The sequence below is a fragment of the Anopheles stephensi genome, chromosome X (genome assembly GCF_013141755.1).
Source record: "Anopheles stephensi strain Indian chromosome X, UCI_ANSTEP_V1.0, whole genome shotgun sequence".
NCBI classification, from domain to species: domain Eukaryota; kingdom Metazoa; phylum Arthropoda; class Insecta; order Diptera; family Culicidae; genus Anopheles; species Anopheles stephensi.
This window is the reverse complement of record NC_050201.1, coordinates 18,439,297-18,581,431: the sequence shown is the minus strand read 5'-3', so window position 1 is coordinate 18,581,431 and position 142,135 is coordinate 18,439,297. Positions and strand designations below refer to the sequence as shown.

General features: G+C 41.0%; 5 protein-coding genes and 2 long non-coding RNA genes across 19 annotated transcripts; 3 read left to right on the top strand and 4 right to left on the bottom strand.

Annotated features, from left to right (window-relative positions):
* The first annotated feature begins 3,757 nt into the window (after positions 1 to 3,757).
* On the top strand, positions 3,758 to 7,079 carry LOC118513145. The gene is made up of 3 exons (XR_004906420.1): positions 3,758 to 4,435; positions 4,496 to 4,836; positions 4,898 to 7,079. It is a non-coding gene; the product is annotated as an uncharacterized LOC118513145 (long non-coding RNA).
* Positions 7,080 to 20,106: 13,027 nt separating this feature from the next.
* On the bottom strand, positions 20,107 to 21,344 carry LOC118512670 (tigger transposable element-derived protein 1-like). The gene has a single exon (XM_036057428.1). It carries the CDS (start codon positions 21,326 to 21,328, stop codon positions 20,132 to 20,134), a length of 1,197 nt encoding a protein of 398 aa, XP_035913321.1. The 5' UTR covers positions 21,329 to 21,344; the 3' UTR covers positions 20,107 to 20,131.
* A 3,171-nt stretch (positions 21,345 to 24,515) lies between these two features.
* Positions 24,516 to 25,706, top strand: LOC118504301. The gene is made up of 2 exons (XM_036038643.1): positions 24,516 to 24,687; positions 25,036 to 25,706. Exons 1-2 carry the CDS (start codon positions 24,516 to 24,518, stop codon positions 25,704 to 25,706), a joined length of 843 nt encoding a protein of 280 aa, XP_035894536.1.
* Positions 25,707 to 45,415: 19,709 nt separating this feature from the next.
* Positions 45,416 to 46,642, bottom strand: LOC118513130. Of its 2 annotated transcripts, XR_004906417.1 has the most exons (4): positions 46,323 to 46,642; positions 46,141 to 46,188; positions 45,738 to 46,077; positions 45,416 to 45,676 (listed from the first exon to the last, which is right to left on the bottom strand). It is a non-coding gene; the product is annotated as an uncharacterized LOC118513130 (long non-coding RNA). The 2 variants fall into 2 exon arrangements; XR_004906416.1 differs by having other exon boundaries at positions 46,141 to 46,640.
* Positions 46,643 to 51,320: 4,678 nt separating this feature from the next.
* LOC118512559 (tyramine beta-hydroxylase) lies at positions 51,321 to 95,160 on the top strand. Its single transcript, XM_036057152.1, has 4 exons — positions 51,321 to 51,590; positions 81,182 to 82,440; positions 93,923 to 94,110; positions 94,187 to 95,160. Exons 1-4 carry the CDS (start codon positions 51,518 to 51,520, stop codon positions 94,512 to 94,514), a joined length of 1,848 nt encoding a protein of 615 aa, XP_035913045.1. The 5' UTR covers positions 51,321 to 51,517; the 3' UTR covers positions 94,515 to 95,160.
* LOC118512938 lies at positions 71,390 to 110,580 on the bottom strand. 12 transcript variants are annotated; one of them, XM_036058124.1, is made up of 5 exons: positions 90,844 to 91,647; positions 90,260 to 90,534; positions 90,015 to 90,183; positions 89,596 to 89,633; positions 71,390 to 72,189 (listed from the first exon to the last, which is right to left on the bottom strand). In XM_036058124.1, exons 3-5 carry the CDS (start codon positions 90,162 to 90,164, stop codon positions 72,012 to 72,014), a joined length of 366 nt encoding a protein of 121 aa, XP_035914017.1. In that variant the 5' UTR covers positions 90,165 to 90,183; positions 90,260 to 90,534; positions 90,844 to 91,647; the 3' UTR covers positions 71,390 to 72,011. The 12 variants fall into 12 exon arrangements, 1 of the variants encoding a protein (XP_035914017.1); XR_004906375.1 differs by lacking the exon at positions 71,390 to 72,189 and adding an exon at positions 86,100 to 86,213 and having other exon boundaries at positions 90,844 to 91,643; XR_004906379.1 differs by lacking the exons at positions 71,390 to 72,189; positions 89,596 to 89,633 and adding exons at positions 89,766 to 89,781; positions 89,864 to 89,911 and having other exon boundaries at positions 90,844 to 91,646.
* An 18,381-nt stretch (positions 110,581 to 128,961) lies between these two features.
* Positions 128,962 to 131,832, bottom strand: LOC118504240. Its single transcript, XM_036038503.1, has 2 exons — positions 131,675 to 131,832; positions 128,962 to 130,167 (listed from the first exon to the last, which is right to left on the bottom strand). Exons 1-2 carry the CDS (start codon positions 131,830 to 131,832, stop codon positions 128,970 to 128,972), a joined length of 1,356 nt encoding a protein of 451 aa, XP_035894396.1. The 3' UTR covers positions 128,962 to 128,969.
* Between the last annotated feature and the right edge of the window lie 10,303 nt (positions 131,833 to 142,135).

Sequence of the window (142,135 nt, the reverse complement as noted above, 5' to 3'; positions counted from 1 at the left end):
CTTCTTTGTCCTTGCCATCCGGTTGTTTGGTGGTATAATTTACGGGTAGAATTTTGGAGGCGACGGAGGTTTCCTCTTGTTTTTTTTTTACTTTTGCTTACTGTGTTTCTTTTTCATTTCGCAGCGGCTGCTTACTCAAATTTGGTAAATTTGTTTGGGTTTATAAACTCACACCTTCAAATGATTTTAAGTCTATGCCGTTTTATTGCTCATGCATATGCTTTCTATTCACTTGGTTCAAAATCAAAATCAAAAGCAAAGCAAAATCAAAAGCAAGCATCAAAATTTCAATTCCTTTATTGTGCGGTAGTGTGAGGTTTTCTTACCAACGCAATATGTACCAGTATCTATACCACACTCATATCGTACATCGTCAGGATAATAGTGTGCGCGGAGTCAGTCAATACCTCTAATTTCTTAGGAAATGTTTTTGCCAGTATGAAATCGAAACTAAGCGTTGCAAGTCACAACCGTGAGCAGTACAAGAAAGATCCTCGGGTGAACCAGTTATCTCCTTGAGTTTACCAGTGTCGTGCTATCCTGAAGCTACAAGTGCAATTAGTAAGCAACAATTATTTGATAACGTTAATAAATTAGAGGTGTGAAAAGCGCAAGGAAGATTTTTTTTGATTGTTCCTGATTTTTTAACGATCCAGCTAACACCTTCATTTTACTGCTGACGTGCTGGTCTTCGCTTGAAAACAACTGCTTTCTGAATCTGTTAGTGCCAGTGATAATTCTTGGATAACCATTGGAAGTCAATTTCGTAAATAGCACAAGAAAGTTCTTTTGGCGAACTCGCAATTCAACTGCACTGTTTACATACTGTCCAACACTTGAAAGCGTCCATTATCTGAGGTTAGTTAAAACCCGGATTCACTTGCACACGCCTGTTTTAAGGAAAAGGTATGTAAAAAATTATTGATGGTGTATAAGCCTTCGAAAACTAGAAATAAATTGTAACGATATGCTTTTCAGTTTGACGCAATGGCACAAACTTCCAGTGATATTTGGCAGCATTTCACGAAATGCGAAAGTGGTGCAAAATGCCGCTATTGCAACGTAGTAGTGGCGTACAGCAAAGGTTCAACATCAAACTTAAAACGACATCTTAATCGTAAGCATCCCACCGTCCCGCTACAAAGGAATAACCCGCCATCGACAACAGATTCGGAAATAGACTCTCCTATGGAAGGTACCTCAGCTCAAAGTAATGCAACCAACACAATCGCCAATTATTTCGCACCCAGTAAGCCCATGAGCTCTGAATCAAAGAAAAAAATTGATACTCTTTTACTTCTAATGATTTGTAAAGACTATCAACCTTTTTCACTAGTTGAAAATGAATATTTTGTACATTTTGTGAAAGCCTTAAACCCACGATATGAACTTCCAACACGAAAAAGCATTTCAAACGGAGCCTTACCGGCGCTTTATAACGAGACTGTGGAGGTCGTGAAGACTCAATTACTATCAGCTTCAAATATTGCATTGACAGCAGATTGTTGGTCAAGCATTAACAATGTGAATTTTTGTGCAATGACAGCTCATTTTTTGGACAGTAAATTTGAACTTTGTTCTTATTTATTGGAATGTTCGGAATTTTCTATAAGCCATACGGGAAGTAATATAGCTGACTGGATAACGAATGTAACTGACACCTTTAAAATTACCAACAAACTATTCGCTGTGGTGACGGATAATGCCACCAATATGAAGTCAGCTGCAGCAATCTTAAACCTGCCACATCTTCCGTGTGGCGCACACATTTTGAACTTGGTTGTTCAACAAGCCCTGCGAAAGATAAAATCTACAACAGAAAATGTAAAAAGCATCGTAATGCATTTCAAGAAAAGTGCAAAAGCTGCCCAAAAGTTGTCTGAAATGCAAACCAAGTTAAATCACCCACAATTAAAAATAAAACAGGATTGTCCTACCCGTTGGAATTCCACGTATGAAATGCTAGATCGCTTCAAACAGAACAGAATTCCGTTAGCATCTTGTATTGCTACATTGAAAATTGCATCCAAGCTAGAGGAAGAAGATTGGGTTATTATAGAACAGGCTACTAACATTCTGAAGTTGTTCAATAGTGTTACATTAGAAATTATGGCAGAAAAATCTGTAACAATATCAACTATGGGGTTTTTATCTAGGTCATTATTGCAAAAACTGATCCATAAAAAAAGAAAGAGAAATATTACATCCGAAGGTGATAGAATTAGTTGAAGAGCTTTTAGTTGGCCTTCAAAATAGGTTCGAAAAAACAAATAACCTTGAACTAGTTTCATATGCGATTTTGCTAGACCCCAGGTTTAAAAAGGATGGTTTTTTAGGATGCGACGCGCAGTACCAGGATGTGTACGACAAAATTATTGAAAAGATGATTCCATTCCAAAGTGAAATTGAAACAGAGATATCAGATGACAAAAGTAACGATAACGATAGTGATGATGATATTTGGCAACCCCTTAAAAAAGTTCACCGTACACAGAATGCATCTAGCTCAAGAATTCTTTCGGCTCTTGAGCTGGATCGTTACATTTCGGAACAAAATCTGCATGTGAAAAGTGATCCATTTATTTGGTGGAAGGAAATAGAAGCCGTGTACCCGACACTTTCAATGTTTGCAAAACAATATTTGAGTATTCCTGCATCCTCTGTTCCATGTGGACGTATATTTTCTAAAGCAGGAAATATATTAACAGAGAAAAGAAATAGGTTGACGTCAAAAAATTAAAAGAAATAATTTTCATTAAACATAATTATAATAAACTACACATATAGATTAGTGAAAGTGAAGATAGATTAGTAATTAGCTGATAAGAACGAATACATCATAATGCACATTTATCTATAATCGCTAAGGATGTAAATACTTCGTAATGGTTAAGCTAATAAAATGTTAGTTTCGCTGAATAACAGCGACAAAAGAAAAAATAGCTGACCTATAATTTATTTTTTATACAAAGAAAGAAATGAACTTAGAAACTTAGGATAATAATTTGAAGATTCGAAAAAAAAAGTTTTATGAAATATTCATAGTTTAATAATGCACTAATTCAAAGAGGCCTCGATTTAGTTTCCAAATCCTTTTTTAATTTTAACTGCTAAATCATAATTATTAACTTTTACTATGGTACAATATTATTTTTATTTATTTATTTATCTATTTATTAATTATCACGGCTAGGAGCCGTATTGTCAGCACCGCATGTGCTGACGAAATACAAATGTCAAAAACAAAAAATTCACAAAGAGATTACCAAGGCATTTCCTCCCCGGTATTGTGTTGATGGTAGTGTGATGTGTAAACGGATCATCCTTCCGTGTATCGGATCCGGGGAGTGAAACAAAACTAAACAAAAAAAACAGCGTTTTGGACAGCACAAACATTTGCCTCTGTATAGTGTTTCTCAAACTGCCCAGCAGTGATAGCCCAAGCTCGACCAAGCCAGCACCGAAATCAAAAGCTATCGGCGAGTTCCCGTCCGTAACAGCAGGGTCTCTGCTAAATGGTACAATATTATGAAACATTTTTTTCCCAACAAAGTCAACGGCGTTCATTATCAAAATAATTTACCCATAGAAATATTTCAGATCGTCGATCCGGTTATCGACGAGACGCGTAATGTGAAACCCGGAAAAACGGTTCATACGGTTTTCTACGATTCCGGCCGTTCCGACGGTTCCGGACGGTTCCGACGGTTCCGACGGTTCCGACGGTTCCGACGGTTCCGACGGTTCCGACGGTTCCGACGGTTCCGACGGTTCCGGACGGTTCCGATGGTTCCGGACGGTTCCGGACGGTTCCGGACGGTTCCAGGTGGAACTAACGATTCCTTTTCTTCGGAATCGGAACTGGAATGACACCGGTCGGAACCGGATCGGAATCGTGGGTCCGTTCCAGGGAACCCATCACTAGTCTCGTCGTGTTTTCGGGAGTTCCTCTATTCTTGTATTTGCTCTTTTCTCTCTTGATTTTGCTTTGCTTCTCTATATGTCCGTAGACTCTTCGCGTTGTGTGGTGGTATGTTTGAGTGTAACAACGGTACCTTTCGCTGCATCGTTGAAGGGGGCGGGAGTCGAGTGTATTGTATTGTGTATCAGCTGTGATCTGTGCGTGTGAAAACTTTTTCGTTGTGCTGAAACGGATGAATGAGAGTAAGATTAGAAACAGAATGCCGTGTTCATGTATACCACAGCCTGAAGACTGAACCACCAGACTTGCTCAGAGCAGGAATGAAGTACACGTAATATAAATTGGAGCGTGGTACGCTTGCGCGTAGGAGATCATGGTGTGGTTAAGAAGAAAAAAAGAAGCAGTGCTATAGTTGTACTAGACGCTGGAATGGCTTGTATTGGTTGAACTTTTCTTATTTTTCAGATTCAAAAATCTGTTTGCTCTACGAAGTCGATGAGTGCATCTAATCAGGTAAATATAATTATATGCTTTTATCCCAGATATCTGGCTTATAGTTTTTTTGCCTTTTAGTTCTGTAGCGCCATGGTGAACGTTTGGAGGTGTTGGCACGGAAGACGGAGCGGGAAAAGGTTCACGACAACTATGCGGTGAGGAGGATATCAACGGATTGTGCATTTACAGTTAGCGGGTGAGCCCACGCTGTACCTCGTAGGAGAACCTGGCCATGGGTATCGGAGAATGCATACCGTATGCCGGAGACGTGCTTGGCCTTGAACACTGACTCTGCTCGATCACGGATTCCAAATTGGTCATTACGTTACCGGCGGCTTGCCAGCAATCAGCATTGGGTGTTCTTTTTCCGTTCAGTTCTTCCTTCCGTCTTTCTGTGTATAAAGTGCCTTCCATTAACAGTAAGTTTTATCAATCATCATTCTACACAAATTTGTTTAAGATCAATTTTGCATCTTTTAGTCTCCCGACAACAAGTTGGAGTTGGTTCTAGCACGGATTATGATGGTGTTGTTGCTGAAGAGGAATGTTGTGTTGCCTGGTTGCACTGGACAGGATGGTTCACACAGTGTAGTCGATCTCCTGTTGGTGTCGATTGTTCCCTTCGAGCCGGAGGCCCATCCCGGCCGCTCAGAGCGATATTGTTAGATGCTAGAAATACAAGATGCTAGAAATATAAAATGGTTACTTAACATGTTAATACAGAAGAGGTGATTATATAGGTTATAGAATTACGGCTTTTACTTACCAATAAAAACATGAACGAGCGAAATGCATCACGTACATATTGCGCAGCTGAAACAGGCTAAGAAATGCTCCAGTGTCGTCCCCATTTTTGTCCGGAACATGGTCGTCGTGAAGATTAATGTAGTAACGGTTTTTGAAGGCATATCCTGAGCCGATCCCTATGACGATCGAAAGATCTGCATCCTTTTGTATTGACGAAATCATTGCCTGCTCAAATTGCTCAAAACAAATCGCACGACTTGAAACCTAGTAAAATTTTCCGCAACATTTATTGGCGGAGAAGAGATTTGGATCAACAATCACACAGTGAATAGAACGAAGTCGTCAACCTCTCCCTCTCTTCTAATCAAATCACGCATGAACTCTTACCCCTTCTCCATGCGCAGCCAGATCAAAAATCAGCGATCAACGATACAGGGCCGGGCCTATTCACTTTGCGATGTGAACGGCATATTTTGTACGAAGTGTTTCAATTGGTTATATACATTTTTTCGACAGAACCTACAGCCTTGACAATAAAATCATATCGAAAACCATGTGGAAGAAATTGAAAAACTAAAAACACTTCGGGATTGAATTTAAATATTCGAACGAATTGAAAAAAACAATAATGACGGTATAATATATACCGTTCGTATCGTAAAGTAACGAGACAAACCCTGTACGAGTGCACACATGCCCATACACATATTCACCCAAACAAGGTGAATCTATAGGCGTAAGCGAGATGGGTTTAATAATAAAAGGAGAGCAAAATGTAAACATTAAGGTCATCATGAACCAAACTTGAGTGTGTGACAAATCATCCATGAGTGCGAACGGAAGAGGTGTATAAATTGAAAGAGAGGGGGATATTTATCCTCGAAAATTTCCCCTTGGGTACCCGTAGAAAAGTAGTCAGCCTTAAGTACGGGGAGGCGGTCTGGATGGGATTTGAACCCCGGCCCTGCCATGTGAAGACCGGCGCCGCTGTCGCCTCGGCCACCGGACCGCCCCGTTTATCACACATTATGTTTATCACACATTATTTCTCATTATTTTACAGGCATGTAAAGGTTCCTGAGTACAGCAAATCCCCGTAGTACGCTAATGTTTGGGACCGAACTCTCGCACGTATCTCGTATTTTCGCGTACATCGAATTTCCTTTGACATTTTGTTCATACAAGTTATTGCGGAACGCAGAGTTAGCATGTGCACCGAAGACAGCGCGTGCACCGTCCATTAACTCCACCAGCACGTGGCTTGCAGTATCAGCAGAATCGCCTACCGTGAGAACGCGTAACGCACAATCAGCAATATCGGCGTAACGCACGATCGGCAATATCGGCGTAACAGGAAGCGGCCAGCTACCGTGAGAAGGCGCAACGCACCATCAGCAATATCGGCGTTCCCGGCAACCGGCCAGCAGCAACGCGTCACCTGGATTCATCAGTTCTAGTTTGGCAGCACTTGGGAACAGTTCGGTTCGGTTCGGTTCGGTTCGTTATCGGTTAAAGTAGTTAGTAATAAAGAACCAATCTTTTTTAAAAAGACCCAACAAGTGTTAGACTTGTAACTGGCGCCCGAATAGGGACCTTCGCAGTAAACGTATAAGTTCACGGTAGTGAAAAAGCCAGCTTCAGCTGTCCCTCAAGCGGAATTTATCGCCCGGTCCAGAGCACCATCGCCGTATAACCAGCGACTTTTGACAATAGAGCGCGAAGAGCTGCACTGCAACGAAGGTTTCCAGCATCCTCGTTTCCCGCATACTACGAGGATACAAGCTCAACAGCGATGCGAAAGCATTTCCTCATCGTGAGATTAACTTGGTAAATATAACTAACATACTAACTTGATCCGAAAATCAAACATCCGAAAAAGTGTTTACCAGTGCGCTAGATTAGATACTCACCCCAACAAAAAAATAACAAACTAACAAGTTCAATCGAAAAAAAACTGGCTAATCCAGAAAAACACAACCCCCTCATAAATCTCATTGAACTGTTTAGAAAAACAAGATCGAAATGAATAGCGATCACGGAGAAAGCTCCAATGCAAGTGGACTAGCATCAGAAGCTGTCCCGAGCGGAATGAATTACGTATTGAATCAAAACCTATCTTTTCACGATAGAGGCAAGATCCCAAGAATAGTGTCGAAGAAATTTTAGAATTGCTCAATCGAGAATCTTGTGAATATTACTTGATAGTGAAAACGATTATAAGAAAGATTAAAGGTGAAGCTAATGACATTTTAGTCACCAATAATACGCCGACAAATTGGTTAGCTATTAAAGAAGTGCTTTGTCTTTATTATTCAGATAAAAGAGATATAATGACATTAGATCATCAGTTGAAGTCCACCACACGAATGCGTGCTGAAAGTATTGTTAGTTATTACAGTAGAATTACATAGTTGATCACTCTAATAAGCTCAGCCATCGTGATGGACGAAACGTGGAAAGGCCACGAACACATGATTATTAAGCTATACAACAAGATAGCTTTAGACACATTCGTCAGAGGCCTAGGTGACCCGCTGTCAATGTTCTGTAAGAATTACAAGCCAGAAAGTTTAGAAAAGCTTACCATTATTGCATTGAGTTTCAAAATGTGAATGCAAGAAATGCACCATATAGAGGACGATCATTCGATCCTGTACTCACACCACGTTGTAACATACCACAACGACCGCCTAAACCAATGCATTTAAATTTTCCGCCAAGACAAAATCCTGTAGAAACTACACCTCAATCCTATCAAAAGACTGCGACACAAAATGTTTTTGTACCAAATCGGACATTCGTGCCGAAACAGAGAATCGAACCAATGGAAGTTGATCGTTCCATTAGGTCTAAACAAATTGATTATGGTAACAGACCAAAATTTGCAAGACCAACCTCATCGTCGATGCAACGGAACATTCCATTCCCGAAAAGAATGGCACACACTTTACAAGATAATTTTGAACTGCATGGAAATGGTGAAGAAGAAACAGAAGAAACCAATTGTGAAGAAGCGGACTATGAAACAAAAGCTGCTTATTTTTTAGAGGAAACAACGGAGTGGAAAAACAAATGGAAAGATTGTTTGAAATTTTGTGTTTAAAAGTTTCTCCACTTCCTTATATAACTGTACCAACTTCAAAAGGCGATATAAAACTTCTTGCTGATTGTGGTGCAAATATCAACTTAATATCTAATGAATGGGCAAATAAGTCCGGAAGAACTATTAACAATATTATGCCACAAACTGTGCATGGCATCGCAGGAAAGGGCAATATATCGAAAGTGACCCAATTAGATATTTTCAAACCAATATTGAAAGAAAATTTTGAATTCCTTGTTTTTGATTTCCACCCATTCTTCGATGGGATAATTGGAACTGAAATAATATTTCACGAAAATGTTAAACTGGTCTCTTGCAAACCAACTCTTCACGTTTTTGGTGAAGAAAGAAATTTGACAATACCACTTGAATTCTATCGGCCCAAAGCTGCAGTACGCAAAGTGAATAATTTAACATTTCAAACTACTGTCCGAACATCGCATTTGGACAGTCATGAAAAAGAAACACTGTTTAATATCTTAAACCCTTTTCAACAAATTTTTCACGATCCCGATAGAAAACTTACCTGTACGATGAAAGTAGAATGGAACATTCGTACAACCGACGATGTACCCATTTATCAAAAATCTTACCCATATCCTATTTCATACAAAGATGAGGTAAAGAAACAAATACAAAAGCTATTGAACGATGGAATAATTCAACCATCTAGATCCCCATGGAATTCTCCCGTGTGGATCGTACCGAAAAAAAAATGGACGTATCAAAAGAGAAAAAACATCGTTTAGTAATTGACTACCGTAAGTTAAATATAAAAACCATGTCGAATGAATATCCTATGCCTGAGATTTCAAATATACTTGATCAGTTAGGAGGTAATGAATATTTTACAACCCTTGACCTAGCTTCAGGGTTTCATCAGATTAAAATGCACCCAAAGGACATTGAGAAAACTGCATTTTCCGCAAATTTCGGGGAAATATGAGTTCGTTCAAATGCCCTTCGGACTCAAAAATGGTCCTGCAATTTTTCAGAGAGCTATTAATGACGTACTTCTTGAACACATAGGGAAAAGATGCTATTTTTATGTTGACGATGTAGTTATATTTGGAAAAAATCTTAAAGAACATAATGAAAATCTTAAGATAGTAAAAGCAGAAGAAGAAGAGAACAATACTCTAGAAAAAGCAAACCTTAAAGTTCAATCAGACAAATTGGAATTTATACATAAATCAATTGAATTTTTAGGATACGTAATCACAAACGAAGGTATAAAACCCAACCAGAAAAAAAAACGATGTGATTGAAAAATGGCCAGAACCTAAAGACGTAAAGGAACTACGAAGCTTCCTCGGATTATTAGGTTACTACCGAAGATTTGTAAAAGACTTTGCAAAGATCGCAAAACCTTTAACAAATATCTTCAGGGGGGAGGGAGACTCCAAAAAGAACAGACCGATTCAGTTTAATCACGAGCAAAGAAAAACATTGGAAAAAATGAAGACAGTAATAACTTCAAGCGATATACTAATATATCCTGATTTCAAAAAAGATTTTATTATAACGACAGATGCTTCTAATTTCGCCATCGGAGCAGTTCTTAGTCAAGGAGATGTAGGCAAAGACAGACCAATTCATTTCGCATTTCGAAAACGCTAAATAGAACTGAAGAGAATTTTTCAGCTACAGAAAAAGAAATGTTAGCCATATTTTGGGCACTAAAGGTCTTCAGGAATTATATTTACGGTCAGAAGTTTATTATCTTAACAGACCACCAACCATTGACATTCTCGTTATCAGACAAAAATGTCAACGCGAAATTGAAACGCTGTAAGTCATATCTAGAAGAGCATGACTACGAAATCAGATACAAACCTGGCAAGGCAAACGTAGTTGAAGACGCACTAAGCCGAATACAGATACACACCTTAACACCTACACAACACTCCGCTGACAATGATGATGCAAATTACATCATATCAACAGAAGCACCCCTAAATGCTTTCAAACTACAAATCATCTTGGAAAAAACAAACACTAACCCCGAGACGACAGTAATTAAACCTTTTCCAAACTTCACACGAATCGTCATAAAAAGAACTCGTTTAGACAAACAAATACTAACATCTCTCATGAAAGAATTCTTTGAACCAAGCAAAATAATTGGACTCTTTACATCCGAAGAAATCATGGGACAACTACAAGAAGTATACCGAGAATACTTCAGCCAATCTAAACTTTTACGCATTAGATTCACGCAAACTTTACTAAACGACATAACGGACGAAAATGAACAAGAACGGATAGTACAACAAACACACGATAGAGCTCATCGTGGAATAGACGAGAATAAAAAACAAATTTTAAGAAAATATTACTTTCCCCACTTGACACAAATCATACGAAAATACATATCGCCCTGCGACACGTGTAACACGACGAAATATGACCGACAACCTTTGAAAATACAACTTCAAGATTCCCCTATCCCAAACTTCCCGTTTGAGATCCTACACATAGACATTTATCAAATAGAGGGTCAATTATTCGTTTCGAGTATTGATAAATTTTCTAAATACGCTCGTATGATCCTGTTGAGTAATAAAAATGTAACGTTGAAATACGCCTTAAGGTTGGAGGAACGTGTAGACGGTGAATAATAAAAATCGCCTTGTGTTGTCAGAAGAGCATAGACATCCAACCGGATCGGACGTGTGTTTATTCTTGTACCCCAAAGCGAAACTTCTTGGTTATTTCCTGAAATAACAACAGATCCCCGTAAAATTAAAACATACCATCCATTTACGTAACGCTTTTCATAATACAATAACTTCAAATATAATTCCATACTCTGTAGTTATGGACAACGACAAAGCGTTCCTATCAGCCGAGATTAAAGGTATGATGTTGGATTTAAACATAAAAATCATTACAGCACCCAGTAGCCACTCAGAAACAAATGGTCAAATAGAAAGATTACATTCGACTATAACTGAGCTGCAGAATGTAATCCAAAGAATCCAAAAGAAATTGGCACCAGACCTTAGCTGCAGAACAATTATATGTATCGCAGTAGAAAAATATAACAAAACTATCCACTCTTCAATCGGTAAAACACCAAAAGAAATATTATTCGGAATCACCAATAACTGTACAACCCCTGAAGAATTAGACGAAATTAGAACCAAGAGATACGATGAAGTAATCGTCAAACTACAGGAAGTACAATTGAAAGCATTAGAAAAGCACAACAAAACTAGAAAAGAACCGCCAAAATAAGAGACTGGACAAAATGTGTATGTAAAAGACAAAGTCAGAAGAGCAAAACATAACGACAAATTTAAGAAACATATTGTACAAAGGAATAAGCACACTACGTTCAAAAACGAATTAAATAATAAAATCCACAAATCCAATGTAAAGAATGTGACATTGAGGAAATCAACCAACCAGTAGGAGTTCAAGGAGAACACAGAATAACCACATGACTATTGATCTTTTTACAGCATCCCATACCTATTGACCGGGCGGACTCGTGGCCGAGGCGACAACGGCGCCGGTCTTTATACGGCAGGACCGGGGTTCAAATCCCATCCAGACCGTCTCCCCGTACGCAGGGCTGACTACTTTGCTACGGGTAAAATCAAGTCACAGAAAGCCAGAAATGGCAGGCCGAGACCTTTCGAGGTTGTAGTGCCACCGAAGAAGAATACCTATTGACCATGGCTACACTAGAAGTGCTTGATCTTACAAATAAACCAGTTGCTATAACAAACACTGGAGAAGTAAGACTACAGGAAACAGGAAAATTAGACATGCCATTAACGTGACGAGAATAGAAAAATCCTTGGAAAATATAGAAACCGAAATCAGACAATCAGGAACAATACCCGATATACTATCACAAAAGTTACAGGAAATAAAGAATAATGTAAATCAGATCAAACCCAAGGTTTGATCCAAAGGTTTTTCGTTCCAAAACATGGGATTCATTAGGAAAAGCATGGAAATGGATCGCCGGATCCCCAGACGCAGATGATTTGAACGCTATAACCAATTCACTAGATCAATTAGTCGACAATAGTAATACACAAATAATGATTAACTCACTTATCCGAGAGAGATTGCGAAACATTTCAAAGAATGATAAGGAGACTACAATGTTAAAACAACTATACGTGTTAGATATGATCAAGAATGTAATAGATCAGATTGAAATGGCAATTATTTTATCTAAGATAAATATTGTAAACAAAAATCTACTAACGCCTAACGAAATCGACCTAATATACCGAAATCTTCACGACCAGAACATCAGAACCGACATGATAGAAGAAATACTACAATTCATAACAACGCGCATAGCAGTGAAAGATGACATCATACTGTACATCATAGAAGTCCCGAACCTCAGCGCAATTTCGTATGCATACTTAAGAGTTGAGCCAGTAGTTAAGAAAAGTCAAAAAGTAAAACTATCGTCAAACCGTTTCTTGCGATATGAAGAAAATCTATTGAAGCAAACAGGAACGTGCTGTCAATACGGCGTCAAGCCGTCCAACTAGAAATATAAATAAATAAAACAAACAGGAACGTGCCTAAAAATAAGCAACATGACGTTATGCAAGACAGACGAAGTCGAAGATGTCTCTACGCACAAATGTGATGCCAATATGATACTAGGACACCCAAGTGAATGTGCTTTCGAAACAGCCATAGATCGAAGCACAATATTAGAGATTAGTCCAACCATAGTCCTTATTAACGATGCGAACGATACCCTGTACTCGACCTGCGATTAGACAGAAAGACCTCTCAAAGGAGCGTACTTAATACATTATAGGAACTGTTCTATACGCTTTACAAACTACAGTTTCTCCAATAGTGAAATCGCTAAAGTCGAACACCCCGTGTACACAATAGCAACAGACCTTGGAGTGAAAAGAATCAACGAAAATTCAAATGAGATACTGGAAGGAACATGCTTTCGAAAATTAGAACACATCTTTACGCATCAGGCTTCGTGGCCAGCTTGGACTTTGTTAATCTCAATAATAGGTATCACAGCATTAATGTTGCTAAGAAAAAAAATCAAAAGCAAACACCATACGAATATCCACAGCGACAGTAGAAAATCATAAACAAGATTCGATATTTTACTCCACCAACTTTGGCCAACTCACATCAACAACGTTAACCAGGAGGTTCAACGCTCTGAAAGGGGAGCAGTTATCGCGGAACGCAGAGTTAGCATGTGCACCGAAGACAGCGCGTGCACCGTCCATTGACTCCACCAGCACGTAGCTTGCAGTATCAGCAGAATTGCCTACCGTGAGAACGCGTAACGCACAATCAGCAATATCGGCGTAACGCACGATCGGCAATATCGGCGTAACAGGAAGTGGCCAGCTACCGTGAGAAGGCGCAACGCACCATCAGCAATATCGGCGTTCCCGGCAACCGGCCAGCAGCAACGCGTCACCTGGATTCATCAGTTCTAGTTTGGCAGCACTTGGGAACAGTTCGGTTCGGTTCGGTTCGTTATCGGTTAAAGTAGTTAGTAATAAAGAACCAATCTATTTTAAAAAGACCCAACAAGTGTTAGACTTGTTACTTACATCAAATTAAGGAGTTGAAAAATAATTATAAATAAAGAATTAAAATTTAAACCTCCTTAAAAATTTGTTTTAATATAATTCTTCAGTTTACTTAAGAATAATTCTTCAGTTTACTTAAGAATTATATTAAAACTTATCTAAAATGAGTAAACTAATAACTCTAAACAAATGTAGTTCATAATTTTATTTCAAGTATGTTCAATGAGCCATAAGCTACATTTTTTTGGACAAAATTATCCATCGATAGTTGTTTTGTAACGGTTTTTTTCTCGTTAAATATATATTTGTAAACCTCCAATTCCTTCCTAACTCGGTTGCTTACGTTCTTGAATCTCTCTTCATCCTCATCCATTGCTTCAAATTTCGATAAAGCCTTCTCGATGTTGTCAAAAGCAATCTCCATTCTTTTTGTAGTGAATATTTTATGGCTGGAAGCTTGATTTTCATCATCTAACTCCTCGTTGTATTCGTCTAACACTTTTAGAGTATGCATTTGGATTAGCTCATTGTTCGTCAAAGGTTCGTTTTCTATAGAAATCAACGCATTATTACTGTGACAGTCATCCTGGAAGGACGTGTTTACGTGTGCTCTAGTTTGTGACCTGCTACCGTGGGATTTTCGCCTCCATATAGCTGTGCTGCTTCCCTGTGTTTCCGTGCAGTGTGCAGTTCAGTGTTTACCTATGATACCCGGAATTCTTCCCCGTGCGTATTTACCCGGGGATTTTACCGGTGGTTTTTCCGTGTGTTGCTGTATCCGTTTGTGCTACATTCTGTAACTTCTGTGCAGTGGTGCTCGTTTTAAGAGATTAAGAGTGAGACGAGACACCATTAATTTCACAACTTTAGTGCAGTGGCTTAGTAAAAAGACATTCGAATAAGTGAGGAAAAAGACTCTTAGTGATCAGTGTGTGTGGTGACGTAGAGATAATTTTTTGTGCAGTGTTTATTATAATTTTTGTGACTGTCTGGACATTTTAAATCCTTTTTACTGGGCCCGGCATCATAATGCCAGGCCCACTTTTCCCCGAGAGGGATTTTCCCCCTCCCGGTGGGCCCTCTCGAAATGAGAGCTCCTTGCCTTATTCATGGACAGTAAAGACGAACACGGTGACATGAAATTTTTAGTTTTGCAAACGACCGATGGATCCCCTCTCCCTAAAAACCCTTTTGTTATTGGCAAATCCCTTTCCTCCCTTGCTGGTCAACTTTCCAAGCCCGGAAAACCGATCGACAGCGGTAAAAAACTCCTCATTAAAACCCGTAGCTCAAAACAATTTCAAACTCTCCAATCCCTTACTAAACTTATCGACGGAACCCCTGTGACAGTGACTCCCCATACCAACCTTAATAGTGTCCAATGCGTGATCTATTCCCCCGATTTAAAAGACCTCAACGATGATGAAATTTTAAATTAACTCAAGGACCAGAAAGTGATTTTTGTACGTAGATTCACGCGAAAGGTGAACGGAGACATCGTGAACACCAACATTTTCCTGCTTCGCATAAACACCACCTCGATACCATCTACCATCCGCCTCGGTGCCCTGCAAGTCTCTACCCGACCTTGCTACCCGAAACCCATGATGTGCTACAACTGCGCTCATTACGGACACACCAAGATGAGCTGGAAGGTAGCTCAAGCCTGCGCCAACTGCGGTACGCCTGCCCACGGAGATTGCCCCGTCGACCCCGTGTGCATCAACTGCAAAGGACCACATAACGCCTTCTCCCGTTCCTGTCCCCGCTACCTACAAGAAGAAGCTATCATCAAGTATAAGGTAGACAATAACTGTTCGTTTGGCGAAGCCCGTAAATTTGTTAGTTTGCCCGTAGCTCCTTCCCTTGTCCAACAAAGACTAACCTACGCACAACAGACAATCACGGACGAAAAAGACGCTATTATTGCCAATCTCGAAGCCAAAAACAAAGAACAAGACGAATTTATCAAAACACTGCACGCATCTATTGAAGAACTAAGAAAACAAATACGCGACCAGTCTAAAATGATGAAATCCTTCACAAAACACATGAACAAAACAAACAAACAACAACAAGACGAAAGTTCACTAGAATCAGAAACCGACACTACTCTAACTGACACAGATGACACTGCCTCTACCACCTCATTCATCTCTCGCAAGCGAGCCCGCGGGAATAAGGGCTCTCCCTCCTCGGAAGAGGAAACCCTAACCACCCTCACCACCATCCCCAACCTTCCCTCTCCCACTATCCCTAACTCCTCCACCATCCCTTCTCCTTCCTCCGTTTCCATCCGTAGCAAGAAAAAGAAAAAACCTAGCTAGGTAACTCTTTTTCTCCTTGATCGCTTCTAAACCCCATCACAGATCTGAATCGCCTGCCCATCCTATTACCGGTGATCCCCAAAACCCATCGAATACCTCTAACCAACAATCTCTTTTTGCATTATCCGGGAATATTAGAAGCATAAAAAATAACCTAGATGAATTAAAACTCCTCATTACCAAACATAATCCCAGCATCATCACCCTACAAGAAACACAAGCTATACCCTCTCTTTCTTCCACTCCTTTCAACAAATATAACTGGTTTTTAAATATTAACCCTACTCATCCACACCAAAATGTGTGTTTGGGTGTGCTTAAACACATTCCGACTAAAACAATTAAACTAACCACCTCAATCCCATCAGTAGCCGTACAAATTACATCTCCACTTAAAGCAACCGTCCTCTGCATGTACCTATCTCCCTCCCTCAGGTTGTCTCCTATACAAAATGACGTTCCTACCCTTCTCTCACAGCTCTCCTTTCCATTGATCCTCTTCGGAGATCTTAATGCCCAACACAGCACCTGGGGTTGTCCCCTTACCAACTCCCGTGGTAACCTCCTAGACAGCATATTTCCTTCTGTCGATTTAGAAATCCTCTACAATCAAACCCCAACCCGCGTTTCTCCCTCCGACGGGAAAAGCTCCATCTTAGATTACTGTGCGGTGTCATCTTCCATGGCACCTCAATTTCACATAGCTGTTGACACAGACACACACAACAGTGACCATTTCCCACTCTTAATCCATAGCTCCTTTCGTTCTCAGCCATCCCTCATACGCTCCCGTTGGAAGTATGAGGAGGCTGACTGGGAAAGGTATCAAACAGAAATTCGATTCAATCTTCCACTTGACGAAAACCCCTCAATTTCCCGCTTCGTTGAAACCATTAAAATAGTAGCTTCCCTTAGTATCCCTCGTACAAAAGGCAATACTTCCTCCCGAAGAAATGTCCCCTGGTGGAATGAGACAGTCGCGCGGGCTATCAAAGCCCGTCGCACTGCTCTACGCCGATTCCGCCGCGCAAGCCATATTCCCGATAATTTTTTCACACCTATATTTGCCGAACGGTATCGGGAAGCCAATCGCCTTGCCAAAGAAGCAATCCGGACAGCGAAAGAGAGTAGTTGGAATCAGTTCGTAGCTGATGTCAACCCTCTCTTGACCTGTAAGGAACTTTGGCGGCGGATGAGTGTGCTCTCGGGCCGCAACCAACGCTCTTTTGCTCCCATTATCCTTAATCTACCAACCGATCCCTCTATCACCATCCCTCCCGCGAGGGAACCTGAGCATTTGCAAAACACTTTGCAAATGTTTCAGCTACAGACAACTTTTCTCCACAATTCCGTCGTCACAAACAAACTGCAGAACAGATCCCACTTCCCCAAGTAGATGCCACTAACCATAGATACAATAGACTTTTCTCAATAACTGAACTAAACTGGTCCCTCAGAAAATGTCAGGGCAAATCTTCCGGCACTGACAATGTAGGTTATCCTTTGCTGAAAAACCTGCCCCCGTATGCGAAACTAATACTTCTTAACATTTACAATAGCATCTGGTCCACCGGGAATATCCCGGCGGACTGGAAAGGCAGTTTAACAGTTCCGATTCCTAAACCCAAAAAACCCATTAATGAAATAGATAGTTACCGTCCAATCTCGCTCCTTAACTGTATTGCTGAGGTGTTGGAAAGGATGGTAAACCGTAGACTAACACAGGAACTACAAGACCGAAATCTCCTTAGCAATAACCAGCATGCGTTCCAGCCGGGTAGAGGTACGGAAACGTACTTTGCCAAGCTGGACGATCTGTTAGATAAAGCCACCAGTAGAGACCACCACATAGACCCAGCAATCATATACCTATCCAAAGCCTTTGACCGAACCTGGCGTCATACCATCCTTACACAACTGTCTCGTTGGGGCTTTGGTGGACTTTTAACCAAGTTCATTGCAAGCTTCCTTACGGACAGGACATTTAGAGTACAAATAGGAACCGAACTATCCAACCCCTACACACAAGAAAATGGTGTTCTGCAAGGGGCCATTCTCTCTCCAACACTTTTCCTCATCAGTATGGAATCCCTTTTTAGTTTTATTCCCACAGAAATCCAAGCATTCCTCTATGCAGACGATATTATCCTGGCCTCTTCATCTCATACTGCTTGCGAATCTCGTAAACTCCTGCAAACAGGGGTTGACAAGGTTCGACAGTGGTCGAGATGGACGGGCTACGAAATATCACACACAAAGTCCAAAATCCTCCATATCTGCAAACACTGCTCTTCCAGTCAACGACGACCAATAACCTTTAATAGGACACCAATATCCAACACAAAGATAGCCGACATGCTCGGCGTAACCTTCGGCAGTAGGCTTTCTTTTCTTCCACATTCCAACAGGGTTAAGAAGGAAGCTAACAACCGACTGAACTTGTTCCGGATGCTTGGAACCGGCAAAGCTCGCGCCTCCCGCTCAACCCTGAACCGCATCATCAACGCCTGGCTCCTATCCAAACTACTCTACGGCATCGAGATTGTTTCCCGCGAGCGAACAACCTTCGAAAAGAGAGTAGCACCCGTCTACCATACAGCCATCCGCTACGCTACTGGTGCTTTTGTCACCAGTCCGATTGTTTCCCTCCTCTGCGAAAGCGGGTTTCTTCCATTTCAGCACATCATCACCAACAGACTCGTGGCAGCTGCAGCTCGGATCCTTGAGAAAGGAATCGACGCAACTGCCCTCATTACCAGAGCTAACTCCGACCTGCAACAACTCACCAACCACCAGCTTCCTCAGATCATCCAATCCAGCCGCCAGGAAACACGTCCCTGGTACCATAGCACTCCTGCCATAGACTGGGAACTGAAACAAACTCTCCGGGGAACCGGAAAAAGCAGCCACATCGCCAATACCACCTTTACGCACCTGATCCGGACCAAATACCAACACCATCACCACATCTACACAGACGGCTCCGTTAATCGGGATTCTGCCGGCTGTGGGACCCATTCCAGCCTCGAAAATTGCGCCATCAAGCTCCCTAACCACACCTCTATCTTTTCAGCCGAAGCAACAGCTATCCGTCTTGCCGCCGATGAAGGACTTCGGACCGACATTCCGAACGTCATCTTCACTGACAGCGCTAGTGTCCTGGCAGCCCTTCAACACGGTTCCTCAAAAGACCCACTCATTCAGCTCCTAGATGACATCCTTCCATCTCCTGAAATAGTCCTCTGTTGGATTCCGGGTCATTCCGGAATCGACGGAAACGAGAAAGCCGACCGTCTTGCCAACGAAGGTCGGCTCCATCCGGCCGAACCGCACAGCTCTCTTTCTCGCCGTGACGCCATCCGCTTCACTAACGCAATAGTCGCTCAACACTGGAACACCACCTAGCACAACCTAGACCTCACCACAAAACTCCGCTCCATCAAGCACAACACCGCACCCTGGGACGATCCCGATTCCAGCCACATCCAACGAGTCCTTTCCCGGCTTCGCATTGGCCACACTCGCCTGACCCACTTCTACCTTCTCGACAGATCCAGTCCTCCACTTTGCAGCTTCTGTTGCGTCGACATTACCGTCCGCCACATCCTTACCGATTGCCATGGATACACTACACACCGAACCACCTGCCAACTAGATACCGACCTAGCCATCATACTGTCTCCCGACAAGCAACAGCAGAACCGCCTCATCCGATTTTTACACATCAGCAACCTGTACCGAGAACTATAAATTTATAGCACAATATTTTCCATATTACATAAAGAATAATAGTTAAGCAATAGTTAAGCCATAGTTTTTACCACACATATGTAACAATAGACAGGAAAGAGGCGAATGATGTCTCAAAGACCCAAAGCCTCTATAAATAAACGAAAAAAATATATAGAAATCAACTTCCTTATCTCTTCAGCATCTACTTCTATCGGTAAAAAACCTGCTGCAGAAATGTATTCTTCTATCAAATATTCCATTTGATTACTAGCGTCATCTGGTTCTTCATCATTCGTAAAATATACCGGGCATACTTTTTTCCAACACGCATTAATAGTGCCTGATTTAACCATACTGCTGCTATATTATGTATGGCAGAAAGAATGTCATAATTTTTCCAGATATCGTTGATGCTGCATGTGGGATTTTGATCAATCGTTTTAACAATATGTGTGAATGTTCGGCGGAGATAGTAGGATTTTAATGCAGCAATTACACCTTGGTCCATCGGTTGTAATAATGAGGTAGTTCTTGGAGGCAGGAAAATTACATGGATATTAGGGTTCACTTCGTAAAGTTCTATGGGATGGCCCGGAGCATTGTCTAGCAATAAAAGTACCCTAAATGGAATAGCTTTTTCGCTGCAATACTTTTTTACCTCTGGCACAAAATTTTGATGGAACCATTCGTTAAAAATCGAGCGAGTTACCCATGCTTTCTTGTTGAATTTCCATATCACTGGTAAGGATTGAATATCGAAGTGCTTAAATGCTCTTGGTTTTTGTGAATGATACACTGCTAATAGTTTTAATTTTAGATCTCCTGTTATGTTACTTCCTACCATGATTGTAATTCTTTCTTTATGTGATTTTAATCCAGGAATCCGATTCATATCATTGAAGACGTAACTTTTTGTTGGCATCTTTTTCCAGAATATGGCTGTTTCATCTACGTTAATAATTTGTTCTGGAAGAAATCCTTTTTCTGCTATAATATTTTCGAGCACGGAAGGAAAGTTTTCTGATGCTACTTCATCTGCACTACCAGCTTCTCCATGAATTTTAATATTTTTCAAGTTTGCACGCTTCTTAAACCGATCGAACCATCCTGAACTGGCTTTGAACGTACTTTCTGTACCATCGAGATTCTCAGTAGCGCTTTGAAGGTCTTGGAGCAAAGATTTCGCTTTGGTCTTTATAATTTGCAGGCTAAGAGGAATCCGCTTGTTGATCATGTCTTCGATCCATATGAGTAACAAACTCACCATTTTCTCAATCAGCTTATCTCGTACTCGCGTTCCCATTGCAGCTCCTTTCCCAGAATTAAGAAGAGTATCCTTTTGTTTCACGATAGACAGCACTTTTGATTGTGGTCTTTTTATATCGCGGGCTATTGCTGCTACAGTTTTTTCACTTTCGAACTGTTTGATTATCCCAACTGACATCTGTTATACAAAAAAGCTAAAATTTCAAAAAAAAATGGCCCGATCCTCGCCATAACTGCTCGCTTCATGCGCGAATGCTCGTTACGCTCTTAGAGCAGCTCAGCACCGTTCCAGTTTGCCGTTGGAACGAGCAGCACAGCACACACCCGTTCGCTCTCGCGTGCAGTGGCGCTCAAACATTTTCTCGCTTTCCGCAATGTGCCGTGCACTGCTCGAACCATGATCCTCCGCTTGAGAGCCCCTGAGTGCGAGAGAGCGAACACACGTGTGCAGGGGCGCTCGAACTGTTCCTCGCGCGCCGTTTTGGTACTGGCATGCAGCGCACATTTTAAAACCGTGTGGACACCCCTGCAAATTTCTGCTTCTCTCTTTCTTTATTCGCTCTGCCCTGAGCACGCTGAGCGACAGTCGTGTACTGAATGTGATGGAGGGAGGACGTCGCACGCGCACGGATAAGCCGAAGCGCATGACCCGGTGTTTCAATGCAGATGGTGTTAGGATTAATCGTGTATTTGCGTGTAGGTGAGCTGCGGTAACCTGGAGTTTCTTCACTTTGTGACGATCGATTCGTGTTTGCCGCTTCCCGTAACATGTTTTCTGCGAGAGATGAGGTATAGTTCAGCATCTCATGTACGACGAAGAGCACCATTTCTCAACTCACCGTCTTGTTTTTCCCCCTAAAGGAACACTGGCGAACACGAGGAGTGCAACGGAAAAGTGAGATACATGAACGGGTTTGTTAAATAAATAAAAATTCATCGGCGTAATATCACAATCTAATCCGAGTGTTACTGTTTGTTTTGTTTTCATTTGCGCTGCCATGGTGCCTCTGGCCTATGACAGCTTGGATCCGAAGAAAAATGGATGAAAAAACTGCATGAAGCCACGCGTTCGAACTGTTATAATTACCTAAATCTGCTGCTCTCTAAGGCAAGATTAAGGTTAGAGATTTAGGGAAAAGAACTTGAAAAACGCTATAAGCCTGCTATAAAATGTCAGTTCGGTCGCTGATCTAATACGTCTTTTGCAGTAGATAAGCAGTGTAATAGTTCCTCATACTCTTAACCGGGCCTTAAGCAGCTTTCGTATATCGAGCTGTTAAAGAAAGTTGTTATGTGCTATTTATTTTCATGCAAGGCATCTCTTTCGGGGTTTTAATCTGCTGATCATCTTCCGAATTAGAATTCTCGGATATATCGATTGGAATTTCGATTATCTTGCAGTCGTCTTCGTTCTCAAATATTTCACGCATTATTTAAGCACGCTTTATGAAAAAAAAACCCCGATTTTTACACACTTTCAACACATCTTTCCCAAAAATTTTTTTTTCTAATGACGCTTAATGGCCGACAGCAATTTCCTATTGACATAATCCTGTAAACAAACAACTTGAAGGACCATCTTTCACTCTTAAATGGGCAAAGAGTTCCATGAAGTACCGTATGCTTCTTAACAAGCCGCTTAGTGAAGACTATTCGTCGTTTGGCAATAAGCCTCATAGTTCCATCGAGTTCCAAGTGAAGGTAGAAAAGCTTTATAGTTCCATCAAGTTCCACGGTCTTTTTAACTTGCCTCAAAGTTCGGCGGTGGTACGTTTTTTCTTTAAGCAGCCCCCAAGCAGCACGATAGTTCGTTTTCATTATTTTTGGCTATTTGGGTACGTTGACCGTGAACTTTACGCCATGCATAACCAAAACGCCACAAATTGCTTAAACGACTTCTTTTCTCAATTTGTGGTGCTTGGGACGTAGGGGTGATGTACAGATAGGTGACCACACCTTCGAAGTCGTCCAAAACTTCACTTATCTAGGGTAGAAAGTCAGCACCTGCCTGGCTGCTGGCTGCCAACCAGTCATACTACAGCCTGAGGAAACTTCTCCACTCTAAATATCTGTCGCGACGGACGAAGCTGGGACTGTACAGAACATTTACTGTCCCAGTACTCACATACGCCTCTGAGACATGGACTCTGTCCAAAACTGACGAAGCCCTCTTAGCCGCTTTCGAGAGGAAGATGCTCAAAAGGATTTTTGCCCCGTATGTGTGGAAGGACAATGGAGGAGCCGCTACAATGACGAGCTCTACGAGCTGTACGATGATCTCACTATCGTGCAGCGCATTAGACTCGCCAGGCTCCACGAGTCGCCACGTCATGAGAATGACACCGGACGACCCAGCCCGTAAAGTCCTTCTAGGCCGTCCACACGGACAGATGAGGCGTGGTAGGCCCAAATTGAGATGGAGTGATGGCGTTGATAGTTCTGTTGTCAGTGTTTGTAGCAATACCGCACTGATACGGGTATGGTCCGACGCCTTTTGAAGGATAAAATAGGATCTCCATAACCTACTCCGACTCAATACGTGAACGGCGTACAGAACGGCAACATATTTCTCCAATAATCCGAGCTTGGGTACACGAGGAAACCCAACCCCTTGGAAGGATGGGTCATATGGCTAAATTGAGCGGGGGAGGGGGGATGGCCAGCGTCTGTTCTGCATGGAAAAAAGACTTACAATTGCGGGCTCGGAACCTGGAATTGCAGATCCCTTACATCTGACAGAAGCACCCGAATCCTGTAAGATGAGATCCAGACCGCGGCTTCGAGATAGTAGCTTCATTGGCAACTGCACAGTCTACCAAATTGGTGGAGAAACGCATGAGCTTGGTACCGCATTCATGGTGCTAGGTGCTATGCAACAGCGAGTGATTGGATGGTGGCCAGTCAACGAACGAATGTTTAGTATTCGTGGCAGGTTCTTCAACCTGAGCATCATAAATGTGCACAGTCCGCTCCTTAAGAGCACCGATAACGAGAAGGAGCTCTTCTTTGCGCAGCTGGAGAGGGAGTATGACCGTTGCCTACAACACGACGTCAAAATTGTCATCGGGGACTTTAATGCTAAGGTCCGACGGGAGGAGGCATTCAAACCGACGATAGGAAGCTTCAGCGCCCACCAGCTGACAAACGACAATGGCCTCTGACTTATCAATTTTGCCTCCTCCAAGCACATGAGCATTCGCAGCACCTTTTTCCAGAACACACCTCGGTTCAGCTATACCTGGAGATCACCAATACAAATCTATTCCCAAATCGACTACGTTCTAATGGACGGAAGTCACTTCTCGGATATTATCGACGTTAAAACATACAGAGGCGCAATCGTCGACTCGGGCCATTTCCAGGTAATGGTAAAGCTGCGCCAGAAACTCTCCGTGGTCAACAACCAACGGAGCAAGCCTACCCCAAGGCTCAATCTGGATCGGCTGAAACGTGCTGATGTGGCGGAGGGGTATGCGGCAGCGCTCGGAGAAGCGCTTACGGACGACAACACCGCAATGCTCCTCGGAGACCACTGGCGTAAGGTGGAACGAGCCATCAGCACCGCAGACGTAATGAAAATTGGCCACTTACCACGCAGACAACGGAAGGAATGGTTCGACGAAGAATGCACTCGTGCATAATCCGAGAAGAATGCAGCACGCGCCCTCATGCTACAGCATGAAACCCGTCAGAACGTGGAAAACTAAAAACGACCGAGGAGACAGCAGACCCTGCTCTTCCAGGAAAAGAAGCGCCGCTTCGAAGAACCAGATGAACAGCTGCTGGAGCAACTCTCTCAGTATGGGAACATCCGCTCGTTTTACAGGAGATTGAAAGAGGCACGGAGTGGATTTGCTCCTAAAACCGCGATGTGCCGGGACGCAGACGGAAATCTCCTGACAGACGAGCGAAAGGTGATCGAACGGTGGAAGTGCTACTTCGAAGTGTACCTGAAGGGAGCAGAGACAGGAGAGGTTGGTACAAGTAGCAGAACAAGCCAACAGCAGCAACAACACAGCAACAACATCAGTGACAGCAATAGTGCAGGAGACGAAGTGCCTCCGCCATCTCTGGATGAGATTGCCAACGCCATCGAGCAGGTTAAAAGCAACAAGGTTGCTGTTAGTGATGGGCTGGCGGCCGAGCTCTTCAAGATGGGGCCCGAGAGGCTTACCGTCGAAATGCACCAGCTGATCACGAGAATCTGGGAACAGGAAGAATTACCGGAACAGTGGAAGCTGGGCGTCATTCACCCAATCTACAAAAAGGGCGACAAATTGGAATGCTCGAGCTATCGTGCTATTTCAGTCCTCAATACCGCCTATAAGATCCTGTCCCAGATCTTGTTCTGCAGACTTGCCCCCTTTGCTATGGATTTCGTCGGAAGCTACAAAGCTGGGTTTGTTGGCGGTAAATCCACCACCGACCAAATCTTTACTCTTCGGCGGATCCTCCAGAAGTGCCGAGAGCGCCAGATCCCTACGCACCACCTCTTCATCGACTTCAAAGCGGCCTACGATACCATAGATAGGAATGAGCTATGGAACATCATGTAGCGGCACCACTTTCCTGGAAAGTTGATCAGGCTGTTTAGGGTCACCATGAAAGGGGTGCAGTGCAGAGTGAGAGTATCGAACATGTTGTCGGAGTCGTTCGAAACTCACAGGGGTGTGAGGCAAGCGGACGGACTCTCCTGTCTACTGTTCAATATAGCCGTGGAGGGTATCATACAAGGCGCGGGACTGGACAACGACATCCGTGGTACGAGTCTCTAACGGTCTCTTCGATTTCTTGGCTTCGCGGACGACATAGATATCTTTGGCAAGATGACAGTGAAGGTGTGTGAGGCGTACACCACACTAAAACGTGAAGCAGAAAGAATTGGACTGATGATCAATGCGACGAAGACGAAATACCTGCTTGCCAGAGGCTTTGATCGTGATATAGTCGGAGTGGAAAGCAGCGTGTTAGTCCACGGCGACAACCTCGAGGTGGTAGAGAAGTTTTGCTATCTTGGGACTGTCGTTACTTCGGATAACGATGTCAGCAGCGAAATCCGGAGACGCATTGTGCTGGGGAATCGTGCCTACTACGGCCTTCACCGTCTGCTGAAATCCAGAAGACTTCGAAACCGCATGAAATGTGACATCTATCACACACTGATTCTCCCGGTGGTCCCATATGGTCACGAGTCTTGGACCATCCGAGCGGAGAATGCAAACGCTCTGGGCGTGTTCGAGCGACGCATCCTCCGGGCCATCTTTGGCGGTGTGTTCGAGCATGGAGTGTGGGGGAGAAGTATGAACCACGAGCTTGCTGAGCTATACGGCGAACCGGACATCCTGACGGTGGCGAAGACCGGCGGAAACGATGGATGGAGCATGTTATGAGGATGACGGACTCATGCCCCGCCAAGAAGGTATTCGTCAGCGACCCTCAGTTCGGCACGAGGCGTTGGGGAGCACATCGAGTTCGTTGGCTGGATCAGGTGAAGCGAGACCTGTCGGAGATCGGGGGCCTACACGGATGGGAAGCTGCAGCCAGGGATCGAGTTAATGATGGGAAAAGTACCGAAAAATAAGTAACGGACTGGTACCTGTTTTGCAAGAAAAATTACCCGTAACGAAATACTGGTTACTTTGGACCTATATGTTGAATAAGATGACAAGCATTTCAGCAGGATATTTTGTGCAATTTTAAAAGGTGAATGCGAAAAATCCGCAAGGTTTTTACGCTCGGGAACGAAAACCAATTCATTATTTGTACTTTTTGATTTTTTCATTTGGTCAAAAAATACCATTTAACTTTATTATTACCATGGATTGAATATGGCAAAAGATGAATAAGTAAAATGGGAAGGGAAATTAGTGTCCTTAGCTGGGAGCTTATGAGGGTACGGTGGGGCGCGCAGAAAAGTTTGACACTTTATTTATTTATTTATTAAATATGACGGTCCGATGCCGTATTGTCACCACCGCATTTGGTGACTGTGAATCATAAATTCACGCAAAAAACAACTAAAGAAAATTAACAAGGCAATTCCTCCTAGTTATTTGCCATATCTCGGGCATGCTCGGTTGAGACGGAAGATGGATGGTTGTTCTCCATTTCTATTGCGTGGGTGTGTGTGTGTATGATGTATTTTTTTATTCCTATCCTATTGCTGGGGCTATGGCTTCGATGGGGGTTGGTTTATTCCGGTTGTTTATTGTAGAGTTGTGGTGTTGGTCTGGACTGAAACAAACAAGCACAGTTATTTGGACAGTACAAACATGATTTTTTCTGTATTCTATGCTCTCCAAGTAGCCCAGCAATGACATAGCCCGTGATCGTCCAAGTCAACATCGAATCCAAAAACGACCGATGTCGGCTGTTTAGTTGGGCTTCAAAAAAGGTGTATATGCTTGTGAAGAATAAAACCGATTTAAAAAACCTGTTTTTCTATTCAAACGTTGCTCAAAGCATCAACGTTAGGGAAAAAAATCTTTTTGTTCAAGGTCACGTCTATCTTGTAGTGCGTGTACACTTTCACCAACACAAGACTTTCGCGATTTTGCTTCGAGGGCCCTATCTTATAGTACTCCCATCGAATAAGAACAACACCTATATTAAAGTATGTTTTTTATCTACATTAGAAATCACACCAGATTTCCAAATGGACGAATGTATTCACAATTTCACTTTTTGTTAAAACAAAAGAGAATCGGATACACTTACGATATTGCTATCGTGTGTCGGTTCGTGTTTCAACGTTGCTGGTAGCCCACGCGTATAGTTGTGTGTGGGGAATCCTCAAATCCTTCTTCTACTTCTTCTTCCTTGGCACTACAACCTCAAGAGGTCTCGGCCTGCTATTTCTGGCTTTCTGTGACTTGATTTTACCCGTAGTAAAGTAGTCAGCGCTACGCACTGGGTGGCGTTCTGGATGGGATTTGAACCCCGGCCCTGCCGTGTGAAGACCGGCGCCAAATCCTCAGTAACGAAATCGACGATGCTTGCGGATGCCCTGGAAACCGTGTATCACTTTGGCAGGATAACTTTAGTTTAAGTTTATTCCTCCTAAATTTTTCCACTTAAGACAGAACAGATACACTTTATACCACTCAACATGTCTGCCTCAATTACGTGGGCGCAGAATAAACAAAAAAATTCTCTCCCATGATGATCTATTACCTTTGAGTTCTAAAAAGAGACTGTCTTGCTTTTCCATAGGTGGTGCCAGGGGATTAGGTTCGCCTGGGCGAAAATTTTAAGATCAAACATCCGACTACTGCTGTTGCTCGGTTGATGCGTGTAACATAACTATATACCTTCAAGCAATACGACCAGGCCGTTCCTCATGAATTAAAAACAAAACTATATACCTTTAAGGATTGTGCAGCTAGTGGATGGATCATTTCGGTATTTTTCTATCAACGCCGATTTGAAAAAATGTTTCTGAATTTTCCATAGCGTGTTATCGATTGATTACTTCAGGGAGGAAAGGTGGTCCCTGTAGCTTTTAGATTTATTACAAAGGGACTCTCTTCCCAACTTCTTGAGTGCTTGAGTTGGTATTATGTGACATAAATTAATATGTACCTAAAACTCCAGAACTTGCTTTAAAACTTATTCATAAATTACTTCTTCTTCCTCTTTGGCATAACAATCTTGAAAGGTCTTGGCCTCCCATTCCTGGCTTTCTGTGACTTTATTTTATGAGCAGCAAAGTAGTCAGCCCTGCGTACGGAGAGGCGATCTGGATGGGAGTTGAACACCGGTTCTGCCATGTGTAAATCGGCGCAGTTATCGCCTCGGTCACCGGTCCACCCTGTAAATATAACAACAACATGCATAAACAACACTGCAGTCTGAAGGTTTTTTTATTATTTATAAACCTGTGTTCTAGTACCTTCAATTTTCGATCGTTTGTCCATGTCCAACAACTATTCCAGTCATATGGTTAGACCAATTGTCATAGACAAAAAAAAACCCATGGCTTTATCTGTAGAAATTTTATTTTCAATGCTATAAAATGCAAGTTTTTGTGCTTATGATATGCAGGTATTTTTATTGTATGTTGAGCCCTCTTATGGTTTTAATCTCGATGGTGAGGAGTGGGTCAAAAATCCCTATTTTATAAAATTAAGGCGGTGTGAAGTATCGATTCTACAATCTTCATTTTTAAGCGTTGCTATATACATATTCTACACTTAACCCACAACATTATCGTTACAATAGCTTTAGGATGGATTTACTGCTTTTGTGAGTTGTTCTGGCTACACTAGTCCTTTTTTATTTTAAACTTTACATTATGACACATTACATTACAGTATAACACTACATTGAAAAATATTTTATGACTATAAGGGTACTGTGATTTATTGCTATAAGATTCTTATTCTTCTTTCTTGGCCTAACGACCACTTACATCATGCCTGCCATGTATGGTTTACTAGACTTAATATTACCGCATAGTTGGATAGTCAGTCCTCACTATGGGGAAAGATCCAGATTGGATTTGAACCCTGGTACTGCCGTGAGAAGACCGGCTCCGTTCTCGTATGTACCACCGGGCTGCCCTCGACATACGATTACATGGTAAACAAATCAGATAAATGAAATAATAAAATTTAATATTAATGAAACCGTATAAAAAAATCATTTTAATTGGTAAATATGTATGCAAATGTTGTTTACAGTGCAGATCAAATATCCAAATATTTTTTTATTGTTTAAAAAATGTTGTTTTTTATTCAACAGGAACACTCTGGTAGTTCTGAAAAATGACCGTTAAACAATCTCCAATAGCCGGTTTTTTGCCCATGCATGATTAAATACATGTATACGTAACGTCGTAACTACAAAGACAGTCATAAGGAACGAAAGTAGATTTTTGAAGGCTTCCTTAACAAAATAAACAAGCGAAGACCCAAAGGTGTTTATTTCTCCCTATTCTGCTTTTGTTCTTGATGTAGGTTGGCCATAGCTAAGTTCGCTGTGTCTGTTAAAGTAGGATTTAGAATACGTATTTGAAAAAAAAAACAACACAAACAGAAATAGTGGCTTCAACTTGCACGCGAACCTCCTGAGTATGCCTATCGATATTAAATTAAACGGCAGTGTAGGGCAATGACAAAGCCTCGTTGGAAAAGTGGCTTCTCTCTACAAAAACTGAGTGATGGTAATGTGATGACCCTCGGATTTTTAAGCTCCTACTTTCAAGCGTATCCATCAAAGTGCACATTAGGTACGGATAGTCTTATATACGTATGTATTTCCAAACAGTAACGAAAAATCAGACTTCACTCATACTACAAACTTATCGTTGCTATGGCTTTAAGATAAATTTACTACTTTTGTGAGTTGCTCTGGCAACAGTTGATAACTTTTTATTAATTAATACTTAATATTTATAATATATATATAATATATATATATATATATATATATATATATATATATATATATATATATATATATATATATATATATATATATATATATATATATATATATATATATATATATATATATTAAATATACATGTATAATATATAATATATATAAATATTTTTCTAGAAAAACGCGGAATTTTCACAAAGCTTATTGCATTAAAAGCATTTTATTTTACCAACATAGATTATTACATTAATAAATCAAATAATTAGCAATACGGCCAGGCCGTTCTTTATGAATAAAAAAATTAATAATTGAATAATGAAGTCATGTTTTAGTGCGGCTGAATAACATAAGACATATTTTTAAGAATTTTTGTAATAACTTGAAATAACTCAATGGCTCTTGCACCATATAACATTTTCATGAAATGGCATGTAAAAAACAAAATATAAAAATAAAAAAATCTATGCTTCAATTAAACAAACATCCGTTTTGTCCACCTTCGCTTAGGAGGATATGAAGAAAAGAAATGAGTAAATAAGCTTAGGGAGACACGAACACGATTCAAAGGTTTAATTAGATAGCACATCGTGCACATAAGTTGTGTTTGTGGTAGTACCACATGCGACAATTATAAAAAGGCCGAGTAGTTGACACTAGCTTTCAGTATAAGTTCGTTAGTTTCTTACAACGGTTTGCTACAAAGAAACACCAATCATTTAGCAATATTTATTAACAACAAAATATACAACAAACTGTGACTAAGGTACAATTAATTATATACATATAACTGATCAGGTCAACGTGGTGCATCATTTAATTTTTCTTTAATATTACCATAGGCGTGTAAATTTTAGATATAATTTTGATCAAACCAATTAGTTTTTATCATTGATTCGAAAGCAATATAAAATGCAATCGCAAACAAAGCGACTGAACTCGAAAATGCAGCAAGCAGCACTGAAAAGTAAATAGAAATGTCTCTTAAAAATTGTCTTCATCACTTACATACCGATATTGAACAATTTAGCTCTTCTCAGACAACGTGTTTAGTGTAGTTCACAAAACTCGGTAAGTTATGTGTGGAATTACATGACGTAAAAAATGGATACGAGCAAGATTCAGTTCAATTTTTACAAACGAACCTCATTACAGCTGCTGACCACTGCACAAGATTAGAATGTGACTCTTGTGCGTGTGACAACGGCTATTGTTAGTGTTCAAAATCGACAATGTGTGTCATTTAAAGCTACGTTCTAGCATAGAACATACGGATTCTCGAAGATGTGTAATGCTATGAGAATACAAATCACATATAAATATTTTGTGCTGTGTAATATAAACTTTGCATAACTATTATTGGACATGGATTAGGTGCATAATAAGTGTCAGAAGAAAGAAAGAAAAAATCAATCGAATTCTACAATCACCAACAACATTTATAAAACTGCAACAGCGCTATCAAACAATTTCTATGATTCAGTGTTTCACAATTTCTTACTATTAGGAATGTTTCAACAAACCAGCCAAAGTATAACTGGTGTGATTAAAATATTTTTATTTTATTTTTATTTATATTTATAGTGAGACGGCTTGGCGCCGTATTGACAACACCGCGTGTGTTGACGAATACAAGTACAAATAAATTAACAAGGCATTTCCTCCCTGTAATTTTGCCTTATCCCGGGCATGCTCGGCTGTCGGTATGTGGAGATTGCAGTGAAGTTGTCCACGTCCAATGTGGAGGTTGTGTTGATGGTTTGGTCCGGGTCTTTTGCTTTTTATTGGCATGTTGGCGGTAGTAAAGTGTGTGAAGCGGAACATCCTTCCGTGTATCGGATCTAGACTGTTAGCATACAAAAAGAAAACAGTAATCGGGACATTACAAACATTTGCCTGCGTACAGTGTTCCTCAAACTGCCCAACAGTGATAGCCAGAGATAGTAGAAGCTAGACCAGGCCAACACCGAACTCAGAAGCTATCGGCGAGTTCCATCCCGTAACAGCAGGGTCTTTGCTAATTACTGGGTTGAACCCGTCGACAACCTCCGAACCCAACGCCAGCCAGGCCGGGCTCGCCGAATCAAGGCTAGACAGAGATGAAGAACACTGTTCCAGAAAATTCTGCCTCTCTTCTTACGACAGTGTCGACATTGACCCCGGATGCTGTTGCTTCGTCAACGAATCACCCGTGGCACTACAAAAAAAAAAACTTAACACTTAAGACCAAGACAACACAACGAATAACAAAAAAGGAATGGCGGATATGGTTTGGTAGGATAATGGGGATGTGGAATCAAAGGATAAGACCGTTGTCTCTGGCAAATTGGTAGATGAGCCTCATGTAGGTGAGGTCCTTAGTTGCCAACACTTCTCTAATTTCTATACCCGGTCGTCTGCCGATGCTCTCGACTGCGCTTAACAAGGAAGATCTTGCAGTTTCAAACTCCACGCAGGACCACAGAAGGTGATCCACATCGTGAAATCCGTCACCGCAGCCACACACCTTCGTCTGAGCCAGAGTTATACGCTGCAAATGAGCATTCAACGCGAAATGATTCGACATAAGTCGAGACATCATGCGTATGAATGCCCGGTCTACAGAGAGCCCACCGAACCAAGGCCGCAGGGACACTTGCGGAGAGATCGAGAAAAGGAATCGCCCGAGATCATCCGCCTCCCACTTGCTCTGCCAGCGAGACAGGAAAAGTTGCTGTGGTAGACGAAGAAACTCTCGGGCCGAGATTGGACGGTCGTAAAATGCGCCTTGTTGGGCGCCTGTTTTGGCCAGTGAGTCTGCCTTCTCGTTGCCGGGAATTCCACAATGAGAAGGTACCCAAATTAGCGAAATCCTGAACGCCTTGTCGAACATGGAGCCAAGCAATTCTATGATTTTAATGACCAGGAAATCCTGACTCTTAACAGCCTTCAGGGATCGTAGTGCTTCGATAGCGCTAAGGCTATCTGTAAAGATGAAGTACTGATCCGAAGGTCCCGCTGCTATCATCAATAGTGCGTACAAGATTGCGGCTAGTTCTGCGGTGTAGACACTACACGGCTCCCGCAATTTGAAAAATGCTTCGGCGGACTCACTAAAAACGCTGAAGCCGGTGTCCTCCTTAAAGGATGATCCATCAGTATAATACTGGCTTTTTTGGTCTAAATGGCCATACTTATCCCTGAAAATGCTCGGATCTACCATCGGGCGAAGATCATTCGGTAAGGTCTTAATTTCCTCGTGCAACGAGGAATCTGTTGTTAAAAGGGAACTGTAGGTCTCAGGAAGTGCAGCACGGTTTAATGCCTGTGGAGCGCTAGGATGCACTTGTAGGGCAACAAAATCTTCATAGATTTTCAAGATCTTGCTCTAAGAACCTGTCTCTAGAAGCGCTTTAAAATTTTCTTCGATCAAGGGATTTGATACTGAAGAACGGATTAGAAAGCGAAGCGACAGTATTTCAAAACGAAGTTTCAGCGGCATCACTCCGGTCATCACTTCTAGGGACATGTTGTGTGTTGATTTCATGCTCCCTAGTGCGAGTCTAGGACAACGATACTGTAGCCTCTCTACAGTCGCAGGACGTCTGATGGATGTGCGCCCCACCAGAATCCTTTGACTGTCCTTAGAAAGTTGATTCTTTTGCTGCATTTTTGCACCAGATGGGTGATGTGTGTACTCCAGTTTAGCCTTGAGTTGAACCAAACACCAAGGTATCGAAAATGTTCGGGTCAAAAAGTCTTTTCTCCCTGCTTTTTGTCGTGTTGCTAAAAGGAGAAAAGACTACCATCTCAGTTTTCGTTGCAGAGAACTTGATACCAAGGTTTTCAAACCACTCGGCAAGGTTGTCTTAAGTGGTTTGTAAAACCAGTTGCATTTCGACGGCGTCCCTGCTTGCAAAAGATATGACGCCGTCGTCAGCCCATTGTCTAATGCTGCAGTTGGGTGCTAGACAAGCATCTATTTCACTGACATAGAAGTTATATAACAGGGGGCTCAAGCAGGACCCTTGTGCTAGTCCATGGAAACTAGTCCGCTTTAGCTGAACATGACCATTGTTGAAATACATAGCTTTTTCCGACTAAAGGTTGAACAGGAAGTTATTCAACTTAGGACCCAGCCCCACATTTTCTAATTTTTGACTCAGCTTGTATGGTGAAAGTGAGTCAAATGCCTCCTGTATATCCAGGAAAATAGATCCCATGTTCTGCTTGCGTGCACGAGCAAGCCCTATTTCTGTAACCAGAAGGGCTAAGCAGTCATTAGTACCCCTGGCTTTACGAAAACCAAACTGGGTATTTGAGAGAAGGTTGTTTGATTCCAACCATTCTTCTAACCGAAAAAGAATCATCCTTTCAAGGAGTTTCCTCAGACACGACAGGAACGATATTGGCCGATACGAATCGTGTCTTGATGGCGGTTTGCCAGGCTTCAAGATAGTGACAACTTTCACTTCTCTCCACTCTTGCGGGACGCTGTTGACCTCCAACATATTGTTAAAGATGCTTAACAGACATTTCCTCCCTATGTCAGGCAGATTTTGAAGCAATTTGCTACCAATCTGATCCAGACCTGAGGAGGAATTTTTGCTTGATAGGAGAGCAAGTGATAGCTCTACCATTGTGAACGGTGAATCCATCCTAGGGTCACTACCAGGCGCATGTTGTGTAAAGCTTTGCGCAGGAACGAAATCGGGGCAAAGCTTGTGGGCAAATTCATACAGCCACTCGCCAGAAAAGCTTTCGCTCTCATTGAAGTTGTTGCTGTTTCGCATCCTTCTAGCCATTCTCCAGAGCGAATTAAGTGAAGTGGCAGGGTCTAGATTATTGACATATCTACGCCAATAACCCTTTTTCTTCGCCTTCAACAGATTTTTGCACGTTCTCTCCAGTCCTTTATATTTTTCATATAAGTACCTCGAGCCCGTGTCCCGGAAGGCTTTAAATGCCTCACGCTTCTTGGTAAAAGCCGCTTGGCAATCCTTGTCCCACCAAGGAGTGGGAGGTTTTTTAAATGTCCTTGCTTGGTGGGAGCGCCTTGTTTGGGCCTCAAGGGCGCACTTGTTTATAATTGAAACAAGTTTTTCGTACTCCTTGACAGGAGACAAATCTTCCAAGTCAAGAGAAAGCGAAGCGGCTATTAATTCGCCGTATCTCGTCCAGTCGATGTTCCTCGTTAAGTCACATTTAACGGGTGTTACATCTACTGGGCATCCTCCCTTGATGAAGGAAATTTCTATCGGCAAGTGGTCACTGCCGATAGGGTCCTGGATCACCTTCCAACTAAAATCCAGGGCCATTGCTGATGGACAAAGAGACAGGTCCAGTGCACTCGCCCTACTTTGAGGTGTTTGCATCCTAGTTGCCTCTCCTGAGTTGAGAATGGAAAAACCAAATCTGTCGCAGATATCTCGGATGATAGTAGTGCGGAGGAGGATCGGGAGGATTGGATATAAAAAAAAAAACATAAGTTTTGTCAACAAACTGAACAAAAACACCTTGCTAGCGAGCTCTATAAAAAATAACAAACAGCAAGTTTGTTAAAGATTCATCTAAAAGCGGCCCTAGACTGTTAGCGATTTCCCGTTGCGAGTCTATTTGGTAGGATTCAAAACCCTTAACAAAAAAAAAATAAATAAATAAATAAAAATCGCGCGCTAGACTTTCGCGAACAGTGTAATTTTTGCGAAAACTAAACGCGACGGGATTTTCGCGAATTCGAACAGTCCAGCTGACAGTTTTATATAAAAAAAAACAATGGAAGACGCGGCAAACAAACGTTTTAATTTGTTAAATTTTTGAAGTTTTATCCATTTCAAGGATGTTAATAAATCTTTTAATTTTTAATAATTGTTCTTCCGGTCGCAAGACTGGAAACAAATTATTCTACGCATAACACAGCTCAACCAAAAATGGTCGCTTTCTTTCTTTTGGTAAATTGAAGCCGATTGATATGTCCTTGTTAACATGGGTTATTAACATTAATATGTATTGATACATTGATATTAAAATATTTTATTATTTTGCGGACCATTATTTGATGATGAAAATTTGTGCTCCTGGTGAAACTGTAGTGCTCCTGGTCAAACTGTAGTGCTCCTGCCCAAGCAATCGACCACCTATTCTAGGGAAGACAAATGAAGGATTCTTTTGGGGAAGACTTTGCGTACGGCAGATAGTGGTCATTGTCTTCGTGTGCGATAGCGTAATCAACGTGATTACCCGTAGCGCACTAATCGGTGTCTCCGCCTTTCTCCGGCTTTCGCTCGGAGTTTGTGTTTATCGATCGAGTGGCGCCTAGCCCCGATCAACGTGTGTTCTCAGTGTTGTGAGTGTGTGTATCTGTTGATCGTTGGGATAAGCAAGCGTATCGACGCTGCATCGTCGCATCGATCGTGAACTGTCTTGTGTGTGTGTGTGAGTGTGTGTGCTCGTGCGCGCGTGGTTGCTTATCGTGTATATCGGTAAGTTTGTCTTCCCCTACTTCCCCCGTTGTCTCCGGTCCTTACATGGTGACCGACTTATCGGATTCGCAGAGAGAGATAGAACCGAATGTGAAGCGTAAGCCTGGTCGCCCTAAGCCCGCTCCTGCCACCAAAAAGGTGGCATTGGAAGAGAGACCGTCTTCCTCGAAGGCATCGAGTGCCCCGCCGGCAAATAGTTTTTGTGCCCCGCTGACAAAAACTAATGATCAGCCATCTGAACATCGAGCTCGTGCTTACCCGGTGTCGTGGGAGAGTAAACCGTTAGTTTATTTTATGCCACGTACCAAGCAGCTCGATGTAAGGACGATCGCGGCTGTTTTGTTTAAAAAATACCCGGGTGTTGCCGATGTGTTTCGGATGCGCCCAAACAAGATCAGGGTAGCCGCAAAGGACCGGGCTCAAGCCAACGTCATTGCGGCTGATCCAGATTTTATGGAGCACTACCGGGTTTATATTCCCGGTAGTCTGGTGGAAGTTACCGGCGTGATCGAAGACTTCGATTATCCGGAGGAGGAGGTGGTTAAATTCGGTAAAAGTGCATTTCATGCACCAGACACGCCGAAGGTAAAAGTCCTTGAGGCAAAAAAGCTTTTTAAGCTAGATGCCTCATCAAAAGATGAAAAAAAATATATCCCGACCACCTCCCTCCGGATCACGTTTGAGGGAACGGTACTTCCGCAGGCCCTCATTTTAGAAGGCCTCCGGATACCCATCGACCGGCCATACGTGCCAAGGGTGGCCACCTGTTCGAAGTGCAGCCGGATTGGACATGCCGATCCGTTCTGCACTCGCAAGATTTGCTGCGGAAAATGCAGAGGGGCTCACGCTACTGAGGACTGCAAAGCCCCGTCCCAAAAATGCTCGCATTGTCGGGAGGAGTGGCATGAGGTTGCATTGTGTCCTGTGTACCGGAAGCTCCAAAGAAAACAGACCAAAACGATAGCCGAGCGGGCACACGGCTCATACAGCGATGCTCTCAAAGGAGGAAACGCATCGAACCCTTTTGCAGTACTGGGAAACATAGCTGCAAATGGCGAGGCCAATCCGACTGCACTCGAAAAGGTGCCATTGAGAACGGTAAAAGTACTGAGAGTGCCTTACAAAAAGGTACAAAGGAAGGTACTAAAGTCAAAAACCAAACCTTTGGCACCACAGCGCCACGCTAAAGTTTCTTCCCCCGGTCCAAAACGTGACGATGATCCCAAAACTCCCGCCCCCCAAATTGCCAGGAAGCAGCCCAAGAAGAAGCAATCTTCTCGAACCGAAGCTCCGGTGGAAAGCCTGGCTTTTCCGACGTAGCCCATGAGCTTCCCGAGAACTCCTACCCCGTCTCTTTCCGAGATCCTTGAGTCCCTCCTTTTGACCCTTAACCTCCCGCAGCATCTGCACATGATCGCAACTTGGGCCCTTCCTTTCCTGAAGGGGATGATCAAACAGTGGCTGGCTCAATGGCCATGCTTAAGTATGATGGTCCGCTTGGATGATTAATGGCTCCTACGGCTACTATCATACAGTGGAACTGTAGGAGTTTACTTGGCAAGCTAAGCTCCTTTAAAGCATTAGTGGGCGAACACAACTGCGATGTGTTTGCCCTCTGTGAAACTTGGCTATCGGACGACATTAAATTAACCTTCCCGGGATATAATATAATCCGTGAAGATCGCGTTACTAGGGGTGGGGGGGTACTGATTGGTGTCCGAAAGAGTCACATTTTCACCAGAATACCCACCCCTAGGCAAGAAATGATAGAAACTGTCGCAGTTAAGGCAAAACTGGGCGTTCTTCACGTGACAATTGCGTCTATTTATATCCCCCCGATAGCAAACAATGAAAAAGCAAAAATTGAAAAGTTCAAAGAGGATCTTGGAAATTTAGCAGCGGTCTTGCCTGGACCGCTTTTTATCCTGGGAGACTTTAACTTTCATTGAATCGACTGGGGGTACGATAAGGATGACATTCGCGCTCCCATCATCCGAGATATCTGCGACAGATTTGGTTTTTCCATTCTCAACTCAGGAGAGGCAACTAGGATGCAAACACATCTAAGTAGGGCGAGTGCACTGGACCTGTCTCTATGTCCATCAGCAATGGCCTTGGATTTTAGATGGAAGGTAATCCAGGACCCTATCGGCAGTGACCACATGCCGATAGAAATTTCCTACATCAAGGGAGGATGCCCAGTAGATGGAATCCCCGTTAAATTTGACTTAACGAGGAACATCGACTGGACGAGATACGGCGAATTAATAGCCGCTTCGCTTTCACTTGACTTGGAAGATTTGTCTCCTGTCAAGGAGTACGAAAAACTTGTTTCACTGATAAACAAATGCGCCCTTGAGGCCCAAACAAGGCGCTCCCACCAAGCAAGGACATTTAAAAAACCTCCCACTCCTTGGTGGGACAAGGATTGCCAAGCGGCTTTTACCAAGAAGCGTGAGGCATTTAAAGCCTTCCGGGACACGGGCTCGAGGTCCTTATATGAAAAATATAAAGGACTAGAAAGAACGTGCAAAAACCTTTTGAAGGCGAAGAAAAAGGGTTATTGGCGTAGATACGTCAATAATCTAGACCCTGCCACTTCACTGAATTCGCTTTGGAGAATGGCTAGAAGGATGCGAAACAGCAACAACATCAATGAGAGCGAAAGCTTTTCTGGCGAGTGGCTGTATGAATTTGCCCACAAGCTTTGTCCCGATTTCGTTCCTGCGCAAAGCTTTACACAACATGCGCCTGGTAGTGACCCTAGGATGGATTCACCGTTCACAATGGTAGAGCTATCAAGCAAAAATTCCTCTCCAGGTCTGGATCAGATTGGTAGCAAATTGCATCAAAATCTGCCCGACATAGGGAGGAAACGTCTTTTGAGCATCTTGAACAATATGTTGGAGGTCAACAGCGTCCTGCAAGAGTGGAGAGAAGTGAAAGTTGTCACTATCTTGAACCCTGGCAAACCGCCATCAAGACACGACTCGTATCGGCCAATACCGTTACTGTCGTGTCTGAGGAAACTCCTTGAAAGGATGATTCTTTTCCGGTTAGAAGAATGGTTGGAATCAAACAACCTTCTCTCAAATACCCAGTTTGGTTTTCGTAAAGCCAGGGGTACCAATGATTGCTTAGCCCTTCTGGTTACAGAAATAGAGCTTGCTCGTGCACGCAAGCATAACATGGGGTCTATTTTCCTGGATGTACAGGGGGCATTTGACTCAGTATCACCATACAAGCTGAGTCAAAAATTAGAAAATGTGGGGCTGGGTCCTAAGTTGAATAACTTTCTGTTCAACCTTTAGTCGGAAAAAGCTATGTATTTCAAAAATGGTCTTATTCAGCTAAAACGGACTAGTTTCCATGGACTAGCCCAAGGGTCCTGCTTGAGCCCCCTGTTATATAACTTCTATGTCAGTGAAATAGATGCTTGTCTAGCACCCAACTGCAGCATTAGACAATGGGCTGACGACGGCGTCACATCTTTTGCAAGCAGGGACGCCGTCGAAATGCAACTGGCTTTACAAACCACTTTGGACAATCTTGCCGAGTGGTCTGAAAACCTTGGTATCAAGTTCTCTGCAACAAAAACTGAGATGGTAGTCTTTTCTCCTTTTAGCGACACGGCGAAAAACAGGGAGAAAAGACTATCTGACGCGAAAATTGATGTCTTTTTGTACGGTGAAAGGATATCAACTACCGACCATTTTCGATACCTTGGTGTTTGGTTCAACTCACATATCACTAATCAGGTGCAAAAATGCAGTAAAAGAATCAACTTTCTAAGGACAGTCACAGGATTCTGGTGGGGCGCACATCCATCAGACGTCCTGCGACTGTATAAGACAACGGTACTATCCGTGTTGGAATATGGCAGCATATGTTTCCATTGGGCATCCAACACGCATATCCTCAAACTAGAGAGGCTACAGTATCGTTGTCTTAGACTCGCACTAGGGAGCATGAAATCAACACACAACATGTCCCTAGAAGTGATGACCGGAGTGATGCCGCAGAAACTACGTTTTGAAATGCTGTCGCTTCGCCTTCTTGTCCGTTCTTCAGTATCAAATCCCTTGTTCGAAGAAAATTTTAAAGCGCTTCTAGAGACAGGTTCTAAGAGCAAAATATTGAAAATCTACGAAGATTTTGCTGCCCTACAAGTGCATCCTAGCGCTCCACAGGCATTAAACCGTGCTGCCCTTCCTGAGACCTACAGTTCCCTTTTAACAACAGATTCCTCGTTGCACGAGGAAATTAAGACCATACCGAATGATCTTCGCCCAATGGTAGTTCCGGGCATTTTCAGGGATAAGTATGGCCATTAGACCAAAGTAGCCAGTATTATACTGATGGATCATCTTCTAAGGAAGGCACCGGCTTCGGCGTTTTTAGTGAGTCCGCCGAAGCATTTTTCAAATTGCGGGAGCCGTGTAGTGTCTACACCGCTGAACTAGCCGCAATATTGTACGCACTATTGATTATAGCAGCGAGACCTTCGGATCAGTACTTCATTTTCACAGATAGCCTTAGCGCTATCGAAGCACTACGATCCCCGAAGGCTGTTAAGAGTCAGGATTTCCTGGTCATTAAAATCATAGAATTGCTTGGCTCCATGTTCGACAAGGCGTTCAGGATTTCGCTAATTTGGGTACCTTCTCATTGTGGAATTCCCGGCAACGAGAAGGCAGACTCACTGGCCAAAACAGGCGTCCAACAAGGCGCATTTTACGACCGTCCAATCTCGGCCCGAGAGTTTCTTCGCCTACCACAGCAACTTTTCCTGTCTCGATGGCAGAGCATGTGGGAGGCGGATGATCTCGGGCGATTCCTTTTCTCGATCTCTCCGCAAGTGTCCCTGCGGCCTTGGTTCGGTGGGCTCTCTGTAGACCGGGCATTCATACACATGATGTCTTGACTTATGTCGAATCATTTCGCGTTGAACGCTCATCTGTAGCGTATAACTCTGGCTCAGACGAAGGTGTGTGGCTGCGGTGACGGATTTCACGATGTGGATCACCTTCTGTCGTCCTGCGTGGAGTTTGAAACCGCATGACCCTCCTTGTTGGGCGCAGTCGAGGGCATCGGCAAACGACCGGGCACAGAAATTAGAGAAGTGTTGGCGACCAGAGACCTCGCATACATGAGGCTCATCTTTCGATTTGCCAGAGACAACGGTCTTATCCTTTGATTCCACATCCCCATTATCCTACCAAACCATATCCGCCATTCCTTTTTTCGGCCTTGCTGGCGTTGGGTTTGGAGGTGGTCGGCGGGTTCAACCCCGTAATTAGCAGAGACCCTGCTGTCACGGGATGGAACTCGCCGATAGCTTCTGATTTCGGTGCTGGCTTGATCGAGCTGGGCTATCACTGCTGGGCAGTTTGAGGAACACTGTGCGCAGGCAAATGTTTGTACTGTACATATTACTGTTTTCTTTTTGTATTGTTACAGTCCAGATCCGCTACACGAAAGCAAGTTCCGCTTCACACACTTTACTACCGCCAACATACTCAACACAAAATAGACCCGGACCAACAATAGTACTGGACAAACTTACCACAACTTTCACACATCTACAACCGAGCACACCCGGGATAAGGCAAAATGTCAGGGAAGAAATGCCTTGGTAATTTTTTGTGTCTTTGGATTTTGTACTTTGTCAGCACATGCGGTGCTGACCATACGGCGTCAAGCCGCCATTATCGAAAATAAATAAATAAATAAATAGTCTTTGCTCCCAGTTTTTCGTCGTGTCGCTAAATGAAGAAAAGACTACCATCTCAGTTTTCGTTGCAGAGAACTTGATACCAAGGTTATCAGACCACACGGCAAGGTTGTCCAAATTGATTTGTAAAGCCAGTTGTATTTTGGCGGCAATACCTGCTTGCAAAAGATATGACGCCGTCGTCTGCTAATTGTCTAATGCTGCAGTTGGGTGCTAGACAAGAACCTATTTCACTAACATAAAAGTTGTATAACAGGGGGCTCAAGCAGGACCCTTGTGCTAGTCCATGGAAACTAGTCCGCTTTAGCTGAACATGACCATTGTTGAAATACATAGCTTTTTCCGACTAAAGGTTGAACAGGAAGTTATTCAACTTAGGACCCAGCCCCACATTTTCTAATTTTTGACTCAGCTTGTATGGTGATACTGAGTCAAATGCCCCCTGTATACCCAGAAAAATAAACCCCATGTTCTGCTTGCGTGCACGAGCAAGCTCTATTTCTGTAACCAGAAGGGCTAAGCAGTCATTGGTACCCCTGGCTTTACGAAAACCAAACTGGGTATTTGAGAGAAGGTTGTTTGATTCCAACCATTCTTCTAACCGGAAAAGAATCATCCTTTCAAGGAGTTTCCTCAGACACGACAGTAACGGTATTGGCCGATACGAGTCGTGTCTTGATGGCGGTTTGCCAGGCTTCAAGATAGTGACAACTTTCACTTCTCTCCACTCTTGCGGGACGCTGTTGACCTCCAACATATTGTTAAAGATGCTTAACAGACATTTCCTCCCTATGTCGGGCAGATTTTGAAGCAATTTGCTACCATTCTGATCCAGACCTGGGGAGGAATTTTTGCTTGATAGGAGAGCAAGTGATAGCTCTACCATTGTGAACGGTGAATCCATCCTAGGGTCACTACCAGGCGCATGTTGTGTAAAGCTTTGCGCAGGAACGAAATCGGGGCAAAGCTTGTGGGCAAATTCATACAGCCACTCGCCAGAAAAGCTTTCGCTCTCATTGATGTTGTTGCTGTTTCGCATCCTTCTAGCCATTCTCCAAAGCGAATTACGTGAAGTGGCGGGGTCTAGATTATTGACGTATCTACGCCAATAACCCTTTTTTTCGCCTTCAACAGGTTTTTGCACGTTCTCTCCAGTCCTTTATATTTTTCATATAAGGACCTCGAGCCCGTTGTCCGGAAGGCTTTAAATGCCTCACGCTTCTTGGTGAAAGCCGCTTCTCAATCCTTGTCCCACCAAGGAGTGGGAGGTTTTTTAAATGTCCTTGCTTGGTGGGAGCGCCTTGTTTGGGCCTCAAGGGCGCATTTGTTTATCAGTGAAACAAGTTTTTCGTACTCCTTGACAGGAGACAAATCTTCCAAGTCAAGAGAAAGCGAAGCGGCTATTAATTCGCCGTATCTCGTCCAGTCGATGTTCCTCGTTAAGTCACATTTAACGGGTGTTACATCTACTGGGCATCCTCCCTTGATGTAGGAAATTTCTATCGGCAAGTGGTCACTGCCGATAGGGTCCTGGATCACCTTCCAACTAAAATCTAGGGCAATTGCTGATGGGCATAGAGACAGGTCCAGTACACTCGCCCTACTTTGAGGTGTCTGCATCCTAGTTGCCTCTCCTGAGTTGAGAATGGAAAAACCAAATCTGTCGCAGATATCTCAGATTATAGGAGAGCGAATGTCATCCTTATCGTACCCCCAGTCGATTCAATGAAAGTTAAAGTCTCCCAGGATAAAAAGCGGTCCAGGCAAGACCGCTGCTAAATTTCCAAGATCCTCTTTGAACTTTTCATTTTTTTCCTTTTCATTATTGGCTACCGGGGGGATATAAATGGATGCAATTGTCACGTGAAGAACGCCCAGTTTTGCTTTAACTGCAACAGTTTCTATCATTTCTTGCCTAGGGGTAGGTATTCTGGTGAAAGTGTGGCTGCCAAGTAAACTCCTACAGTTCCACTGTATGATAGTAGCCGTAGGAGCCATTAATCATCCAAGCGGACCATCATACTTAAGCATGGCCATTGAGCCAGCTACTGTTTGATCATTTCATTTCAGGAAAGGAAGGGTCCAAGTTGCGATCATGTGCAGATGCTGCGGGAGGTTAAGGGTCAAAAGGAGGGACTCAAGGATCTCGGAAAGAGACGGGGTGGGAGTTCTCGGGAAGCTCGTGGGCTCGGTCGGAAAAGCCAGGCTTTCCACCGGAGCTTCGGTTCGAGAAGATCGCTTCTTCTTGGGCTGCTTCCTGGCAATTTGTGGGGCGGGAGTTTTGGGATCAGCGTTCGGAACAGGTGGAGAAACTTTAGCGTGGCGCTATGGTGCCAAAGGTCTATTTTTTGTCTTTAAAACCTTCCGTTGTACCTTTTTGTAAGGCACTCTTATGATCCGCCAATAAATGTTGCGGTAAAATTTTACTAGGTTTCAAGTCGTGCGATTTGTTTTGAACAATTTGAGCAGGCAATGATTTTGTCAATAAAAATGGATGCAGATCTTTCGATCGTCATAGGGATCGGCTGAGGATATGCCTTCAAAAACCGTTACTACATTAACATTCACGACGACCATGTTCCGGACATAAATGGGGACACTGGAGCATTTCTTTGCCTGGTTCAGCTGGGCAATATGTACGTGATGCATTGCGCTTGTTCATGTTTTTATTGGTAAGTAAAAGCCGTAATTCTATAACCTATATAATCACCTCTTCTGTATTAACATGTTAAGTAACCATTTTATATTTCTAGCATCTTGTATTTCTAGCATCTAACAATATCGCTCTGAGCGGCCGGGATGGGCCTGCGGCTCGAAGGGAACAATCGACACCAACAGGAGATCGACTACACTGAACCATCCTGTCCAGTGCAACCAGGCAACACAACATTCCTCTTCAGCAACAGCACCATCATAATCCGTGCTAGAAGCAACCATTGCTGTCGGGAGACTAAAAGATGCAAAATTGATCTTAAACAAATTTGTGTAGAATGATGATTGATAAAACTTACTGTTAATGGAAGGCACTTTATACACAGAAGGACGGAAGGAAGAACTGGCGGAAAAAGAACACCCAATGCTGATTGCTGGCAAGCCGCTGGTAACGTAATGACCAATTTGGAATCCGTGATCGAGCAGAGTCAGTGTTCAAGGTCAAGCACGTCTCCGGCATACGATATGCATTCTCCAATACCCATGGCCAGGTTCTCCTACGAGGTACAGCGTGGGCTCACCCGCTAACTGTAAATGCACAATCCGTTGATATCCTTATCACCGCATAGTTGTCTTGAACCTTTTCCCGCTCCGTCTTCCGTGCCAACACCTCCAAACGTTCACCATGGCGCTGCAGAACTAAAAGGCAAAAAAAATACTATAAGCCAGATATCTGGGATAAAAGCATATAATTATATATACCTGATTAGATGCACTCATCGACTTTGTAGAGCAAACAGATTTTTGAATCTGAAAAATAAGAAAAGTTCAACCAATACAAGCCGTTCCAGCGTCTAGTACGACTGTAGCACTGCTTCTTTTTTTCTTCTTAACCACACCATGATCTGCTACGCGCAAGCGTACCACGCTCTAATTTATATTACGTGTACTTCATTCCTGCTCTGAGCAAGTCTGGTGGTTCAGTCTTCAGGCTGAGGTATACATGCACACGGCATTCTGTTTCTAATCTTACTCTCACTCATCCGTTTCAGCACAATGAAAAAGTTTCACACGCACAGATCACAGCTGATAAACAACACACTCGACGCCCGCCCCTTCCAACCTTGCAGCGAAAGTACCGTTGTTACACTCAAACATACCACCACACAACGCGAAGAGTCTACGGACATATAGAGAAGCAAAGCAAAATCAGGAGAGAAAAGAGCGAATACAAGAATAGGGGAACTCCCGAAAACACATGACGAGACACGACAATACACAATACATTGACAAAAACTTATCCTCGAATATTTGTTTACATTTGGCATAGCTATCCTCGAAAAATTTATCGAAACATAGATTTTTCGAGGATAGTGAACTTTTGTTTATTTACATTCGATGAACATGGTTCCGGTTCATTTTATGACAGGGTTCATTCAAAATGTAAACAAACAGAATCAAAACCAAAACAAATTATCCTCGAAATAATTTGGAATCTCGTAAATCTTTTCGAGGAAATTTCGTTAACGAAGGTATTTACCAAAACATTTACGAAAACAAGGGGTATAGATAACTTGGGTACTGGGGTTATTACACAAGGGATTTTTTGGTTGGTGATTTTCTGTCAAATAGGGCGTTTGACAGAAAAAAAAACCCGCTGTGCGTATAATAACACAATATGCTGCACAGATTTTTTTGCCATCATCCGAATTATTTTACATTTGAATTGTCCGTTATTCTAAAATGGAATGAAATATTTATCATTAACACGTATCGTACCATGCCGGGCACCGACTGACGATGCCATTATGATAGGGATATTTTTTCGTGACCGACAGCGCTTTGGTCAGACGAACATTCAGTTAGAGATTTTTCGGTTCAAACTGGTCGAACATCACTTTCTAAGTATGATTTTTCAAATGTTTCAAAGAACATGTACAGAACAACACAGTCTGTCGTGGTTTTCGTGCTTGTTCTATTCTCTTCGTTCACCGCGTAATGTTCCGCTCGTTACGAAGAATTGCGGGCCGAACGAAAAGTGAAATTGCTGTTTGAAAACGGAGGCACTGGTTGGAGCTGCCGCTGATGATAAATCTCAGTGTAGCACTGAGCCGCTCATGTGGTGACACAGCTGATCTCATAATCGTGTCTTCCTTCACGATCAGCGGTGTGACCTTCTCCAAAAGCCACATATATGATTCCTCATCCATTCTGGCGTAATTTAGCCAATCCGTCGGCTCCAGCCTCAGCTCTTCCATCATGTTGAAATGCGATAGGGAACTTCTTTTCAAATACATTGTTTTTACCTATTTCGATCGCGGCTTTATTTCGCTTTGTGTAGCAAATAACGCTCCTAGCATTAGCAAAACATCGTCTTCAATATTCATTTTAAATCACATGAACTAAACTGGACAATAATATTCAATAAAAATTGCGAGGCAAAACAACGCTTCCAAAATGTAAACAATCCTCACTTTGACTGAAAAAAACCAGCGCGATCGAAATCTGAATTGAGCATGTCGAAATCATTTTTTCAGACCGGCATTTATCTGTCAAACGTATTTTGACAGAAAATCACTGATGAAAAATCCCTCGTCTAATAACAAGGTATGTAGATATAGAAGGTAGAGTTGTTTAGAGCAAATTGACATTTCTCGACCTGACATAACAGTTCCGTGGTGATCAAGGGGAAGGGTATTGAGAAGAGTCATGGCAGCGTCGGAGGAGGCGCCGATGGTGGTATCGCTTGCGATTTTTTGACGAAAAATGCAACCAAATATCGTCAATCTTCTGTGGAACAACATTTGATATACGAAGATGACCCATAAATTAGCGAAATTGCTCAAGGGATTGAGAATCGAGGCTGTTTGTTCATGTTTGTTGCCCATACCATATGTTTTTGTAAACAAACTCTGACATAACTCGACTAAAATGTCGCCCTGTCAAATCGATAAAAATTCACCTTCTAAATACTTACACCTTGGTCTAATAACCCCATACCTCCTATATCCATATACCTTGAAATGGTGGGCTGTCAAATCGACAAAAAGCGATTTTCCAGAGACGTCAAAATCTGGCGGTTTGATATTCAAAATGGGCAACATAAAATTAATTATTTAACTACTTTCTATCATGAATTTAAGCAAAGTAGAGTAGAAAATTGTTTGAAATATTTTTCTGTAACTAATTACACCTTTTCGAGTGTTTCAAATCGTCTATTCGTGATGCCGAAAATTGGAACACAGCCTGCCCAAAATAGGAGCATTCTGCCCAAAATAGGAGTAAAAACAATGTTTGCATTTTTGTTAATATTTCAAGAAAGCTGGATTTAATCAATAAATCATGAGTGCTGATACATTTTTTGATAGTTTTACAACCAAAATAATACTCCCTTCAATCAAAATTATTGAGTTTAACGATTGTGTTTGTATTTTTTTCTGATCAGCTGCACTAACGTGCCGAAAACTGGTACAGTTACCCAACCTTGTTCTAAATACATACACCTTGCTTTGGATTGGAATTGTGTCAGCCAAAAATATTTTTCATTTGTCAGCCAAAACATCCGCGTCACGTCGAGATCCTTCCTGTATCGGAGTGGCCGTTGCATTCATCAAGAAGTGATAAAAATGTGCTGCTCCGATATAGGAACGATCTCGACTTGACGCGTACACCAGCGATTATAATGGTTATGTGTATTAGTGTCAACGATGCCTATCAACCGGCTTCTATTCAGACATTAGGTCCCTGCTTTAAAAACGTCAACTGCGCAGATTTTCGTTCCCATTTAGTTTACAGAGCTGTTTGAAATTTATAAATTTATTTCCCTTTGTTGATTTTAAGGATAACTATTGATACGTTTTTAAATAGGCGATCATCAAAAGCGTATTAAAGTAAGAGTCGTTTATGATACTGCTCAAAATCTTTATATGCGTTTGAAATCTATTTTAACTACTATTTGTATGCTCTTTTAACGATCGTTTATTTTAAAGATTGATGGGTCCGGCCAAGGCGATAACGGCGCCGGTCTTCACACGGCAGGACCGGGATTCAAATCCCATCCAGACCTCTCGAGGTTGTAGTGCCAAGGAAGAAGAAGAAGTCGCGACAACCCTAGTTGTCGGGAAATGATTTCAGTTCGAAGGAGTATACAAAATATATTCAAAAGCAATTTTACCTTCAACCGATAGCATTTAACTCGTGGAAGATTAATAAAATTGAAAAAAAAACCAAGCAAAAGCGTTACGTTGGCCCCTTTTTAGTGTTTTAACAGTCAAATGTATTTTCGACGGTAATGGAGAAGGTTGGTTTGTGTGAGAAAAAATCCTTTAATACTTTAATCACAATATGTTAGTTCGATAACGAACCGATACTGAACCGACCACGCGAAGGAATGTTCGAAAACCTCCGCGCAGATTCCTTTTACTTTGTTAGAATCGTTAGAGTCGGGCGGTTAACCTTTTGTCCTGGATAACCAGGAGAAGATTTTAACGTCGGACTCGCGCATCAACTAACGCAGTGTTGGACAACTGGAAGGTACAGTTTTAGGGGTCAAGCGGGTTAGCCTTTTTTCCTAGATGATCAGGAGAAGTATTTAACCGTGGACCGAGGCTGGCTAGTTTCGCCTAATTCTTCCGACGGAGTGGAGAAACACCAAACAAGTGCGGGACCAACATCCGTAGGGAAGTCAAAGATGAAACTTTCCCGGATCTGTAAAAGAAACCCTACTAATGAAAGGCTTCTAATCAACCCGGATCTTCTAAACGCTACTAATGAAGCTTCTCTGTTCGGGTCTGAATTATAGTTCGCATTTAATCCTTTCTTATATACTAAAAACAATCCCTAAAGTTCGGTTGTTAGAATGAAAAGGAAAGCTCCGAAAGAGATAGAACCTCTTTTGGCTTGAAGAAATATAAACCTACAGTGTCGGGCGTATCCCGAGCATTGAAGCAACGTTTGCTTATCTGTTTATGTTTCCGGACCGTAAGATCAAGCGCGTTTGTTTATTTTCCTGTCGTTTGGGTGGTCCTTCATTTGCTGCACTACGGATAGTGCAATCGCGCCTTTTTTATCTTGCGTTGGTCCCTTTTTTGGTGCATGTTTATCAATAATGAAACGCAATCTAATGTTTACGCCTTCTTCCCAGACTATGACGCCCAACAAAGAATTGTTTTTTTTTGCATTGGCGTATCGATCGTGTCAAGTACTTGATCCGAACCTATCGTTTTATGACCATGCACATGAGACGTTGTTTCTTTGCTCCTTGTCTTTTCCTGGTTTCTACCCATTCGTTTACGACCTATTTCCGTCGTTTTTACATTCATGACGAATGCAGCTGTGCATATCCTTAGACATTATCATAGTTCCGTCTTTTTCTCGATGTGAGATTAGGTTTTTTCCTAAAATAATGTTTCCTGTGAGAATTTATCCTAAGCAAAGATATTTTGTTGATTAGGTATTGGTTCTGAAAATCTTGCATGCCCATTTGTAATAGTTCTATTTTATTTTGTCGCGTCCGCAACACAATACTTCGAAAATGCTCTAAAATGCGCCGTAACTCTTGGCTGACGAAAAACATTTCGTAAAAATCGAAACTCCGTTTGGCCACCTTGATGCGAACGGTAAAGTAAAAGCTTACATTAAGTTTCAAGCTTAACCAATTTGACAACCATCATTACCGTAATAAGGACTTCTGGCTAGTTTCGTTCTTTCATGTGATGCTATTGTAACATCATATGCGGCGGTTATTACATGCGTGATGCTCCAGTCGTGTCGTATGATGCTGACTTACAATCAACTTCTGCTGTAAAAACTTTAACCACTTGCGTTGTTCTATCCTGAAAGAACAATCCTGATAAAAAATCCTGTTTTGTTCACGTGCGTTTCGTTAAGTTTTACAGAGACGGCGCAGAAGTAACCTGCTCCTTGGTTGGCATTTTGAAATTCATATGCCCAGTGCAGTGCACATTGTTGAACAAGACGGTCGATTGGATCGTCTGTTAGTGTTTTACATTATGTTGTTAATATTATGAAAAACTAGTGATATTATTTATTGTTCAGGAATGTTACGATTAGTTATATAAGTGGTTCAAAAATACTTCAACGCTTGACAACGAAATATCCACAACAATCAACGTGTGCGATGATCGCCATGGAATCGTATAATGCTAGATGCTGGGTGTTCACATTATTAGTAACCTGCATAGCAAGCTACAGTAGGTTTTTAATTTGTGTATGTGCATATTGTGTTAGTGTTTTTACTGGCTGTACTACAAATTGAAATATTTCTCTGTTGTGCTATTATATATTGTTGTATGCGTTTTCGATACCAGTTTTAAATTACCCTTGAATAAATAATGTTATGGTTTTAATGATTATTCTACGCTAAATCCAATATTGAAATAAAATCTAAAAACCAGTATTCATGAAGCTGGCGTGATGCATGTAGGGACAACGTACAGATTTTACACAGATCACTTAAGATGTTTTTTTTTTTTATAAATCACAGCATTGGTGAATCCAAAAATTTTAATGCTGTACTTTGCAAACAAGCAGCATGCTGAGGGCGTGCGATACATCCTATGAAACATCATTGCGTGTGGAACTTTGTTGTACATCAAGAAGTACAGTGTGGAACGTTGACTTAATGAAAATCTGTAGTTACACTCTTTCTTCCAAACCAATCAGTGAAAGCGACTTCACTGTCACGTTGGTATTTTTTATTCATAAAGAACGGCCTGGCCGTATTGCTACGTTGGTATTCAGAAGTCCGTCAATTATCATCCGTCGTAGGCCTTTAGTAGTGATATTGGTTGTTGTAAGATGTGCCAGGTGCTGAATGCACCGTACGAAGCCAATGATACGTTGTGGAAATGGAGCTAATAACAACACTTACAATGTTTGATCCTTAATAAGCACCCTTGTTGGGTAAATGTTAATCGGTAAATTAAATAATTATAATACCAACTCCCCAGCAGCACTATTGTGGTGATGGCTTCAATGTAGCGGTTGAGCCTATCTCGACTTCGTGGGGAAGGCGTAAATTAGTTTATTACAAAATGAATTAAAATGTTACTGGGATTTTAATTCTCCTCAACGTCCATCTTCCACTGAGGAATAATTGAAAACTATTGTAAATTACACTGATATAAATAAAAATAGCACCATGTTTTTTGGCTATATTTTCAACATTTACTTACGGATTCTTCAGTTTAAAATGTTGACATAGTCTCTTCACAACTTTTTGAATAGTTGTAACGTTGTAGTTTTTACGAATTGTTCGTATTTAAGTGTAAAATTGAATGAAAAGTGTTGCCAATTATCTAAACCATCTAGATTGAACATAATTTCCTACAAAACAATACATATATTTAAATTCATCCGTCCAGGAAACATATTTTTTATCAATATTGAAGCAATTCGAATTATGACGCTATGTGCAGTTGGACTGACCGAGATCTCAAGGCCGCTGGATTTCTCGCACTTTGAAATGTGAATGATTAAAAAACATTTCGTTTTGATTCTATTTCCGTTTTAAAGATTGCATTTAAAATTCTAAGTTCATAATAGAAGAATCGGTAAATTAAATTTGAAATCATTAACAAAAAAACATGGAGGTGCTATTGTTATTCCGCTCAATAAATATAGCCTGGCGGTTAACACGAATGTTAACTGTAGAGATTGTTGTTCTTATTAACTACCTTACATTTGGCACCGTTAATGACCCGGTCATCGGATCGCCCCAGTAAAACTAATTACTGTTACTATAACATATTACACCTACTTGATCAAGAATTAATGAGATGTTACGGATATTGAAGTTATCGAGTCTGCTCACTTGTGTGGTTACTTACGGACTAACTTTATTTGGCTTAATACGTTAGTCTTATATCTAACATAGATAACAAATACACACCTACGATAGTGCCTAGACATGTGCACAATAACAAGCAAACGTTTACTATGAGGTAACTTTGATGTTAAGCAAAAACCAACCAAAAATGTGTATTGAGAGTTTCATTTCATAAAGTTCTTCTTCTTCTTCGTCTTTGACCAAACGGTCAATTTTATATTCACTGGTTATAACTGTTAATTCGTAGTGCGTGTACCAGGCTGTATTGTTCGTCTAACTATTTTTACATGTGCTTTCCCTTGGACACTGTCGACAAAACGAGGATCGAGGTGCGTTTATAATAGAGGGGGGAATTCTCAACGATCTTAGCTAACACAATCCAAATATGAAATTTGCAGTTCATTTTCATTTGTATGTTCAGCAAGGACAGTTCTATACATCCGGATACGTTCTGATTATTTCATTCATGCACAAAGAAACCTTTGAGTAAATCAACAATAGCAATAATAATGCTATATAAATAATAATCAATCACGTCGTTAAACTTATGGAAACATATCTCTACAGAAGCGCGATGTAGAAATTGGAATAAAAACAGTAACATTAACATTCACCGCCTAAAATCGAGAAAAATGATTTGTAAAATCAATGATGAGTAAACAACCACTTTCAAATGAAAAATATACCGTGTAAGGCGGTCTGGATGGGATTTAACCCCCGGTCCTATCTTGTGAAGATCGGTTGCGGATCTTCACACTCCTGGACCAGGGATCTATTCCCATTCGGACCGTTTCCTTGTAGTAAGGCCTCATTTACATCACTAGTATGATTTTTTTATTCATAAAGAACGGCCTGGCCGTAGTGCTCACTAGTATGATTTGATTATTTTAGAAGTTTCATTCAGCTTATTTTATTTGCTGTATTTTATTTTATATATTATTTTGAAACTTACGAAATTTTCAGCACATTTTTGCCAACGTTGGACGTTAGAAGTGTGTGACACGTTTAGCTCCCGACAAATGCTTCAGAACGAGTTTACCTGTTTTGTTGTAACTGTTTTATTATTGCACAAATGTTTCCTACATCCCACTCCCCACAAATGCCTCAGGATGAGTTCTACTGTTTTAAGTTAACTGATTCATGACGGCACAAATGTTTGAAAGAAGTTTGCTGATTTTTTAAGTAAATCCATACATAGCCTTCATGACTAAATTAGTCTTAACAGCGTGAAACACAAACATAAAATCTTTACCCAGATTGTCATGCCTATGATGGCTATCAGATATTATTTATACATAACACGTACAAGTACAGATAATACAATATCACAATATAACATTTATTAGAATTTTAACGCTCTCACGTGGTCCGTTGAATAAAAAAATAGAAGTATCAATTGTCAACATTTCAGACTACCACTTTCAAACTACTTTGACTATACATATCCTAACTAAACTATGAATAAAAAAAAAACCACTCTCTTTGACCCGTAGGCAATGAGGGTTTCAAAAACAAAATTTCAGGTTCTCATAAGTGTTTGAGAAGTTTTCTCACTTTGGGAGTGGGATGTGAGAATGTGAGGTTTCCACATAATTATCAAACGTTAATAAAATGATAAAATGATAAATGAAAACAATACGACCGTTCCTTACGAATAAAATAAAAGATATTTCGACAACTTCATATCAACGCAATAGCGACGTTTGGTTTGATGGCAAACTGTATCTTATTTTGTGTATTTCATAATTTAAATTTGTTTCAAATTGTGAATTCGATAAGCTATGAAATTTGCTTTTTATTTTATTTTTTTATTTATTAATTAAAGATGACGGACTGATGCCGTATTGTCACCACCGCATGTGGTGACTGTGAATTCATTCACGCAAAAAGCAACTAAACAAAATTAACTAGGCATTTCCTCCTAGTCATTTGCCATATCCTGGGGTTGCTCGGTTGTGCAGTGAAGATGGGTGGTTATAGCCCATTTCTATTGTTTGTGTGTGTGTGTGTGTGTGTGTGTGTGTGTGTATGTGTGTTGTAGGTTTTTTGGTCCGGTTCTATTGTTGTGGCTACGGCTTCGCTGCGGGTTGGTTTTTTCCGGTTGTCTATTGCGAGGCTGGACTGAAACAAACAAGAACAGTTATTTGCACAGTACAAACATGAATTTTTCTGCGTGCAATGTTCTCCAAGCAGCCCAGCAATGACACAGCCCATGATCGACCAAGTCCACATTGAACTCAAAAGCGATCGGCAGATCCCATCTCGCAACAGCAGGAGTGACTCCACTGTTTACGAGGCTGTACCCGACGACCACTCCCGAGCCCAACGCCAACCCAGGCGACCCCGCCGTACCAAAGCTGGACTGACTTGGAGCACACTACTACAGACAAAAAAAAACACAAGCCTGCCGCCTTTTAACGGCAGTAAGAAAATTGCCCTCGAATGCAATTGCTCCGTTAACGGATCGCACGTTGCACAACATAAAACATTTACAAAAAATGCAACACAACGAATAACAAAAAAGGAATAGCGGATATGGTTTGGAAGGATGAAGGGGATGCGGAATCAAAGGATAAGACCGTTGTCTCTGGCGAATCGAAAGATGAGCCTCATGTAGGCGAGGTCTCTGGTCGCCAACACTTCTCTGATTTCTGTGCCCGGTCGTTTGCCGATGCTCTCGACTACGCCCAACAAGGAGGGTCATGCGGTTTCAAACTCCACGCAGGACCACAGAAGGTGATCCACATCGTGAAATCCGTCACCGCAGCCACACACCTTCGTCTGAGCCAGAGTTATACGCTGAAGATGTGCATTCAACGCGAAATGATTCGACATAAGTCGAGACATCATGCGTATGAATGCCCGGTCTACAGAGAGCCCACCGAACCAAGGCCGCAGGGACACTTGCGGAGAGATCGAGAAAAGGAATCGCCCGAGATCATCCGCCTCCCACATGCTCTGCCAGCGAGACAGGAAAAGTTGCTGTGGTAGACGAAGAAACTCTCGGGCCGAGATCGGACGGTCGTAAAATGCGCCTTGTTGGACGCCTGTTTTGGCCAGTGAGTCTGCCTTCTCGTTGTCGGGAATTCCTCAATAAGAAGGTACCCAAATTAGCAAAATCTTGAACGCCTTGTCGAACATGGAGCCAAGCAATTCTATGATTTTGATGGTAAGGAGATCCTGACTCTTAACAGCCTTCGGGGATTGTAGTGCTTCGATAGCGCTAAGGCTATCTGTAAAAATGAAGTACTGATCCGAAGGTCTCGCTGCTATAATCAATAGTGCGTACAAGATTGCGGCTAGTTCTGCAGTGTAAACACTAGCCGGGACTCGCAATTTGAAAAATGCTTCGGCGGACTCACTTAAAACGCCGAAGCCGGTGCCCTCCTTAGAGGACGATCCATCAGTATAATACTGGCTACTTAGGTCTAAATGGCCATACTTATCCCTGAAAATGCCCGGAACTACCATCGAGCGAAGATCATTCGGTATGGTCTTAATTTCCTCGTGCAACGAGGAATCTGTTGTTAAAAGGGAACTATAGGTCTCAGGAAGGGCAGCACGGTTTAATGCCTGTGGAGCGCTAGGATGCACTTGTAGGGTAACAAAATCTTCATAGATCTTCATTATTTTGCTCTTAGAACCTGTCTTTAGAAGCGTTTTAAAATTTTCTTCGATCAAGGGATTTGATACTGAAAAACGAGCAAGAAGGTGAAGCGACAGCATTTCAAAACGTAGTTTCTGCGGCATCACTCCGGTCATCACTTCTAGGGACATGTTGTGTGTTGATTTGGTTTTTTTTCTAGGGACATGTTGTTTTAAAAAAATGGGAGGACATTTATATGATGAGGGATTATTCGGGATTTGAAAACTATCCGAGAACACGGAAATAGTCCGAAATCGCAATTTTGATTGGAAAGTTGTCCTTGACACTGTACTTCCTGGTTAGGTTTCGACTTGCCATTTATAGGATGTTGTGATCACCAGTACTTGATTGTACTGGTAGCTCTTGTTACTGGTAGGATAGTCAGTCCTGTGTACAGGGGAACGTTCTGTCTGGATGGGATTTTAACACCGGGGCGTGTGAAGAACGGCACCGCTGTCGCATCGGCTAACGGACCATTCTGGTTTGTAACAAATTAATTAATTTTGTCTATTAATGGACAATTAATGGACAATAGAATAAGACCATTTCTCAAACATAATGAAACAATCAAAATCAAATCAACTAACAAATCAATTTACAAACAAAAAACTAAGTCGATTCGATTGTGAAATATCAAGTGGTCTTATTTTATTATCCGTGATTGTATATTACTTTTATATATAGCAGGACGGCCTGGCGGTAGAGGCGATAACGGTTTCGGTTTCATACAGCACGAACGAGGTTCAAATCCCTTTCGGATCGTTCCCCCATAGTGAGGATTGACTTTCCTATTATGTGCTTTTATTATGTCTGGTAGAGCAGAAATGGCAGACCTGACCTAAGAGAGCGTTGAGCCAACAAAAGAGTTTGAACAATTTAATTTTATTTATTATTTAAGTATGACGACTTGCGCCGGATTGAGATTGCTTGAACATATTTTAACAAAAAAAAAAAATTACTATACAAAAAAATTAAATTTGTGTTGTGATCTGCTAAAATAGGCTAGTTCATCATAGAATACTGAATTTAAAAAAAAACTTTTACTGCAATTCGAAAATCTTGTACCCATCAAATCGATGTTGTAGTGGAGTCGCCAGTCATGTGTTTAATGGTTGATTGCAATGCTTCGTCCGTAAAAGAGAGCACATTTAATTTTATGAATGATCAAAACGTGACGACATGCCGTCTGTTTTATTGCTTTTATTCCTTTGTTGTAATTAAAATAAGTTCTCATATTCACAGGGTATTCGATTGTAGAGCTGCAATCACAAAGAAAGAGAAAGAAAGGGTGTGTAAGAGAAAGAGAGAGAGAGAGCATTAAGCCTCACACATACCAATGAAAATAACATGAAGCTATGGAGAAGCAAGCATCCAGAAGGAAATTAAATTCTTTGTCACCCCTGTCCTACACATTCCTTTTTTCATTCTTCGCTACGCTTGGTTGGAATTTCGTTCATAAGCACGCTGCAGAAATGATATAGGGGATTCCTGCATTTATTTTCTTTCGAAAGGACTTCTGCGCATGGAATGAACAATTAGATTTGTCTTGATTTCTTCTTATTATTCGTCTGAATCAGTTTTTAGCCATAGTTTCAATGACTGCCTAACCGGATAAGTTTGCACTTTATCTCATAAATATATTTGATGGGGTCTACAAAATGCTTCCAGAAATATCTTCCTCTTGGCTGAATGACCTTTCGGGTTTTGCCGGTCATTTAACGGCTTACAAGATTTAATAGTACTACGTAGTTGGATACCCAATCCTCAATAAAATATTTTTCTTCTTCTTCCTTGGCACTACAACCTCGAGAGGTCTCGGCCTGCCATTTCTGGCTTTCTGAGACTTAATTTAACCCGTAGAAAAGTAATCAGCCTTACGTACGGGGATGCGGTCTGGATGGGATTTGAACCCCGGCACTGCCCTGTGAAGAGCGACGACGTTATCGTCTCTGCCACCGTACCCGCTAAGATAACGACCGCCAATTTTATCCAAATAGTAAAAAGATTGTTACTATTTCGATAAAAAGAGATTTATAATATTTTTTATAGTGTTTTATAGAATATGTTGAACTATTGCGGTTTTACAAATCGTCATATTGGCTTGAATTTTTTATAAAATTCAGTTTGTTATTTATATTAGCATTTTGATTGAAACTTTATTATATTAAAAGGCTGTTTTTATTATTATTTTTTCACGCCAGGCTTATCCTTACCAAAATTCATGGAAGGCAACTCAGAGTCACATTTTACGCAAAAAAAGACGAACTAAGAAGTAGCATTAACATATTTTTACTTTATTTTGAACTATAATTCCATATACGTTAGAATTCCATAAAATAAAATACAAGTTACAATTTAAAAAAATCAAAATTTGCCAATGGAGGCGGTAGTCTTTGTTTGATGAATCACCTGCCTGCGATGAAAAAGCTTCATAGGTAACGAAAGCCGAAGTTGATATATTCACTTCTTCCTTTTTCATCGTTGCCTCTCGTTCTAACGTGAGTAGATTTCTCCTTCGGGCCATGTGATAACGGCCAGCACCCTCCTCACAAAAGCCGAAGTTTCCATATTGACCTCTCGCTTTTTCATCGTTTCCTCTCGCTTTAATTTAGTGAAATTCGTCTTCCGCTCCTGCGATGAGTGCCATTTTAATGCAATGAAGCTGGAAGAACTAAAGAAGAAAACATGTTCGACTGCGCGATACCAACGAACGACAGGAAGAAAAAATAAATGGAGAAAGAATATCGAACACGTCTTGCACGACGTACTTTTCGTTGACGATAACCATCTAAAGAGGATTGGTGTTGTTGGTGCAGAAGTGCAGAACTGTCTTAGGGAGAAACAAAATGAGGCCGAACTTTTTTGACACGCACCGGTACATAGGCGTTAGCAGTTTAAATAGAAATATAATTTCAGTGGTTTTTAAAGGTGTTCTCCAATGGGTGAGATATAAAAGTGTTATAATAGTGCTGCTTGTAATTTCTACCCATCAAGGTGGCAAAAATACCGAGGATGAATGGTACGTACGTGATAAAGTACGAAAGGAAAGGAGAAAACAAAGAACAATGAACCAAACGTGTATGTGCTGCCGCTGCACAACTAGTGATGGGTTCCCTGGAACGGACCCACGATTCCGATCCGGTTCTGACCGGTGTCATTCAAGTTCCGATTATGAGGAAAAGGAATCGTTGGTTCCACCTGAAACCGTCCGAAACCGTCCGGAACCATCGGAACCGCCTGGAACCGTCGGAACCGTCGGAATCGTAGAAAACCTTATGAACAGAAACATTTGCTTTTGTTTCTTTTTTCCTTGTTTCATTTCACGCGTCTCTTCGATAACCGGATCGACGATCTGAAATATTTCTATGGGTAGATTATTTTGATAGTGAACGCTGTTGACTTTATCGGGAACGACGCAAAGCTGTTTTGCTTATGAAATTAATAGCTTATGAAGAATGAAAGAATGAAAAATGTGTTTACCTCCTGCCAATGCGCTACATTACTTATTGATGAAAATTTTCAATACCGATGTTATATTTCATAACATAACATTTTCATAACAGGAAATTATTACGCATTACACTTTGCAACACATGTACGCATTTTTCCTCAACATATTAAAATAATGTTTCATAATATTGTACCATTGTTAAAGTTAATAATTATGATTTTGCAGTTGAAATTAAAAAAGGATCTGGAAACTAAATCGAGGCCTCTTTGAATTGGTGCATTATTAAACTTTGAATATTTCACAAATTTTTTTTCGAATTTTCAAATTATTATCCTAAGTTTCTCAGTTCATTTCTTTCTTTCTATAAAAAATAAATTATAGGGCGGCTAGTTTTTCTTTTGTCGCGATTATAGATAAATGTGCATTATGATGCATTCGTTCTTATCAGCTAATTACTAATCTTTCTTCACTTTCACTAATCTATATGTGTAGTTTATTGTAATTGTGTTTAATGAAAATTATTTCTTTTATTTTTTTTTACATCAACCTTTTCTCTGTTAATATATTACCTGCTTTATAAAATATACGTTCACATGGAATAGAGGATGCAGGAATACTCAAATATTGTTTTTCAAACATTGAGAGTGTCGGGTACACGGCTTCTCTTTCCTTCCACCAAATAAATGGATCACTTTTCACATGCAGATTTTGTTCCGAAATGTAACGATCCAGCTCAAGAGCCGAAAGAATTCTTGAGCTAGATGCATTTTGGGTACGGTGAACTTTTTTAAGGGGTTGCCAAATATCATCATCACTATTGTTATCATTTACTTTGTCATCTGATATCTCTGTTTCAATTTCACTTTGGAATGGAATCATCTTTTCAATAATTTTGTCGTACACATCCTGGTACTGCGCGTCGCATCCTAAAAAACCATCCTTTTTAAACCTGGGGTCTAGCAAAATCGCATATGAAACTAGTTCAAAGTTATTTGTTTTTTTCGAACCTATTTTGAAGGCCAACTAAAAGCTCATTAACTAATTTTATCAACTTCGGATGTAATATTTCTCTTTCTTTTTTATAGATCAGTTTTTGCAATAATGACCTAGATAAAAATCCCATTTTTGATATTGTCACAGATTTTTCTGCCATAATTTCTAATGTCACAACTTCAGGATCTTATTAGTCTGTTCTATAATGACCCAATCTTCTTCCTCTAGCTTGGATGAAATTTTCAATGTAGCAACACTAGATGCTAACGGATTTCTGTTCTGTTTGAAGTGATCTAGCATTTCATACGTGGAATTCCATAGGGTAGGACAATCCTGTTTTATTTTTAGTTGTGGGTGATTTAAATTGGTTTGCATTTCAGACAACTTTTGGGCAGCTTTTGCACTTTTCTTGAAATGCATTACGATGCTTTTTACATTTTCCGTTGTAGATTTTATCTTTCGCAGGGCTTGTTGAACAACCAAATTCAAAGTGTGTGCGCCACACGGACGATGTGGCAGGTTTAAGATTGCTGCAGCTGACTTCATATTGGTGGCATTATCCGTCACCAAAGCGAATAGTTTGTTGATAATTTTAAAGGTGTCGGTTATATTCGTTACCCAGTCAGCTATATTACTTCCCGTATGGCTTATAGAAAATTCCAACATTCCAATAAATACGAACACAGTTCAAATTTACTGTCCAAAAAATGAGCTGTCATTGCACAAAAATTCACATTGTTCATGCTTATCCAACAATCTGCTGTCAATGCAATATTTGAAGCTGATAGTCATTGAGTCTTCACGACCTCCACAGTCTCGTTATAAAGCACCGGTAAGGCTCCGTTTGAAATGCTTCTCGTGTTGGAAGTTCATATCGTGGGTTTAAGGCTGTCACAAAATGTACAAAATATTTATTTTCAACTGGTGAAAAATGTTGAGAGTCGTTACAAATCATTAGAAGTAAAAGAGTATGGATTATTTTCTTTGATTCAGAGCTCATGGGCTTTCTGGGTGCGAAATAATTGGCGATTGTGTTGGTGGCATTACTTTGAGCTGAGGTACCTTCGATAGGAGAGTCTATTTCCGAATCTGTTGTCGATGGCGGGTTATTCCTTTGTAGCGGGACGGTGGGATGCTTACGATTGAGATGTCGTTTTAAGTTTGATGTTGAACCTTTGCTGTACGCCACTACTACATTGCAATAGCGGCATGTTGCACCACTTTCGCATTTCGTGAAATGCTGCCAAATATCACTGGAAGTTTGTACCATTGCGTCAAACTGAAAAGCATATCGTTACAATTTATTTATAGTTTTCGAAGGCTTATACACCATCAATTATTTTTTACATAACTTTTCCTTAAAACAGGCGTGTGCAGGTGAATCCAGGATTTCACTAACCTCAGATAATGGACGCTTTCAAGTTTCGGACAGTATGGCGATAGGACAAGTATGTTCTATTCCAAGTGAACGTATATTTTATAAAGCAGGTAATATATTAACAGAGAAAAGGTTGATGTCAAAAAAAAATAAAAGAAATAATTTTCATTAAACACAATTACAATAAACTACACATATAGATTAGTGAAAGTGAAGAGAGATTAGTAATTAGCTGATAAGAACGAATGCATCATAATGCACATTTATCTATAATCGCGACAAAAGAAAAACTAGCCGCCCTATAATTTATTTTTTATAGAAAGAAAGAAATGAACTGAGAAACTTAGGATAATAATTTGAAAATTCGAAAAAAAATTTGTGAAATATTCAAAGTTTAATAATGCACCAATTCAAAGAGGCCTCGATTTAGTTTCCAGATCCTTTTTTAATTTCAACTGCAAAATCATAATTATTAACTTTAACAATGGTACAATATTATGAAACATTATTTTAATATGTTGAGGAAAAATGCGTACATGTGTTGCAAAGTGTAATGCGTAATAATTTCCTGTTATGAAAATGTTATGTTATGAAATATAACATCGGTATTGAAAATTTTCATCAATAAGTAATGTAGCGCATTGGCAGGAGGTAAACACATTTTTCATTCTTTCATTCTTCATAAGCTATTAATTTCATAAGCAAAACAGCTTTGCGTCGTTCCCGATAAAGTCAACAGCGTTCACTATCAAAATAATCTACCCATAGAAATATTTCAGATCGTCGATCCGGTTATCGAAGCGACGCGTGAAATGAAACAAGGAAAAAAGAAACAAAAGCAAATGTTTCTGTTCATAAGGTTTTCTACGATTCCGACGGTTCCGACGGTTCCAGGCGGTTCCGATGGTTCCGACGGTTCCGATGGTTCCAGACGGTTCCGATGGTTCCGGACGGCTCCGGACGGTTCCGGACGGTTCTGGACGGTTCCGGGCGGTTCCGGATGGCTCCGGACGGTTCGATTGCGCCTACCCATGAGAACAGGTTCCAATATTTGTTGGACTCTTTCGAAACCAGTTCCGCTTGATTCTCAATTTTACCCATCACTATGCAAAACACGTGTTACTTCAGCTGGGTGCGTGCGTTCAGGTTCCGATCGGTGCTGAATCGCGATCGGGACTGAGTAAAAATTTTGATATTAAGATTGGCACTTAGCTTAATACTACGATTTTTAGTCGCTTTTTGCACCCGAGCATTCCATTGGGAACGGTTTGGGATCGTTCGGGTTTGAGGGGAATTGTGGTATCGGAATCGGGAATCGGGGAATCGTTCGCCTATTACCACGCATATTTAAGCTCATAATACCACAATTTTGAGCTACTTTCGTCTCCCAGGGAGCCAAGTATGCGACTTGATGATAAAGTTGCACGGTTTCTCCCCCCCTTAAGCCGTTTTTTTGCCCCGCGCGCAGCACCGCCTCGACGAACTAAAGTTTCGCGCCTCGGTTGCGAGCTTTATCCATCGCATTCTTCCCCATACCAAATTTTCTTCCTTCTCGATCATCTCGCACTTTTTCATTTTCGAGTATGCAACGAAATGTTCAAATTCACGATATCGCAGTGCACACACACGCTTTCGACTTTCCGAGGCGATTACAAGTTATTCCCATTCCATTCTAGCATATGCCATCTGTGGTGAAGACGTGTAAACCCTACTTCATACGTCTTACGTACACACATTGCACACACGCACCGCGCGTGTATTGCACACACGCACCGCGCGTGTTACGACACACACTACACACTACACTACTATACCCGTGTTAAACTACAGTGCACACACACAGCACTAACACTGCTACACTGCTACTAACGATTCATACTAATGTAATAAAAGTAGCCGTTGATATTCTACATGTCCTTTTAGCACTCGGGTAAGTGCGTACAATATCAACGTTTACTATGAAAATATCATCTGAGGACATCACAATAAAAGGTATTTGATATCCCTGTCATTTGAAGTTGTTTTCGTATCAACTAGCTTTGTTTGCCATTTCATCTAAGGAGCCTGGCATAAAAATGGATACTATTGCCTTATCAACTGAAAACCCCTGTATTATCAAATAAACAGGTAAGTTTGAAGGCTTTCTGTTGAGTTAAGCGAGTTGTTTTGAGCATTGAAACATGTTCAAAGCGCAGATATAATAATTTTATAATAACATACAAGCTACGTTGCAATTTAAGCGTTCTCTTTCAATTAATATCCTTTAAACAAATTAATTACAAAAAATATGTTTTTTACCGGTTATTTTTTAAATATTTTTGAAGCGTTACCCCAAACGTTTGCGAACGCTTCAGCAATCGTTTCAAATTTAACATTTCAGTTCAACCTGGCCATCCTCCCCTTCAACCTAGCCTGTGTCTAGCTCAACTTGGCCATAGTCCAGAAAGGGTAACAGATCGCCAGTTCTACCCAGCCCAGAAATGGCTCGCACACCGTTAGTTCGTCTCGGAAACCCTGTAAGGCCAATAAGAGATCTTCTCCGATCTGGGCGAACCGGGCGCAGCGGGGGTGGTACATTGGTAAACTTGGAGAGCAGTGATGTCAAAGCAAACATATTTTTTTCTGTCGGGCCCCAAGTGGACACTGACGTTCTCGACGCTATATAACGTGTAGCTAAGGGGTCCTATCTCACGGGCAACTACCAGCAAGACCCTCAGACCTTACACTCTTCATGAGAGGGACCTAATTCAACGCAAGGGAAGGCCCCTTATATGAGGTTGCCCACTGTTCATCGGTTCTTTCTAGGCGGGAACTTGATTTTTAATAATTTATGTAGCAGGAATAACTGGGTTCTCTCACCACCGCCGAAGTCTGCTCACCGACAGGGCCCCTGGTGGAAGCTTACTTCGTAAATCTTTCATTGATCCTTGGTCCTTCTTCAATAAGGGGTGCGAGGTTTTTTTTTGTATTCATGAAGAACGGCCTGGCCGTATTGCTCAGGGATTTTTCTTCTTACGGTACAAAAAGATATTTTAGCGTTGTGATCAGCCGCTTTCCAGATTCTTTTGATGTAAATTCATAAGACTTTACTTTCTTTCGATTACTCACGGCAACAAGATGAGCGTTGCAATCTCACAAGACACACACAAAATCTAAATAAATCCTTGCTATGGAGTTTTTTTTTTTCAAAACCCAACGAGGACAAGACATTGGTTGTAAAACTAAAAATGCCTGCGATGTGACGGATCGGAAATAATATCTAAATTCAACATATACCAAACAAATGTTTGGTGGTATGCATGTTTTTGCGTCGTCGATGGAATGGCATTCTCCTATCTCAAAATATTTGAGGTTCAAAAGAGTTTAATTAAATAAATTTTTCAAAATTTGTTGTCTTTGATTGGGATGGATCTTTTGAACGAAATTGACTATTTGTCACAATAAAACAGAAACGCAGTTAGTCTCAACGGTCATGTGTACCGCTTAAGGAGACAAAAAAAATTGGCTGTTTGGTAGTAGTAGCGCCGGTTTTAACAAGGCAGTAGCCGGGATTAAATCTCATCCAGATCATCGCCCCGCACGCAGGACTTGACTATTCTACGTTACGGATAAAATCATGCAACTGAAAGACAGAAATTGAAGGCTGAGACCTTTCGATGATGAAGTGCCATAGAAGAAGAATAAATAAGGTAAAACAATATTATCAATTCAGTTGAGGTAAAAGTGTTTTTTGTTACCTTTAACTATGCACCTGTATTATTTTGACCAGAACATACGAGGGCTGACAATAAAGTAAGGTCACCATTTTTTTTTTCAGAGAAAATTACATTTATTTACAAAAAGCGATACACCGTTGGAAAGGCCAAGGTCTTGGCTTCTTTTCTACATAATCGCCATTTTTTTCCAACACCTTGCACATCCGCACAATGAACTTGTCTATGCCGGCAGAATACCACTCTCCGTCCGCCTCGCGCAGCCAGGTGTTGACCACTTTCTGAACCTCCGCGTCACTTTCATGTGGTCTTCGGTCAGCTGTTTCGGCACCCATCGGGCAGAAACTTTGTGATACTGCAAGTTGTTCACAAGGATATGACGGATTGTTTCGCTGCTACACACTCCTCCAAGCTTCTCTTCCAAGTCCCTAATTGTCGCACGGCGGTTTTTGAGCATTTCTGCCTCCATTGCTGGAACAATCGCATCCGAGACCGACGGTCGGCCACTTCTCTCCTCGTCGTGAACATTACTGCGCCCGGAATGGAACTCGCGGCTCCACTTACGCACGTTTCTTATGTCCACCCACTTTTCCCCGTAAACTTCAACTAGTTGACGATGGATTTCAATACTTACTTACTTATCAGGCGCTACAACCGCTTTGCGGTCTTGGCCTGCTGCAACAATCCTCGATACCGCTCACGGTCCAGCGCCGTCGTCTGCCAATCCGTTATCCCGGCCGTTCTGGCGGACGCATCAACGCCATCACTCCATCTCAATTTGGGCCAACCACGCCTCCTCTGTCCGTTTGGACGGCCTAAAAGGACTTTACGGGCTGGGTCGTCCGGTGTCATTCTCATGACGTGGCCAGCCCACCGGAGCCTGGCGAGTCTAATGCGCTGTACGATAGTGAGATCATCGTACAGTTTGTAGAGCTCGTCGTTGTAGCGGCTCCTCCATTGTCCTTCCACACATACGGGGCCAAAAATCCTTCTGAGCATCTTCCTCTCGAACGCGGCTAAGAGGGCTTCGTCAGATTTGGACAGAGTCCATGTCTCAGAGGCGTATGTGAGTACTGGGACTATAAATGTTCTGTACAGTCCCAGCTTCGTCCGTCGCGACAGGTATTTAGAGTAGAGAAGTTTCCTCAGGCTGTAGTATGACCGATTGGCAGCCAGCACCCTTGCGCGTAACTCAACATCAATGTTGTTGTCGGTGCTGACTTTTGACCCCAGATAGGTGAAGTTTTGGACGACTTCAAAGGTGCAGTCACCTATCTGTACATCACCCCTGCGTAAATCAGTGTTTGTTAGCAGGGTCGCAGGTGGTGCCACCATCATTTTGGTTTTCGCCTCGTTAATCTCCAACCCGGGGTTCTGTGCCGCACGCTCGATCCTTTGATAAGCTTCTGCTACATAGGAGAGCCTCAAACCAATGATGTCTATGTCATCAGCGTATGCCAGGATCCGGATTGACTTATAGAAGATGATCCCCGAAGTTTCCACCTCTGATTCACGGATGGCTCTCTCTAGCGCCAGATTGAAGAGGAGACTGGCAAGCCCATCTCCCTGGTGCAGGCCTTTGGTGGGAGCAAAGGGCCCTGAGAGTTTTCCATCCACCTTCACCTGGCATGTGATGTTGGCGATTGTCATTCGTACAAGCCTGGTAAGCTTGGCCGAGATTCCAAAAGAGCTCATTGCGTCGTACAGTTTTACCCTGGCTATGCTGTCATATGCGGCTTTAAAATCTATGAAGAGATGGTATGAGTAGAGTCGCTGCTCCGCCATCTTCTCCAAGATTTGCCGCATCGTGAAGATCTCAGTCAGTGGTTGATTTTCCGTTTCGGAATCCTCTCTGATAGTTTCCGACTATCTCTTCAACGAATGGGACAAGTCAATCTTGTAAGATTAGGGAGAAAATCTTGTAGGCGGTATTAAACACCGTAATACCCCTGTAGTTACTGCACTCTATCCTATCTCCCTTCTTGTATATGGGATAGATGATGCCAAGATTCCAATCACAAGGCATCGATTCGCTATCCCATACCTCAGTAATAATTTGATAAATTTCCTGTTCAAGTGCTGCACCACCGTTTTTGATCAGTTTGGCTACTATTCCGTCGGTGCCTGGTGCCTTGTTGTTCTTGAACCGACGGATGGCCATTCGTGTTTCATCTATACTAGGTAGCAGTAGCATGATATCATCTGCTAGTGGAGCCTCTAGCTGTTCGTTGAACTGATCATTTAGCAATTCATCAAAGTACTGAGCCCATCGCGAGAGGACCTCTGGCTGGTAACTGACCAGATCCCCATCCTTATTCCGACAGCAGGTCACCTTAGGTCTAAAGTTATTTCGGCGACCTGCTATCTCCTGGTAAAACTTTCTTCCTGGTCCGTAACGCGCTCTGATTTCTTGAAGTTTCCGCACCCGCTGCTCTTCCCAAATTTGGTTTTTGGTGCGGTGAACTCTTTTCTCTTCTCTCCTGAGCCGTGAGTATTCCTCTGCGCATGCCTGCGTTCTATGCCGCTGCTGCATTACTCGGTATGCGCAGTTTTTACGTTCTGTCACTTGTCTGCATTCTTCGTCGAACCAGCCAGATCTGGTGTTGCCCCGACGTGGTGGGAGTGTGGAATTGGCACAGCTTATTATTTTTGTTTTAGAGCGATCCACCGTTCGCTCGTAGTTTCATATTCGTTTGCTGGTAGTAGAGCCTCACCTAAAGCGGATTTGAATGCTTGTTGGACGTGACTGTCTTTTAGGGAGTCCGTGTTGAGCCGAGCCTGCGTGTTAACTTCGCCCCGATGGATTTCAATAGGTGTCACCTTTTCCGCACTCAATAATCGTATTACAGATTATTACAGAATTACAGAATTACGTATTACGTTATTACAGAATTACGTATTACTTATATAACCACCTACCCGGGTGGTTTTATAGTTTGAGTTGGTAGTTTGTATGGGAGTTTGTATTTGAACTTTTACGTGTTGTATTGTGTATATTTCAAGTTTACACTGTAGCTGGTAACAGCAACTCGAATAATACGCGAATTATTTTGGATGTCTATTTCGCATGAACAAAACCGCAGTAGAAAAAGAAAAGACGAGAAGCACACCAGTATCCAAACAGGTACCACTTTTAAACGGTAATTTCTCTCACCTTCCTTCAAACCAACCATCCCAATCTTATTCATCCAACACCAACATTAACATGTTTGTAACTCAGATCCTAACTACATTTCTTTTGCAAAAGACACGGCAAATAACCAAAATGACCTCTTCAACCCAGATGAACTAGTTGAAATAGTGAAAGAAACCTTCTCTGGTCTGAGGAATTGTTCAAAAACCGAAGATCAGATTTTAGTAGTTTTCAAAATTGTCCGAAAATACTGCTTTCCTTAATGGCTGGATAAAGACTTTAAAGTTTCATACTGGCATGCTAACAGGATTATCAACATAACAATTGAGCTAATTCATTATTTAGATAAAAACGAAATAGATGTAATGGCAGTATGTGAAACTTTTCTTATACCTGGTCAGATGTTTAACGTGACTAATTATAAGACATACAGAATTGACAGACTACATGGGGCCAAAGGCGGCATAATGGTACTGGTTAAAAGCGGTATAGAGCATAAGTTACTTCCCGCCTATAATCTTAAAATATTGGAAGCGATTGGCATAGAAATCATACATAATAATATCACTATATCAATTGTCGGTGCATATCACCCGGAAGCCAATACTGACAATTATTTGTGGAGAACTGAACGCACGTCATAGATTGTGGAATTGTGTGTTTTCTAACCAAACCGGAAAAATCCTTTTTGATGGACTGCAAAAAGGACAATTTTCTATATTTCATCCTGATTCGCCGACATATTTTCCGGTGAATACAAATTCCAATCCTTTCACAATTGACATAATACTAAACAATAACAAACACAATATATCCACCCCTTTGACTTCGGTTAACTTTACCTCTGATCATTTTCCAGTCCATTTTAACATCGAAAATCTTTCCCTAGATCCTTAACCTAGAGCACAAATTTTTGATTACTCAAATGGCAATTGGAACACATTGAAAATGCATCTTAAAAACGCAATCAATGCCAGCGAAATCAACATGAGTAACATACGCAACTATACACAAATAGACGTTTTACTCAAAAAAGTTTCAGAGGAAATTAACAGAGCTTATGATCTTTCTGTGCCCAAAAGAACACCTGGAAAGTACAATATAATTATACCTGATGCTATCCTTGATCTTATTAAAGTACGTAACAAGTATAGGAAAAAATTACAGAGACAGAGGCTAAATCCAACATTTAACTCTATATATCATTCACAAATATCATTAAACTATAATTAAACCTGTGAATGCGGCATCAAGCCGTCTAACTAGAAATATAAATAATACAATTAAACCTGGTTCGAAATTCGAAATGGTGCAAAAATCTCACTTAAATGAATGACCAAAATAATTCAAACAAAGTATAGAAATTTGTAAAAATAAAAAAAAATCAACCGAAAAGCATTATCGATATGAAACAAAATGGGAAAACATTACTTACTTTTGCTAAAAAATTGAAATCATTGAAATCTGTCGAAAATTCGAAAAATTGAAATCATCGAATTGAATGTCATTGAAATCAAATTATCAACAAGCACATCGCACAACAATTAACAACTTCAGTACATAAGAAAAAAAAAAAACACTGTCAATATTTTTTAAATAATCAAACCATCTCTGACTTTGGCCCCAGAGAACTAATTTAGCCAAAAAAAATATTTACAATTATAAACCAACTCCAATCTAAAAACATATACTGGTTTAGACAACGTTGTGGCGGTCCAGTGGCTGAGGCGACAATGGCGCCGGTCTTCACACGGCAGGACCGGGGTTCAAATCCCATCTGCACCGCCTCCCCGTACGCAGGGCTTATTACTTTGCTATGGGTAAAACCATGTCACTGAAAGCCACAAATGGTAGGCCGAGACGTCTCGAGATTGTAGTGCCAAGGAAGAAGAGGAAGGTTTAGACAACATGAATAACAGAGCTATAAAAAAACTTCCGAAAAATGTTATAGATTGTTTAAATGTTATCTTTAATAGTTGCCTGAAGCTAGGATATTTTCCAACTGATTGGAAATTATCAAAAATTGTTTCTATTTCAAAGTCCGGCAAAGATAACAGTTTAGCAGCCAATTATAGACCCATTAGCCTTCTCAGTTGCCTTGTAAAAATATTGGAAAAAAAATCGCATCAAAGCTAAGAACCCACGCAGAGCAATTCAACATCATTCCCAAATGCCAATTTGGATTTCAACCTGGGCTATCTAAAACACATCAATTAGATAGACTAACGACGGACATTATTTCCAGGAAAAACATGAAAAAATCAACTGGCTAAGTATTATTAGACTCCGAAAAGGCATTTGACGCTATCTGACATAAAGCTTTGATCTAAAAATTAATTAAACTAAAGTTCCCAAATTATTTAATACATTTATTTTATATTTCTAGTTGGACGGCTTGACGCCGTATTGACAACATCGCGTGTGTTGACGATTACAAGTACAGATAAATTAACAAGGCATTTCCTCCCTGTTATTTTGCCTTATCCCGGGCATGCTCGGTTGTCGGTGTGTGGAGATTGCAGTGTAGTTGTCCACGTCCAAGGTGGAGGTTGTGTTGATGGTTTGGTCCGGGTCTTTTGCTTTTTATTGGCATGTTGGCGGTAGTAAAGTGTGTGAAGCGGAACTTGCTTTCGTGTAGCGGATCTGGACTGTAACAATACAAAAAGAAAACAGTAATATGTACAGTACAAACATTTGCCTGCGCACAGTGTTCCTCAAACTGCCCAGCAGTGATAGCCCAGCTCGATCAAGCCAGCACCGAAATCAGAAGCTATCGGCGAGTTCCATCCCGTGACAGCAGGGTCTCTGCTAATTACGGGGTTGAACCCGCCGACCACCTCCAAACCCAACGCCAGCAAGGCCGAGCTCGCCCCATCAAGGCTAGACAGAGATGAAGAACACTGTTCCAGAAAATTCTGCCTCCCTTCTTACGACAGTGCCGACTTTGACCCTGGATGTTGTTGCTTCGTCAACGGATCACCCGTGACACTACAAAATAAACTTAACACTTAAGACAAAGACAACACAACGAATAACAAAAAAGGAATGGCGGATATGGTTTGGTAGGATAATGGGGATGTGGAATCAAAGGATAAGACCGTTGTCTCTGGCAAATCGAAAGATGAGCCTCATGTATGCGAGGTCTCTGGTCGCCAACACTTCTCTAATTTCTGTGCCCGGTCGTTTGCCGATGCCCTCGACTGCGCCCAACAAGGAGGGTCATGCGGTTTCAAACTCCACGCAGGACGACAGAAGGTGATCCACATCGTGAAATCCGTCACCGCAGCCACACACCTTCGTCTGAGCCAGAGTTATACGCTACAGATGAGCGTTCAACGCGAAATGATTCGACATAAGTCAAGACATCATGTGTATGAATGCCCGGTCTACAGAGAGCCCACCGAACCAAGGCCGCAGGGACACTTGCGGAGAGATCGAGAAAAGGAATCGCCCGAGATCATCCGCCTCCCACATGCTCTGCCATCGAGACAGGAAAAGTTGCTGTGGTAGGCGAAGAAACTCTCGGGCCGAGATTGGACGGTCGTAAAATGCGCCTTGTTGGACGCCTGTTTTGGCCAGTGAGTCTGCCTTCTCGTTGCCGGGAATTCCACAATGAGAAGGTACCCAAATTAGCGAAATCCTGAACGCCTTGTCGAACATGGAGCCAAGCAATTCTATGATTTTAATGACCAGGAAATCCTGACTCTTAACAGCCTTCGGGGATCGTAGTGCTTCGATAGCGCTAAGGCTATCTGTGAAAATGAAGTACTGATCCGAAGGTCTCGCTGCTATAATCAATAGTGCGTACAATATTGCGGCTAGTTCAGCGGTGTAGACACTACACGGCTCCCGCAATTTGAAAAATGCTTCGGCGGACTCACTAAAAACGCCGAAGCCGGTGCCTTCCTTAGAAGATGATCCATCAGTATAATACTGGCTACTTTGGTCTAATGGCCATACTTATCCCTGAAAATGCCCGGAACTACCATTGGGCGAAGATCATTCGGTATGGTCTTAATTTCCTCGTGCAACGAGGAATCTGTTGTTAAAAGGGAACTGTAGGTCTCAGGAAGGGCAGCACGGTTTAATGCCTGTGGAGCGCTAGGATGCACTTGTAGGGCAGCAAAATCTTCGTAGATTTTCAATATTTTGCTCTTAGAACCTGTCTCTAGAAGCGCTTTAAAATTTTCTTCGAACAAGGGATTTGATACTGAAGAACGGACAAGAAGGCGAAGCGACAGCATTTCAAAACGTAGTTTCTGCGGCATCACTCCGGTCATCACTTCTAGGGACATGTTGTGTGTTGATTTCATGCTCCCTAGTGCGAGTCTAAGACAACGATACTGTAGCCTCTCTAGTTTGAGGATATGCGTGTTGGATGCCCAATGGAAACATATGCTGCCATATTCCAACACGGATAGTACCGTTGTCTTATACAGTCGCAGGACGTCTGATGGATGTGCGCCCCACCAGAATCCTGTGACTGTCCTTAGAAAGTTGATTCTTTTACTGCATTTTTGCACCTGATTAGTGATATGTGAGTTGAACCAAACACCAAGGTATCGAAAATGGTCGGTAGTTGATATCCTTTCACCGTACAAAAAGACATCAATTTTCGCGTCAGATAGTCTTTTCTCCCTGTTTTTCGCCGTGTCGCTAAAAGGAGAAAAGACTACCATCTCAGTTTTTGTTGCAGAGAACTTGATACCAAGGTTTTCAGACCACTCGGCAAGATTGTCCAAAGTGGTTTGTAAAGCCAGTTGCATTTCGACGGCGTCCCTGCTTGCAAAAGATGTGACGCCGTCGTCAGCCCATTGTCTAATGCTGCAGTTGGGTGCTAGACAAGCATCTATTTCACTGACATAGAAGTTATATAACAGGGGGCTCAAGCAGGACCCTTGGGCTAGTCCATGGAAACTAGTCCGTTTTAGCTGAATAAGACCATTTTTGAAATACATAGCTTTTTCCGACTAAAGGTTGAACAGAAAGTTATTCAACTTAGGACCCAGCCCCACATTTTCTAATTTTTGACTCAGCTTGTATGGTGATACTGAGTCAAATGCCCCCTGTACATCCAGGAAAATAGACCCCATGTTATGCTTGCGTGCACGAGCAAGCTCTATTTCTGTAACCAGAAGGGCTAAGCAATCATTGGTACCCCTGGCTTTACGAAAACCAAACTGGGTATTTGAGAGAAGGTTGTTTGATTCCAACCATTCTTCTAACCGGAAAAGAATCATCCTTTCAAGGAGTTTCCTCAGACACGACAGTAACGGTATTGGCCGATACGAGTCGTGTCTTGATGGCGGTTTGCCAGGGTTCAAGATAGTGACAACTTTCACTTCTCTCCACTCTTGCAGGACGCTGTTGACCTCCAACATATTGTTCAAGATGCTCAAAAGACGTTTCCTCCCTATGTCGGGCAGATTTTGAAGCAATTTGCTACCAATCTGATCCAGACCTGGAGAGGAATTTTTGCTTGATAGCTCTACCATTGTGAACGGTGAATCCATCCTAGGGTCACTACCAGGCGCATGTTGTGTAAAGCTTTGCGCAGGAACGAAATCGGGGCAAAGCTTGTGGGCAAATTCATACAGCCACTCGCCAGAAAAGCTTTCGCTCTCATTGATGTTGTTGCTGTTTCGCATCCTTCTAGCCATTCTCCAAAGCGAATTCAGTGAAGTGGCAGGGTCTAGATTATTGACGTATCTACGCCAATAACCCTTTTTCTTCGCCTTCAAAAGGTTTTTGCACGTTCTTTCTAGTCCTTTATATTTTTCATATAAGGACCTCGAGCCCGTGTCCCGGAAGGCTTTAAATGCCTCACGCTTCTTGGTAAAAGCCGCTTGGCAATCCTTGTCCCACCAAGGAGTGGGAGGTTTTTTAAATGTCCTTGCTTGGTGGGAGCGCCTTGTTTGGGCCTCAAGGGCGCATTTGTTTATCAGTGAAACAAGTTTTTCGTACTCCTTGACAGGAGACAAATCTTCCAAGTCAAGTGAAAGCGAAGCGGCTATTAATTCGCCGTATCTCGTCCAGTCGATGTTCCTCGTTAAGTCAAATTTAACGGGGATTCCATCTACTGGGCATCCTCCCTTGATGTAGGAAATTTCTATCGGCATGTGGTCACTGCCGATAGGGTCCTGGATTACCTTCCATCTAAAATCCAAGGCCATTGCTGATGGACATAGAGACAGGTCCAGTGCACTCGCCCTACTTAGATGTGTTTGCATCCTAGTTGCCTCTCCTGAGTTGAGAATGGAAAAACCAAATCTGTCGCAGATATCTCGGATGATGGGAGCGCGAATGTCATCCTTATCGTACCCCCAGTCGATTCAATGAAAGTTAAAGTCTCCCAGGATAAAAAGCGGTCCAGGCAAGACCGCTGCTAAATTTCCAAGATCCTCTTTGAACTTTTCAATTTTTGCTTTTTCATTGTTTGCTATCGGGGGGATATAAATAGACGCAATTGTCACGTGAAGAACGCCCAGTTTTGCCTTAACTGCGACAGTTTCTATCATTTCTTGCCTAGGGGTGGGTATTCTGGTGAAAATGTGACTCTTTCGGACACCAATCAGTACCCCCCCACCCCTAGTAACGCGATCTTCACGGATTATATTATATCCCGGGAAGGTTAATTTAATGTCGTCCGATAGCCAAGTTTCACAGAGGGCAAACACATCGCAGTTGTGTTCGCCCACTAATGCTTTAAAGGAGCTTAGCTTGCCAAGTAAACTCCTACAGTTCCACTGTATGATAGTAGCCGTAGGAGCCATTAATCATCCAAGCGGACCATCATACTTAAGCATGGCCATTGAGCCAGCCACTGTTTGATCATCCCCTTCAGGAAAGGAAGGGCCCAAGTTGCGATCATGTGCAGATGCTGCGGGAGGTTAAGGGTCAAAAGGAGGGACTCAAGGATCTCGGAAAGAGACGGGGTAGGAGTTCTCGGGAAGCTCATGGGCTACGTCGGAAAAGCCAGGCTTTCCACCGGAGCTTCGGTTCGAGAAGATTGCTTCTTCTTGGGCTGCTTCCTGGCAATTTGGGGGGCGGGAGTTTTGGGATCATCGTCACGTTTTGGACCGGGGGAAGAAACTTTAGCGTGGCGCTGTGGTGCCAAAGGTTTGGTTTTTGACTTTAGTACCTTCCTTTGTACCTTTTTGTAAGGCACTCTCAGTACTTTTACCGTTCTCAATGGCACCTTTTCGAGTGCAGTCGGATTGACCTCGCCACTTGCAGCTATGTTTCCCAGTACTGCAAAAGGGTTCGATGCGTTTCCTCCTTTGAGAGCATCGCTGTATGAGCCGTGTGCCCGCTCGGCTATCGTTTTGGTCTGTTTTCTTTGGAGCTTCCGGTACACAGGACACAATGCAACCTCATGCCACTCCTCCCGACAATGCGAGCATTTTTGGGACGGGGCTTTGCAGTCCTCAGTAGCGTGAGCCCCTCTGCATTTTCCGCAGCAAATCTTGCGAGTGCAGAACGGATCGGCATGTCCAATCCGGCTGCACTTCGAACAGGTGGCCACCCTTGGCACGTATGGCCGGTCGATGGGTATCCGGAGGCCTTCTAAAATGAGGGCCTGCGGAAGTACCGTTCCCTCAAACGTGATCCGGAGGGAGGTGGTCGGGATATATTTTTTTTCATCTTTTGATGAGGCATCTAGCTTAAAAAGCTTTTTTGCCTCAAGGACTTTTACCTTCGGCGTGTCTGGTGCATGAAATGCACTTTTACCGAATTTAACCACCTCCTCCTCCGGATAATCGAAGTCTTCGATCACGCCGGTAACTTCCACCAGACTACCGGGAATATAAACCCGGTAGTGCTCCATAAAATCTGGATCAGCCGCAATGACGTTGGCTTGAGCCCGGTCCTTTGCGGCTACCCTGATCTTGTTTGGGCGCATCCGAAACACATCGGCAACACCCGGGTATTTTTTAAACAAAACAGCCGCGATCGTCCTTACATCGAGCTGCTTGGTACGTGGCATAAAATAAACTAACGGTTTACTCTCCCACGACACCGGGTAAGCACGAGCTCGATGTTCAGATGGCTGATCATTAGTTTTTGTCAGCGGGGCACAAAAACTATTTGCCGGCGGGGCACTCGATGCCTTCGAGGAAGACGGTCTCTCTTCCAATGCCACCTTTTTGGTGGCAGGAGCGGGCTTAGGGCGACCAGGCTTACGCTTCACATTCGGTTCTATCTCTCTCTGCGAATCCGATAAGTCGGTCACCATGTAAGGACCGGAGACAACGGGGGAAGTAGGGGAAGACAAACTTACCGATATACACGATAAGCAACCACGCGCGCACGAGCACACACACTCACACACACACACACAAGACAGTTCACGATCGATGCGACGATGCAGCGTCGATACGCTTGCTTATCCCAACGATCAACAGATACACACACTCACAACACTGAGAACACACGTTGATCGGGGCTAGGCGCCACTCGATCGATAAACACAAACTCCGAGCGAAAGCCGGAGAAAGGCGGAGACACCGATTAGTGCGCTACGGGTAATCACGTTGATTACGCTATCGCACACGAAGACAATGACCACTATCTGCCGTACGCAAATGATCCGTTTGACACTCGACAGCGAAACACGTCTAATCGCCACGGAAGCTGGAGGCAGAATGAAATATTTAATACATACCATTCAAAAATTTTTAACAGAGAGAAAGAATACTGTCTGTATTTTTAACAGCACCTCAGACACATACACTCCTGACGCAGGGGTTCCTCAAGGAAGCGTGCTCTCCCCTATTTTGTTTAACCTTTACATCGCTGACATACCGAAAATGAAGGATTGCAACCAATATTTGTATGGTGATGATGTAGAAATAAACGGAAGCCATATTTTTTACACAGTTCACACGTGCAAATAAAAATCCACTCACTCAGCTCCAAATAGGAAACACAGAAAAACCATGGAAGGAAAATTTACCTACCTTGGATTAATACCTTGGATTAATGTTAGATAAAACATTAACTTTCAGATGCCACATAGAATCCATGATTATTAAAAGTGAAAAAATCTTTCGGACACTATACCGTCTCTTAAATAGAAGATCACAGCTGAACTTTAAAAACAAACTGTTGCTTTATACTGCTTTAATTAGACCAACCATAACAAACGCCTCTTCTGTCAGGGTAAAGTGTGCTAAACACACAAGAAAAAGCTTCAGAATAGTGTAAATAAATATCTTAAAACTATAATAAATTTTCCTATACGGCATTTATTATACACATGACACATTTAGTTCACAGAAGTTGTAACATCAATACCATCGAACAGTATATATAAACAAAATAACAAATAATTATACCTACAGAAATTCCACGAACCTTCATTTAACATCTGGCTAAAACATATTCCCCCCCCCCCCCCCTACCTCCCTTTCCCATACCCATCTTCCTTAACAATCCGTTTCAATAAATACCACTCCATTACTGCTTAAAATAAAACTTAGGAAAACAAACGCTAATACAGCAGTACCGTTTTCTACATAAAAACGAAACTTAGTATAAGATTAGATTAGGTATAGACTAGGCTAAGCATGTATAACTTTTTTTTGCTTTTGTGGGTTTTTTCAAACAAAATTTTCCCACTAAACTTACCAAGCGCCAAAATGGTAAATCTAATTTCAAAATCGACAAGGTTGTGTATGATAATAACAAACAATGAGGTGAGATAAGATCGAACCCGTTAAAAATTCGAAAAACATGTATATTGTACCAAACGGTGTTCACTCAAATGAACTATTACTACTACTACTACTAAAAATAAACGGGTAGTAGTACTGCGAGCGATTTCCAACTATCGAAATGACACAATTTCGCCGGGAAGTTAAATAATAACACAGCAAAAATGGTTGAATTGTAGTAATAAAGTTGTGCATGGACCCCAGCGTTAACGTCATGGAAACTTTCAAGATCGTCAGCTCATTTAACAAAGGTGGCTTCATACTCACTGCCACTGGCAAACTACAATTCTGGACGTTTCCGGCAGTTCCGATTAATTTCGATGGTTTCGACGATTCCTACAGTTCCTTAGGCTCCAAACGGTTCGTTTGCACCTGAGTTCTAGAACTGGATTTGATGTTGGTTGAAATCGTCCGGAACCAATTCCGTTTTTTTGCTAATTTTGTCCATCTATATTTCCTAGGTCATGCCGGCCTGTATGGGCTTTCTAAACTTATTGGATAGTCAGTCCTCTCTACGAGGGAAAAGCCCTGAATGGTTTTGACTCCCATTTCTGCCTAGTGAAGAAATTTCACCTCTACCACCGCACGACCTTTACTAAACGAAACGATTCTAAAGGATGATTCTAAACCGACGCCTGACTTGCACTAGCCTTTTCTGATAATACAGTTTTAACGGTCCGAGTTCTTCTTCTTCTTTGGTGGCACTTCAACCTCGAGAGGTCTAGGCCTGCTATTTCTGGCTTGCTGTGACTGCTTTTACTCGTAGCAAAGTGTCAGTCTTGGTACGGGGAGGCGGTTGGGATGGGATTTGAACCCCGGTCCTGCCGTATGAAGACTGGCGGCGCTGTCGCCTCGGCCACCGAACCACCGAACCACCGAACCACGGTCCCGCGGTCCGAGTTCACCTGGCAGCTAATGTTTGCCTTAGATCACGTAGCAATAGCTACTGGCAGCTAAAGCCTCTTTTCTTAAAGCAGCGAAATATGCTATTGATAGGATAAAAAAGGAACTTCAGTTCCTGGATGGATTGGTTAATTCAATTCGCCAAACCAAACAGTCAATCATTTTTTCGCTGGAATACGAATCATAAATACTCTGCATTCTACTTGCGTATAGATATCTTGCATAGAGTTCTAAAAAACTCTACTCTTAATAATAACTACCTGATAACCCCTTACGAGCTTATTACCATAAACAGAGTCAAGAGAAAAGTTTATGCGCGCCAATACCGCGAAGCGGTTGTATCGTCCGATAAGTAAGTTGTGAGTAAGCAAGCATATGAGATAATACATAGAAAATTAGATCTCATTTTGAATGAAGGTTGGCTTTTGCAAGACTTTGTTGACAGTGTTAGATTTTGTGAGCTTCAATCTAGGACAAGTGCGGATGTTGCCATCCCGATGCATGTTTTTTGGTTGCGGGAAATAGAACAATTGTGCCTGCTCGGCAAGTCGTTAAAGAACAATATACGAGAGGCCAAGGGGAATGACTGGAAAAACGTCATCCTACAGTTCCGTCACTTGGTAAGGTTGCATCTTTTTAGACACCTAAATTTGGCGCAGAAAGTGGTGCTTCCGAACACCGTTCCTCTGCCCAAGCCTTGGTTCGTTTTAATATTAGTTTTTTTTACGATTAACCAATGTTTAAAAAACGTTAACGATTCTATACTATATCATCCACATTATTCGGAACAATATTGTTATCGATATTGAGACCCTTAAATGCCATGTGTATCCTGTGACCGCCATCAAAATTCTACTCATGTGTGTTATATATTGTACAGTAGTTTAAAATCAATAACTTTTTTTATAAAAAAAATCTATTAACCTATGATCAATTTTTCTGAAAATAAGGCATTGAGCCGTTAAAATACATTGTAAGTAAATAATAAACATTTGTGTTATTTTTCTTTTTTTCATTTCAGATATAAATTCTGAGCAACTCCACAGCCTTAATTTGAATCACAAATTAACTAAACTCGCATGGATGGTTGACTGGCAAGAAAACGAAGTGTTCTTTCATGTGAACAATTCCTTTGAGTATGGAAAATTCCAGACATTCGCTGTAGGGTTTTCACAGCGTGGACTACTATCTCGCACTGATTTCTGTGTGTTCTCATATGTTCAGAACCTGTACAAGCAAGTGTATGATACTTACACTTCAAGAGTCCCCAACCATATTTTTATTGATACTATACAAAATTGTGCCACGATTCATATGGATGCAAATACTATAGCGTTTCGACGTAAATTTGACACCTGTGATCCACAGGACATTGTATTTCACTCGGGCACTATGTATCTTGTGTGGTGGCGCATAGATTCGTTGTTGGATTGGAGAAATAATTTTACCATGATGCCCAATATAAGTGAACAAAATCAAGGTGTCCTACCTTTACAACTACTTAGAGCTGATAAGATTCTCATCAACGAAAAACCACATCATTTGAACAAGATAGAAGTACATCTGGACGATGTTGTAGTACCACCGGCGGAAACAACCTATTGGTGCAAAATACAGCAACTTGAACCGTGGTTGATAAACGCCAAGCATCACATAATTCAATTTGAGCCATTAATAGACAACGAGGACCTTGTGCACCATATGGAAGTTTTTCAATGTGTCGCAAATAATGTAGAGATTTCAACGTTTAACGGTCCTTGTAAAGATATGCCAACATATGGTCGCCTATGTTCAAAGGTTATGGCATTGTGGGCCATGGGTGCTGGTTCTTTCACATACCCAAAAGAAGCGGGCCTGCCAATAGGCGGCGAAGGATTTAATCCACATATCCGTCTGGAAGTTCATTTCAATAATCCAAAGTTGAAGTCTGGTTGCATTGATAGCTCAGGTATGCGTATAAAAGTAGTGTCGAAGCTTCGCCGCTATGATGCTGCTATTATGGAGTTGGGATTGGAATATACTGACAAAATGGCCATACCGCCAGGACAGATAGCATTCCCGCTTTACGGTTATTGTATAGCAGAGTGCACTGAGCTAGCCTTACCAAAGTCAGGCATTGTGATATTTGGTTCTCAGTTACATACACATTTACGAGGAGTACGTGTTCTTACAAGGCACTTCCGTGGAGCAGAAGAGCTTCCAGAAATCAATCGAGACGATTTCTTCTCACACCATTATCAAGAGATTCGACAATTACGTTATAAACCTCAAGTTCTCCCGGTGAGTATTATTTTGATAAGTTTTTAATTTTCTTACAGCGTTGTGTATCCCAAAACGAACATTTCTCTAGAATCGGATCCCAACTCGAGTTTTCTACCTATATTCCTTTTTTATATGGCACTATAACCTCGAGTAGTTTCGGTTTGCCGTTTCTGGCTTTCGATGACTTGATTTTACCCGTAGCTGGATTGCTAATTCAACGTACGGGTTTGGATAGGATGTGATGCTCAGTCCTGCCGTGTGGCGACCGGCGCCGCTATCGCCTCGACCACCGGGCCGCCCCATTCTACACAAGCATGTATCAATTTCCCAAATTACAAAACCACCAAACAAGCGAAAATATTCGTACAATCCTTTTCTGAAAAGAAGTGTTTAGTTACATTGAATGCGAACTTGTCAAATATCTTCATTGATTTCAAATTTTTTAACAAAAAGAAATCAGTTTTTTTCAAACTGTAGGTCTTTATTTTTGATCTTTATACATCCCAATCAGCTTCACTCCCGTAACATAAATTTGGTTTCGTTTTAAAAGAGTAAATCATTGTTTATATTAGAATCATATACATGGATTCAGTCAAAAATTTTATTCCATTTTGTTTTTTTATTGGAGCTGGGCCGTGCTGGAAATGAATTTTAAATTTGATGATTGTATAACGTGTGTTTACGTTTAGATGTTTTGTTTACGCTTAGACGTCACACCATACTTGACGAAAGCTAGTTTCGTCAAGATTTTGATAAACGAAATATTTCAAGGATACAGTGAGTAAGGATGAGTGTCGCTCGCGTGGGGGGCACTCAGAAAGTTTATAAATAGGGCAGAAAACACAATTATATCTCTCTTCGAATTTGGAATCTGAACACGACGCTTGGTAAATATTGCAACACACATCGATCCGAAACTCCGCGAATTCTTCATGGTGCCGTGACCAGGATATAGCTCGAATTTCTGGTGCTTTCGCGAGTTTGATCGACCCATCGTTCACCGTTTTCTGTGTCGTACCACATTTCGTTTGGATTTTCGTGCACCGTACAGCTGTTTTTGCCGCATCACGCATTACACTGCAGGTCACTCACTCACACGCACATACACACACACAAGATTGCACAATGCCCGTACCACCCGTTGTTTTGGCGTCCCGTCGGACAATTTTGTTGGCGTCCCTTACTCGGTACGAGAAATTTTTGGATAGTTTCGTTCACGCACGGGATCAAGTACAAGTGGAGGTTCGCTTAAGAAAATTCGAAACATTATGCAAGGACCTAGAGAGTGTTCAACAAGAATTAGAGGATTCCGCTTCCACGCTGGAAGAAACAACGCAGAATGCTACATTTCGAGAGAATTTCGAGAATAGATTGATTCGTGTCCAATCTCAACTGCAGGCAAAGCTAGCTCCTACCGCGCACCCGAGCACTGGATCGAACTCACTCAAGGGCATCAAGCTTCCCACCATCGCGCATCATACGTCACAGGGTCACGAACTGAGTCACTCGCGGCGAATAACCTTTCCGCGTCAAACTAGTTTTGGTACCACGTCACATGAAACGCCAAATTGCATTTTATGCAATTCCTCGCATTCATTGCTAAAATGCCCACGATTTGAAGGAATGGAGCCTAAGGATCGCTATCGTTTCGCGATGACCGCGCGTTTATGCACAAATTGCTTACGCGAGAATCATGCGGCTCGTGATTGTCCGGCGCACTACAAATGCCGGTATTGTAATTTGGCACACCACACAAAACTGCACTTCACACCGAATAGCCCTAGTTACACAGCTCCGCCACATCACACACACAACACCGCTAACGATCACACAGCCACCGATAACACACAACCCCCATTTGCAGCAGCACTACAGCAAGCACCCGAGCAGGTATTGCTCCAAACTGCTTTCGTGAATATTATTGATGATTTCGGAATTGCTCATCCTGCGCGCGCGCTGTTGGACAGCGCATCGCAGCCGAATCTAACTAGCGATCGACTCGCTAAACGGCTAAGTTTGAAGACGAGTAACGTACACGTTACCACGCTAAATTGGATTTTGTCACCACCCAACACCTGGAAAACCGTTGTGGCTAATCGTGTTGCTGAGATCCAGAACTATTCACGTCCTCGTCAGTGGAAACACATTCCCGGCTCAACAAATCTCGCCGGCCTGGTATCTCGTGGGATGTCAGCAGTGGACATGCTGAAAAGGTCGATATGGAGTTGTGGTCCCGAGTGGTTGGGGCTACCTGCTTTTGATTGGCCAATATCGAATCCATTGCTGGCTGCCGAAGCTGATATTGAAATTCGTCGGACACACACACAACAATCGTCACAAGTTACTTCATCCGCGATCACACATAAATTCCTGGAAGCAGCTAAACTCACATTATGCATCCTGGCGCAACAAGACGAGTTTTCATTGGAGATCTGGTTGCTGAAAAAGGGAGAAACTATAGGGCGGCGCTCACCTCTACGGCGCTTGAAACCATTCCTCGATGAGGAAGGAATAATGCGAGTGGGTGGCCGATTGAAGCTTGCACAGCTTCCCTACCAGTTCAAACACCCTATCCTATTTCCCAAGAACCATCTGTTTGCTCGTCTCATCGCATACCACTTTCATGAAAAGCTGATGCATGGCGGGGGAAGACTATTACTTTCCCAGATTCGAGAAGAATATTGGCCGCTCGACGGACGGAGATTAGTGAAAGGAGTAGTCCGTAATTGTTTTCGTTGCATACGACAGGATCCCGCCCTAGTGCAACAACAAACCGGCCAACTTCCGTATCAACGCATCACTCCGAGCCGGCCGTTTTCTGTTACTGGAGTGGATTACGCCGGCCCAATTTGTCTTAAGCCGACGTACAAGAGAGCTGCCGCTGCCAAGTGTTATTTGTTTTTGTTCTTTTGTTTTGCAACCAAGGCGGTTCACCTGGAGCTGGTCAGCGATCTCACCACTGCAGGGTTCTTGGCCGCTTTACACCGTTCCACAGCCCGGCGCGGGCTACCGTCGGATATACACTCCGACAACGTAAACAACTTGAAGGTCGTCACACGCGCTAAAAGAATTTTTTGAGTTATTTCAGAGTGAGCAACAGCAAAACATCATCGCAACCAACTGCTCTGACATGGGGATTACCTGGCAATTATTCGTGCAACGTTTCTGGAAGCATTGGGCCACTGAGTATCTGCAGGAAATGCAGAAGGACAATAAGGTTGCGGTTCGGTGCGAAATCGTTCCCGGCAGACTGGTCATCCTTGTGGACGATTCCCTCCCCATCACCCGCTGGCCACTGGCGCGCATCATTGATGTACACCCTGGAGAGGATCAGCTTACTCGTGTAGTGAAGCTGAAAACGGCAAAGGGATTAGTCACGCGTCCTGTTACGAAAATTTGCGTTTTACCTGTTGCGAAACCGTCCTGTTAGTACCGCGTGTTAGTTATTTTGTTATGACATTCTGTCATGGGGGGGAGTATGTTTACGTTTAGATGTTTTGTTTACGCTTAGACGTCACACCATACTTGACGAAAGCTAGTTTCGTCAAGATTTTGATAAACGAAATATTTCAAGGATACAGTGAGTAAGGATGAGTGTCGCTCGCGTGGGGGGCACTCAGAAAGTTTATAAATAGGGCAGAAAACACAATTATATCTCTCTTCGAATTTGGAATCTGAACACGACGCTTGGTAAATATTGCAACACACATCGATCCGAAACTCCGCGAATTCTTCAACGTGTTTTGGCCGCATTATTATAAACATGGAAACATGAGTCTGGGATTAGATATCTGAAATTAAAGGATAATTTCCCAAAATCTTTAGTACAACTTTCTCGAAAGCTCTCTGTCTTATTATCTATTCATTAGTGGGTGTCTTGGGTTTTTGGTGAACCAGTTATTGTAGTAAACATTAAGAAGGGTTAGTTTGGCATGTGGGTGAAGATTTTTGAGCAAAGAATAACCTACATTGTCAGGGCTGGATGATTTGGCCTGACATTTTCTAAGGACTCTATTAAGTTCTGCTGTTGAGAAAGGTCTATTGTATCTATGGTTATTGGCATCTACTTGGGGAAGTTGGATCTGTTCTGTGGTGAGTTCGCGTCTGCGAAATTGTGGAGAAGAATTGTCTGTAGCCGAAACGTTTGCAAAGTGTATTGCAAATCTTTCAGGTACTTCATTCCTCCCGGAGGGCTGATTAAGAATGATGGAAGCATGAGAACGTTGGTTGTAGCCCGAGAGCACACTCACCCGCCGCAAAAGCTCCTTACAGGTCAAGAGAGGGTTGACATCAGAAAAACACTGATTCCAACCTCTTCCCTTTGCTGTACGGATGGCTTCTTTGGCAAGGCGATAAGCTTCCCGATACCATTTAGCTAGTAAGGGTGTGAAAAAGTTATCGTAAATATGCCTAGCATGGCCAAATCTACGTAAAGCAGCAAGACGGCCTTGAATAGCCTGCAAGACTGACTCATTCCACCAGGAAACATTGCTTTTGGGCTATGGGGGAACACTAAAGGGAGGTTGCTATTTCTAAGGGTTTTAAGAAGCAGAAAATAGGTGGGGTTTCATCAAGAGGAACATTGAAGCTGATTTGCTTTGAAACTTTTTTCAATCATCCTCTTCATGATGATGATGATGATGATTATTCCCACCTCTTACCCGATGTGATGGTGTGCGGTTGGAGCCGAAGGACCAAATATAATGAGTTACACCTTGAGTGTCACTCTTGGTCTTGAATAAACAACTTGCATATGGCCTATTCCTCTACAGGGAAATCTAGTGTATCTGAAGTTAGCCTCATACAATTATCAATGTACGTATCTTAATGTGGCTTCTCAAATTAAGCACATACAGTCCACTTAAGCGCGCACTTGTCTTAAACTTGTGTTGTCTCATCCTTTTATTATTATTTTTTAAATCTAATTTATCGAAAATATAAAAAAAAAATCTTATCATCATCATATAGATCCCAATGATAACTGCAGTTACACTTTACAGTTTCATGGTGTATCTACACTTATATTAAATTACACTGTTTGTTCAACATGTACGACACATCTGCGTTTGAATTCCAAGTTCAAGTTCCCCTCATTATTTATTTCACTGGGCAATCTGTTGTACAATGAGTTGTTGAAAAACAATAAGTTTCAAAAACAATGTTGAAAAACAATGAGTTTCTAGCAATATGAAATAGTAAATTCGGAACTCTCGGCTCATCAACGCTAATAGACGAGCAGAAATCAAAGTGTGGTGATATGAGTGATTTATAGAGGTGAACTTTCCCAAAAAAAATCGAGATGGTTCACCAGCCTACTTATCACTCCACACTTTTTAACCATTTTAATCATGACCCAGTCAATAGGAGCATGGAACTTCAACTTGTGATCCTAAATAACCCCCAAGTATGTAACCAAATGAGTCCTCTCGATTCGTTCCGTATTGATAACAATAGATGAAGGATTGCTCAAACCACCAGCAATGATTACCATGTGATTGATGTTTTTAAGAGCGTTCAACAAATCGCGGTTCATCAGAGACTCCGCTTGTTTGATGCCTTTGTGCGCGATATATATAACAGTATCGTCAGCAAAAAGATTAATCTCACAAGACTTCAATGCCAGCTTCATGTCATTGATGTGCATAATAAACAGTATTGGCCCAAGAACACTGCCTTGCAGAACTTCAAGGGTGTTTTCTATAGCCTCTGATTTAGAGTTTCCATAAAACTTTCTCTGGATTCTGTCTTTTAAATAACTTTCGAAGCAATTCAGCTCCCTCCCCACAATAACAAAACGCTTTATTTGTGGCATTGTCTCAAATGCTCCTTTTAAATCCAAAAAGACGATAACTATCATGTCCTTTCGCTTCATCAACACTTTCCACTTCGCTAATACACGATTCAAAGCAGATTAACTAGAGTGCCCCTGTCGGTATTCTGACTGTGCGCGAATCAATAAGTCTTGTCCATTCAGAAAATGTATTAATTGCTCCTTGATAACAATTTCAAGAACTTTTTCGAGTATGTGTAGCGTGTTGATGGGACGAAAATCTTCCGCGTTGACAGCTCCGCTCACTTTTGGCATAGGTATGATCAATCACTTCTTCTTCTGGAAAAATTTCCATCCTCCAGCGATTGGTTATCACCGTTGGAAAACCTTCCCTCATCACATGGAAGCAGTCCCGAATAGTTTCAGAATTTACATTGCCTAGACCTGCCGCTTATGTCAGGTTGAAACAAATCGTTTTAAGTTTCTCAAGTGTGATCTTCTGAAAGCTGAATCGATGCTTTGGAGATTAACTTCTTAAGGAATAATCGGGTTCAGTATCAGACTCAATGTTTTGATTCATATCGAAAACACTGTTTGAAAAAACGTGTTAAACTTGTTACAAATGATGGAATCATCAGATTCAACCAAGTTATCATATCTAACTACAGGAATGCGTGATTGTGCTGGTTTTATCATACTTTTAAGTACTTTCCACAGTTCTTTACTGTTACCCTTATGCTTGATATCTTATTACAAAAATAATTTCTTCTTGTTATTTTGAGACTCCTGCTGTAAATGTTCCTAAGCCTGAGTACACCAATCGTGAGACAAGTTCGACCTAATAAATGTTGTGTTTGCCATGTCTCTTTTCCGTTTAGCACGTGCAAGATCCAATGTATACCACTTACAAGACTCGATTGTCACAATTGTCTTTTCTACAACCAAAATGTTCATTACTCTTTCCAATTTGTTCCATGAAAAATCAGCAGTTTCATTCAAATTGGAAGCTTAATACTGCAGACCCTGCAGACACATTGATGCAAAGAGTTTTCGAGTACCTATTCTAACATTTTATTTTTCGTTGAGTAGTTTCACTGCGTTCATCGTCTATATCTAAAACATCCCCGCGGCCGAAAGCTTCGTTAACCAGGGCATCATAAAGGCAGCACACGGTCCTTGTGCTGCCTTTATGATGCCTGCTTAACGAATGTTGTTTTTGCGCATGTGTAAGTGTGGAGCACGTTAGGCGTATTGGTGTGGATGTATGCTTGCTTATGCATAGTGGGGTTGAGTCACCATTGATTAAGGGCAGGTCAAAATTTTGGTTTTATTTTTTATTATTGCTTGAAATTTTAGTTGGTTTTTCATGGTTTTTTTTTTAAACTTTCACAAAAAAGGTTTACCTTCTATTTTTACCAGGATCGTTCCATTTGCATCGAATCTGGAATGGAAGAGAAATGTTTTGAAATTGTGAAATTATTTATCTAATTTTTATAAGTATTCAATTCATTCCTTAATCAGTAATCTCTTCTCCCATCAAACATCGCGAAAGGTAACCCCACATATGGTGAAAGTAATTTTCACAATTCCTAGTTGTTATTATTGTATTATTAGTATTAGTATTAGTTGGTATTGTAATACATGTGTGTGTATGTATGTGCATGTGTTTACCTGTGACTGACAAGACACGCGAACGCTTACTAAGAAGTAAACCCTGTACTATATACATTTGGTTTGGTTGGAGGTTGTAAATGTTTAGTTACGGTTGAACGCTGTTTAGTTGGACGTCTGAAGTTTAGTTAGACGGCAAATGTTTACTTACGATTGACTGTTGCTTAGATGGAGCTGTCGGTTGTTTGGTTGGGTTCAAAAACGGTGTATGACCGGAATCACGGCTCGTAGTATCTTGCAGTGCATGATGATCCCTACAAGACGCAATCGTATTCCACCGGCTGAAACAGCCAATGAACATTTTTCACTTCATATTTTGTCTATAATTGATTAAAAAAGAAGAAAGATCAGTTGAATTTCAATTTTGCGGTAAGTTATTTAGTCTTTAATGCTTACCAAAGTGTTAGTTCGATAACGAACCGTTGTTGAACCGGGCACGCGAAGGAATGGTCGATTCGGAAACCTCCGCGCAGATTCATTTTACTGTATTAGAATCGTTAGAGTCGGGCGGTTACCACGAGAAGTAGTAGAGAGTCGGATGACCAAGAGAAGTATTTAACCGTCTGCCGAAGCTGGCTAGTTTCGCCTAATTCTTCCGACGGAGTGGGGAGACACCAAAGAAGTGCGGGACCAACATCCTTAGGGAAGTCAAACGTGAAACGTTCCCGGATCTGTAAAAGAATAGTAGGGTTTCTTGAAACGCGCAAGCTTCTCCGTTCAGGTCTGAACCACAAGTCCAATTTATTCTCAAAAATCATGTATTATATTCAAAAAATCCGAGGAAAAAAGAACATGAAATAACATTTCATCGGTCTCATTTCTTCTTATTCGAGTATTATGATACGCTCGATCATCGCCTAATCCGCTGGTCGTTGTAGGAGGCTTGATTTTTTATGATTGTTAAATTTAAAGCGTTTTCGTTATGCTACCTAATGTAAACACGCAAATGTATCAAGAAATTTCCATGCATCTAACGTTACCATTTATGAATACGCGTAAGTCGCTTTTTTGGTGCATGTGCATTATCACTAATGAAACACATTCTAATGTTTATCCGAAGCTATGACGCCCAACAAAGAGTTGGTTATTTGCTTTGGCGTGTCGATCGTGTGAAGTACGTGATCCGAACCTATCGATTTTATGATCATGCATATGAGAAGTTGTTTCTTTGCGCGAATCTATAGGGTTCGGACACAGACGGAGGAAATCGAGACTTGCTTGTTCTGCGGTCAAAATCGGAGTGAGTTTATTAATTTTGATTTACATATAAGTTGGTTATTGGGAATTGGATGGGGAAGGGAAAGGTATTGACGATTCTTGATGATTATTGCTGATTCGGCTATTGTATGTTTTGCAATCGGTAACTAGGTCAGACGATCAACACGGTTTGCTGATCGATGCTGTTTGCTGATCGGGTGCAATCGGGCCGGTGGCGGTTGACACCACTAGAAAATGCTGTGTTGACAAAGCAGGTTGTTAACTCGCGCACTTTTCTAAGCGACGTTCTTTTAGACACACTACTCAGTCACGCGAACCTGCACGATAACACGTACACATGTACATACGTGCCGTCTTTGTTCTATGTGGAGGACGCCTACTTTGCGCGCACTTTTCTTAAAGCGCCCGTAGACGAAGCATACTTGTAGCCGGCGACTTTTGACAGCTCCAGCTACCTATTGTTCTCAAGTCGCCAGCTTGTAACCCGATGTATGCGGGAAACACGCCGGCGACACGGATGACGGATCGGGGATGAGGTGGTTAGCACTGGTAAGTTGGGGAGTTGAACTGTTGTGCAATGAACAGGCAACACATAAATTTAAAAATTCACCGTTATAATTTTTTGTATGAAAATTCCTTAATCTTCTAGAAATTATATAGAAAAATAAGTGTAGGTTTTTAATAACACAAAACACTGTAAAAAACTTGAAACTAGAAGCCACTCCAATATTTTTTATTCATATAAAGTTCTCCCTATAAGCTTTTAAATTGTACCGAGTAAAACTTTATATATCTTTTTTCTATAAAAATGAGTTTTTATCAATATAAGCTCTCAAAAACTAACAAAACATTACGCTTTTAATATACTTTTTCGTAAAAATACAAATATATTTCATAATGCATGTATCGGGATCTTTTTATATACTCAATATTATCCGCTATTTTGTCTCTGTGTCAGCATGAGAGTTTCAGTTAATATTTGATGACTACGAAAGTGATTTTCTTTCTGTTAAAATAATTATACAGGCGATAAAAATGAACGTTTATCAAATTTAATAGTTTACTTTGAAGCCATAATTGATCCGATCCTATCCACAGTGATAAACACAGTGGAGTTATTTTTTGGGGTATTTGACAGCTATAGCTGCTTGTAGCCGCTGCTACCACAGGAGGGGTCGAAAACGATAGCTACAGCAAGGTGTATGTATTTAGAAGGTGGATTTTTATCGATTTGACAGGGCGACATTTTAGTCGAGTTATGTCAGAGTTTGTTTACAAACACATATGGTATGGGGCTACCAACATGAACAAACAGCCTCGATTCTCAGTCCTTTGAGCAATTTCGCTAATTTATGGGTCATCTTCGCATATTAAGTGTTGTCCCACAGACGATTGACGATATTTGGTTGCATTTTTCGTCAAAAAATCGCAAGCGATACCATCACCGGCGCCTCCTCCGACGCTGCAGTCACTCTTCTCAATACCCTTCCCCTCGATCACCTCGGAACTGTTATGTCAGGTCGAGAAATGTCAATTTGCTCTAAACAACTCTACCTTCTATATCTACATACCTTGAGCTACAGAGACGCATCTGACAGCATACAAGAACGAAAGAAAATCGGTGGTTGTCAAAAGTCGCCGGCCTCAAGTATGCACCGTCTACGGGCGGTTTTACACGACGCACCCTCTTCTTCGTTACTCTGGAGTAACGTTTTCTCGCTGTCCGTCTGCTACCTTCCACCAGGGAAACACTCGATCGGCACTATTTCGAAGCACGTTCCTAAGAGCTCTTCCTAACCTGTCCGATCCACGCGCATCTTAGCCTTTTCTTGATCGCTTCATGAACTCACTCATACTTTCACTCTCTCTTCGGCGTAGTCTGATTCTACAATCCATACGCTTGCAAACCACTATTGCGAGTTTTGGGGAAGTGTTTTAAGTTCTTCGATCTTCAAGCATTCACATGCGTACTTTTCCTTGTAGAAACTTCTTTCACAGACAGTTCCTTGTCTTTCCTCTTTTTTCACACCAGCACACCAAGCATAAAGCATAAATTTTGAAAATTGTTGCAGCGATCAACTCGCGGTAATATCCAACTTCTTTATTTGTTTCATTTACAATGTTTTAACGGTAATAGGGTTTAGAAGTGTTTAGGAGAGAGATGAAGAAGCTATTACAAAACAATTGTCCAAGAAGAAAGAAGGAAGTAAGAAGAAGAAAGAATAAGTAAGAAGAAAATCAAATTCAAATCAAATAGCCCGCGGTGTGATCGAGGAAAAAAAACAGTCCTTTCCTGCAGAAGGCAGTTTTTAATAGTTAATATAACGCACTTTAAATAACGAAATCAGCATAAAACCATATTTTGTGTAAAAATATCTATTTATTACTCACAACTTCCTAACGCCTGTCATTCGCCCGTAGTGCCAATCTAGGATGACGTATGTGTGCCGATCGTTGGAAAGCCAACACTTCAAAGAACACCGCAAAATTTGCCAAGTGCGCGATGATCGAGAAAAAATAATAGATGGCATAGCCTAGAATGGAATGGGAATAACTTGGAATCGCCTGGGCAACCGAGACCGTCGAGCGCGACGAAAAAAACTGAGAAAATCCTGCCACAAAGTATTCGTGTCAGTTGAGATTTTTGAGTTATTGAAACATGCTTCACAATTTTAAAGGGGTGTTCGATCGGGTGTAAAGTTGACTGATTTTGAATTTCTTGCTCTCATTGGAGAATATCATCTCATAATAAACTAATGTATTAAATAACCTATTTAACAAAAATGTTTCGATTTTTTTAAAACTTGCATCACATATTCTAATAGTTTTGCATTTTATTAGGGAGATGCGCTGGTTACTACCTGCTACTACGATACGCGTGGTTACAGTATTGCAACCTTGGGAGGTTTTTCAATCAGCGATGAAATGTGTGTGAATTACATACATTACTATCCAGCAACAGAGCTTGAAGTTTGTAAAAGCTCCATCTCGGATAAGTCGTTGAACAACTTCTTTGAATACATGAAAAAGTAAGTAAAGACATAGTAAACCTACGATTTCATGCATAAACAATTAATAATTGTACTCAAAATGATATATTTTCAGGATTAAAGAACAAAATATAACCTCAGCAAGTGGTATTCGTTCAAAAAATTATCGTTCAATTCATTGGAATCAAATGAGTATAAATAAGCTTTTTGATACATATATTTCCACCCCTTTGAGTATGCAATGCAACCGGTCAAATGGAATGCGTTTCGATGGATTTGATTGGGAAAACGCACCTAAACCTAAATTCAAACTTCACGTTAATAAAAAATCCAGATCGTGCACCTCTGTTCCCAATAATTTACAATGGTTCAAATCTTTGAATGAGGGATGTTGTGATAATTTTGGAGACTGTATTTATTCTGATACAAAGCAGAGGGAATGAAACAGAGAATAAAAATATACATAACATGTTAGAAGGAAGCTCATAATAATGTTTCACATCTGCATAACAACTGAAAGATACAAGAAGTAGCCATCGTTCATATAAATTAATATCTAAAATTATGTAAAGGAAAACAATAAAAATATCATCAAATTTATTCAATTAATAATTTAACTAAAATTAAAAAAGTCAAATATAATATATTAATATATATCACATACCTCAAACATAGTATTTATACCATTAAAATGAGACGATCTTCGTTACACTGACACGACTGTAGTACAGTGACGGTTCCTATCATTGCGGAACTTCCAAACATAAACATCTACAGCTACATCCTATCGTGATCAGCACTCATTTTTTATTGAGCAGCTTAGTCCGGAATTCTATACAGGTAATCGTATTATTCACAATCAAACGCCTGATGTCAATGGCGAGATGTCAATCCTCGGTTGTGGATCCTCAGCACTCCATCGATCCTCAGCTCTCCCTCGCTACTTCTTCTCTCGCCTTACGCAGTGCAAGCAGCATATGGAGAGCTGGCAAAAGCAACAACAACAACAACAGCAGTATCCCCTGCTGCAACGCGAATATTAGCGCGGAGCAGCCGTTTCACACTAGCAACCAGCACAGTTATATATGTATATATATATATATATATATATATATATATATATATATATATATATATATATATATATATATATATATATATATATACATTTATATTTGCACAAAAACTCTTCATTACTTCATTCAGATGCTTTCTGAAGAAAAATACTCAAATTTTGGTTAGAACTGCTTCGAAAACGAACTGAAAAAACATAGGACCGTGTGGGTTTGGCGCCTTTCCGTTACAAGTAGGTGACGGAAAACAGTTTGACAGATACGAGTCTCCGTTTGTGTTTGGCATTGTATTTGTAAGATGTGACAAATTTTATGCATTGTATTTGTAAGATTGTCTTTCTTTGAGTTTCTTTTTTCCAACAGACAACACAAACGGCTGTCATAATACAAATCTTCCGTTTTTGACAACTTTTCTTTACAATTTGTAACATGTAATCAGGACTTATGCGCCGACAATATTCCAGAAGCCTTGAAAAAGGCTGTGTTTGTTGTTGCTATGCTGACGGTCTTACAACAATATTCGAGGAAGCCTTTAGAAAGGCTGGATGTATACTCTTTCTCAATGAATAGGTGTTAACACGCCGGTTGTTCTTTTTCTACTGTTTATTCTACTCTCATTTGCTTTTCTCTCGCGCTTCTACTGTAGGGTACGGCCTACTCCGGGACGCGTTTTGATTCAAGGAGAAGGGAAGGGAAACCAAGAGTGGATGGTGTTCCACTTGGAACTACCAATCATGGAAGAACGGTGGAAAGGGAAGCCAAAAATTTAGCGACAGATATCAAAATGTACCGGAGAACGCTGTTAGGTGTCCTAAACACGCTACACGACAAGGACAGTTTATGGATCTAACAACTAGGTAATTTTGGGATAGAGACAAAAGTTAGACTCCAAATATCTTTGCTGTTTAACTCTCACTCAATGGTTTATTTCTTATGCAGCGTCATCTCAAGGTGCCGTGTTGCGCTGTCGATGGATACAATATTAAAAGGAATGACTTAACTAAAACCTCTTTACTATGGCTGGTTTGCACACGCTCTGACGACATAGGAATCACCGCACAGTTTTTTTACTGGCTACTAGATGGCGTTTTGTACAAAGGATGGCTAGTGTTACGCGGGTTGCCTACTGCCTAGATGCTTTAAATCTTTCTTGTTTAATCTGAACACCTACTATATTACTATAATTCATGTAATTCATTGTTTTTGTTTGCATACATTTTGGCGTATACATGCTGGCCACCAAAACCTCATACGGTATTTTCCTAATTCCTGTTATTAGATTACTTCCTAATTCGTGTACCATTCGGGTAAATGGCAAATCTTGCACGCTGGTCATTTAAACATTCCCTTTTGAGTGTTTACTGTAACCACTCGTACTACCTAATCGTTTTCCTTATGTACCTAAAAAATTCTTGCTAGTGGCCATCGAGTGTGAGGGCAATTCTCTTTAAATAATAGTACAAGCAACTTCTTCTTCATCTTCCGTGGCACTACAACCTCGAGAGGTCTCGGCCTGCCATTCTTGGCTTTCTGTGACTTGATTTTACCCTTAGCAAAGTAGTCAGCCCTACATATGGGGAGGCGGTCTGAATGGTATTTGAAACCCCGGTCCTGCCGTGTGAAGACCAGCGCTGCTTTTGCCTGGGGCACCGGACCGCCCCTAATACGAGCATACCTTTCTATAATTCGATTTGATTATCTTTGTGACCTTTCTTTAGCAAAAGTGCTTGGAGATATTTCCGATACCATCTTTTCCAAAACTGTTGACTTATTTTAGTTACTATTGTTATTTATTTATTTATTCATTCATTTGAATTTGTCTGCTAACTAGATTAATAAAGATAAGTGAACCTTACATAACAGCTAATAAATTACACAATATGACAAAAAAAACAGAAAAAAGAAAAAAAAAACTACCGAATGCTCAAAGCTGGAGAGGAATAAAGGAAAGAAGGAGAGAAGGAGCGAACAGAATAACAACAATAACACTAAGAGACATTGTCGGAAATTAATATCTATTTTTTTCTTAATCATTTTGAATCATCTTTAAATAATAGCTCTAGATCAATTATTATAAGAATTATACCGTATAGCTTAAACCCAACAGGACGAAGGTTAATTACCGAATGAATTTGAAATTAAAAGGACTGTACAAAACGAACAATCGATCACGCAACATTCAAACATCGACGTAGCGAAAGAAAATTAATTGTACAAACCTTATCCCTAGTGAGATTTCTCAGATTTTTGGTCCTTCGAACCGAATACGTGAATGTAAATTTTTCGATCGGTTTTCGCCATCGTGTTAGAAGTTCGCGGCGTCGCATTTCATCAAATTTTTCGTGTTCGTTTTTTCACGCGCGATCGTTTAGTGAGTGATCAAAATGGACAAGAAGATCAAAGCTGTATTGTTATATTATATTCAACATAAGTTTCCAGAACGGCATTAATTAGGAAAACAAACGTATCTTTATTACAGAAGCAGAACCTTTCTCTACTGCGTTCAAGACTGGACTGAACGCCTTACCCATGTGCAAACCAGGTGCGCACATTCTTATCGCTTTGACATAAAGCCAGGTCGCATCATATGATTACGGAGCGTACATTGTGTTTCCTAATAAGCTGCACAGCATAAAAAACTGATCGCGTTGGAGAACATTAAATCGCAGGAGCGGTTTAAACAGTGTTTCGAAAACGACGATGTAAGCCAGATCTCGGAGGCTTTGGAAGGGTTGGACCCCGCAAACAATTCGGGTCAGTTTGTAGGTGAAGGGTATGTAGAAATCGTGCGAAAATGGGTGAAACTCGTGGGAGGCAATCTTGCTCGGGCGAACTTTTTTTTTTTCGTTTATTTATAGAGGCTTTGGGTCTTTGAGACTTCATTCGCCACTAACTCGGGCGAACTAGCTGTTTAGCTCGGTACAGCGCATGCGCTGTGCTGTCTTTGAATGTGTGCGTGCGTCAAAAGCGAGCGAAACGCCGCTGTGTCAAAAAATGTGTAAACAAACTCAGTTGGAGTTCAAAAAAGTAAACATGCGCAATCCGCTTGGTTATGTGCGAAAATTCGTGAAATAATCTAAATATTCTTTATTTTGAACACCTCGAACTTATTACCGATATGTGCAGTGCCGTGGAATAACAAAAGTTGCTTCAAAAAAGCTGTGTGTGTGGCTGATACTCCAGCATCTTCCCATGTGTGTAAACTACACCAAGAGTATTACTGTTTTGTGATCATCATTTTTCATTCGGATTGCACATTATCGGGCAGAAAAAGGTAACGTATTGTTTTCCATACTACTGTGTTCATAGCAACGCCTACTATTATTTCATTTGCGCTAATATTACACCTTGTTTAACCTATTTTTTCTGTAAGATGCTCTTCAAACCTGTCCAGTGACTCTTCGTTGCTGATATATTGCATCGGGATGGTTTGAGCATTGCGTCGCACGCCTTTCATCGGGTGTATTGTGGCCAAAATTTCATTCACTACCGCAGCCGTTTGGGCAGTTCGGGCATTCAATTTTAATAATAAACATTGTGAACAAAAATCGTGCCCAGGACAAGTTGTTTTTGCTTGAACTAACTCTGTGTTCTTATTTACATGAATAGATACGGTGGACGGATGAATGCTGCTTGCTGACGACTGCTCTTCGTGAAATGTTGATCCCGGTGATGAAACACACGGTTCCGGTGTCATGCTTGGTGACGGCTGACGGGATCCTTGATGCACGACAGTCGTTTTTGCCGGTCGCGCAACGTCATGCGCGAGTTAACAAACGTTCAAAACAAGTACGATCACGTTCAAGCGATCCTTCACTTCCGTCGTCTTAAACAAATAATTATTCATATTCCGAGATAAAACTGTTATCGCCGTCGACCCTCGGACCACCAACGATCCTTCGCTTACCTGTTCTTGTTGTTTTTCGTTCCTTCCACATCCTTCCTTCCCGACCCAAAATATTTTGTAAAATCTTAGAAAATAAACCACTCTACGTCTAACCGCCAATTGAAACGGTCATAGTTCTCTGCTCCGCAAAATCACGTCCGAACGTCGTAACCCGAAAGAAAATCTTTCGAAAAAGTTAACTGGCGCCCGAATAGGGACCTCCAAGTCTAAAAGTGAGGTGATATAAAGTTATAAAAAACCTGCACGACGACAACGAGGAAGACGTCATCGTGACCAGCAATTCGTGGAAAGTCTCCCGAACAGACGCCGAAGGGTCCTCAGTAGGCAGTGCCAAACCGGATCAACCCAGAGCATCGAGCATCGGTCATCGGACGCAGCATGAGATTCAACATTGGCGCAGCATAGTTGATCGAATCGTGAGTCACAAATTATTATTCATAAGTGAGGAAATTAAAGTGAATGTTAAATTTGATAGAAATCAGTTAAGAGTTATAATCAGTGTTTAGATCAGTGAAAAAAGTGAAAAGGGAACAAAAATTAATATTATTGTCATATGGTGAACGATAGGAAAGATAGAAGGTTTATTTATTTATTTATTTATTTATTTTCGATTATGACGGCTTGACGCCGTATGGTCAGTACCGCATGTGCTGACGAAGTACAAAATTCAAAGACACAAAAAATTACCAAGGCATTTCCTCCCTGATATTTCGCCTTATCCCGGGCGTGCTCGGTTGTAGATGTGTGGAGGTTGTGGTGAGTTTGTCCAGTTCTATTGTTGGTCCGGGTCTATTGCTGTGTAGAGTGTGTTGGTGGTTAAGATGTGTACACACGGGACTCCATCCAGATAGAAGGTTTAATTGTTTCGAAAAAAAAAAAAAATGACTACTTCTGCACCTTCTAGTACTATGAGCTATGACGAGTTTGTTAGCATTGGGAAAATTCCCGACTATGTACGAGATCTCCCAACCTTTGAAGGGAAGGCAAATGAATTAATGGCGTGGGTCATGGAAGTAGAAAAGGTTCTACATATGTACGCTAGAGTCCCACGAGATTCCACCTTTTTTCATATAATCGAAGGAACAATAAGAAGAAAAATTAAAGGCGAAGCAGCCGAAGTTATTATTACCAATGGAATAGCTGGTGATTGGTCATCCATTAAAAGCACTCTTTTGCTCTACTATAAAGACAAAAGAGAACTGAAAACACTTGATCACGAACTTACTGGGATCAGTAAAAAAGCAACAGAGCCATTAAGCAGCTACTTCAGTCGTGTTAACGATTTGCAAAGTGCAATTATAACCCAAATATACACCGACCCGAAGTACTCTATCAATGCTGAAGCACACGCTTCTTACTTTAGAGAGAAAGCGTTAGATTGCTTCATTAGAGGTCTAGAAAGTCCTCTTAAAAAAATTAATAGTCCACCCAACTTAATTAAAATTAAAAAATAATAGTTCACCCAACTTAAATTATTGGGTATAAACTTTCAATTATTGCCTAGAATACTGCAATATGAACATGAGATCGGCACCATTTAAGGGTGAGACTTGTTCGAATCAAATACCTAGACCAAGGGATCTACACGTACCATCTCCCCAGCGGCACAGTTACCATAACAATAATGTGCATCAAACACCACCACTACCCCCAAGATATCGAAACTTCCAAGGAAACCATTATCAACAGAGGAATCATTTTCCTACAACTACCTATAATCAACCTGGTCCAAGTCAACCTTGATACAATCTTCCAGAACAGAATCTTAAACCGCAACAGAAAATTAACTATCCTCAACTGATGGAAGTCGATCCATCCCTACGATCGAATGCTATTAATTATGCCAATCGACCGGTATATGACCAAAAAGGAGCTCAATCTTCTCCTTGGCAGCAAAAGCAAACCTATTCAGTGGATTCTCCGCTTGAATATGTCCAAACGGCACCACCATTAAATGAAACAAATCTAACAAGATTGGTCCGCACTGTGGTGAAACCATTTCTCTCCTACATCACATTGCGGACAACACAAGGAGAATTTTACTTTTTAATAGACTGTGGATCAAATATCAATTTAATTTCACCCAAATTAGCTTTAGCCTACAAAAAATCTAAACGGTATGATTATTCTAGTGGTACCATTAAAAGTGCTAATGGAAATTTTAAAGTAACCTCAGCAATTGACATAGCATTTTTTGAACCAAAATCAAGCCTGAAGTTTCAATTTGTTATGTATGATTTTCATCCATTCTTTCTTGGCATCATAGGCACCAGTATGCTTAAAACACTCGATGCTAACCTTTGTTTCAAAACAGATGTTCTTACAATAATAACGGATGAAGGTTATCCTTTCAAAATACCGTTGCTTACCTATGAAAATAAAAAGGAAAATCATTTACTTGATTTTCGTACCAATCATTTAAATGAAACTAACAGGAAAATGCTGACAGATGTGCTGTGTAGGAATAAGCACGTTTTTCATGAACCAGATTTAGCATTAACCTGCACTACAAATGTCGAATGTACAATAAACACCACCGACAGTATTCCCGTCCATCAAAAAGTGTATCCTTATCCTGCGGCATACACAAGCGAGGTAAACAAACAAATAAAAACTCTTTTAGAAACGGGTATAATTAGACCATCCCGATCAGCTTGGACATCCCCAGTCTGGATAGTACCAAAAAAGGAGGATGCGTCAGGTCAGAAAAAATTTAGAATGGTAATTGATTATAGAAAGATAAATGAAAAAACTATTAGCGATCGTTACCCTATGCCCGAAATAACACATGTCCTAGAACAAATGAAAGGGCAAAAGTATTTTTCAACTCTGGATCTTGCCTCAGGATTCCATCAAATAAAAATGAATGAAGATGACATTGAAAAAACTGCATTTTCAATAAATAATGGTAAATACGAGTTCGTAAGAATGCCATTTGGTTTGAAAAACGCTCCAGCTATATTTCAGCGTGCTATAGACGATGTTCTTAGAGAACATATTGGAAAAATATGTTATATATATAATTATAATTTATTGATAAGCCTAACCTACAACTACATCTAAACTAACTAAACCTAACGTTAAAAAACCCTAATTTTATAATAGCTCTAAGTATCGCAATCTAGATGTTCACTGTTTGGCGTTCCGAGAGAGAAGAACGTGCAGCTTTACTCGCTTCGAACGCGTACCTTCAACTCTATCACTCTAACTCTGCTGGTCTTATACCAGTTATACCAGCAGCAACGCTATACGTTAAGTGCGCGTGATTATACCACATAATTCGTCCCCGGGGCGAAAGACGGACGTCCTCGGACGTATTCCTAAGCGGCTTTAGTTCTTTTGATCTTATTTTTATGCCTCTTAACATGTTTTGAGTTCTCGAAAGTCCTATCTTTTACATTTTGTGCTGTAGTTATTTTAGCTCTTTCATCTAATTTTTTCCTGATATTCGGTTTAACATAAACGTGCTGGCCTTCCTGTATCAAAGGTGGTTCTTCTTTGTTATTGTTTCCTTTCATTTGTTTTTGCCTTGATAGTTCAATTTTCGTTTTCACCTGGCTAAATAGTTTCTCTGCTAGTTCTTTTATTACAATAGGATTTGTATGATTCAATTGATTAAACAATATTTCATTTGGAGTGTAGTCTGTTGCAGTATGAACTGTTGCGTTGTACAACGAAATCGATATGGCGATAATATCTGGCGTATTCATGTTCAAAAACTTGTGTTTGTTCGTGTTGTAGATTTCTATTATTGTTGAGTGCGTTTTTTCTACCTGTCCGTTACTTTCTGAGGATGATGCGTATGTAAGAGTAACGCCTAAACTGCTCAAGAACTGTTTTAGCTGTATGGATCTGAACGTCGTTTCATGATCAGTAACTATTTGTCTTGGGATTCCAAAATTACTGAAATATTTTGCCAGTGCACTTTTAACGTCTATCAAGTTTTTCGTTTCTATAGGAATCATTTGAGCGAATTTCGAAAACGCATCTACTAACGAAAGGAAACTATTCGAGTTGATGGAAAAAATATCCATGTGGACACGTTCCATTGGCTTTTCTGTTGTCGGTCTCGGCGATATTTTGATGTTATATGGCCTCCGTTCGTATTTGTTTTTATTGCATACAGTACACGTGTTGACTGCGGATTTGATTTGCTCATGCATCTTGGGGAAGAAGAACGATCGCTTCATTTGGCTTTCAACTTCATTTATGCCACGGTGAGCCCTTTCGTGTTCCTTTGCTATAAGCTGGTTCTGTTCTTCAACCGACGTCACATCTTTGACTTGTGAGTGTGTCATGATCATGTAACCACAGCAACTAAAATGATTCTTGAAAGAACTTTGTATTAATGATATGATACATTTTGGAGCTAATATGGCCGTTTGTTTTCCGTTATGGTACTTCTGCAGAATATTAGTGATCGTATTTTCATCGTATTCTCTTCTTTTTATAATAATTCTTCTATAATGTGCGAACGGTGTTTCTATTAAATCTTGATGTTGATTGCCCTTTTCAAATATTATTTGGTTGCGGTAATAGTTTAAAGGCCTTTCGCTTGATTTTATATAAAAATGGTCTGACGTATCTGCTGAATGATTTGTATCAAGGGTAGTTGTGCTGTTGGCATTAATTTCATTTGGAGCCTCTATTTTTCTACTAAGAGCGTCTGCTACCACGTTTGTTCTTCCCTGCTTGTATTCGACATTGTATTGGTAATTCTCTAGCTCAAGCCTCCAATTTAGTATTCTATTATTTTTTAAAGATGTTTTAATAAACGTGAGAGGTTTATGATCGGTAAAGAGTTTGAACTCATTCCCATAAAGATATGGTTTATATTTACGGATTGCCCAAATAATCGCGAGTGCCTCTTTTTCTATATTCGATAAATGATCAGTTCTAATTAATTGTTCAATCATACTTTTGTTTGGAATGGTATTAGAATCAAACGGAATGGGCGAAATCGTTTCAAAATTATTTACAGTTATTTTAAGCGTTGTAATTTCTGGAGGGATCTTTTTTGTTGATAACACATTAATGGTGGATTTATTGTTTAGTGAAGAATACATCCCAGGTTCTATTATTGTATCTTGATCAATTCGTTGAAAAGTTGGCACAAACCAATCTCCACTGCGATCAGTTGTTACTGTTATAGTGTGATGAAAATATTTGTCAGCATAATATTTTTTGAATTTGGTTTTTATACCTTGTATAGTGATAGTATTAGTATGGTAATTTATTACAGTATTAGTTTCGGCCATGAACTTTGAGCCTATAAGTCCATCAAAATAATTATGGAAATTGTAAATGAAATACGTTTGTGGTTTTATTTGTTTTCCTAACAATTGGCATGTCGCTTTCTTGCTCGTAGCATGATTTCCAAAAACATTCGATATTGTAGCAGAGCAATTATCCTCACAATTGGAAATAATTCCTGGTTTAAGAATATTTTCATTTGCTCCACTATCAATAAGTAACCGTATAGTTCTGTCCAAAGAGCTGTCGTAAACAGTTATGTATGGCAAAAAATTCAATGATTCTTTCAAGTCAGATTTTCTATCGAAGTGGCCCGTTGAAAATTTTGAATTATTTTCACTGTTATTCGTAGTTTCAGTGTTATTGACCGTTCTATTGTAGCTAGTGTGTTTTGTTCTCATGGAATTGTCAACATCCATTGGTTGCGGATATTGATTATCAGGCTTTTTCAAATAACCCGATTGTGCTCGTGAATAATTACCAAAATTTGGTCTGCTTTGCTGAACCTGCTTATATGGTGAACTGGGAGGTGGTTGACTGTTCATTCTATTGGAATTTACTTCCTGCGATTTAAATTTGCATAGAAAATTGTACGCATCTTCTATGTCCTTTGGGCGAGCTGCTTGAGCATAACCGAAGTATGGTTTTTTCAACCCTGCCACAAAAGCTGCCAAACCATCCTCATCGATGAACTTATTGATCACTGTCCAGTTGTCCCTATAATCTCTTTCTTGCTTTGCAATTGATTTAATATTCTGAATAATTTCTTTAGCCTGTTGGTAATACTTATGTATTGTCATTCCTTCTGTCATTGTGTGTCGCCACAATTGACACTTAAAAGTCGAAAGTTCACGCCTATCTCCAATGGCATCGATTAAAATTATTTTAATTTCATCGAAATCCTTCGGGTTACCAGCAACACAAATTGTGTCTTTTGCCTTTCCTTCGATTTTGTTGCAAACAGCTGTTACGTACACACCATACACTTCACTATTCACTCTGTCTTTGAAAAGGTTCAATGTGCTCTCAGCAGTATCAAGCCATGCGGTCAGTTGCTTTCTGTTACCGTCATAAGTAGGAAGAGATTTGATCGGATCGGGGATCCTATAAAAATCTTCAACCTTGCATGTAGTGGTAGGTTCCACGTGGTTCACTTGATGAGCCTGAGCACAAATTTGTTCCTGAGTGCATTTAATAGATTGTTCCTGAATATTAAGTCTCTCATTAATTTGAGATAGACCTAAAGTTAACTGCTTAAGTTGTTCAACAATTTGATTTTCCATCGTTACGGATTTTATGGAACTGTTAGAATCTGTTTCTGTGTCCGAATCTGACCTAACACTAGGTGAACGCCAGCTAACGTGTTGGTCAAAATGTTCTCTTTCTCTTTCGATCTCTCTCGGCATCTATTATCACGAGTGATAATACTAATGCCAATGTCCGCTCAGCCTATCTAGTAGTACTGGTTGGATGTGTGTGTGGAGAAGACTCGATGAATTGTCTCGCACCACGTGTTTATAACGAAAATAACTACAATTATAAACACTTTTTGCAATTATCGACCTATCTTGTAGTATCGAGTATGCGTTAGTAAAACTAATAAAAAAGTTTTACTTACGTGTGGTGCAGGTTATGCCGGGGGGTCCTCGAACCAAACAACGGATTCAATCCTTTAGCTGCCGGTGCAAATTGCGGGAACCACTTTAGAAAGGATTATTAATCCAATTCTATTCCACTGTTTTTAAGCACTTCCTGAACTGTCTACAGCGCCAATTATAATTTATTGATAAGCCTAACCTACAACTACATCTAAACTAACTAAACCTAACGTTAAAAAACCCTAATTTTATAATAGCTCTAAGTATCGCAATCTAGATGTTCACTGTTTGGCGTTCCGAGAGAGAAGAACGTGCAGCTTTACTCGCTTCGAACGCGTACCTTCAACTCTATCACTCTAACTCTGCTGGTCTTATACCAGTTATACCAGCAGCAACGCTATACGTTAAGTGCGCGTGATTATACCACATAATTATATACATGGATGATGTAATCGTATTTGGTAAGTCGGTAGAAGAACATCTACTTAATTTAGAAAAAAAATTTGAAAACTTTAGATTCTGCTAATCTTAAGGTTCAGTTGGACAAATCAGAATTCCTCCACAAAGAAATAGAATTTCTAGGCCACATCATATCATGTGATGGAATAAGACCTAATACCAAGAAAATAGAAGTCATCAAACTGTTTCCAATTCCCAAAACTGTTAAAGAGCTAAGATCTTTTTTGGGATTAATGGGCTACTATAGGAGATTTATTAAGGATTTTGCGAAAATTGCCAAACCACTTACTAATATGTTACGAGGTGAGAAAATGCAATCCAGTACAAGAATATCGCTTGTACCAGCGCAGATCTTATGTTTTGAAAAAATGAAAAATATTTTATCCTCTTCTGATGTTTTGATATATCCAGATTACAGTGAACCATTCATTTTAACAACGGATGCTTCTGATTACGCCATTGGAGCGGTTTTATCGCAAGGAGAATTAGGAAAAGATAGACCTATTCATTTTGGATCACGATCTTTAACCAGAGCCGAAGAATCGTACTCTGTTCCTGAAAAGGAAATGCTTGCCATTATATGGGCACTGAAAACATTTAGAAATTATCTGTATGGAGCTAAATTTAAGATACTGACAGACCATCAACCGCTCACATTTACACTTTCTCAAAGAAATACTAATGCCAAGTTAAAACGATGGAAAGCATATCTAGAAGAACACGATTACGAGATTTTATACAAGCCAGGGAAAACTAATGTAGTCGCGGATGCCTTAAGTCGAATGGTATACTCCATGACAACAACGCAACATTCAGCTAATGACAGCGATGATTTCTTCATTCCATCAACTGAAGCGCCTTTGAATGTATTCAGGCATCAAGTTATCCTTGAAGAGGGAATTTGAGATATTCAGACAACTGAACCATTCCCGAACTTCAAACGAATCAAAATGATGATTTCAAATACAAGCGAACAAACATTACTCAATGTCTTAAAAACTAATTTCGATCCTTCGAAACTTAATGGTTTATTAACCAGCGAATCTATAATGGGGAAACTACAAGAGGTATACAATAAAAACTTTGGAAGACAAAATATGTTAAAAATCCGATATACTCAAAGGATATTGGAAGACGTACCAAACACCAACGATCAAATAGATGTTATTCAAAAGGAGCATAACAGAGCTCATCGGGGAATAGAGGAAAATAAAGCACAAATATTTAAAAAATATTATTTTCCTAAGATGAATGCACAAATAAAATATTTTATACGGAACTGTCGTGTCTGTAACGAGTGCAAATACGACAGAAACCCACCCAATCCACCGATGCAAAAAAACACCTTTGCCAAAAGCACCCTTCGAAATTATGCATTTTGATATAATGTTCCTAGAGAACAATTATTTTCTTACATGTGTTGATAAATTTTCCAAGTATGCACAAGTGGTAAAGATTGAGTCCAGGGGCATCATCAATGTTTTCCCAGCATTAAAGGAGATTGTATTAAAACATAAACCACCAGACATAGTAGTAATAGATGGAGAGAAGTCATTTAACTCCAGGGAAGTTACTGACTTTTTTAATTTAGAGGATATCACTCCCTATGTGACCGCTACAGGAAGAAGTGAAATGAATGGTATTGTAGAGAGATTCCATTCTACTTTACTCGAAATTTATCGAATTCATAAATCAGAACATCCTCACGTACAACTCTCAGATCTAATAGTTATGTCTGTGCACAAGTATAATAATTCTATACATTCTAGTACATCGTTCACTCCTATAGAAATTATTACACCTTCTAACGAAACACCATCCATTATAAATAAAGTAAAAATTAATCTTAACAAAAAACAGGAAAAAGATTTAAAATTTCACAACAAATCTCGAAAGGACAGAAAGATATCCAACCAATCGAATGCATTTATGAAAACAAAACGAAGACTTAAACAAGCGAAACCATATAAAAAGATAGAAATAGATAAAATCAACCGAACTACTGTAACTACTAAAAAAGGAAAAAGAATACATAAAACAGATCTAAAGATTAAATGAAACAAACCTGTTCTTTTCCAGATGCGTACAGCAGTGTCAGGCCCAAAACATCACAATATCCAGTATGGAAAAAATTCCGATAATAGCATTTAACAGAGGCGATGCTAGATTAGCGATAGGTAATAATTATTACATTCATCATTTTAATATATCGAACATTCAACGCGAAATTAAGGTATTATCAATTGAGTTCAAATCCCTTGAAGAAATCCAATTTTCAAGCATGATAGAGCAAGAGTTTTCAAATGCATATGAAATGTTAAAAAATACGATACCGATTCATAGAGCCAAAAGATGGGACACAATAGGAACTGTTTGGAAATTCATTGCAGGAAGTCCTGATGCAAATGATTTACGCCTGATAAATACTACATTGAACGGGTTGATTACGAATAATAACGTTCAAGTGAAAATAAATAAGGATTTAACGCTTCAGCTAACAGAAACTTTGAAAACAATCAAAGATGCGCTTAGACTGTCACGAGATTCTTCAATAGATTTCTTTTCCCTCAACATTCTCCTTAATCTCAAATACTTGGTCGATAAATTGAGTTTGGTAGCAGATAGTATTACTCTAGGGAAACTAGGTATAGTAAATCCTCGTATATTAAACCGAAGTGAAATAGATTTGTTAATGAACGATTTACAAAAACAGAATAATCCGTTTCAAACAGTTTCAGAAGCGCTATCATATGTGACTACGAAAATAGCAACAAATAACAATGAACTGTTATTTATACTTAGCTGCCCGAAGCTGACGAACGATATATATAAGAAAATTGAATTGTACGGTATAACGCATAAAGATAAGAAAGTTCATGTTCCCAACCAATTTTCTTCTTCTTCTTCTGTGGCACTACAACCTCGAGAGGTCTTGGCCTGCCATTTCTGGCTTTCTGTGACTTATTTTTACCCGTAGAAAAGTAGTCAGCCTTTCGTACGGGGAGGCGGTCTGGATGGGATTTGAACCCCGGCCCTGCCGTGTGAAGACCGGCGCCGCTGTCACCTCTGCCACCGGACCGCCCCAATTTTACCTATCCTTAAAATCACAACTTTTCATCGTCCCGAACTTTAACAAGAACATTTACGGCTTAGAACAACTACAAGAAGATAACGGAAAATGCGTACCAGCTATACTCAGAGGACAACAAGCAACATGTGACTTCATAACAAACCCAGCAGCGATGGAAATTCTCCAACTCGATAGGACACACATTCTGATCAACTCAGTGGCAGAATTCACTATTAAAACAACATGTGGTATTAAGAAGAGAAACTTGACAGGCTCTTTTCTCCTATCCTACCAATCATGTAACATATTCGTCAATGACGAAGAGATTTCCAGCAGCCAAACTGAGCTTCACGGATCGCCGTTGAATCTTCCGCTTTATGGTATAAACGTCACATCGAAGAACCACATGCTGAACCTTACTCTAGAACATCTACACACAATGCATATGGATTTAAGAAGCGAAATGCATCAAATACGGCTAGAAGCCAAAAGCTTCACATGGAACAATTGGTCCATAACAAGCGTTGTGAGCACACCTGTAATGCTGATTATTGCCGCATGTATTTACTACATTGTGAAGACCCAGAAAACGAAAACAGTGATCAACATAAACGGACAGAAACCGGCCATATCACCGAACTCAAACAACGACAACGATAACACTTGCGAAGAGAACGAGCCAAACGCCCAGATAAGTCCAAACTTTCAACCGCCCACAATGATGGAAGTTTTTCGTACGGAGCCTCAAATCTAAGGAGGGGCAAGTTAACAAACGTTCAAAACAAGTACGATCACGTTCAAGCGATCCTTCACTTCCGCCGTCCTAAACAAATAATTATTCATATTCCGAGATAAAACTGTTATCGCCGTCGACCCTCGGACCACCAACGATCCTTCGCTTACCTGTTCTTGTTGTTTTTCGTTCCTTCCACATCCTTCCTTCCCGACCCAAAATATTTTGTAAAATCTTAGAAAATAAACCACTCTACGTCTAACCGCCAACTGAAACGGTCATAGTTCTCTGCTCCGCAAAATCACGTCCAAACGTCGTAACCCGAAAGAAAAAGTTAACGCACGGTGTCCGGGAGAAGTGTTTTTAAAAAAAACTTAACTTTATTTCCATCGACCGGCGGAGTTAATAACCGTTCGGATTAGCGTCTGAGTATCAACTGAACTGTTTGGATGGATGCTGGTGCGCTGGTCCGTGTTGAATTATGCTGCGTGCTGAATAATGCTGCGTTGCAAATTATGTTGTGCGCGCTGCTTTGTGGTTTGTTTGTTTATCGGTCGTGCGTGGTTTGTTTGTTTATCGGTGGCGCGTTCTGCTGCGTGGCGTTTCTCGTGTTGCGCTGTCGTCTTAACTCCTTACTGCGCTGTCGTCTTAACTCCTCCCCTCTTAAATGACTTTGCCCTCAAAGTCTCGTTGCTGCGTGGAATGAAGTTGGTCTGCTAACGAACGTTTCTGGTCGTTTCGCTTGAGTCATGTTTACTTTTATCGTCGTTCTCTTGAAGTGGAAGAATAAACAGATTATAAATGCGCATAGGCATATGAATGCAAAAGTTCCTCCGAATACATTAATTTTCCATCTTAGAGAATCATTCTGCAAGTTAATACTTTTTAGTTTTTCTCTATGTTCTATGGTGAGTTTTTGTACGAGTTGGAGAGGCGGTTTATGTTCGATTTCACCCTTATCGATGTTGATTCCTGCTGTTGATTTGAATGGTTTACCAGGAATGGTGACTTCGTCGTTTGAATAAATTTCTCCATTAATGATAATGTTACAATTTTCGAATTGTATGACGTAGGAACCGTTCAGTACTTGGTTCATTTTGCTGCAGTTTGATGCGATTTCTGCTATTGCGTCGTTGATTAGTATTGTGTCGTCTTTGATTCTTTTTATGAAGCCTCGACTATAAATCTTTTCGTAGTCACATTGTGAATCTTCTCTTCTCACAATTTGTTGAATGCATGTTGTGGGTTGTTGTATGCCGATTTGCGGACATATATAAACATCTTCTTGTTGTTGGCACTTCTCTGTCATGGAATATACGTGGGTTTGATTTTGTAATATAAAGTTTTGTGTGACGATTATACGTGCATCGTGTTGTATTATCGAGTCAATGTATTCGTACTCGTAGATTTTTGAAGATAGTTTGGGGAACTTTAGCATGTATAGTATATGAGATTCATTTACTGCTACTTGGGCAGTTGATTGCCTTAGCAATTCTTCCGGTGTGTTGTATTTAATGTTATTCTTCTCAAGAAACTGTTCTATTGATGTCAGATCCTCAAGGGATAGTAGCTTACTGCTCGGAATACCGTTTTTAGCTAACAGTATAGCGTCTTCTATGACATCCAATTTTTCTTGTAGCATATTTATGTTGGAAAGTAGAATAAGTTTCCGAATTTCCACTTGGTGTGACTCATAGCGTTCGTTTTCGATATTTACGACTTGGTTAGCGACATCAGTTATTTGTTTCAACCTGTCGTTGAAGCCTTGGTTGATTATTATTTGTTTGTTGCTTTCTGCTATCAGGGAGTTCATTGTGGAGTTTATGACATGTAGGTCGTCTGCATCTGGAGTTCCAGCGATCCATTTCCAAATTTTTCCTATCGTGTCCCATCGTTTTTGTCTTTTCACAAATGGTTTGATTTTCGCAAAAGTGTCCTTTAGCATGCTAGCTTTTATGCTGATCAAATTTTCGATAGATTCAGTAGAATTTCCATTTGGACTATCTTGTAATGTTTTCTCTATTGTTTCGTTTATATCAGTTAAATCTATTGGATGTATTGTTCTTACGTATCCAATTTGAATCTTAGCTTTACCTATCGGTATTATGGCTAATGGATTGTTATTTAAATCATATATGTTTATGTCTGCGAAAATTAGTTTGATCAACAGGATCGTAAGTATTCTGTAACGATAGTTAAAACAATTTTGAAAAAGTATTAATATTTTTTCATTACTTTCTTAAGTTTACTTTATGTATTTTTCGATTGTTTGAATCGATAATATATGTTGGATGATTCTCCTTTACTTTTACTGCATTAAAACGACTTTCGCGTTTGTTATTCGTCTTTTTCTTTTCGAATGCATATTCGTTTTCTACGTAATCCTTATATTTTTCATCTTTGATTTTTTCTTCATTCTTTTTGAATATCTGTAGTATTCTTTCATTTGTTTTTTCTCTTATTCTTGATCTCTCTAGCGGATCGTTTGATATTTCTCCTACATACACATTTCGTGGTGTATCCTTTATGAATGAATGTATGCTGTGATTATACTTATAAACAGCTTGTTGTACTAATGTTATAATGCTCATCTCTGGATTGAGTTTTTTTGTGCATCTAGCGATTTCTCTAATTGTTGAATGGCAACGTTCTATTTGTCCATTCGTTTCTGAACGATTAACTGGAGTTTTAAATATTTTTGTTCCTAGGTTTAGTATTGATTGTTCGATAACGTTTGAGACAAACGTACATTCGTTGTCTATTACAATTTGAGCTGGTAAGTCCCAGTCATATAGGAGTTGTAGTAAAACTTCCTTTATATCAGCGATTGATTTCGATTTTATCGGTCGTATTTTAATGTATTTTGAAAATTTATCTATAGATGAGATAAATAAAAAGTTTGCGTTATAAGCAAATATGTCAATATGGATAATTTCTCCAGGATATGTCGGTATTGGTGTTTTTACTGGTATAAATTCTTGAGGTTTTCTCTCGTATTTTTCTGTTTTACATATCTCACAATTTTTTACAATGTTTTGAATACTTTTTCTCATTCCGGGAAAGTAGAATTTTTTTATAAATTGCAATGAGTTTTCCTTAGCATTTCTGTGAGCAAAATTATGAATATTCTTGATTTCTTCAATTTGTGTTTCTTCATCGCATAGGTCTTGTACTTGTCTTTGGGAAAATCTAGCTTTGATTGTTTTTGGATTGTAGAGAGTTTTATAAACTTCTTGGATAATTCCCATTGTTTGTTCATCTGTGTGAATTCCATTAATTACATTTGGATTGATTAATTTTTTGAATTTATCCTTGATAAAATCAGAAGTAAATGTTGGTTCAATAAAAATATGTCTTCTGAATTTTGGGAAAGGGGTAATTAATTGGTATGAAGAATTAGTTCCAATTTTAAATACTAGTTGGTTGTGGAATACATTAATTGGTGCTTCTGTTGAAGGTATATAAGAATGATCGTCTTCGTCAGCTGAGTGCTGAGTTGGCGTTAATGAGTTTAGTTGTATACGGGAAAGTGCATCTGCTACAACGTTTGATCTTCCGGGTTTGTAGAATAATTGGTAATCGTGTTCCTCCATGAAAGATTTCCATCTTTTCAGTTTTGCGTTGTTGTTCTGCGGAGATAAAGCAAATGTTAATGGTTGATGATCTGTATGAATATTAATTTTAGCTCCGTATATGAAATTTCTCAATGTTTGTAGTGCCCAAACGATGGCAAGCATTTCCTTTTCGTTGGTTGCATAATTTTCCTCTGTTTTGGAAAGAGTACGAGAAATGAAGGTTATCGGTCTATCACCGTCGTGACATTTTTGTGAAAGCACAGCTCCTAGTGCTTTTTCCGATGCGTCTGTTGTTAGTTCGAATGGCTTCTGGAAATCTGGAAAAGCTAAAACATCATTAGAAGATATTATGTCTTTAAGGGTTTGAAATGCGTTTTTTGCGGTTTGATCAAATTTAATAGGGAAATTTTTTGATTCGTGTTTGGAAATTTGGCGATGGCCATCCTTCCCTCTTAGGAGTTTTGTGATGGGTTTTGCCAGTTGTGCATAGTTTTTAATAAACCTGCGGTAGTAACCTGACATTCCTAAGAATCTTCTTAGTTCTTTAAGGTTTTGTGGTTCTGGGAATTTTTTTATGGCTTCAATCTTTTTTATATTTGGTTTAAGTCCTTCACTTGAGACTATGAATCCGAGGAATTCAACTTCTGTCTTTAGAAATTCAGATTTATCCGGTTGTATTTTGAAATTAGCGGCTCTCAGAGTTTCTAGAACAATTCTTAAATTTTGCAGATGTTCTTCAACTGTTTTGCTAAAAATGATTATGTCATCGATGTATATGTGACAAATTTTTCCGATGTGTTCCCTTAAAGTGTCGTCCATGACGCGTTGGAATATTGAAGGGGCATTTTTTAAACCAAATGGCATGCGTACGAATTCATATTTTCCGTTGTTTATTGAAAATGCAGTTTTTTCGATATCATTTTCCGACATAGGTACTTGATGAAATCCTGACGCTAAGTCAAGAGTTGTGAAATATTTATTTGAACCTAGATTGGCTAAAACAGTAGATGGATCCGGAATAGGATATTTATCGCTTATTGTTTGAGTGTTCAATTTTCTGTAGTCTACGACAAGTCTATATTTTTTTTCATTGGCAGCATCCAGTTTTTTTGGAACAATCCACACTGGTGCATTGTATGGGGATTTCGAAGGTCTGATGATTCCATCATTTAGGAGTTTTTCAATTTGCTTGTTAACTTCACCTTTAAGTGCTTGGGGATAGGGATACGTTTTACTATAAACTGGTGATTCATCTTTTGTTCTTATTGTCGCTTTTACTCGCGATGTACAAGGTAGTTTCAAATCTGGTGGTTGGAAAAGATCTTGATATTCCTGTAATAGGTCATGTAGCTTTCTTTTTTCGTTTTGGTTCAGATGATTATCACGAATGTTTATTTTATTTACTTCCTGTAGTTTGTATTGTTGTAATGGAATGACATGTGTGCCATCAATGATTAATATTTCATTGGCTGTGTCAATTACTGCTTTAATTTCCTTTAGTGAATCGTGTCCAATTATGGCATCAAACGATTTTAAATTTTCTAAATGATAAAATTTTAGCATTTTATCTGAATATGGTTTGAATAATCGTGCTTGAGAATAAGCGTCGATTTTAATATCTCCTGCTACGGATGATACGAAAAATGGTTTATCAACCTTGTGTGAAATTTTTGCATATTTTGGATGTATGTAATTTTTATTAGATCCAGTATCAATTAACATTTTGAGTGGTTCTGAAGCGTTACCATAGAATAAGAAGTAAGGCAACGCTGAGTTTATTCTAAAAAATTCAGCTCTGCTTCTTCAAAAGTTTCTCTGAAGTTATTACCTTCTTGTTTTTCAATTGTTCTGAAATATCGTTCGAATGACTGTTGCACATTGTCAACCGTTGTGTTATTCACGTTGTTGTTTACGTTTTCGAATGTTTGTGCAAGATTGGCATCTGCTATATGATTAATGTTGTTTATGTTTCTGGCGTTTGTTTGGATATTATTGACTCTAGGTCGTTTTGGTGGTCTCACATTGTTTGAATTTGGACGATTTCCGTAATTTACTTGGCGAGTTCTGATAGATTGATCAACGTCCATCGGTTCTGGTGAAGGTTGACGTTGAAATTGATTAGATTGCATTTTTTGAAAGGGCTGTTGGTGCCTTGGAATGAAATTGTTAAAATTTCGATTTCCATACATTGGAGGTTTTGGGTAATGAGGCCTAGGTGGTGGCTGGGCATGTGTGTACCTTATTGGTGTTGGTGGCGGTAAGGGAATCATATTCCTTGGTGCCGTTGGTGGAGTGTATGTTCTCGGTTTTGTTAACATTTTTCTGCATTCAATATTTTGGAAAGAGATACAATAGCTGTATGCTCCTGCAAGCGATGTTGGCTCATAATTCCTTATGAACTTGTAAACGTCTCCATCGAGTCCTCTCATGAAAGCATCAATTGCTTTTTTGTTGTACATTTCAATTAAAGCTCTGGAAGCTTCGGGGTGTGTGAACCTTTCATCGGTATTTATTTGATTTGCGATGAGGGACAGTAATCTGTTCACCTCGTCGTAATATACTTCAAGTGAGCGGTTCTTCTGTTGCACGCTCATGAGTTGGAAGTCCAATGTTTCCAAGTCACGTTTTTCGCCGTAATAGGTGATCAATGTTTTTTTGATCAGGTTCCAATTTATGCCTACGTTTGAAGCGACGAGTGAGTCATTCGCTTCACCGCGTATTTTTCTACGAATGAATTTGCAGATCATGTGGTATTTATTTTGACGTTCGATGGTATCTGTACCTTTAGTTTGATAGAGTTTCACTAAACTGTCTACATCATTTAACCAGCTATTCAGTTCGCTGGGATCCCCAGTGAATGTTGGTAGATCTTTTACCAAATCGGGAATTTTTTCAAAAGTTTCAGGATTTACACTTGTTCCATCTGGCTTTGTGAAATAAAGCGGTGGATCAGAATAATCGATAAAAGTGGGGGCAATATTGCACGCTTCGAGTGCGGCAATGCGGTTGATAATTTGATCAAGTTCGGGTCTCGACATTTTCAATGTTAGAGATTGTAATGAATTAATTAGATCCTCCAGGATTTTTTCGTTAGTTTAAACACGTTTTTAACTTCACTTGATTGAGTTAGTAATATGTAATATTAATTTGCAATCGTTTTTAATACTCGTTTTTGATTTTTTTTCACTGTTTGAAATTTTCACTTACGATTTTTTATAATTCACTGTACTTACGGTACCATACGCATCCTGTTTCGGGCGTTGGATGTACGTCTTATGTTGTCTTTATCAGCTCCTCTAGCGGGCCTTATGTTGTTTTTCGCTCCTCTAACGGGCCTTATGTTGTTTTTCGCTCCTCTAACGGGCGATGTGTTGTTTTTTGCTGGGAAACCGGCTATGATATTCTTCCTTCTCAGTGTGATGGATGGTTCCTTTTTGTCCTGCGTGAGCTGCTAACTGCACAGGTGACTCGGGATCCTTTTCACACGGCTGCACTCGGCGATCAGGAAGTCTTTTTTAGTTTAGGATTTGGTGGTAACTTTCACTCTAACGTGGTTACTTTTCACTTGCACCTTAACTTTATTTTTCACATAGCGCGGTCCCTATTCGGGCGCCAGTTAACGCACGGTGTCCGGGAGAAGTGTTTTTAAAAAAAACTTAACTTTATTTCCATCGACCGGCGGAGTTAATAACCGTTCGGATTAGCGTCTGAGTATCAACTGAACTGTTTGGATGGATGCTGGTGCGCTGGTCCGTGTTGAATTATGCTGCGTGCTGAATAATGCTGCGTTGCAAATTATGTTGTGCGCGCTGCTTTGTGGTTTGTTTGTTTATCGGTCGTGCGTGGTTTGTTTGTTTATCGGTGGCGCGTTCTGCTGCGTGGCGTTTCTCGTGTTGCGCTGTCGTCTTAACTCCTTACTGCGCTGTCGTCTTAACTAAAATCTTTCGAAAAAGTTAACTCGCGCATGAACCAGCAGCTGAAGCAACAGACGATTTCGGCGTCGCACTTGTGGTCGGCTGCGATCCTCGCATTGATTCGTCAAACGATCCTAACGGTCGCGGAATGCCATCCACGGATCCAGCAGCGGGAATGACCGATGGCACCGGCGTCGCACTTGTGGACAGCTGCGATCCATGCGAACGCTTTAACGACATTGTCGCTAGTGGAACAACACGCACGGAACTAGCAGGCACAAGAATCATCCCACGTATCGCTTTCGTTGAGGGCTGCGATCCTCGCTTTTGTTCCATCGATCCTGCCTGACGCGTAGCGATATCCACGGAACCAGCAGTGAGAGCAGTAGAAGATTCCGACGTCGCAGACGATCCTGCCGGCCGCGGAATGACACGCATGGAACCTGCAGCGGGAACAAATGCCGGTACCGGCGTCGCACAAGTGGACGGCTGCGATCCTCGCTTTTGTTCCACCGATCCTGCCGGTCGCGTAGCGATATCCATGGAACCAGCATCGGGGGCAAGAGACGGTTCCGGCGTCGGTCTTGATGACGTTCGCGGTCCAAAAACACGGATGATCGCGCCTGTGGAGCATAATACAGCCGAAGGCAGTTGTTGCAGTGCAAAAAGGCGCCCTTTCTTTGGTGGTTCCGACATTATATTTTGGCTGAAATAATCAATCGTTTATTATTTTTTATGTAAGTATGATAATAATTTGATTCATTGTCATGCACTTAATCTTACTTACTTTTATTAATTTATTTTCCAGGTGAAACTGCTGAGTTGAATTTGAATACTGCTTTGCGCCTTGAAATCTGAATGTTTATGTTTTCAGCTGTGTCTTTGAATAAAGGGTAACAATCACACGCACAATGCCGTCGGAATCTTCTACTGCTCTCACTGCTGGTTCCGTGGATATCGCTACGCGTCAGGCAGGATCGATGGAACAAAAGCGAGGATCGCAGCCCTCAACGAAAGCGATACGTGGGATGATTCTTGTGCCTGCTAGTTCCGTGCGTGTTGTTCCACTAGCGACAATGTCGTTAAAGCATTCGCATGGATCGCAGCTGTCCACAAGTGCGACGCCGGTACCATCGGTCATTCCCGCTGCTGGATCCGTGGATGGCATTCCGCGACCGTTAGGATCGTTTGACGAACCAATGCGAGGATCGCAGCCGACCACAAGTGCGACGCCGAAATCGTCTGTTGCTTCAGCTGCCGGTTCATGCGCGCATGACGTTGCGCGACCGGCAAAAACGACTGTCGTGCATCAAGGATCCCGTCAGCCGTCACCAAGCATGACACCGGAACCGTGTGTTTCATCACCGGGATCAACATTTCACGAAGAGCAGTCGTCAGCAAGCAGCATTCATCCGTCCACCGTATCTATTCATGTAAATAAGAACACAGAGTTAGTTCAAGCAAAAACAACTTGTCCTGGGCACGATTTTTGTTCACCATGTTTATTATTAAAACTGGATGCCCGAACTGCCCAAACGGCTGCGGTAGTGAATGAAATTTCGGCCACAATACACTCTTCCTCTACACAATAATCTTCGATATGTATAATATATGTTTACCTAGCCGTGTAAGAAAGAAGACAGCCGAAACAAAATTGGTTGCTTGAAGCTATGGGTGGAGGTTGGAAAAAAATAGGTTAAACAAGGTGTAATATTAGCGCAAATGAAATAACAGTAGGCGTTGCTATGAACACAGTAGTACGGAAAACAATACGTTACCTTTTTCTGCCCGGTAATGTGCAATCCGAATGAAATATGATGATCACAAAACAGTAATACGCTTGGCGTTGTTTACACACATGGGAAGATGCTGGAGTATCAGGCACACACACAGCTTTTTTGAAGCAGTTTTTGTTATTCCACGGCACTGCACATATCGGTAATAGGTTAGATGAGTTCAAAATAAAGAATATTTAGATTATTTCACGAATTTTTCTTCTTCTTCTTCTTCTTCAATTTTGTTGAAGCAGGGTATAGCCCTCTATACGTATGGGCAAATATTGTTCCCCCCACATATTCAAAGGTTAACTGCTTCGTTTGGGCTTTCGACTGAGTCCTAGGACTGCTCAAGAGTCATCTACCCGGTTGCGGAGTCTGTTGTTTTTCTGCTTGGTCTGTTTGTCAGATGAGTGGTGTTATGCTTTTCGTTTATGCCGCATGGTTCATGTCTAGCTTGGTTCTATTCAAAGTGAGATTTTTGTTTCTCGTATGAATTTGGTTATATTTTTGACCATGCGTCCGTTCGGCTCTTTCCATTTCTCTAAAAATGCGTCGAAGGAGATGTCGTATTATTCTCGTTGGGTCTGGTATCTGTTGCAGTAAAAGATGTTATGTATTCCTGTTTCGGGAATATTACATGCATCACAATTTCCGTTTTCGGTGATTCTCATTTTGTTGAGCCAATATTTTGAGAGATCATGTCCAGCTATGATTTTGTTTGTTGTTTTGATGTCATGGGGTGTGATGTTTAAATTGTGGTGCCACGGTTTGTCTTGGAACTCTTTTTGGAATCTTTGGAATTTTTTTCCCTTTTGCTCACACGTTTTTTTGTACCATTCTCTTGTTTCTTTTTGCATGTTTTCAACTAACATATGGTTTACATCTGCCAAACGTAGTTTGTTGTTGTATATGTCTTTTGCGTGCACCCCTTTTTTTTGCTAGTTCATCTGCCTTTTCGTTTCCATATAGACCTAAGTGTCCTGGAATCCATCTTATTTGAGCATTAGAGTGTTTGCATCCTTTGAGTATATTATAGACTATTTCGTCGATGTGATCGAGGTTTTGAGCGTTAATGAGGATTTTACATGCAGCTTGACTGTCTGTAAGGATGATTGGGTTTTCTATTTTTTCTATCGTTATGATGTTAATGGCTGCTAATTCTATGGACGTAATTGGAGTTATGTTTTTTGTTTTGAATTTATGTGCCCAGTATCTGTTATTGTTATTATTGTGAGGTCTTATGTATATTCCGATTCCGCATCCCTCATCGCTCTTGCTCCCGTCAGTGAAAATTAGAGTGTTCGTTGTTCCTAGCTTTTTTATTTCCTGTTCGCAAAATTGTTTGAGGTATACTTTCCCTGCTGTAGAGTTTTTTGATATGTTGGGCTCGATTTCACAGCGAATTTTTGTGCTTCTATTGATGTCATTTGTTTTGATTCTTGCTGTTTCTTCAAAAATATTCAGATTGTTCTGGAATAAATTCTCCATGTATGATTTGTTTCTTGATCTGGTTCTTGAGTTTTCTCTCATGGTTCTTCTCATTTGGTCCCTATGGATCGGAGAGTATATAAATGTTTTGACCATGTCCTTTTTGGCTATAAAACTTGCTCTAATGTGTGGTGGAGTTTCGGCTGCTATCGCCATTAGCGTGTTAATAGGGGTTGGTTTAGAGCAACCCGTTACTTTTCTGAGTGACTGATTTGTAATTGAATTCATTGAGTTTAGTAAGTTTTTTTTGCATTTAGAGTGTACAGGGAGCCGGTTTCCAAAATGTTCCTTATAATGGCTCTGTGTACAGTAATGGTTTTAGTAGGGCTGAGGTTGTTGTTGGTGTTACATATCCTTATCACTAACTGTAATATTTTTCTAGCTTTATCCTTGAGTTCTTCTACATGTTTTTTGAAAAATAGGTTGCCATCAATCCACACTCCGAGATATTTGTAAACTGTAACTTTTTCTATTCGCTGGTTTCTTATTTGTATAGTAACGTTTTGGGGTTTCTTGCTGAAGATCATGAATTTTGTTTTGTCTATGTTAATTGGAAGCTTTAGTTCCTGGATTGTATTTGAAAAACTATTGATCGCTGTTTGCATCTTATATTCCAGTTCTGTGGCTGTTTTCACTTTTTGAATGATTACGAAATCGTCCGCATACTGTAAAACTTTTCCGTCGCTATTGTTGAGTGTTTCGTGGATTTTTCTGGTGTAGATGTTAAATAAGGTGGGTGAGAGGACATTCCCTTGTGGTAAACCGTCTGACACTAATTTTTTTAGCTTTTCTCCTTCTGATTTTATTTCTATCGTTCGGTTGTTTAGGAAACTTCCTACCCATCTAATGATTTCTATCGGAATCTGGTTTTGCTCCAAAATTTGTATGAGCGAGTCTGTGTGTACGTTGTTGTACGCGCTTTTTAAATCTATAAACATTATACCAGTTAACCAGTTTTTTCTTTTGTTGGATGTAATTTTGTTCACTAAATAGTTGACGCATTGGTTTGTGGTACAGTTTTTTTTTTTTGAAGCCAAAATAAGTTGTTGGTATAAAGTTGTTGTTGTGACAGTGTCTGTTGAGGTCTTCTAATACTGCTGAATTTAAGATTTTAGTGATAGCTGGAATCATAGCTATGGGCCTATAGTTTTTAGCGTTGTTTCTATCAGCCCCTGGTTTGGGTATCGCCACTATTTCTATGTGTTTGTATTGCTTTTTTAAATTTCCTTTTTCCCACATGTTATTTATCTCCTTTACTATTTTACTGACCGATGGTCTATTTATATTTTTCAGAATTTCGTAGGAGATTTTGTCAGGTCCTGGGGCTGTATTTTTCTTTTTTCTTTAGAATGTTGTGCCATCTTTCTTCGTCCATGATATTGTTTAATGGCCTAGCATATTGATAAGGTTTTTTGTTCCCTTTCTTATTTTTTTGAAAATTTTCTTCTAAAAATGTTTTCGCTGCCTCTTTGTTGCTGTGGATGAGATTTTCATCTTTTGTGTTTGTTTTTTTGCCTTCGATTTTTCCTATAAATCTCCATAATTCTGTGGTGTTAGTGTAATTGTTTATCTCGCTAAGTTTCTCTTCATATTTTTGGATTTTGTGTTTTCTTTTAATTAATCTGAATTTAGCTAGATTTTTCTTGAATTCAATTTCGTTCTCTATTGTTTTGTTTCTATTGAAAATTTGTCTACTTTTGTTTTTTTCCTTCCAAGCTTTTTCCGTTTTTTCTATTCCACCAGATTTTTAGTGTTTTTTTTTTTATTTAGAGGTGTTTTCTTTTACTAGTGTGTCTATTTTCTGGAAAATTTGTTTCACTGAGGTGTGTTCCTCTATTTCCATTTGTTTTAATTTATGGTAAAGTTTTTTCCTGTTTGTTATTAGTCGGGCTTGTTTATGATTGATTGTTTCCATAGTTGTGATAATTGTTTTGTGATTGGTGGCTCCCATGTGGTGATCTAGTACTACCCTTGTGCATTTATCGGTTATGTTTTCTGTTACGAATGTTAAGTCTATTGCTGTATTTCTTTTGTTTATATCTGTGGGGATGTATGTAGGTTTTTTGTTGTGCAAAATTGTTAATTGAGTATAGTCTATTTCGTTAATTATAAACGTACCTTTATTGTCGCTCCAAGGGTTGCTCCATGAGGTGTGATGCGCGTTGAGGTCTGCGGCTATTAGGCATTTCCTGTTGTTTGTATTGTGTATTATTTGCGTAATGGTGTCTTTGAAGTCTTGAATCGGGGTCCTAGGGGCTGCATAGATGCAAATTATTTTGAATTTATCCTGTATGAGTTCAATTTATGTGATTTGTATGTTTTCGTTACTAAGTCTATTGATTGTTCTAAATTTTTTGATTTTTTGGAGGTAAATTGCAGTGCCTCCATAGCCGTCTGATCTATTGCTGTTTATGCGGTTGTAGTTGTGGATTTTGGATTTATGTAGATTATTGTCGTCTAACCAAGTTTCACAGATGCAAGCTGCTGTGATGTCTTGTGTGAGTAGAATTCTTTCTAACTCGTCTTTGTTTTTAATGAGGCTGGTTATGTTTGTTTGTAGTATTTTTAATGTGGATGTCATAGTATTGAACAAATTTATCTTTTCCATTTTTATATATATTAACAAAAACCTATACAACAAAAAACCTGTTTGGCAGTTTATAGTATGCTACGTTCGTTCGTTTTGATGCTTTTTTTGTGTGGCTTTTTAAAATCGTGCTGGGAGACCCCTGCTATTTCCTCGTCTGTGTCTGGATAGGAGCTGTCGGACATTGCTCTTTTGTTAAGTGTCATAGTGTTCGAGACACTTTTTTCGTAGTCTATGCGTTCCAGTGCTTTGCTGCAGCCTGGATACTTTTTGTGGTTACCACTTTTTCAGTTGAGCTTTCTTTGGCCGTAGTGTGATTGCCCTGTACTATTGCCGAGTATAGGCGCTGGTTGACACTTGATGCCTTTTGGCTGTTATTTTTCCTGTTTTGTGTGCAGGAAACACCGTAATGGACCATTTGATCGCAGTACATGCAGGTTTGTTCCTGCCCGCGGTATGTGATCCTACCCCGCTCACCCTTTATGGTGATGTATGATGGGATGGGCCTGTTTATTAACATTTTCACCGCTCTGTTGCCGTTTCTTACGCCTGGAAAAGGCGTAGGCTCCTCCCAGAGGAGGTCCTTTGCCCCCTTCACCTCCCCGAAGGCCTCCAAAGCTGATATAATATCCGCGTTAGTCACCTTGGCGAATACCTCCTGTATGGTTATGACTTTGGTGTCGTCCTCCATTGTGATTGGGATCGCGTGATCCCGACCATTACATGTGATGGTGTGCTTTCTATCATGCACCTCCACTATTAAGAGAGCAACGCCCTCCTCTTTCATCTCCACCACCACAGATGTGGAAAGGTTCAGGAATTGTACCATTTCCAGCTTTTCCGCTTTTAGGCTTAGCTTGTCCGTAAGGAAGCTAAAAATTTCTGTGCGTGTGGGCTTTCTTGGGATTTGCGAGAAATCCACCTTAAGTGTTCTGTCGCTAACCGACATTTTTCAAAACAAATTCCTCTCTTTTTTACGCAAAAATTGTCCGTTACGAAAAGACACGTTTTTGAATTTTTTTTCCTAATCGCCTGAACCAGCTGTGTTGCCCTGTGCACCGAATGCCGCCAATGAACTCCGTCTCATCGATTGAACACAATATGCAGTTCGCGCGTTTTGTCTAGCGTCCAGCGCTTTGAATTTACACTGTGCTCAATTTTCAGCTACTGCCTACCGCCGCACGTACGTACCCACACGGATTTTGAAATATCGAATGCCGTACTGTTTCTCACTGCACGTATGGGCTGGCAGTTCGCACACCATGTGGCGCAAGGGTCGAAGAAATTCACAAGACCGACTAAGGTTCACTTTAGCACTGGCCCTATCGACGATTGTGCTGAAAAACCGTTAGTTTAGCTAGACGCACGTGTTGTGCGAACCTATGGTGCGCGTGTTGTTGGGTGTTTTGTCACGAATTTTTGCACATAACCAAGCGGATTGCGCATGTTTACTTTTCTGAACTCCAACTAAGTTTGTTTACCCATTTTTTGACACAGCGGCGTTTCGCTCGCTTTTGACGCTCGCACACATTCAAAGACAGCACAGCGCATGCGCTGCAACTTTTTTTTTTCGTTTATTTATACAGGCTTTGGGTCTTTGAGACTTCATTCGCCTCTTTCCTGTCTATTGTTACATACGTGTGGTAAAAACTATGGCTTAACTATTGCTTAACTATTATTCTTTATGTAATATGGAAACTATTGTGCTATAAATTTATAGTTCGCGGTACAGGTTGCTGATGTGTAAAAATCGGATGAGGCGGTTCTGCTGTTGCTTGTTGGGAGATAGTATGATGGCTAGGTCGGTATCTAGTTGGCAGGTTGTTCGGTGTGTAGTGTATCCATGGCAATCGGTAAGGATGTGGCGGACGGTAATGTCGACGCCACAGAAGCTGCAAAGTGGAGGACTGGATCTGTCGAGAAGGTAGGAGTGGGTCAGGCGGGTGTGGCCAATGCGAAGCCGGGAAAGGACTCGTTGGATGTGGCTGGAATCGGGATCGTCTCAGGGTGCGGTGTTGTGCTTGATGGAGCGGAGTTTTGTGGAGAGGTCTAGGTTGTGCCAGGTGGTGTTCCAGTGTTGAGCGACTATTGCGTTAGTGAAGCGGATGGCGTCACGGCGTGAAAGAGAGCTGTGCGGTTCGGCCGGATGGAGCCGACCTTCGTTGGCAAGACGGTCGGCTTTCTCGTTTCCGTCGATTCCGGAATGACCCGGAATCCAACAGAGGACTTTCAGGAGATGGAAGGATGTCATCTAGGAGCTGAATGAGTGGGTCTTTTGAGGAACCGTGTTGAAGGGCTGCCAGGACACTAGCGCTGTCGGTGAAGATGACGTTTGGAATGTCGGTCCGAAGTCCTTCATCGGCGGCAAGACGGATAGCTATTGCTTCGGCTGAAAAGATAGAGGTGTGGTTAGGGAGCTTGATGGCGCAATTTTCGAGGCTGGAATGGATCCCACAGCCGGCAGAATCCCGATTAACGGAGCCGTCTGTGTAGATGTGGTGATGGTGTTGGTATTTGGTCCCGATCAGGTGCGTAAAGGTGGTATTGGCGATGTGGCTGCTTTTTCCGGTTCCCCGGAGAGTTTGTTTCAGTTCCCAGTCTATAGCAGGAGTGCTATGGTACCAGGGACGTGTTCCCCGGCGGCTGGATGGGATGATCGGAGGAATCTGGTGGTTGGTGAGTTGTTGCAGGTCGGAGTTAGCTCTGGCAAGGAGGGCAGTTGCGTCGATTCCTTTCTCAAGGATCCGAGCTGCAGCTGCCACGAGTCTGTTGGTGATGATATGCTGAAATGGAAGAAAACCGCTTTCGCAGAGGAGGGAAACAATCGGGCTGGTGACAAAAGCACCAGTGGCGTAGCGGATGGCTGTATGGTAGACGGGTGCTACTCTCTTCTCGAAGGTTGCTCGCTCGCGGGAAACAATCTCGATTCCGTAGAGTAGTTTGGGTAGGAGCCAGGCGTTGATGATGCGGTTCAGGGTTGATCGGGAGGCCCGAGCTTTGCCAGCTCCGAGCATGCGGAACAGGTTCAGCCGGCTGTTAGCTTCCTTCTTACCTTGTTGGAATGTGGAAGAAAGGAAAGGTGTCTGTCGAGTGTTATGCCGAGTATGTCGGCAGTTCGTGTGTTAGGTATTGGTATATTGTTGTATGTAATAGATCGTCGTTGTTTGCAGAAAGAGTGTTTGCAGATATGGAGGATTTTGGATTTGGTATGTGATATTTCATAACCTGTCCATCTCGACCACTGTCGAATCCTGTCAACCCCTGCTTGCAGGAGTTTACGAGATTCACAAGCAGTACGTGATGAAGAGGCCAGAATGATATCGTCTGCGTAGAGGAATGCTTGGATTTCTGTGGGAATAAAACTAAAAAGGGATTCCATACTAATAAGGAAAAGGGTAGGCGATAGAATGGCTCCTTGCGGAACACCATTCTCTAGTGTGTAGGGGTTGGATAGTTCGGTTCCTATTAATACTCTAAATGTCCGGTCCGTAAGGAAGCTTGCAATGAACTTGGTTAAAAGTCCAGCAAAGCCCCAGCGGGACAGTTGTACAAGGATGGCGTGACGCCATGTTCGGTCAAAAGCTTTGGAGAGGTCAATTATTGCTAGATCTATGTGACGTTCTCTACTGGTGGCTTTATCTAACAGATCGTCCAGCTTGGCAAAGTACGTTTCCGTGCCTCTACCCATCCGGAACGCATGCTGGTTATTGCTAAGGAGATTGCGGTCCTCTAATTCCTGAGTTAGTCTACGGTTTACCATCCTTTCCAACACCTTAGCTATGCAGTTAAGGAGCGAGATAGGACGGTAGTTATCTATTTCATTAGTTGATTTGTTAGGTTTAGGAATCGGTACGGTTAGGCTAGTTTTCCAATCCGCCGGGATATTCCCGGTGGACCAGATACTATTGTAAATATTAAGAAGAGTTAGTTTCGCATACGGTGGTAGGTTTTTAAGTAAAGGATAGCCTACGTTGTCAGGGCCGGAAGATTTGCCTTGACATTTCCTAAGGGCCCAGTTAAGTTCTGCTATTGAGAAAAGTCTATTGTATCTATGGTTAGTGGCATCTACTTGGGGAAGTGGAATCTGTTCTACGGAAAATTTGCGTCTGCGGAATCGTGGAGAAAAATTATCTGTAGCTGAAACGTTTGCAAAATGTTTTGCAAAAAATTCAGGTCCTTCAGATGGTGGAATAGTTGAAGTAGGATCAGAGGGCTGGTTTAGAATAAAAGGGGCATGCGAATGTTGGTTTGACCCCGAAAGCACACTCACCCGCCGCCAAAGCTCCTTACAGGTCAAGAGAGGGTTGACATCAGCCACGAACTGATTCCAACTACTCTCTTTCGCTGCACGGATGGCTTCTTTGGCAAGGCGATTGGCTTCCCGATACCGATCGGCAAATATGGGTGTGAAAAAATTGTTGGGGACATGGCTGGCGCGGCGGAATCGGCGTAGAGCAGTGCGACGGGCTTTGATAGCCCGCGCGACTGTCTCATTCCACCAGGGGACATTTCTTCGGGAGGATGTATTACCTTTGGTATGGGGGATACTACGGGAAGCTGCTATTTCTATGGTTTCTAAGAAGCGGGAAATGGGAGGATTTTCGTCAAAAGGTAGATTGAAGCGGATTTCTGTTTGATACTTTTCCCAGTCAGCCTCCTCATACTTCCAACGAGGACGTACGAGAGATGGCTGAGAGCGAAAAGTACTACGGATAAAAAGTGGAAAGTGGTCGCTATTGTGTGTGTCTGTGTCAACGTCTATGTGGAATTGAGGTGCCATAGAAGATGACACCGCACAGTAATCAAGGATAGAGCTACTTCCGTCAGACGGAGAAACACGGGTTGGGGTATGGTTGTGGAGGATTTGTAAGTCTACAGTATGGAATATTTCATCTAAGAGGTTGCCACTGGAAATGGTAAGGGGACAACCCCAGGAGTTGTTTTGGGCGTTAAGATCTCCTAGGAGGATCAGTGGATAAGAAAACTGAGAGAGTAGGTCAGGAAGATCGTTTTGTATAGGAGATAATTTGAGAGAAGGAGATAGATATATGCAGAGAATGGTTGCTTTTAACGGGGATGCTATTTGTACGGTTACTGAAGGTATTGAGGTGGATAGGTTAATTTTTTTAGTGGGAATGTGTTTAAGAACTCCTAAACACACGTTGTAGTGAGGATGTGTAGGATTAATGTTGAAAAACCAGTTATACTTATTGAAAGGAGTGTTAGAAAGAGAGGGAATGGCTTGAGTTTCTTGTAGGGTGATGATGCTGGGGTTATGCTTGGTTATGAGGAGTTTTAATTCATCTAGGTTATTTTTCATGCTTCTTATATTCCAGGATAATGCAAAAAGGGGTTGTTGGCTAGAGGAATTTTGTGAATTTTGGGGATCGCCCGAAATAGGAAGGGCAGGGGATTCAGATGTGTAATTGGAGGGAAAAAGCGATGAAGGAATAAAGGATCTTTCTAACTAGGTTTTTTCTTTTTCGTACTACGGATGGAAATGTAGGAAGGAGGGATTGTGGTGATGGGGTTGGGGATATGGGGAGAGGAAGAATTGAGGGTGTTGGGGGTGGGGGTGGGGGAGGTTGGGTTTTCCTCTTCCGAGGAGGGAGAGCCCTTATTCCCGCGGGCTCGCTTGCGGGTGATGGAAGAAGTGGTGGAGGTGGTGGAGGCCGCGTCTTCTGAGTCGGTCAGAGTTGTGTCGGTTTCCGATTCTAGTGAGTTGTCGTTTTGTTCTTGTTTGTCATTATTTTGGTTCAGTATTCTTTTAATCATTTTACCTTGTTCTTTTATTTGTTTTCTCAAACTGTCCATTGATTCTCTTAGTGTTTTGATAAGTTCTTCTTGTTGCTGATTTTGTGATTGTAGAATAGCAATAAGTACGTCTTTTTCGTCTTGCGTCGTTTGTTGTGCGTACGTAATTCGTTGTTGGACAAGGGAAGGAGTTACAGGCAAACTAACAGATCTGCGGGCTTCTCCGTAAGAACAGTTGTTATCTACTTTGTACTTAATGACTGCTTCTTCTTGTAGGTAGCGGGGACAGGAACGGGAGAAGGCGTTATGTGTTCCTTTGCAGTTGATGCACACGGGGTCGACGGGGCAATCTCCGTGGGCAGGTGTACCGCAGTTGGCGCAGGCTTGAGCTACCTTGCAGCTCATCTTGGTGTGTCCATAATGAGCGCAGTTGTAGCACATCATGGGTTTTGGGTAGTAAGGTCGGGTAGAAACTTGCAGGGCACCGAGACGGATGAATGACGGGATCGAGGTGGTGTTTATACGGAGCAGGAAGATGTTGGTCGGCACTAATTCACTGTTCACTTTACGTTTGAATCTACGCACAGAAATTACGCGTTGATCCTTCAGTTCTTCTAAAATTGTCTCGTCACTAACGTCTTTCAAGTCTGGGGAAAAGATTACACACTGAACACTGTTCAAGGTCGTATGGGGAGTCACTGTCACACTAGTCCCGTCAATGAGTTTGGAGAGGGTTTGTAGCGATTTAAATTGTTTGGAACTACGGGTCTTAATTAGGAGTTTTTTGCCGTTGTCAATAACTTTGCGGGGTTCGGAAAGTTCACCAGCAAGGGAGGATAAGGATTTACCAATGACGAAAGGGTTTTTTTGGGAGGAGAGAGCCGTCGGTTGTTTGTAGGACAAGGAACTTCATGTCTCCGTGGTCATTGTTCTTGTCCATGTAGTCTGGTAGGGTCCTCTCATTTCGGGAGGGCCCGCCGAGAGGGGGAAAATCCCTCTCGTAGGAAGGTGGGCCTGGCATTGTAATGCCGGGCTCAGGAAAACAAAAATTATAAGTCCTGTCAGTCGTAAAAATAAATGTAAACACACTACACTTAAAGAATATCACCACGACACACCACCTACACTAAACGAGTCTTTTTTCTCACTTAACTTGTCTCTTTTTTAATACCAGCACACAAAAATTATGAAATTGCCAGGGCCTATCTTTCTCTAAAGCTCTTAAAACTAGCACCACGGCACAAAAGTCACGCACGCACCACGGAGAGGTATAGAACTTCTGGATTAGTTTTTAGCACAGGTACACTGGGTAAAATAAAAACACCTGGTAGGACACTATACAGCAACACAGGAAAACCGCACAGGTACACCGCGTAGAAACCACTGCACAGCAGCACAGGGTAACAGCAACAAGTCGCACTACACACTGTACAGGCACAGAGAAATCTCACTACAACAGGTAACACTAGGAACACTGGTGAAGCACTGAACCGGGAGTACAAGCAGAACACGTCTGTTCAGGTTGACTGTCGTAGCAAGAGTGCATGCGCTGCAACGAGCTAAACAGCTAGTTCGCCCGAGTAAGATTGCCCCCCACGAGTTTCACCCATTTTCGCACGATTTCTACATACCCTTCACCAACAAACTGACCCGAATTGTTTGCTGGGATGCGACGATAGCAGCGAAGCAATTCAATCCTGTATCAACGACAGGATCGACATGGAAGAACGGTGCAGAAGGCTAAAATCATTCTTCAGGAAGAATCAACGGAAGGACGCCAACCCGCTTAACGAATCATCACTTCTGGAAAATTCAACGCTCGCGTTTGGACGGCCAAACGCTCCTGATCTTCGGTTGCCAAAAATCGAACTGCCAACGTTCGATGGGGATTCTACTAAGTGGTTGTCGTTCCGCGTTCATTTTGTATCAATGATCGACGCTTCAGCTGAGTTACCAGCCATTGCTAAACTCCAGTATCTGCTTTCTTCATTGAAGGGCGAAGCAGCTGTACCTTTTGAACGTGTGTCATTAACTACAGAAAACTACTCTGTAACTTGGGCATCGCTTCTTAAGCGATACGACAATACACGGATGTTAATTCGCGAGTACTGGTGGAGGCTACATTTTCTTTCGGGAGTCGAAGCAGAAAGTGTTGATGGTTTAACAACGTTAGTGGACGAATTCACACGAAATGTGAATGGTTTGGTGAAACTACAAGAACCGGTCGACACTTGGGACACGCCTCTATCTAACATGCTGTTGATGAAGCTCGACAATGAAACCATCCTAAAGTGGGAAAAACATTCGGTACAGTGCAAACAAAACAAGTACAGTGAGCTGATCGAGTTCCTGCAGGATCGAATTCGTATTCTGAAATAGAGTAAGGGTTTCGCATGTAAAAGGGTGGCTCCGACCAAGGTTGCCGGCACGCATCGTCTTCCTGCAGCACGGAAGTCTGCAGTGCACCCATCCAGTTCTCCTGCCTCACATCTAGCCAAATGCCCGTTACAGTGTCCGGAATCTCATCTGTTACAGTTTTTACGAGCAACGATACGCAGCAAGGGCGGGACATAGTGCAAAAAGAGGGTCTATGCTGGAACTGCTTGAGCAACTCTCACCAAGTTCAAGCTTATAAATCGGACTATTCCTGTCGGCCGTGTCATAAACGTCATCACAGCTTACTTCATCAAACTTCACCGTCGAACGTTACGCTGGCGGCTAATGCAGACGATGAAATGGTTTTCCTCGCGACTGCGTTAGTATACATCGTTGACGATTATGGAATGAAGCATGAGGCAAGGGCGCTGCTTGATTCGGGTTCGTTTTCTTTCGAACTTAATTTCGGAGTCTGTTAGTTCGATAACGAACCGTTGTTGAACCGACCACGCGAAGGAGTGATCGATTCGGAGATCTCCGCGCAGATTACTGGCCTTGTCAGAGTTGCTTGAATCGGGCGGCTAACCTTTTTTCCTGGATAACCTAGAGAAGTTTTTAGCGGCGGACTCGCACTTCACTAACTCGGCGTGGACAACGGGAATGCCGTAGCTCGATCAGACGATTAGCCTTTTTTCCTGGATAACCAGGAGAAGTATCTAACCGTGGTTCTTGCTTGGCTTAATTTCGCCTAATTCTTCCGACGGAGTGGGGAGACACCAAAGTGCGGGACCAACATCCGGAGGGAAGGCAAAGGTAAAACTTTCCCGATTCTGTATGGATACCCAAACAATGAAACACAAGCTTCTTCGTTGAGGTCTGGATTACAAGTCGCTTTATTCTCAAAAAATCCTGCCTTACACCTGTTTACAGTTACAGTCGAATCGCTCACCGTTTGCTTCGACTCATGAGCTGGCTGCTTCGATTTGCATACCCTTTCCATCGAATGCGCGACATAACGACCGAATCACATACCTTTACCATGGAATCACGTGCCGATATACATGGATTTTTGATTGTTCCTGTATAAAACATGTGATGTAATGAATAGCCCGGTTAGGCTGTCACCATTAGAAAACATTCTGTTGGTATTTTTATACGAATAAACGGCTAATAAACCATAAATGGCAAGAAAATGTGTCGTACAATACCAACATCGAACAGTAGCGATAAACGTAGCGAGACTTTCTTTTCTAGCTGGAGTTCATTGGCGATCTATACATTAAACTAGCGGAAATGAACGTGTTCGAATGGCAAAGAAATTCGTTGAATTCTTGGAAATAGTTGGTATGTATCGTTCATTTTTACTTTGACACAATATGTAAAACACGCGTAAACTAGTTTAAAATATTGCTTTCTATTTCTTTAAATAGTTAATATTATCCGTGCGTTATGACGATAAGAAAAAACTATTATTTTGAGAGAAACAGCGTATTTGAAATGTTCTAACATTTCCTAAACCATAGCTACCGGCACGTGATTCCATAGTGACGGCATGTGATTCGACCAAAGTGTCGCTCATTCGATGCTAATGGCATGCAAATCGAAACAGGCAGCTCGTGAGTCGAAGCAAACGGTGAGCGATTCGACTGTAACTGTAAACAGGTGTATATACTAAAACAATCCCGAAAGTAAGGTTGTTGGAATGAAAGAAAAGGTTCGAAAGAGATAGCATTCTTTTTACCTGGAGTAACATAAACCTATAGCGTCGTTTACTCTATTCGCGAATGATCTTTCCATCACTGCACTACGGATAATACGAGCGTACCTTGATCTTCGCGTTGATCCCTTTTTATGAAACTAAATGCGCTCTGATAATGTATGTGTTAGGCTCTTTTCCGGTGTATGTTTTTTACTCTTGTCTTATCACATGGCCTGAGTTTATTTAGGATTTGCTGATGTCTGGATAATTTCGAGCTGTTTTATGACATGTCCTTACACGTTACCATTGTTTATCATAGTTTCATTTTTCCTTTTGGTACGAGGCCTTTCTGTGAGTTTAGGTTTTTCCTAAATAATATTTGCCGATGAGAATTTATCCTAAACGAAAGATATTTAGTTATCTTAGATAGTTTAGTTTTTCATCTAACTCTTGCATGCCTGTCATTTTAGCTCAATTTTATTTTGTCGCGTTCGCAACATTCCGCCCCTCGTAAAACTACAAGTTTTACCAAATAAACGCGGCGTATTACTGCCAAGATAAAATTCAAATACTCCTTTTGAGTTAATTTTCCTAGTACTTTAATCAATTGAATTGTTTCAACTCTCATTATACGACTCCTGATTGTAATTGCACGCATTCTGCCGTTGACAGTTCATCGATGCTTGCAGACGGTTGTAGAAACGATTTAAAGTTGTTTAGCCGGTGAGGATGCGTTGGTGCTCGTAGGTTGTCGCGGCGATGACGAAGGAGGTGATAGTTGTGAGGCATAATTCACTGTTGTTTGCACATTGGACTACTCGTAGGGCTGCGCTCTGGGCGTTGAAGCTCAGATACGATTTTGATTGACACGATTATCAAAAATCTCTACAGGATAAGAGATGTTGTAGTTGCTCGTTTATTTCACACGTCGTCGTCTTAAAACACGATGGCTTCAGTTGGGCGATTTCTCAAGTGGCTACGATGTGAAAAATAGTCGTCATTTTGATGCTGGATTTTAAGATTTAGATATCGATAGTTGAAGATGCATTGTAATCAGCTGGTCGACCAAGATTATATTTTAGACCGCAGTAAGGCGTTATGCGGAAACTATTGTAGACTTGGGTGTTGTTCAGCTCTGATTTAGTTGCACAGAAGAAGTGATTCTCTCATCACTTTGTATAGCAGGTTTTTCATCTTGTGGAGATCTCAGCATCTTGATTTCTCTTACCATCAGACTCGGCCCATATGACCAAACAGTAGTCTCTCAATGGCGTTAGCAAGACATACAGCATTTGTTCGACCTTGAACGTTTGATAGTTGAACATTAGCTAGCTTTCTTCGAAGATTATAGTTGTGACTTTGCACACTCTTTGAAGTTCCACTTTTTTGTTGAGATAGCCAATTTCGTATCTAAGCACTAGCCAACCGCATATTACCGCTTCGTAGTTCCCTTCGACGTTGACCGTTGTCATCTAATTGTTGATAGCAGACCAACTGTTTCTGCCGGATGAAGAATGACGCTCTGAAGACTTCTCTGATGCAGGTTGAACTCAGACGTTACTGATGAAAATGCGTTGCTCTTACGCGGGTGCGTTGCAATTACCTGACTTTTAATATATAGATAGTCATAGTCGATTTTTCGAACGTTTGAGCTAATCTCTTCACTTCTACTCTTTTAGATAACTAATGTGTATTTTTTCTCGCAATGTCCATTTGACGATAGTTTTCTGCTTTGAATTTTTGAAAGTTAAAATACTTGAACGTTTCATTTGTGTCGATTTGATTTGATAAATTTTCTTGTCTCCTTATATCATTTGTGGCATGCAAAAGGCTATTTTCTATTGCGAATAGTTTGTTGGTTGCTGTTGAATTTGGATAATTAGTATAATTAATTAATTTGCATGAAAATATTTTGAATTGTTATTGCATGAAAAAATAAACAACACTTGACAACACTACGAGCAGAGAGTATAAACCAGACGCCAATGTAAGAAAAGTGAACTAGAGTAATTGAATTATGTACAAATCTGACGATTGAATAAACATTACAAAAGCAACTTCCAAACGCATCACACATATTCAATTATCCGCTCCAGTTTTAGAAATTCCCAAATATCACAAGTTTCCTCCCTTCACGACCGGTGTAATTTATACATAATTAAATTACATAATAATGTAATTTATAATCAGCGGGCTTCTCACTAAAGAAATGGGCGTCGAACATACCGGCTGCGCTTGGAACACCTTGATGGCGCAATAATAGATTAGATGATAATAACGAAATAGCACAGTATAAAAGTTTAAAATGTTCATACGCCACTATACCTATTCTATCTTGTAAAACTACTATCCCTCCGTAACTTAAAAAATAACCAGACTCACATCCCTTCCAAAAATGTAAAACCTCTAAGGATCTAAACTTTCTAAGAAACTCTGATGGAAGCTTAATGCTCATAAGTTTTTCAGAGATTTCTATTTTATCGCACAAATTCCATTTCTTAAATGGAGCTAGATAATAATTCATTGGCAGCATTTATAGCAATCTTATTTTTAATGAACCAAATTCGCAGCGATTTTGCCAATGCGCTTGAGGCGTTAGACAGCTGGCTTTCTTCGGACTCTAAATTATCCACATCCGTGTACTCCTCCTATTCGCTGTCTTCATTTAGTATGGATGCTTCCGAGGCAAACTGCCACTCTTCATCATCTTCTAAATATTCCGCTTCTTCATTTGCCAACGATGTACTACATCCTTCGTCGTTATCCACATAGTAATAATGTCCGACGATGTTATCCGCTTCCCCTGCCAACATAGCCATACAAACACCCTTTAGTTTGTTACATTATTTACCTTTTTACTATTTAATATTGCAACCTACCTTGTGCAAATTCATTTCTTGGTCTCGCATTTTGTTCATCCTCCAATTCACAATCACATCTTTTCTCTAGATTATTGCGTCTCCTGTAAAGCGCGCCACTTTTCTTCCACTTATTCGTAAACGTTGTGTTCGTTCGCGGTAGTTTTCGGATATGTTTTTTTTTTGTTGCTGTGATAAATATTTACCGTCGTTTGTGTTGCTTGGAAGTTCGCAGGTAACAGAATTTATTTTTCTTAGTGCACTTAAATTTAATACTTTTATTCGTGTGAGCGCCCCTGCACTAATCCTGGCTACGCGAGTGCCCCAACTTAACGAAAGCACGATCGTCCCCACTGACATATGTTATACAAAACCCAACTGACATCTGTTATGCAAAACCCAACTGATATTTTATAGCAGGATTATAGCGTTTTTCGAGTTCTTTTAGCTAAATCTCGATGCTTAATCTTGCCTTAGAGAGCAGCAGATTTAGCTAATTATAACAGTTCGAACGCGTGGTTTCACGTAGCTTTTTCACCCATTTCCTTCGGATCCAAGCTGTCATAGGCCAGAGGCGCTATGGCAGCGCAAATCAAAACAAAGCAAACAATAACACTCGGATTAGAATGTGATATGAATGAATGATTTTTTATTTATTCAACAAACCAAACCAACAAACATGAACGATGTTTCTTTCTCTCCGTTGCACTCATCGTGTTCGTCAGGGTTCCTTTAGGGGAAAAAAACAAGACGGTGAGTCTCAACTCATGGTGCTCTTCGTCGTACATGAAATGCTGCACCATACCTACGCTCTCGCAGAAAACATGTTACGGGAAGCGGCAAACACCAATTGATCGTCACAAAGTGAAGCTCCAGGCTACCGCAGCTCACACACGAACAATCCTAACACCATCTGCATTCAAACACCGGGTCATGCGCCTCGGCTTATCCGTGCGCGTGGAACGTCCTCCCTCCATCACATTCAGAACACGACTGTCGCTCAGCGTGCTCAGGGCAGAGCCAATAAGGAAAGAGAGAAGCAGAAGTTTGCAGGGGTGTCCAGACGGTTTTAAAATGCGCGCTGCATGCCAGTACCAAAACGGCGCGCGAGAAACAGTTCGAGCGCCCCTGCACACGTTTTTTTTTTTTTATTTTGTTTTATAGAGGCTTTGTGCCTTTTGGCTGACATTCGCCTCTTTGATTTAACATACAGTAACTTATTAATTACTTCAATTTATGCCCTTATTCAGTTCATTTGTTATTCAACTAAATTTCTTTGTACAGGTTTATAGCTTTTAGAAAATTCAAAACGTTACGTTCCCTTTCCTCCGTATTTGCAAGGATTTCGTCTATGTTGTTCCCTATTTTGTGTAACTTCCTTTCCTCGTTATAACCTGCACAGTCTGCAAGGATATGCCTGATTGTTAGAATTTCTCCACAGTAGGTACATTTTTCGGGATTAGATTTAGCTACACGATAGCCATGTGTAAGTCGTGAGTGCCCAATTCTAAGCCTGGTCAGGATGGCTTGCTCATGATTATTGGTTGCTTGAACAACGTATGGGGCCACAGATATTTTAATGAATTGGAGCTTGTTTTCGTTTAGGTTCCACCATTCCTTTTGCCATGCTTCTACTATTCTTTTTTCAGCCCATTTGATCATGTCTTTCCTAGATAGATCTTCTTGATGTCCTGTATCTTGTTCCCGACCTTCATTTGCTGCCCTGTCAGCTTCTTCATTCCCTTTTATGCCACAATGGTTAGGAATCCAACAAAACGTGAGTTGTAACGAGGACGCAAGATTTTCTAACATCTGGACGTACGGGTCCTTCGATCTTCCTCTTTCCATGGCGGCCAAGACACTAGCGCTATCGGTGAAAATAGCGTTAGGTTTGAAGAAATCCGTTGCTTCTTCTGCTGCTAAGATCATAGCAATCGCTTCAGCAGAAAATATACTAGTATGATCGGCTAGTTTTATGGAACATCTTTCCATGGAAGATATGATTCCGCATCCTGCACTGCTTTCTGCAACAGATCCATCGGTATAGATGTGGTGGTGATCACGATATTTTTTGTGCAGTAGTTCGTTGAAGATTTTGGTAACGAAGGATGATCTGGGAACAGCTGCTAGTTCTTGCTTCATAGTCCAGTCAATTGAAGGATTCCGTTGATCCCATGGTCGTTCCCCAAATCTGCATTGTTTTGTGATGCGTGGTATCCGATGATTCGTCAACTTCATGAATTCGCTTTGAGCTCTCTCAATAAAAGCGTTGGATGAAATATCTTTCTCCAGTAGACGACCCGCAACTGCAACTAATCTCTGAGTAATGATATGAGAGAAAGGAAGCTGACCGCTTTCGCAGATCAATGAGAGAGTGGGACTAGTGATATAGGCCCCGGTAGAATGCCTCAAGCTAGCGTGATAAAGTGGAGCTAAAGTTTTCTCAAATTTTAGTTTATTAATCGATACTATTTCAATTCCGTATAGCAGCTTAGGAATGAGCCATGCTTTAAGAATTCTTATTAATACAACTCGATTTGCCCGATGTTTTCCATAACCTAACATTTTGAACAGATTGACCCGATTTTTAGCGGTCTGTTTGGTGTAGTTGCAATGAGCGATGAAGGATAATTTAGCATCAAAAATAACACCTAGAATTGTGGCTTTTGTGACGTTTGGTATGATTGTTTTGCCATATTTGATGGACGATGGTTTGTGTCTGTGGCTTTTTTGACAGATATGTAAAATCTTACTTTTTTCAGCAGATATTTCAAATCCAGTCAACTTGGTCCATTTTTGTAGTCCATTGATTCCAGATTGAAGATTTTTTCTACATTCACTAACTGATTTGGACATTGAGACTAACATGACATCATCTGCATATAAAAATGGTTTTATGATTTTGGGAATGTGTTGATATAAAGATTCCATACAAATCAAAAAGAGTGTTGGAGATATAATAGCTCCTTGAGGAACTCCATTTTCTAGACTCTTTGTGTATGATAGTTTAGATCCAATGAGTACTTTGAAAGATCGATTTTTGAGAAAATCGCTTATGTATGCCGTTAACCTACCGTTAAAATTCCATGCTTGTAGTTGTTCGAGGATCTTGTATCGCCATGTTCTATCGAATGCTTTTGATAAGTCGATAATGGCACAGTCCATGTGCAGGTTTTCATTTGTTGTTTTCAACAATAATTCTTCAAATGAAGCAAAATATGTGGTAGTACCTCGCCCTGCTCGAAAAGCATGTTGTGATGAACTCAAAAGATTTCTTTTATCGAGTTCAGTCATCAATCTTCTATTTATCATCCGTTCTAGAACCTTGCTCGTGCAATTCAATAACGATATAGGACGATAGTTTTCTGCTTCATGATGTGGTTTATGAGGTTTTTTAATTGGAATTATGTAGCTTATTTTCCATGTGTCCGGAATTTTTCCAGATATCCAAATGTCGTTATAAATTTTCAGAAGTGTAACTTTGCCTTGTTCCGGAAGGTGTTTTAGTAATGGATAGCCTATCTCGTCTGGCCCTGCTGAGTTTCCCTTACTTTTGTCTAAGGCCCACAAGAGTTCCTGCATGGAGAACAATTTGTTGTAGGAATGTTCCTCGGTTTCATCAAACTGAATGTTGGATTTTTCTTTTTTCTTTTTTTGAATTTTAAAACGCTTTGGATAGATATCTTCGGAAGAATTTTTGAAGAAGATATCTGCGAAGGTGTTGGCTACTTGGATTGGATCTGAGATAGTATTTTCTTTATTTAGTATGATGGGGGATGGAGATTTCTTTTTCCCGGTAAGGAGGCTAACTTTTTGCCATATTTCTTTAGAGGACATAGATGGGTTTATTCCTCCAGAAAAGCTTGCCCAGGAATCTAATTTGGACTTCTTTATCGCAGCTTTGGCATGTACGTTTGCTTCCCTATATTTTTCTGCTAGTATTCCGGCGAAAATGTTGTTATTATTTTTGCTAGCTTTGCGAAATTGTCTAAGTGCTTTGCGTCTCGCACGAATTGCAAAGGCAACTTCTTGATTCCACCAAGGTACGTTTCTTAAGCTAGGTAGGCCTTTAGTACGTGGTATGCTTGTTTCTGCTGCATTTTTAATCAGCCCACAAAAATTATGAACTTCCGGTAACGATGCCATTCTAGCAAGGGATTCAGAGATTTGGTATTGATATTCGTCCCAATTTGCTTCGTTATATTTCCATTTAGGTCGAGAGGAATATTGAGGAAGAGAAAGCCTGCTGTAGATTAGTGTGGGATAGTGGTCGCTGCCATGGGTATCTTTCAAACAAGTGAGAGTAAATTGAGAAGCTATAGAAATATCTGTGACACAATAATCTAGAATAGATGTAGTCCCGTTTGAGGGATTTATCCGGGTTGGGTTTCTATTGAAATAAACATGTAGATTGTTCGTAAGGAAAGTATTTTGAAGCATTTTACCTCTGGTATTGGTGGTGTTACATCCCCAACATTCATTTTGAGCGTTAAGATCCCCCACAATTATTAGCGGTTTGGGTAGTTGATTTATAAGCAAGTGCATTTCTGTATTTAATTGAGAATAATCTGACTGGTTTGGTGGTAGGTATAAGTTGAGTATTGTAGCTTCTATTGGAGTTTTTATTCGTATAGCAATAGCTGAAAAGGTGTTAGATATTTTAAGAGATTTGAAAGGAATATGCTTAAGTATTCCAATCCCTACGTTGTGATGTGCGATGTTCCCTGTCCTGAATCTCCAGGTATAATTTTTTAAAGCTCCGGCAGTAAGCAAAGGAGGTTTCATTGTTTCTTGTAATGCAATAAATGGTGGTGCGTGTTTTGTCAAAATTAATTTTAATTCGTCTAGGTTTTTACTCATGCTTCTTATATTCCAAGTAATAGCAAACAATCGTGTATTATTGGATGATATCGGATTAGCTGAGGAAGACATTACATAGCATTTGTTGAAGTTTTGTACCAGGAAAAATAAGGAGTCTATACTGGAGATTTTATCTTTTTGTTTTTGAGTTTTTCTTTTTTGTTGATCTGGAGTGGAGGGTGGAAATTGTTGAATCTCTCAATGATTTTGTAGGTGGGTTTAGCTCATCCGGTGAGAAATTTGCATTTCTCTTGTTTGGGAACAAAGATTCATTCGTGTCACTGATAAATGAACTATCTTCTTCTGAGTCGATTTCTGTTACTTGAGTATTTTTGAGTGCACTGCTCGTGGTTGCCTTGTCCATGGGTATCTGGGGTGTATTTTGCTTGGTAACAATTTCTGTTAAAGTCTCAACTTGTTTTCGTAGGCTTTCAATAGTCGCAGTTAGTTGCTCTATTATTTTGTCTTTTGCATCCACAGTTTGAGCTTCGACTATTCTTTTTTGAATAGTATTAGCCCATTCAGTTGGTTTTTCTAGCTCATAAAGAGCACGTGCTTCCTTAAATGTACAGCTTTTATTTATTTTTATTTTTATCACTTCCACTTCTTTTTGGTAAAACGGGCAGTTTTTATCCAGGGCATTGTGTGCACCTTTGCAATTTATGCAGTTTACGGTGTTTGTACATTCCCCATGGGCTACACTACCACATTTAGAACATGTTTCGCTTCTTTTGCAATGTGTTTTGGTGTGGCCGAACTGTAAACATTTACCACAGCGCATGGGACGTGGATAATACACACGTGTAGGTATCCGTTCGACACCTATAAAGATGTATTCAGGTACTCGAACAGCGTTCATAGTAGCTACAAATGTATTTGTTGGAATCGATACACCGTTTACTAATTTTGAGAATCTGTATATGTCCGTCACATTGTCTCCCTCGAGATGCTTCAAAATCTCTTCATTGCTCATTTTACCCAATGTACTGGCTGAAAAAACGAATTTCACACTGTTTAGGGTTGGATGGGGCTCGATAACGATTTGGTCTCCGTTTATTAATTTCTTTATGGTTTGTAGTTTT

What these genes read in the sequence shown, in the direction of transcription:
- LOC118504301 (XM_036038643.1), top strand. Translation starts at nt 24,516, where the DNA reads ATGGTAAAGCTGCGCCAGAAACTCTCCGTGGTCAACAACCAACGGAGC. An exon ending in GCTCCTCGGAGACCACTGGC is followed by an intron (nt 24,688 to 25,035) that starts GTAAGGTGGAAC and finishes GCCGGGACGCAG; the next exon opens with ACGGAAATCTCCTGACAGAC.
- LOC118512938 (XM_036058124.1), bottom strand. Translation starts at nt 90,164, where the DNA reads ATGTTCATTGGCTGTTTCAGCCGGTGGAATACGATTGCGTCTTGTAGG. An exon ending in CATCTAAGCAACAGTCAATC is followed by an intron (nt 89,634 to 90,014) that starts GTAAGTAAACAT and finishes CTTCCATTCCAG; the next exon opens with ATTCGATGCAAATGGAACGA. An exon ending in GATCCTGGTAAAAATAGAAG is followed by an intron (nt 72,190 to 89,595) that starts GTAAACCTTTTT and finishes GTATTGTTACAG; the next exon opens with TCCAGATCCGCTACACGAAA.
- LOC118512559 (XM_036057152.1), top strand. Translation starts at nt 51,518, where the DNA reads ATGATCGCCATGGAATCGTATAATGCTAGATGCTGGGTGTTCACATTA. An exon ending in AACCTGCATAGCAAGCTACA is followed by an intron (nt 51,591 to 81,181) that starts GTAGGTTTTTAA and finishes TTTTCATTTCAG; the next exon opens with ATATAAATTCTGAGCAACTC. An exon ending in ATAAACCTCAAGTTCTCCCG is followed by an intron (nt 82,441 to 93,922) that starts GTGAGTATTATT and finishes GCATTTTATTAG; the next exon opens with GGAGATGCGCTGGTTACTAC.
- LOC118512670 (XM_036057428.1), bottom strand. Translation starts at nt 21,328, where the DNA reads ATGTCAGTTGGGATAATCAAACAGTTCGAAAGTGAAAAAACTGTAGCA.
- LOC118504240 (XM_036038503.1), bottom strand. Translation starts at nt 131,832, where the DNA reads ATGTCCCGCCCTTGCTGCGTATCGTTGCTCGTAAAAACTGTAACAGAT. An exon ending in GATGCGTGCCGGCAACCTTG is followed by an intron (nt 130,168 to 131,674) that starts GTCGGAGCCACC and finishes GGAGACATGAAG; the next exon opens with TTCCTTGTCCTACAAACAAC.